This window comes from Antechinus flavipes, chromosome 4 (genome assembly GCF_016432865.1).
Source record: "Antechinus flavipes isolate AdamAnt ecotype Samford, QLD, Australia chromosome 4, AdamAnt_v2, whole genome shotgun sequence".
In the NCBI taxonomy this organism is placed as follows: domain Eukaryota; kingdom Metazoa; phylum Chordata; class Mammalia; order Dasyuromorphia; family Dasyuridae; genus Antechinus; species Antechinus flavipes.
In genome coordinates this window covers 356,263,678-356,407,856 of record NC_067401.1, presented here as the reverse complement: position 1 = coordinate 356,407,856, position 144,179 = coordinate 356,263,678, and the positions used below count along the sequence as shown (strand labels likewise).

Here is a 144,179-nt window from a genome sequence, read left to right as displayed (position 1 = left end):
TAAATGTTTGATCAAAAAGAAAATGGAGCATTTTTTAGTAACAATTACTAAACTGCTTTATTCATTAAAAAAAAAAAAAAGGCAATTGATTGCTATTCCTGTATTGGGCAGAATTTGACTTAACCATTGAAAATCTTAAACCCAATTCTCTTTCTCATCTCTGCTTCCTGGTTCAGTTCCACCACTAAGTGCCACTCTAAATGGGAAAAAATAAAGTTTCTATGAATTATTTCTATAACCAATGCCAGAGCTGGGGAAAAAAAAGTTGAAGCTAGATTTTTGTTGAAATACTACTCACCTTTTGTATATTTTTAATTTGAAATAATCAAGTCCTAATGTAATTTTTTTGGAGTTTTTTTGGCCATTTTAAAGCACATTTAGTACGTTAATGCATAATAATACTGATGTTTGGTGAACATACTTTACAAATCCTACTTAAGCAAAGGTTTTTCAGCACCATATAGATTGAGTTTTTATATTTTCTGAAGTTGTATTGAAATTAAGAGTCTAATAGTCATTGTTTATTCAAACTGCCCTGAATCTCCTTCATGTCTCCCCCAAGCCCCCAAAATGAAACAAGACTCAAAACTCTTTATTCATTGTGAATGAATAAAAAGGTATTTATTAAGTGCTTACTATATGTCAAGCACTGTGTTTAACTAGCTGAGAAATGCAAATAGGGGAAAAACAATCTGTTCTCTCTGGAACTTATATTTCAGTTGGAAAATAAAACAGCACAGAAAAAAAAATTAGTGAAATGGAGGGAGGGGAAGAGATAGAAAAGCCTGGAAATACTATGGTTATAGCAGTGGGAGCAATGTCAATGTCCTGAGTTCCTTAAAACCACATATATAGGTTTAATGATCATTCCCAGAATCATGAGGGTATAAATAGCAAGTGATGCAGGACTTTAGGAGGCAGTAGTGGAGTAATAAATGGCATAAGACCTGTGGTCTTCCATTTCACTGGAGGAAGTGTAGAATATTGAACCCTCATCTCAACACATGAACTTTCACAGCCCAGCCAAAGAGGGAAGGGAATGCCTGAGCTTTGTTAAAGGGATAAAAATGATTATTGCATGAATAGGGTGTTTTTCTTAACTTCAAACATTCCTATGTATCACCTATGATTGTAAAGTGTTCTCTGGAAGCTATTCAGACTGAGTACACAGGAATTTCCAAGAACTGTGATTTTTAATTAAGATGTGATCTTGTTGGGTTTCAGGTACGCACCTAAGCTTTAAGTTTTGAAAATCTTGTGTTTCAAATGTAAACATTTTCACTTCTTTCTGTTTGCTGACTACTTTAATGCCTTTCCTTTATTCCCAGGCTATATATGTGATATGTGTTGCAAATTAATAGTCTGATCCTAACATCATTGTAAGATGCTGATTAGCTGGAATGGGCTGTCATTTGTGATTTCCAGAAGTTTGGCCATAGCAAAAGGTTATGTTATGTTTACATTCTCATAAATACTGCTGGTATTTACAAAGTGCTTTTCCAATGACATCTTTTAACACATTAGTTTTAGAGTAGTAGTGTTGCTAAAGAATACAGGATAGCCTTCACGTTTGTACTTGCTATCTCAGTTGTGTGAAACACTAAATGCACTCTTGAGGTGATGAAAGTTTTTGCATTATCATAAAAAAAAAGTTTTGAAATGATTTTTTAAATGAATTTTTATGATTCAAATTTATTTCAAGGAACTAAACCTTTAGGTGGAACAAAAAGACACTGGCTTTCCCACAAAACTTGTTTGAAAATTCCCACATGGCATTATGTTTGTTCTAATCTTTTCTTTACTAAATCCAAAATGGCAAAGGAAACATGGGGATGTGTATTTAATTTGAGTTCTTTTTTTCCCACAAATGGTAGAAAACTGGCATCTAAGAGCACATACACTGAAGCATGATTTTAGCTGGTACACTATAAAGTCTTTGCTGAAACTTAGCTGAAAGGGAAACACGAAAGTCAAGTTTGAAGAGGTGACTAAAGAGAAGATAATATTAAATGTCACTTTTCAGCTGATATAATTAATTTATATATTTACAGAAGCCTAATTGAAGGGTTTTTGTTCCTGTTGTAAGCTAAGATGTTAAAATCTGTTATTTGCATACTCTAGTAAGCTAATTCTAAAACATCATGTTAATTATATCATGGCATATGGTACTGTAACATTTATTTCTTCCTGTGGCACCATGAAACTAAGTGCTATGAAATGTCTAAATATCTTAAACACACAAGTCATCAGACATTTGAAGCTTCTTTTCCCCTATGTATGTGGACTTTTATATATGTGAACTCCTTACTAAGAGTAAATGAAAATATTCTAAAATTTGTTCTATAGAAGCCATTTCTATACCTCACTAACCAGACCCATCCACTGGAAATAATGTCTTTGCCTAAAACACTGTGATGTAATTACCATGATGTGTAGAGATAGAGTGCATTGTTCTATCTGGATAAAGAAAATTTCCATCCCTGTCCAAATGAATACTCATAGCCAGAATTAAGAGTCTGTATCCCAACCTAGCAAAAGTAGATCACAACTTGCTGGTGGTGGTCTGCATGCTGACCAAAAACTGTGCATGGATGTCAGAATGGGTATATGAGCCATCAAAATAGAGAAATGAATAGAAGACTGGTGTGGTAGATCACTCCGATGGGCTAATATTGTCAAGGAGAAAGAACTTTAAGATAATGTCCAGTTTTATTACAGTTAATAACTTAATGAGCTAAAAATGATTTTCTATGTATGACACTAAGAAATCTTTGTACAAAATATGCACAGTGCAATAATTTAAAAAGGTCTTAACTTTGCATTTATAAATTATAAATATTGTACATGGTGTGTAATTTTTCATGTATTCATTTGCAGTCTTTGTATTTAAAAGAATCCTTTACTGTTATGTTTGTATAATAGAACAGTATTCATTTATTATGAATTAGGAAAGTTGTAAATAAATTCATAAACCAAACTGCCACTATATATGCATATATTGGAGTACTATTGGGAAACCTATCTTTGTTTTACCTATTGGATTAAAGCAGCAAGAAATCTTTGTGGATATGTAATTATACATATAAAGTATATATATATATGTATGATACATAAAATATATTTAGAAATATTCATAATTTTAATGAATATATCCTTTGGTGTGAATATTAATGAATACAGAGTTTTTTAAATATCACTTTCATGTCCATCTTTTGCTCTCAATGGTGGGGAAGATTATATAGACTTTGTATGAATTTGTATTGATTGGGAGGGAAAGGTTTCCTTAGAGAATGTTAACGTTATAAGTTTGTTGCTTAATGACAGGTTAACATTTAGTCTACATTTTGTATTCTCCCCAATCATTTATTATTTTTTCTATGAGAAACTTTATTGTTGTAACTTACATTTATATATCATTTTCTAAAGTGTTTTCATCCCCATTATCTCATTCAATCTCCTTAATTGCCCTCTGTAATCTAATAGTTAACTGTCCTAATTTCATCCTGGAGAAATCTGATTAACAGAAGCAAAAGGACACAAGGCTGTTAAATATTACAGTTTGGACTTTAGGCCCTGGACTAATAATGCTTTTTGCCCTTTGTGATATTTCTCTGAAATTGTGGGTCCTGGGAAATGAACTACTCCCCAGATGACTTGGAAAGTACAGAACCTGCCTTAGCCAAGTAGGAATATTATTCCCTGCATTATCATTCCAGCATGACAGCATTCTTAAGTGCCTGATTCCATTTAGGATGTCACTAGTTGACTTATTTGGCAAACCTTAGCTCATTCAATAATCCATTGAAATAGATCATTTTGTAACTGGTAAGCATTAACTTTATTTCACTGGGTAAGGAAACAGTTGTAGAAGGAATTAAAGTGTAGCATTTCTTTAACCATATTAAAGGGAGGCTTTAGACCAAAAATTCTTTAGTGATCAAAGGAGTACAATATAGGGTCTTTTCCTTTTAAAGACTGCTCAGGTGAGCAGCCTACTGCACCAACTAACAATATTCGCATTAAAGTCTGTCTTCTGACTTACAAAGCATAAGGAACAGTCTATATCACGTGAGTATTCTTTTTAGCAAGTGTTAGAAATCAAATTATTTGTTGTCATGAAAACATATTTTATAAGCATTACCAGGGTTGTAAAATACAGAACTATTCCTATGTGATTTTAAAAAACAGCACCCAAATTTTGGAGACTATCAAGAGTCTGTCAATCAAATATTCAGGAGGAAAAAGACCTTTATTATTAAGCATCAACTGACACAATTTTATTAATTAGGAGGAAATGTACACAATTTAACCAACTACTTTTTTAGCCAGTTAATCTTGTATCCTTAGTACATTACACAGTACCAGGCACTTAAAAATCTCAAAATCTCTCCCTCTTAAGAACATGTAAGTAATGGAGGCCTTCTTCTTAAGCACACATTTCATCTATAAAGCTGAATAAAATGTTTCTTAAAGTGATCAGATGACTTGGATTCAGTTCCATTGCTCATGTGACTATTTCAAAAAATGCATATTCTCTGGGCCTCACTTTACCTCCTCTTTAAAATGAGTTAGATTAGTTTGCTTCTTAAAGTTCCTCCTAGCTCTAATTCCTGTGATTTAAAATTATTAAAAGAACAAAGTCAAAGATTATTACACTGTGTGAAAGGTACTGTCTCAATTTTAATTTACATTTCAGTCACTCATGCTTCTACTCTTGTCTTCATCCTAACTGCTTTGGATGAAGGGGGCAGAATAAGGCTTTGCATCAACTACAGGAGCCAACCAGTCAAGAAGAGTAGAAGAGTAGCAGTTTCTGAGAAGGGAAAACAATCCAGTGGAAAATAGGAACTGATACACTAGGCTTGAATTTAGAACTTCCCCAGTCAACAGTTAGTTCACCTTTTATTCTTTGATTTACTTTTGAAATACCTGCTTCTTAATTCAGAAGAAAGATGAAGAGGAATTACACAAAAACTTTGCAGACCTAGGAGAAACAAAGCATGATATCCAAATGAAGAAGAGTCAAATAAGATACTGCAGCCATAATAAAAGTAAACTTCAATGTTAATGAACTGGATTCAAAGTAATAGAAAAAACCCTCTGAATTAGAGGAGAATTTTTTAAATGGATTTTAAGGATATATTTTTAAAACCAAATCAAATTAGAAGATATGGATGCCAGTGTACATTCATTTCCTTCATTCTATTCTAAGACCATAAGTCTTCAAATGATTTCAATTTTGTTCAGAAATAATATATATGACTTAACAGATATAGTACTACATTTTGTTTTTCCCCAAGAGCTCGATTTTATTAACAATGCTTTCTGGTTAGTCTTGGATTACATAATACAATGAAACAATGCCCTTAGTTAATTTATAATATAACAATATGGAAACAATATGAAAGGACCCTAAAGATCATCTGGCTCAATCTCAAATATATTGTTATTTAAATGAGATATTTGTATTGAGAGTATAAAGCACATAGTACAGTACCTCATACATAAAAGACACTATATGAACAGATGTTTATTCCCTTCTACTTCCTACCCTTTGCCAGAATCCTTTTTACTGCACTCGTGATTGACTTATCCACCCTAACACTGAGCCAAAAGCTATCATTACTATCCTCAGTCCTAATTCTTTTTATTATAGCAAAATACTGGCTACTTTTCTCCACCTAAGTCCTATTCTTTTTAGCTTTTATGTGCTCCATTTCATGTCTATTTCTGACTAAATATTTTCTATTTCCAATTTCTCCAATTTTTTTTTCCCCTGGAGTGCTGTCCAGAATTCTTTCTTTCCCTGATAAACAGTCTTAGATGCACTCTACATCTTGTGTGTCTGCAGAATTTTGTTCCATTCTCCAAAAGTACTGGTCTGAGTAATTGTGAGAAGCAACATAGGAACTTTTCTATGTATTAGGTTAACATCCACAAATGGGAGTTCATTTTGTCAGTGAAAAGTGTGGGCAGTTTTTGTGTTCTTGTAGAATATTTCCTAATCCAAGCATGAAAAAAAGGATAAACTGAAATCTTTAAAAATATTCCAAAAGAAAGAGAATCAGGACAGCCTGCTTATGCTATTGAGTTAGCTTGGTGAGCTGCCCAAGTTCCCAATCATATTCTTTTCTTATCATAAAAATAAAGTGAAATTGACTGATTCAATTCTATTCTTCTGTTAGTACCCTAAAGGAAAATGTTTTGGTTTATTTTTAGATTTGCTCTCAAAAAAATCATCGAATGTTATAGCACTCTCATTCAGGAATAAACCTTGAAAAGTAATCTAGGGACAGTTAGGTGGTGCAGAAATAGAGCACCAGCCCTGAAGTCAGGAGGACCTGAGTTCAAATCTGACACTTATTATTCCTAGTTGTATGACCCTGGACAAGTCATTAAATCCCAATTGCCTCAGAAAAAGAAAAAAAAAAAAGGTAATCTATTTGTTGTGTCATAGGGAGCAGTAGCCACACACATAATTCCACTGAATTCATATATTGGCAATAATGCCAATTTTTATTAACAATGAATAACAGGAAATTGTTAACAAACATATACATTTGAAACCTACTCTTAAACTGTTTTAAACAATAAGGATGTACCTCAAAAATGAACTATTACAGGAGGCTCTTAGTGCTTGTATTTGTGTTTCAAGGTGCTGAGATTGTGCCAGAGGCATATTCCAATATAGTAATAAAGCCGTGTATTTCATTTGAAAATTGCTGGGATGTTATGAAGGAATTCCATTGTCTTTTTTTAAGGTCCCTTTAGTTCCACTCAGATGGAATTAAATAATGTTTTCTAAAACTATCTTTGTTGTGTATTTAAAAATAAATATAACTTTTGTGGAAAGGGTAATCTCTTGTGTTATTTTGATACCAGCTAAATAAAATGATTGAATATATCTATATATCTATTCAGCTAGAGTTAACTTTTGAAGGAAGAACATTAGGACCAAAAGTGCTACATTACAGCCCAGTGATGAGTAGTTGTCTAGTTATGGTAGTAGTCACAGTAACTACTGTTAATATAGCTTTTTTGTTTGTAAAAGCATTTGTAATACTTTATTTTATCCATGTAATGAAAGGTTTGAAAAGCATTTGACATAGATTCTCTTATAACAGCACCTGTGAGACAAATGATTTTTATCCCCCTTTAACAGGTGAAAAAATAGGCTAAAGTTATACAGTAAATGTCTGTGGTAAGCTTTGTACCCAGACCTTGCTGATTCCAATTCCAACACACAATAATGCCACCTAGCTGTCCACCCTATAAAGTACATGCTATTATTTTATGGATAAGGAAACTACCTATTCCTACCACTACGCTGTCTGTATTACTATTTTAAAAATGAATGAGGTTTTTCTTGATTTGAAATCTTACTGTTTTCCCCTAAGGAGCATTTTTTAAAAAGGAAAGAATGCTTCTGTCTCAAGTTGCCAGGAACATAGCTCCTACCTAGTAAGACAAGAAAAAAAAATTCCCTTCTGTTCTTGGGGTTTGTGTATCTTGCTCAAATAAAAATAGTTTTGTTTGTTTGTTTTTTCCATTTTTCACAAAAGCCAGGGATTTGTTGAGAGTTAATTGATTATAGCCAAACCTGCCTGCACAATGCAAGAGGTCTCTTACCAAAATAAATGATTGTATGAATGAATGACCCTTTATTTGTAACAAATATAAAACTGAAAAACAACTTTCAAGGTTCTCTCTTTTTTCCATTTCTTGAGCACACTGATTTCCAGGGATTAAAAAAAAATTCCATGGAAACTTTCAAAAATCAAATGAAAATAGGAATACAAAGACCAAATTATACATAACTGTACCACTTGGTTTTAATCTTGAGGAGGGAGTAGTTAAATCTCATTTCTGTTGCCCTGTAAAAGTTTGCACAGCACCTATCCTAAAGCACCAGGAGAGGCAAGGGAGAGGTTATACAAAGCAAATGCAGACTAATTTGGAGAAAGAAGATGCTGCTACCTGGAATGATGAGGAGAGGTTCCATTTCCTGCAGAAGGTGGCATTGTGGTTTCCTTTCCCTAGGTAACACAACTAGAAGTATTGAAGGTGAGACTTGAATAATTGGGGTCTGTCTGAAGCCATTACTCCTTCCACTATGTCCCAGTCTCCAAAGTGAATATCTGCTATGCATATATATATGTATATTATATATTTAATATATATTAGTCTAAGATTTACTATGAAAACCTATTTGAGAGGAAAAGCTATTTCCTTGTAATATAAAGAAAAGACATGAGAGCAGTGGATTCTATATACACATTCATAAAAATTTTAAGAATTATGGGGCAGCTAGGTGGTGCAGTGGATAGAGCATCAGTTCTGAAATCAGGAGGACCTGAGTTCAAATTTGGCCCTCAGACACTAAATACTTCCTAGCTGTATAACCCTGGGCAAGTCACTTAACCCCAATTGTCTCAGCAAAAAATAAAAGATAAATTAAGAATTATGATTGAAAAGCATTTACCTGCAAATGCAATGGTATGAAAAAGATGATATTTATTATTTTCCCCCAAGAGCAACCATAAGATGTATCCTTAATGATAGTTTTAAATTTTTAGTAAATGTTTAAGACTTAAGGGACTTTAGAGACCATGTTACAACCTCTTATTTTACATATGAAGAAACTAGGGCCTGGAGAGGGTCACTTGGCTAATAAATCACACCAAGAATTCAGATCCTCTGACTCTCAAAATACTTACTATTTTTCTTATCTTTTCATACCTCAAGAAAAGGAATTGATAATCCTAATTCCTTAAATTCATCACCTGAATCAGCATCAAATTTAAACTATGTGCAAAAAATGTTTGCAACCACTTTTTTGGGGGAGGGGGGATGGCCAAGAATTGGAAATTGAGGATGTCCATCAATTGGGGAATGGCTGAATAAGTTATGGTACATGGTGTAATGAATGTTATTATTCTATAAGAAATAGTGAACAAGCTAATTTCAGAAAAGCCTAGAAAGACTTGATGATGAATTGATACTGAGCAAAATGAGCAGAAGTAGGAGAACATTGTACACAGCAGCAAGATTATATGATGATCAACTATGATAGACTTAGCACTTTGATGAAAAATGCATCCAGATAGAGAATTCTAGAGACTGAGTACAGATTTTTTTTCCTTTTTTCTTTCTTTCTTTCTCATGTTTTCTTCTTCATTTTGTTCTGATTTTTCTTCCCTAACATGACTCGTGGAAATATGCTAAAAATGAATGAACACATATAATCCTAAAAAAAAAAAAATCCAAAAAATAAACTAAACTAGTCCTAAGTGAATGGCAATGGTAGAATACAGATATAAAATCTCAGATTTAGAAGGAACCTCAGAGAGCCAATCTAAAACAATCTAACCTAATATATCCCCTCTTTTACATTGCCATCTAAGGATCACACAACTGTACTTTTCAATGGAAGAAAATGCTCAAATCTGTTTTGTCTACCAATAATCTGAAAACTAGGAAATTATTCCTTATACTAAAATTTGTGTCTCATTTAACATATAATCTCAATCTTTGGTTCTTCTGGGCACAAGAAGTTCAGTTCGAATGAAGGTATATCGATTTATATCTTTGCCAGTGTCAGTACCATCAGAGCAGTGTATCCTGCCATTCAATTGGCCTTTGACATTGCTCTTATCAAGACGAATCACTATCACTTCATATCACTATCTGTGACTCAGACATAACTTTCACAGGGATCTATCAGGGCTTTTAGGAAGTAAGAATATGCAAAAAGGGGCTGGTCTTTGTTTTTTACTGTCCTGCTAGTTAGATAAGGACTAAGAAATGAGTATATATTAGATTGATCTTTTTTATTATATAAGTTTTGGGGTTTGCAAAAGTCATTAAACAGCCATATGTTTGTGGAAACAAAATCACTAACCTCCAAATGAGAAACAAAAACAAAGCAAATTGTCAAGGATCTATTTGATGCTTTTTTTCTGACTGGAAGTTAATTCCTAAATCATCTTTCTAAGTAAGACATCATGATGATCAAAAAAGCTATCACTGAAAGTTCTATTATTCAGTCTCATAGCATCATTCTCTGTAGAAACCAATATCTTAAAGTCTTACATGATGCAAAAGGACCATCAACCCTAAGACTTCACCCCAAATACCAGAATTCCAAATTCCATGGTGAACTTTTGGTTAGATTAATGGTACTAGTCTGCTATGCTTTCCCAGTATCGTCTGTACCTAGCTAATAGTTTTCCTGTTTAGCTCATATACTTCCATTATCCTTGTGATCTTCAATATCAAATCAAAAATCTCTTCTTTCCCCAATCCTTTTTATATATTTTCTTAAATGACTACTTTCATGCAGTTATACTTTACTACACTTTACAACTATATTAAGGCTTTTGATACATGCTATATATTTTATGTATAAAGTATAGGACTGAGATATTGAGCTTTCCTATACCTTTCCCTCTAATTTCAATATTTACAAAAATATTTAACTCAAAGCAATTGTAATTGTAATCATAGGAAGTATTCTCAAAACTCAAAATGCTGTCAGAAAAATTGCATATCAGAACAAATGGACTCTTTAAAAACCTCATTTTCTCCCAAATCAATGAACAATACTTTTTTTAGTTTATTATTTCATTGGATCTACAATCCTACCAATTGGGGCAATCCCTCTAATGGTTCAGGTCACAATCCATGTAAGTACCAATACACATAAAAATTAGCCTATATATTACTCTTTTTCCTAGCACACATCTTCTAAAAATTGTCTTTTATGACATGTTTATTTGTACATTTCATCATTGAAAATGTGCTATAAGCTATGTTCATCTTGCATCTTTGTTTTCGATAGGTCGATTCATAATTTTGATTCATCAAAGATTACATACTGTGAAGCCATACAGCATCACTAGAAAAATACTTATAATAAAAAGGTAGGTTTGCATTTCCAAACAAGACTTGGGTGTCACTGAAAACTTTGTACCATTTTCCAAATGCAATGTAACCCATTCTCTCATTTCTTATTTCAAAAAGAAAAAAATATATATTCTAGGTACAATTAATCTAATTTATATATTAATATGGAAAATTGGTATTTTTCATCTCATTTTTTTCCATGTGGATTGTGAAATTGAATTCCTTTAAATAGTTGTGAATCTCATTTAAGTATGTATATATGACTCTAAGATTTAATTAAATCAGCATAACATTTTAAATTTATTGGCAAAGAACATCTGGAAAACATCACAATCTGAATTATTAACTTTTTGGTTAAATTTTCCCACACTTTTTTTCTTCTTAGTCTGGGGACATGTCTGTTCATCTACATAGGAAAATCCAGGTGTGAAAACGACAGCAATGCTGATGTGTAATTTATGCATAATTTATTATCTGAGACTAGAGAACTGCTTGAGGAACTGAGAAGGTAAATGATTTATTTATTTATGGTCACACAATATGTATAATAGGCAGAAACTGAATTCAGCCTTTCTCACCACAAAACTGTTCATTAAATGATACTTTATCACATGTATTAATAAAAAGGTACATCTTATTTTTATCCCTTATTTAGAGTCTCCCTCATTACAAAAGGTTAATATTCACTGCCTCATGACTTCTCCCACAAAAAATTAGTAGTGCAGAAATTTGATTTTACTGGATCTGAGCTTGAAACTTGGCTCTGCTACTTGCTTCTTGTGTAATCTTGGGAAAATCACTCTAGACCTTATTTTCTTCATTTTTAAATAAAGTGGGTTGGACTAGATAACTTTTCCAGTTCTAGCTTAATGATCCTTTGCAAACACTTGGTTCACAAAATTAGCATAGGAATTTTTATTGATAGAAAACAAAGCAAAATTCACCAAAGAACATTTTGTAATGAAATCTGTAATAGGAACACTGTTTCACAGATTTATAGAGTCTTCATCACTTTCCATCAAGGATCCTGGAGACAGAATTGGCTTGCAAAAGCAAATGTTTTGTCTTCATTGTGAGTTAAGGCTGATATTCTATTTTAAATCCAATGTTCTATACGTGTATAAACATGTACACATTGACATATACACATATACACACATTGATGCACACATTTAAAATAGCAAAATTCTTGTAACATAGAGAGAATACTGATTTGCTGGCCTGGAGCTTCTTGGAAATGCCTTAAATTTTTTTTTTTTTAATTGGGTGATGGATATGAATAACATGAACCTCAAAGAAATAAAAGTTGCTGAATTATGGTGGAAGGGGAAGAACCTGGAAGTAGCAATGATGATCAAGGAATAATACAACTCCCTTACCTTGATTAGTGAGTTGAGGAGAATGAAAGTACAGCCAGTACTAGAAAGGCTGACTAGGAAGTCTGTGTTAACAGGAGAGAGGTTTCAGAAAGAGGTAATAGAGAGAAATAGGATAAAAAGGAAGTTGTGTATGAAACAAGAACAATGGAAGGGCAAGTTAGGATGAAACTTTGGGGTAGGAAGGTTGAGGGGAAGGGAATGAAGAATTGTATAGACGGTGAGGAGTGAGGTTTGGGTGAAGGATCTTCAGGAGCTCAGAATCACGGGAACGGGATGACAGGTGTGAGAATGTTCATCGAGTTGAGGCTATCTCTCCTGTCCTATTAAAGGACAGACAAACAAGAAGTGCGAGGTCTGTAGTCTTTGTATTTCAGGTTCTCCACATGCCAATTAGGAGACTGGTTTGGTGACAGGATGTGGAAGATGCTCTGTGCCGATACATATGGAACTGATTGTGTTGGATGGATCAAAGATGTTCTTTCTGAACCCAAGCAGCCTTTCCATGCCCACTGCACAAAGCAGGAGACCAAAGGCTCCAATGCTAGTGCATCTGCATTCTGAAATCTTCTCACCTGAAGAGACTAATTATGAAGTAGCAGCAGAAAATAGTAGACTCCATTAAAGCACTTAGCACACAATGCCTGGCATATAATAAGTACCATGTAAAGTTGTTTCTGTCATGGTTATTATTGATTGTATTGAGAGTAAGTCTCTTATAACACCATGGGTGTGTGGTTTCCTAGATGCTACACTGGCTCTATCTCTTCCTCTGGCTCTCATTTGTCTTGGATGTAGCACTGGTCAAATCAAGTCTCCTACCATGGGTCTGCACTACCTCTACGTTTTTCTTTCTGCCCACCCTACAGACTTCTGGTCCTCTCTTTGGGTAGTCCTAAATTGAATGCAAGAGTTTATGCCTTTTTATTTTTGGTTTTATCATTCCTATTTTCACTACAGTTTTAGAGATTTACTAGGATGTTTAGAAGATATCTGAACTTTGTTTCTCACATCTGTATGCTACTATCTTTCACAATTCCTTGGTAAATTACTCTCAAAGGCTAAGTAAGCATTTTAGTGGAAGAATATTAGAGAACATCTAGTTAAAACTTTCATTTTTTCTTCTCTTTGACAAGCTAAATTAACGAACTTGTCAGAAGTCACTTAATTTGCGATAGAGCCAGAATTTCCCTCCAAGTCTGCTGTGGATGATTGCAAGCTTCTTCCAACTATACCAATTGATAGAGAATCATAGGATCTAAAATCTTTGACCTGTAAGAGATCTCAAATCCTCATTTTTATAGATGAGAAAACAGACCCAGAGAGGTAAAATGATTGTTCAAGATAATTTTTTCTAATTTGAATTGTTCAGAAATAAGTCTAATGGGACAGCTACCTGAAGTCAGGAGGACCTGAGTTCAAATCCAGTCTTAGAAACTTAATACTTCCTAGCTTTGAGACCCTGGGTAACTCACTTAAATTGCCTCAAGAAAAAAAAAGGCTAATTTAAGAAATTATTGGGTTCCTCTAGGTTTTCAAATCAAGACTGGATGATCATTTGCTTATTATATATTCTTTTTCAGGTAAAAGTAGAATTAGATGGTCTCTGTGGTCCCTTTGATCTCTTGGATGCTGTAACTGATATGTTGATCCTCTGTCTAAAATTTTTCTTCTTAACAAAGCAACTTATGTTATTTAAGCTGGACCTGTGATTGGGAAACTGTGTGAAAACACTATCTACCAATGCGGATAGCCATCTTTACTATAATGTGGAATTAAGAAAGTTTCTGGAAACACTATTAAATGACCATGGTCATATAGCATGCATGATTAGTGTCTTCTGACTCTAAGACCTGCCCTTAGTTCATTTCACCATACTATTTCTTCATTGCTTGTTAATCTTTACAAAATATCCAGACAAGCTTTGGTCTCATGCCAGATCATCATGTTTCATGTGCCAATATAAATTCATTACATTGGCAAAATTATAATTGAAACGAATTCTGCTCTTGTAAATTATTTAAAAGTAGAATAGTGAGTAATGAGAGAACTACAAAAGGTTTTAGGAACACATATGGGTTGTATGATATTTTGAGATTTTTTAAGCACTGTTTGATTTAGTTAGAAATGTAATATGTAAGCAATGCCATCTGTAAACATGTAGACCTGGGCACAGATGAATCATTTCATTTTCATTCCCACCTAAATTGTGAGGGCCAAGGCAAAGCCTTTTCAAGGACAAATGAGCCAAAAGCATTTTATGCCAATGAGCAGATTATGAGGGAAGCCAAATGCTAAAACTTTGAGCTAGGAATTGACATCAGACATCTTTAGTTCTAATTTTTGAATCTGTCATCATACTAGCCCGTGCCTTATTTTCTCCATCCATGAAATGAAAATGGAAAACCACTACATGCCATCTATCTACATGACTAATATCATATTAAATATTCATTTAAAAGCAGAAAAAACTTTAGGGACCATCTAGTTCAATTTCCTCATTTAAAAAGAAACCTGCTGTAGAATAATGCCTTCAAAAAGTACTAGTTTTTTTTTTCTTTTTTGTCTTTTTTAATCAGGGGAAAGTCACTAGCTTCTGTGAATCTGTTTCCTTATCTGTAAAATGAGAATAATAATTCAAGTCAACAAGCACCTATTTTTTTGTGAAGTAGTGTGCTAGCTGCTGGATATACAGAAAAAAAAAAGTATTACAAGTTTTTATTGCAAGAATGTTATATTCTGCTAAATAAATAGAAAATAGAAACAAAATATGCAAAGTAATTTCCTAGGTCAGGGCAGCACTAAAACTCAGAGGGATCAGCAGGGAGTTCAGAGTGGAAGTGCTGGAGCTAGAGACAGAGATGAGGAGGAAGAGTATTCCTTGTAAGTAATCAGGGAAAGTTTGTACAGAGTCAAATAGGTGAGCTAGAAGACCTGTAATGTAAGACCTAGTTGAAATGGTGGAAAAGACACACACATCTCTCTAAGCTTTCCTTCTACCCTCACTATTAATTTCCAAATTTAGCCTCAGAAATAGTGCTTAACTGGTAAAATCCACAAATAATGAGAGTACAACAAATTACCAGCCAAAGATAATCTGGAAGATCACCAGAAAAGGTTTGTCCTGATTGGTGGGAGCAGGCCAGTGCAGAGAGATAGAACGCAGAGGCTAGCATATTGAGCAGATGGGAGTGGGGGCGGTCTCCCCACAAGTGGAGATTTCGCAGGGAGGACTCTCCACATGTTGACTTCTCTGCTTTGGTTACAAAGCAGTAGATCAGCAGAGAAGTTACAAAAAAGCTAAAGATAGTGAGCTCTCCAAAAAATGCCAGAATCTAACAGGATCAGGCTACACTCACCCAGCACTGGAAGTGAGTGACTCAGCACAGACCACAGTACAGCTGTGCAACCCCATTCAGCAGTGTGGGGCTTTTGCCCACAAATCTGCACAGCCATGGGGCTCTGGCTGGGGCATAGAACTTCCTGTAGCTCGGCCTGTGCTTCCCAGCACAGAGACACATCTGTGTGGGGCTATTCCCAGGGCATTTCTGCAGCTCTGCCACTCTGCGTTTGCAGAACAGCTACTGTCTATCTATCTATCTATCTATCTATCCCTGCTCTGCAGAGCAAGCTGGTAACCCCTTTACCTCAAAGGCAGACCCTAAGGGCTTTTAAAAAAATGAGTAAGAAGGCCAAGCGAACACTATCAATAGCTTCTTTACAGAAAGAGAGCAGGTTTTTAACCCTGAAGAGACTAATAGCAAACAGTCTCTAGACAAAACCCCAAAGGGGAAAGTAACCTGGCCCCATCACACAAAGCTCTCCTAGAAGAAGTTATAAAAAAAATCTTAAAAGAGAGCTAGAAGAAAATGGGGGAAAGAAAGAGCTCTGCAAGAGAGTATGGAAGAGGCATATAACTCACTTAAAGAAAAATTTGATAAAGTGGAAAAAGAAAACAAGTTCCTAAAATGGGAATTGGAAAAAGTAAAGAACTCCCAGGAAAGTAGGATTTGTGAATTGGAAAAAGAAAACAACTCAATTTTAAAAAATTAGTGAAATGGAAAAAAGTTACATAGAGCAAAACAACTCAATTGGACATATACAAAAAGAAGTAAAAAAAGCTAATGAAGAAAATCAGAACTGAGCAAATAGAAATGAATGATTCATTGAGACATCAAGAATCAGTCAAGCAAAACAAAAAAAAATGAAAAACTAGAAAAGAATGTTAAATATTTACTTGTAAAAACAACAGATCTGGAAAACAGATCTAGAAGAGCTAACATAAGGATCATTGGACTTCCCGAAAAATTATGATGAAAAAAAGAACCTAGACACTATTTTACAGGAAATCATCAAAGAGAACTGCCCAGATGTAATGGAATCAAAAGTAAAATAGGCATTGAAAGAATTCATCGAACATCTTCTGAAAGAGACCCTAAAATAAAAACTCCAAGGAATATTGTGACTAAATCTCAGAACTATCAGACTAAGGAAAAAACATTACAAGCAGCCAGGAAAAAAAAAAAAATTAAACACTGAGGAGCCACAATAAGGATCACTCAAGATTTAGCTGCTTCCACATTAAAGGATTGAAGGGCCTGGAATCGGATATTCCAAAAGACAAAAGAACTTGGAATGCAGCCAAGAATAAACTACCCAGCTAAGCTGAGCATTTTCTTCTAGGGAAGAAGATGGACATTTAATGAAACAGGTGAATAACATTTGTTTCTAATGAAAAAAAAAACAGAGCCAAACAAAAAATTTGACCTCCAACTACAAGACTCAAGAAAAGCAGAAAAAGGTAAAAATAACTCCAGAGAACTGTATTTCTGTTATGGATATACATAAAGAGTGCATGTATAATTTGATTTTACTGATATAATATTAAAAAAGGGGGAAGTACAAATGGAAAGGGGATAGTATCAGAAAAAGGGAAAAGGAGAGATAAAAAGAGGGAAACTACATCCCATGAAGAGGCAAAGGAAACCTATCATATCTGGGGAAATTTAGAGAGGGGGAGGAACATTATATGAATCTTATTCTCATCAGATTTGGCTCAAAGAGAAAATAATTGACACAATTGGTTTACAGAGAAACTTCTCTCACCTTATTAAAAAGTGGTAGAGGAAAAAGGAAAAGGAAAAGAGTAATAAAGGAAAAGAATAAGAAAGGGAAAGGGATTCAAAAAGGGTGGAAGGGATCCTAAAGAGAGAGCTGCATGAGGCAAGTAGTGCCCATAAGTTTAATACTGGGGAAGGGGATAAGGGGGAAAAGAAAAAGAAAAGCATAATTTGGGGATAATAAGATGGCAGGAAATACAGAATTAGTAATTTTAACTATAAATATGAATGGGATGAATTCTCCCATAAAGCAGAGGCAAATAGCAGATAAAAAGCCAGAACCCTATAATATGTTGTTTACAGGAAACACATTTAAAGCAGCGAGATACATAGAGAGTAGAGGTAAAAGGCTAGAGCAGAATCTATTATGCTTCAGGTGAAGTAAAAAAAAGCAGGGGTAACCATCCTGATCTCAGATCACGCAAAAGCAAAACCTAATCTAATTAAAAGAGATAAGGAAGGAAACTATATCTTGCTAAAGGGTAGCATAGCAATAGCAATACTAAAGATATATGCACCAGATGGTATAGCATCTAATTTCCTAAAGGAAAAGTTAAGAGAGTTGCAAGAAGAAATAGACAACAAAACTATAATAGTGGAGATCTCAACTTTCCAATCTCAGAATTAGACAAATCAAACCACAAAACAAATAAGAAAGAAGTTTAAAAAGTAAATAGAATATTAGAAAAGTTAGGTATGATATATCTTTGTAGAAAACTGAATCGAGACAGAAAGGAGTATACTTTCTTCTCAGCAGTTCATGGAACCTATATAAAAATTGACCATATATTAGGACATAAAGACCTCAAACTCAAATGCAGTAAGGCAGAAATAGTAAATGCATTCTTCTCAGATCACAATGCAATAAAAACTACATTCAACAAAAAGCTAGGAGTAAATAGACCAAAAAGTAATAGGAAATTAAATAATCCCATCCTAAAGAATGATTGGGTGAAACAGCAAATCATAAACACAATAATTTCACCCAAGAAAATGGTAACAATGTGACATCATACCAAAATTTGTGGGATGTAGCCAAAGAGGTAATAAGGGGAAATTTTATATCTTTAGAAGTTACTTGAATAAAATAGAGAAAGAGGAGATCAATGAATTGGGCTTGCAACTTAAAAAGCTAGGAAAAACCAAATTAAAAACCCTCAATCAAATATTAAACTTGAAATTCTAATATTAAAAGGAGAAATTAATAAAACTGAAAGTAAAAAAAAAACTATTGAATTAATAAATAAAACTAAGAATTGGTTTTACAAAAAAAAAAAAAAACAATAAAATAGATAAACCTTTGGTAAATCTGATTAGAAAAAGGAAAGAGGAAAATCAAATTGTTAGTCTTAAAAATGAAAAGCGAGAACTTTTCACCAATGAAGAGGAAATTGGAGCAATAATAAGGAGTTACTTTGCCCAACTTTATGCCAATAAATTTGATAACCTAAGTAAAATGGATTACTACCTTCAAAAATATAGGCTTCCCAGATTAACAGAGGAGGAAGTAAATTGCTTAAATAGTCCCATTTTAGAAAAAGCAATAGAACAAGCTATTTATTAACCCCCTAAGAAAAAATCCCCAGGCCCAGATGAATTTACATGTGAACTCTACCAAACATTTAAAGAACAATTAATTAACTCCAATGCTATGTAAACTATTTGAAAAAATAGGGATTGAAGGAGTCCTACCAAATTCCTTTTATGACACAGACATGGTACTGATACCTAAACCAGGTAGAGTGAAAACAGAGAAAAGAAATTATAGACTAATCTCCCTAATGAATATTGATGCTAAAATCTTAACTTAAATTAAATCTTATTAGCAAAAAGACTACAGAAAATCATTTCCAGGATAATACACTGTGACCAAGTAGGATTTATACCAGGAATGCAGGACTGGTTCAATATTAGGAATACTATCAGCATAATTGACTATATCAATAACCAAATTAACAAAAACCATATGATCATCTCAATAGATGCAGTAAAAGCATTGGTTAAAATCTAACATCCTTTCCTATTAAAAACACTCAAGAGTATAGGAATAAATGGACTTTTCCTTAAAATAATCAGTAGCATCTATTTAAAACCATCAGTAAGCATCATATGTAATGGGGATAAACTGGAACCATTCCCAATAAGATCAGGAGTGAAACAAGGTTGACCACTATCACCAGTGCTATTCAATATTGTATTGGAAATGCTAGCTTTGCACTAAGAGTTGAGAAAGAGATTAAAAGAATTAGAGTAGGTAATGAGGAAACCAAATTATCACTCTTTGCTGATGATATGATAGTATACTTGGAGAATCCCAGAGATTCTACTAAAAAGCTATTTGAAATAACCCACACCTTTAACAAAGTTGCAGAATACAAAATAAACCAACATAAGTCATCAGCATTCTTATATACTACTAACAAAATCCAACAGTTAGAGTTACAAAGAGAAATTCCATTTAAAGTAACTACTGAGAGTATAAAATATTTGGGAATCTGCCAAGGGAAAGTCAGGAACTATATGAGCAAAATTACCAAACACTTTCCACACAAACAAAGTTAGATCTAACCAATTGGAAAAATATTAAGTGCTCTTGGATAGGGCAAGCAAATATAATTAAGATGACAATACTACCTAAACTAATCTATTTATTTAGTGCTATACAAATCAGACTCCCAAAAAAACTATTTAAATGACCTAGAAAAAATAACAACAAAATTCATCTGGAAAAACAAAAGGTCAAGAATTTCAAGGGAATTAATTTTAAAAAATCAAATGAAGGTGGCCTAGCTGTGCCAGATCTAAAATTATATTATAAAGCAGCAGTTACCAAAACCGTTTGGTATTGGCTAAGAAACAGATTAGTTGATCAGTGGAATAGATTAGGTTCAAAAGACAAAATAGTCAATAACTTCAATAATCTAGTGTTTCACAAACCCAAAGACCCTAGCTTTTGGGATAAGAATTCATTGTTTGATAAAAACTGCTGGGAAAATTGGAAATTAGTATGGCAGAAACTAGGCATTGACCCATACTTAACACCATACACCAAGATAAGGTCAAAATGAGTTCATGACCTCATAAAGAATGAGATTATAAATAAATTAGAAGAACATAGGATAGTTTGCCTCTCAGACCTATGGAGGAGGAAGGGATTTGTGACCAAAGAAAAACGAGAGATCATTATTGATCACAAAATAGAAAATTTTGATTGTATCAAATTAAAAAGCTTTTGTACCAACAAAACTTACGCAGACAAGATTAGAAGGATAGCAATAAACTGAAAAAACATTTTCATATTCAAAGGTTCTGATAAAGGTCTCTTTTCCAAAATATATAGAGAATTAACTCTAACAAAAGAAATCAAGCCATTCTCCAATTGATAAATGGTCAAAGGATATGGACAGACAATTTTCAGATGAAGAAATTAAAACTATTTCTAGCCATATGAAAAAATGTTCCAAGTCATTATTAATCAGAGAAATGCAAATTAAGACAACTCTGAGATACCACTACATACCTCTCAGATTGGCTAGAATGACAGGAAAAGATAATGCTGAATGTTGGAAGGTATATGGGAAAACTGGGACACTGATACATTGTTGGTGGAATTGTGAATACATCCAGCCATTCTGGAGAGCAATTTGGAACTATGCTCAAAAAATTATCAAATTGTGCATACCCTTTGATCCAGTAATGATATTACTGGGCTTACATCCCAAAGAGATCTTAAAGAAGGGAAAAGGACCTATATGTGCAAGAATGTTTGTGACAGCCCTCTTTGTAGTGGCCAGAAACTGGAAACTGAGTGGATGCCAATCAATTAGAGAATGGCTGAATAAATTGTGGTATATGAATGTTATGGAATATTATTATTCTGTAAGAATGACCAGAAGGATGATTTCAGAAAGGCCTGGAGAGACTAACATGAACTGATGCTGAGTGAAATGAGCAGGATCAAGAGATCATTATATACTTCAACAACAATACTATATGATGATCAATTCTGATGGATGTGGCTCTCTTCAACAACGAGATGAACCAAATCAGTTCCATTTGTTCAATAATGAACAGAACCAGCTATAGCCAGCGAAAGAACTCTGGAAATGAGTGTGAATCACTACATAGCATTCCCAATCCCTCTATTTTTGTTCACTTGCATTTTTGATTTCCTTCATAGGCTAATAGTACACTATTATAAAGTCCAATTCTTTTTTTAGCATATACTTTAACATATTTAACATATATTGGTTTTCCTCCCATCTGAGAGAGGGATGGGGAGGAGGGGAAAAATTGGAACAAAAGGATTTGCAATTGTTAATGCTGAAAAATTACCTATGCATATATCTTGTAAATAAAAAGCTATAATAAAAAAAGAGCACTTTGCAAACATTAAATAATTGTGTAAATGGAAAGTATTGTTATTTTGTAGGTGAAGACACTAAGACCCAGATAAAGGAAGTAATTAGTCACAAGTTATATCAGTGGCAGAATCAAGTGTTCAATTTAACACCTTCCAGATTTAAAATCAGGACTCTTTCTCCTATGGTATTTTGTCCTACTGAGGATTCTGAAAGGTATAAAACATCTTACATATCTAATGCCTCATTAAATCCCTAAGTGGAAAGATCACTTCCCTTTTTTGAATTCTGAGCCTAAAGGCTCAACATTCAATGTCAAATCTGGGACTGTAGATTTAAGCTTTAGTGTCTAGACTAGTTCTCTTATTTTACACAGAGGTTAAGTGATTTGTCCATGGTCATATATGCCATTATCAAGAATAGAGCTCTTGGCAAAACAAGCAGAACCAGAAATACATTGTACAAAATAACAGCAAGAATGTGTGATGATCAACTATGAAAGGCTTGGTTCTTCTTAGTAGTTCAGTGATCCAAAGAAAACCTAATAAACTTCGAATGCCATTTGCAACCAGAGAAAAAACTAAGGAGACAATGTAAATCAATACATGCTATGTTCACTTCTTTTTTTCTGTTTTTTCCTCTCTCATAGTTTTTCATGTTTGCTCTGATTTTTCTCTTCCAACATAATTCATAAAATAATGTGTATTAAAAATAAACTAAAAACAAAAACAAAAACAAGAAATGCTGATCCTTTGATTACACATCCAGAATAATTTTCTTAAGTGAGAATTTTGACTTAACCTCTTTGTTCCTAATTCATTATCAACTGATAATTATAATGATAGAAAATAGATAATAATAATGATAAAATTCATTATTTTTTTCATTATAAGTATTTGTTATTCATTATCAGTAATGAATTATCAGTAATTCATGATCAGTATGATGCCCAAGGACAATTTTTCTTGGATATTAATAGAACTGAATATGATGCTTCAAATTTTTGGTGGAAATTTTTCGAAGTTTAGGCTTTTTTTTTTCATTAGTCTAGACCTAGAGAACATTCAAAATTAAGGGGAAGAAGAAATGATCTGTTTCTGATGGAATCTTTTCTCAAATAAAATGTTCAGAAACCTCCAAGAAAAGAATTGCATTAACAAACCTTTTTGTAGTTTAGCATTTCATTTTATTTCCTATCTCTCTATTTCCATCTTTCAACCAACACTACAAAAGGCAACACAAATTACTCACCAAATAGAACTGCACAATGAGCATGGTTTTATGGGGCTATAAGGTGCTCCCCCAGTCCCTGAGTGAGATGGGGTAAGATTACCAGGATCAGAAATGGAGAATTCTCATTGGTTGGTGCAGGCAGTTCTACAGTCTTGTTGCTGAGCAGCAGAAGCAAAAGCTGGAGATGGGACTTAGAATGTTTTTCAGTTTCCCCAGTAACTCAGCTCCTTCTGCCCATGGTGGTGGTTGTAGTGGGGACAGAAGTATTTGGCCCCCATTTGGAATCTGCATGTAAGTAGACATATAGTATTTTTATATTTAGACTTTTGCCTTGGTTTTGATGGCAATAAGTGCCATTTTACCTATGTCTCTCATAAGTTAAAATTGGTACAACCTAGGCCCAGTATTTCAGATTATTTGGAGAGAATGACTAACTGAAATTAGTTAAAAATGTGAATTACATATATTTTTTTGAGAAATGCAGGTTTATTGTTCTCAAATATACATAAAATAGATAGTGTAGCATAGAAGAAAAAGGACTACTCAAAGTTATAAGAATGGGGAGTTGAATCTTCACCCAGTCTACTACAATCCTAATCCTAATCCTAACACTAATAATAAATCTAATCCTAATCCTAATATTTTGCTAGGAACACCTTTTATGTGTAATATCCACAGGAAAACACCCCGACTCACTCTACAAAATCTCAAAGGAATTGCAAAAACCTTCACTCTGATCTCTTAAATTAACCTCTTCATTTCACAAGTCCCACACTCCTTATAGAATAGCTGATTCTCCTCTGCTGTGCTTAGAATAATGTGCCTAAACACTCCTTACCAAATAAGAAACTTTCCTTTGGAACCTCCCTGTGCCTTGGCACCTATTTATGTCTTCTCTACCTTTCTGTCTTTCTTTATGGTCCATGATGCCCCAGAAGTGAGACCTAGTGAAAAGCACAAATAATTTGGAATCCCACTTATTTTGAAGTTGAAACTCTGTGCCTTACTACTCAAGTAATCTTGGGTGAGTCACCTTTTCTGAGCTTTGGTTTTTTTTCTTACCTGTGAAATGAAGAGACTGGAATACAATTAGTCCTAAGGTCTTTTCAGCTCTAACTGTGATCCCAAGTTCCCCACAAGATAAAACAGTAACTTGAAATAAATTCCCATCCAAAAGATCAAAATGCTTAATTTGTTGATTCTCAACCAATTGAGCTTTACATAGGGATTGGATATTGGAAGTTTAGATATATCTGATCTTTAAAGTTGCAAGATGAAAAGCTTGGATGAATATCATAGATCACCTAGACAAATGCTCTCATTTTATAAATTAAGAAACTGCATGCTAGAAACATAAGTAATATACTATTGGTAACAGAGCCAGGGATCAGATCCAATTCCTCTGTCTTTAAATTCAGTGCTCTTTCCCCTCTGCCATCCTGAAGAAATATTTAATCAGTAAGTGACTTTAGAAAAAGAATCTATTCTAACTCACCCTACAAACATATACACACAACTAAATTTACTTAATGACAACCACACAATGGAGCTATGATTGAAATCTGCCATTCTTTCTTCTTGACCCATGCTCTTGCTATTGTGCCTGGCTATTATATATATACAGTAATTTTTTAAGCCTTAAACTTCCCATCTTTCATTTTCTTTATACATGAAAAATAATGAGTCCTGGTTATATCTCACTAGTCATTCAAAAAATTTTGCTCCCACATACTCACTTGTGCACAAAATCATGCTCATTATTAGTAGGAAGATGTTAACCTCATTATTAATGCAACTTAGCAGATATTTATTATCTTGTTACTCTTCACTCTCCCTCCCAGTGAAAACACATTTGGAAGGAATTTAATTCCCTTTGCTTAAAAAAAACAAGTAACCACTTGTTTTTGTGCTGGTCATGCTGTGATATGCTGTCAGAATGTAATGATTTGACATTGTTATTTCTGTATACATTTGTAAACTAAAAACCAGTGGAGGAGAAGCTTATTGTCGGTCATATTTCCAACTAGTCATCTAGGCCCAAAAAATTAAACATGTCAAAGTCCATGCTCATGACATCATCACTTTTCAGGCATGTGCTTTCATGGGAATGGAGTCCAATTAGTACAATTCCAGATGCCTCCTTGTGTAAAGATATCATTGAAGATGTAGTTGGACCCGTTCACTTTTATGTTTGATTGATTAATTCAGTAAGATTTGTTTATTGAAGTAGCAGGTCTTACACTGGCTTTTATATATGTCTTTTTCCTCCATGGTTGCACATTATCTTTCTACTTTATCCTTCAAAATTACATATTTCTTACTGAGCACAAACACATTAGTCTAAAATCATTTAGTGTGCTATCTCTCTTAGGAAATTTTGTTTTTAACAAGAGACCAACAGGACAAGAAATTCAAAAGACTAATGGTGGAATTTAAGAATCTCTGAAACTTATCTGGTAACAGCATGACTTGTGCCTTTGGGGGAAGAGGGAGGGGAGAAAGTTAAATAAATTGTGTTGACTGCCTAAAACCAATTTAGATTTCACCATAATGATTTTTACATTTCTCTGCTGAGTAACTTCTGCAAATAATAATGAGCTTTAAGTATAAATCCAAATTTTATGACTCTGAAGGTCAGATTTTTTTTTTCAAATTTGTAACTTTCAAAGCTGATAGCCAAATTGATTGAAAATCAACTAATTAAGAATTTTGTTAATTTTCCTTCACAGGGAAAATCCAAAATCCTATTTTCCCTCCCATATCTTTCCTTCTTATTATTCTTTCTATATGTTCCCCATATCCTCTGGCAAAACAAAAGAAGAAAATATTTTCCTTTACCTTTCAAACCCTAACAGGACAAGGAGAAACATCTCTTAGCTATGTCTCCTCTATCTCTAGGCTCCCAGACTTGTTGAATTTCATCTTCCTAAGTCCAATAGACCTCTTAGATTTTTATTTCCTTCAAGACTTTTGCCCTTAGGAATTCTTTCTTTGACTAAAACAATGTGAAAGGTTGTTTGTTGTTGTTGTTTGTTTGTTTGTTTTAACAATATCCTGGTCTGATCTTATAAACATGAATACATTAAATTTACTACTTCATTCTTTTCTCTTCCTTAACTATTCTTATGTTTTTTGTTTTGAAGGTTTTATATCGGGAATATATTTATCTTCTTTGTTTTTCTTTTGGACTATTAACTTAAATGCCTATCTGTTGAAAGTCCATTTTTTAAAAAATGGTGACAAACAATATTTTGGAAAAATATTTAAATCTCTATGCTTTCCAGATTATTACTTTCAAGTGTATTTGTTGAATCCTCACAGATAAAGTATATCCGAGATTATTAAAATGCAATTTTTTTTGATGACCAAAAACCTTTCTCTTGACTGCTTGTAATAGCATACAGTACTCATCTTATAATTCAAGGAAAGGAGATATTCACACTCTAGAAAGATGGCAAGACCATGAGTTACTTTGTTTTTGTTTTTGTTTTTGTTTTTTTTGTTTTTTTTTTTGTTTTTTTTAATTTTTTTAATTTTTTTAATTTAAATTTTATTTTATTTAATAATAACTTTGTATTGACAGAATCCATGCCAAGATAATTTTTTTACAACATTATCCCTTGCACTCGCTTATGTTTCGTTTTTTTCCCCTCCCTCCTTCCACCCCCCCCCAAGATGGCAAGCAGTCCTATATATGTTAAATATGTTGCAATATATCCTAGATACAATACATATTTGCAGAACTGAACAGTTCCATGAGTTACTTTGAATAGAGATTTGGTGCTATGTGAACAAAATTGCTCAACAGTATGATCACATCTGAGTTCATGAAAAACCATTTCCCATATTCTAGGGTATAGTTCTTCTCACGTTTCCCATATAGATGCCATATAGATGAGTTGAGCCAAGTGCAACCCTACGCTCACTACATCTACATTGTTCCAAAGAGAAAGAGGCATTTTCTCATTGTAGAGATGTCAATCTCAAAAACACTCCTTTCCCTGGCTACTCTGAGTGGAATTAGGAATAAGTTTGTATTTATTTAGAATAAGTTTGAATATACTTCTGTATTCCTTTGCTGGTGTTTTAAATCTCTTTTAGCGGTCTTACTTTAAATAAATTTCCAGCCAGAAGTCAGAGTGAGAATCTACTTCTCAGCAAAGTAAAATTATAATCTGCTTAAAGGAATTATAGTTAATGAAATAATACCATTATTAAATACTTTTGGTCAAAATAACACAGTCCAGTTGCTTAAAATAAAAATGATACATTGAGTATCACAATAAGTGTGATAGTCTTTAACATTCATCTTTCAGAGCTGGATAAATGCAATAGATACAAAGGAAAACAGAGTTAAGTAGACTTGTTATTTTCTGAATGGGAATATTAAAGAATGTAAATATTTCTCAGCAACAAAAATATTTTTACAAAAATTTATCATGAATTAGAACACAAGGAAATTGTAAATAGGAAGAAATCTTAAAAAATAATTTTCAAGCCAATGTATAATAATAAAAAAAAAAAATCAGTAAATTCAGGGGACCTAAATTAAAGTTTTGAACCTATCTGAAAACTAAATAAAATATCATGAATAATGAGTTGGTCAAAGAAGATAGCATTCCAGGCCTGCAGTCAGGAAAATTTATCTTCCTTAGTTCAAATCTAGCCGCAGACATTCTAATTTATCTTAACAAGTACAACTGACCATGTCAATTTCCTATTCAGTCAACTCCATGGCTCATGAGCACTTCCAAAATCAGATATAAAACTTTTGGCCACAAAAGCCCTTTATAATCTAATCCATTTCTATCATTTTTCCTTTTACACCTTATTCCCCACTACAATAAGAAACTGAGAAGTAGAGTGACTCCGAAGGTACTGGAACCCTAACCAGTAATAAGTTAGCATAAGGGAAGAATTTGTGAAGAAACAAAATAAATCAAATTTGGGACATGTTGAATTTCAGATTTCTTCAGGATACCTAGTTTGAGATACATAATGTACAACTTGAGAAGAAAAACTGGAGGTTAGGAGAGAGGTTGTATGTACAGAAGATCATTGAACCCAATATTGTGTATCCTGCAACTTTGCTAATGTTGTGAATTGTTTCTAGTAGTTTTTTAGTTTATTCTCTAGGACTTTCTAAGTATACCATCATATCATCTGCAAACAGGGATAATTTGGTTTCCTAAAGGTTAAAGGTTTTAAAACAAATATCAGTAAGTGTAAAGAACAGAAACTCTGCAGAAGTATTCTTGAAACAAGGTGTTAACTCAATGGAATTGGTTTTAAAACAAATATCAGTAAGTGTAAAGAACAAAAACTCTGCAGAAGTATTCTTGAAACAAGGTGTTAACTCAATGGAACTGATGAGATGATTGTTCTCTAGTTCACATATATATTTAGTACTTAGTATGGTGATGTAATGGTTCTCTAACTTCACACATAGTCAATATGCTATAATGATATAATTATGATAAGGTATATAAGAGCTAAGAAGAACTGGAAGATAAACCTTCCATCTTTGACCAGCCTTGTGGTGGCTGTCCTGCCTCTTGCATTCCTGCACTAAAATCAAGGCTGGTCCCAGGGTCCTACAGATAGCTAGCCCAAAATTACAAATATGCACCCCTTAGTATAAAGAAGGGAATTGTGGAGGAGAGGTCTTTGAGCCAGATGAATTCATTGAGGAGAGAAGATGAAAATTTTGAATGTCTAGGTGATTGTTCAGTCATTTTAATCTGGTACAACTCTTTGTGACCCCACTTGGGGTTTTCTTGACAGAATTTTTCCATTTCCTTCTCCAGCTCACTTTAAAGATGAGGAAACTGAGGCAAACAGAATCAAATGACTTGTCTAGAATTACACAGTTACCAAGTGTCTGAAAGAAATATGAATCTTCCTAACTCCAGGCCTGGCACTCAAATACTCTGTTCTATTTAACTGCTCCAAATGTCTAGAGATGTTTGCTAATACAAAAAACAGATAATTACTGATAAAATCTTGATTGAGTAATAAATATGAATTGCAGGAACCTCAAAGAAGGCGAGTAGATACTGGAGACTATTATATAGAATGACATGCTAGCCAAACTTAAAATTTAAAGAATATTTAATCTTACCAATAAAACTATTAAAAAAAAATTCAGATAATCCTAAGAGAAAACAAAGAAAAGGAGGAAACTATTAAAATAGATTTTACAAATAAATTGTATCAAATTTTTAATTTAAAAAAATATGAATGCTTCAAAAATTAGTCTCAACAATTTAGTTCAATGAATCCTACCAAGCTCCCATGTGTATGGATGAGTGTATAGAGAGGGAGAAAGACTATTCTCTTCCCATGCTGAGAGTGAGAGGTTTTTCTGCTTCATGAATTTTTAGAGCAGTTTGCAACAGAGCAAAAGAGAAAAGGGGAGGAGATGCTAATAAAAGCTAGTGGAATGTCCCATAAGACCGGTTTATTTGAATGGAATTTAAAAATAAGTTGCCGGTACAAGTAAAACTTCTCACTTACCTGCTCTTCCTCTTAGACCTATGATGAGGCCTGGTGGAATAGATTAAGACTTATCTATGACCATCACTGCACAAGCTTTGGAAAATCAGTGGATAACTCCCCATGACTATTGTTGGCATATATTGTCTATGATTTTAAAATTCCATTAAACTTTTTATATTCTAACTTTCTTTTCTCTGAAAACAATGAGTGGTCACAATTTCTTTGTGATACATGCATTTCATTTTGACTTGGAGGCTCTGATCTGAAAGTCAGAGAATTTTACGATTTTGATTAGTAATATTTTCCTAAAGGCAGAACTAAGTAGGATTTTTTTTTTTTAAAATCCTAGTCTACATATGAATCAGAGGTCCTTTTTTTTTTTTTTTTTTGCTAACTGGGACAAGGCAGGTGCTATTAGGTCACATATTCTCACTCACTTCTTTCTCTTTCCTCCTTGTTCTAGTGTAGGGATGGAATGAGAAGTACAGGAACTGCCAAATGCTAAGTTAGATAGGTAGAACCAGACTTGACAAGTTAACTCCCAGATTTTGAAGGTTGGAGGAGCATTTTCTTGCCTCACAGTGCCATCTAGTGTAATATAGGACACTAGATTTTGAAAAACTACTTAATCACTAAGTTTAAAAAAAAATCAAGGCCACAAACATTTATTAAGTGCCTATTATATGATTAAATATATGCAGATAAGTTAGACTAGAAGAAAGTCAGTAGAGTAGTATTAAGGGGAATGGGGAAAGATTTTCTATAAAAGAAATTTTAACTGGTACTTGAAGGAAGCTATTGGGAAGTCAGGAGTAAAAGGGAAAAGCATTACAATCAAAGGGGTTTAGTCAGTGAAAATACACAGAATCAGGAGGTAGAATGATGTGCTCAAGGAGAAGTGATTACAATATAGTTAGGGACACAAGATTGGCTAACACATGAAATAATTATACTTGACAGTTTAAAAACTGCATTTAAATTGAATAAAATCAACTGTATAAGATTCCAATAAAGGATTGTTATATCCATATGATCTATTATTATTTTCAGATCATTTTCCTTTTGAAAAAACAGTAGGGTGAAATACCAGGAATGGAAGTGGAAAAGGAAAAGAGGGAATGAAAGGAGGGGAGAGAATGCCAGGAGCATGAGAGGTGACAAACTTTGCTTCACTATTTTACCTAGGGCTGCCACTGAGCAGATGACTGGTCTTGTCTCTCAAGGAAATCAGCTGTGCTGCTGAATCTTGTGAAGAAGCCCTTTTTCTGGCAGAGACAGTGTCGATGGAAGAGCAGTAAAAGCAGATGTCATTGGAGGTAGAGTATAGCTACTTTAGGAGGCTCATTAAGAAAGATGGCTATTATGTTCAACAAGGAGATATGAACCAAATCAGTTCCAATAGAGCAATAATGGATTGAACCAGCTACACCCAGCGAAAGAACTCTGGGAGATGACTATGAACCACTACATAGAATTCCCAATCCCTCTATTTTTGTCCGTCTGCCTTTTTGATTTCCTTCACAGGCTAATAGTACACTATTATAAAGTCCAATTCTTTTTGTACAGCAAAATAACTGTATGGACATGTATACATATATTGTATTTAACATATACTTAAATATATTTAACATGTATTGGTCACCCTGTTATCTGGGGGAAGGGGTGGGAGGAAAGAGGGGAAAAGTTGGAACAAAAGGTTTTGCAATTGCCAATGCTGAAAAATTACCCATGCTTATATCTTGTAAATAAAAAGCTATAATAATAATAATAATAAAAGAAAGATGGCTATTTCAGTAGAAGGAAGTAACTACCAGGTTACTACATAGGAAAGAAAGGTCAAATAGCCAGTATTATAATTTAGATTTCAAATGTGAAAGATTTATTCATTCATTCATTCAACAAGCATTCATTAAATGTTTATTATTTATAAAGTACTAAGTACTGGGAAATCAAAGTAAGAAATGAAACTCTCAAGAGCTTATTCTTCTGTAAGGAGAAATCAATAAGTATACCTATACAGAAAATCAAATACAATATATGTACATAACAATATCCCACATTTCTCACTTTCTCTCATCCCCAAACCCAAGGACACTGGATTCATTTGGATTCTAATTCTATAAGAAGGGGAAGCCTGACCCAAAGAAATCAGTCTTTCTCTTTGGCTCATTGTTCTCACCCCCAGAGCAAGATAAATAAAATAGCTGTGGCTGAGGTATATAGGTTTTCCCTAGTTTGGGTAACCCGATTCCCACCTCTCACAAAAATACTCAACATAGAATGCGGGTACTTACTAGTCTTTATTTAAAGGACTTACCTGAACCCCTGAAGGAGAAAATTCAGAAATGTAAAACCCCATCAATCTTCTTAATGTATCCCTTGCTCCTGCTCCTCCCTCAGGTAGACTTTGAGGGCTGCTAAATATGTTCCTTATTCTGCATTCACCTGTACTTCCACTGCATAAACAATTAGAAGCAATATCCTGGAAGCTGAGCAGATCAATTAAGAACTCTTTGTCTCCCATGTTGTTGCTCTCTTTTTCCAGCGGCAGCAGCAGCATCTTTCATCTCCTTTTCCTAAATTACATGTTTTTGAGGAAATCTGTGGGAGGCCAACGCCAGTCTCTTAGGAATTCTCAAACTCAGGATTACTCAGGAGGTAACCCCTAAGGTTGGAAAAGTCCATTCTCAGGATCACTGATTTTGGGTTTCTGCTCAGAAAAGAAAAAAAAAAGGCAGATAGGAAAACTGGAGGTCAGAAAGCATTGTAATTGGGAGATGGGGAGTTGTAATTGGAAAGCAGACATTCCTCAGTCTTTCTCCTTACCTCATAGTTTTGGAAGTGCAAGGAGGAAAAGGCAGGACAATTTCAGGAATACTCCAATTGTACAGAATAATAGAGGTGTGGCTCTTCTAAAGAAAGTAAATCCCCTGGATTCTCAGTTGACTTTTACCTAGGAGACATATCAGAAGAATTTCAGAGTCTTCTCTGTGAGAAGGTTATCTTTCTGGGAGGTGTTCTTCTGATAAAGTCCCATACCCTATAATCCCATTTCTGCCATTTTGTTATCTTTTGAGCTGTATCAGCTCCTTTATTTTAGAAGAACCCTACAAAAGTCCAGAGGAAGTGAATCCATTTAATTTTGACTCTCCTGCCCAGAGGCTTAATTGTTTTAAATTGAGGACTAGAATAAGGATTTACTAAAGCCAATATAATCCAACTGAATCTCCCACCACCCTTCACTGGGACCAGGGGTCATTTTCCCAACTGCCTAGCTATTGAATGGGTTGATTGCACCTTACCCTTTTCTTAATTACTGCCGGAATAATCCTATTGCTTCTGGAAAAGGTAAGGCAACTGTCCTACAAAAGAATAGGCTACTCAGGACCTTATACTCCTCAGACAACAACTCCACCACAGTAGTTATCTGCTCTTTTTAGAATATAAATACCCAAGGGTAAAAACTTTCATTTTAATTACTTGGCCAGTAGCCTGCTTTAAATGAATGATTTTTGATTGATTCATTCATACTTTCCTTTTGAAAAATGATCAAATTAATGAGACCCTAGGAGACTTTTTGGAAATGGAAAAAAATTCCCTCCCTAAAGCTATTCTTAAATTTAAAATATGCAAATTGTTACTCAGTGATTCAATTATCCCTACTTTGTAGCCCTGGAGGCAGTCCTGCAGGAAGGAGAGAGAGAAATAGTCAACTTCCACTTTTGCTTTCAGTGGTTTAAATTTTGCCTTTCCATTTCTGAGTGGTATGAACTCTCCTTGAAAACCTCTCATTTTCACTTTCACAAACATTTATAAAATACCTTCTTTGTTCAAGGCATTTTTCCCCCTTTTCTTCTTCCCCTGACATATAGAGTTGGAAGATAAGTAAGATTGGATATAATATAAGAATTTCCCACAATGAGTTTGATGGGCTACAGAAGTACTGCACCCAAGTGGATTGGGGTTTTAGGCTCTCCCTGTACAGACCCACCAAATGACAGGGTGGGTGCAAAAGCACTAACCCCCCCCCCCCAAAAAAAAATGTGGTTCCAGGACTCTTCTCTGTATGAGCCAAATTTTGGGGTATGGCGGTTGGACTCCAAAAGTATGGGGCCAGTGTCATGAGAGATCTCAAAAGAATTTACTTATAGGCTTAGACAATCTCCAAATCAAGAGGCAAAGATTTTTTTATGCTGCTGACAGCAGCTAATTTCCAAAAGGGATTTTTAGACATTAACAAGGGGAAAGATGTCATTAAGGCAAGCTGAGTTACTAATAAACTAGCCATTATGACCCTTAGTAATGTGTGGGTTGTCCTACTAATAGAGCAGACAATCCAAGGGAGGAAGCACCGTAGGGGGCAGGGTCAATGTTTTTAACCCCTAACACAAATTTCCCCTCCCACCACTGACCCTCATCCTTATTGGCTGAGGATCTTACATTCTAAATGATCGAACTACCCAAGAAATTGAACTTGACCAGTAAGTACACAGTTGCCCATATTTGGCCAAAATAGGGAGGATAACAAGGGGGCTTAAGTATGCCTTTAGGGGGATAATAGGGAGGGGAATAGCAGGGAGGAGACTTTAAGTATGCCTTTAGGAAAATAGCAGGGAGGAGACACTTTAAGTATGCCCTTGATTTAATGCTTAAAGTCCTTCAGGCCTACTCAGACTTTGAAATAGATGAAGCCTTACTCGATTTTCACAACTGTCTTGAAAGATCTCACCTTATCTCGTTCAGTCCCCCCTTTCATTTATACACTGAGATCTCTTCAAATTCTTGTAGCATAACTTCACATTCCCTATTGAATTCCTCATCCTCTTCTAATCTCCTTGGACCACTGACTCCCACTCTTGTCCTTTTAACACCATCAATCTAACAGACCCTTCAGCTTTCTCTTCCAACCTAATCATTTTAGGTAATGAGTTTTGGACTATTCTGGTTAACAATCGTATCAAACAAGGTATGCAGATAGGGAGTAATATAACACTACTGAGAGCTATAAGGCCAAACCAAATGAGCTGCTTCCTCCAGCTTCCCCCAAAACAGGATCACCAAGAAGTATTGAACGGTGAGGTCCAGGTCTGTACTTGAACAGGAGCAAGTTTCCTCATGTTTTTAATGATTTTTTACTAGATTTCCATTGCCATCTTTATACATCTTTATACAACAAAAATACAAATTTAATTTTACACAAACTTCCCCTTCTGGTGTTAATTTCTACAACTGCTTGAAGCTTAATTATCCTGTTCAAAATATAATACATTGAGGTTCTATATCCCCAATTTCCATCTTGAGCCCAAGTGGCTGGCTCATACTCTAACTATTCTTTCTGGAGGCCAGGAATCACCCCAACCATTTGCACCTCCAATCTGGAGGTATACCTCTCCAGTGGAGGTATCTAAACCCCATTTCTCTCTTCCCAAATCATATTGGTTTGCCTATTCAGGAAGAAAGAAAAATTTTGGCCTTATTAGTCCAATATAGCAAATCCCTGTCCAATTAAGAGGTAGGTGAGTATAAGCAGTTAAGCCACAGATCCAGTAATGACCCATTAGAATAGGTTGTTCCCCCAAGAATGTCTGAACTATTCCTTGTAAAAGGGTAATATTGCTGGTCTCTCGTCCCTAGGGGACCTTCCCCTACAAAGGTGACATACTGACATTTCCATAAACCCTGATCCTTCCTCCTACAATTGGCAACTGGCCATTGACCTATTAGGTTAAAGGTATTCCAAAATGTGGGAAACGGAGTCCCATGTTTCCCAGGTGTCCCTGGGGTGACATGGTACCAACCCCATTGATGTCTAGACAGGTAAAAACTTAAGTTTTCCAAATCTTTGTACCTTCCCTCGTGTTGCCTAGAGACAGAGTAGACAAAGGAAGTCCTTTGTCAATCCACAGCAATTCCTCAGGAATTGTGCCAGAGCTCCCAAGAGCTCCAACAACGACTGCAGTGTCCACTACAAGATAAGGAAAGAAAAAGTTTTTTACCTTGTCCAGAGTTAAGTCCACTCACATACACTATTTCCCAGCTTCAAACTTTACCCTGTTTAACAAATCCTATCTTCTGTCAATGGCCACTGATATTTCTCTTCTAAGTTCCAGAAATCAGTCCTATTATGAATTTGGGATCAGTTACTAAGGATCCAGGCGGGGCTTAAAGGTATGGTACCCATGGCCATTAGCTCAGTCGTTGGGATCTACCACAGATCCAACAATTTGATAAGTTAAAAGTTCTCCCTATATTCTGCATAAGCAGGAGGAGCTGGTTCTCATCTCTGGAAGATAAAGGTCTGGTTTCTATGGCTATCATGAGGAAATAGGCAGACCCAAAGCTCAGGGAAAGCCCCATGAGAGTTTCCCAAAGTAATTCCCAAAGTAACTAACGTAAGAAAAGTCATACAGTTACAATGCACTGGATTCAGAATTTGTGTCCCATTCAGTGGAGGTCCCCTCCTCAAACATAATTTGAGGTCTCCCCATCTTCAACTGTCCACTCCGATAAAGGTGACACCACAGTTCCTTTTGTTTTGGTGTGGTTTGTCCAGCCTCCCTCCCGGGTGCGAATTTCAGGGTCTGAGAGGTCAGTATTATCTGGTAGGGTCCTTCAGGGTCCCTCTCAGCACAGAGTCAGCTTCTCATCCTTCCAGGAACGGATCAATACCCAATCTCCACCTGAATTCTATGAATAGGGAAACCTAGAGGAGGAGTCTGAGGTATTAACCCTTTTGTTGAAGTCCTAGCAATGATTTAACATATCTCTTAAGAAATAAATCCTTTGTCTCTGTGTGGCTTGGTTCTGATTTTGACCAGAGCAAGAGGAAGACATTTAGTCCAAGGTAGTTGGGTCTCTAACTGCTGTTTTATTTCCTGATTCATCCTTTCTACTTTCCCAGAAGAGGGAGGATGCCAAGGGGTGTGGAGATCCCAAGTGATTTCTAAAGCCCCTATCACATTCTGCAACACCTGGGCAGAAAAATGTGTTCCCTGATCTGAGTCTATCTTTTCAACTATTCCATATCTAGGAATAATTTGTTCTAATAAGACCTTACTGTCGAGGCAGTTGCTCGGGCTGAGGGGAATGCCTCCACCCATGAGGTCAGGTGGTCCACTAGCAAGTATTTGAGGCGACCCACTGGTGGCAGCTCAGTGAAGTCCACCTGGATGCTTTGGAATGGTCTGATTCCCGGAGGTCATCCCCCTCTTGGGATCTGGCATTGAGCAGCCTTGTTAGTCCTTTGACAAACTAGACAGCCATCCATCCACCAGTTGTTGGGCCATTGTATATAGGCCAGGGGTAACATACCTTGTCAGTACAGCATCACACAGGTTTTGGACATCCCAGAGACTGCCCTGGTGCAGTTGCTGAAGGACCTACCTCATACTTGCTTTGATCAGTACCTCTCTGCCATCAGGTAAGAGCCATCATCCTTCCGAGTTCCCAACTGCTCCGAGAGTCGAGGCCTTCTCTTTTTCCTTCGGAATAAAGCTGGGAGAGGGTAGACTAGGGGGAAGTACAGGTATCAAGGCCATCATATGAGAAATCTCCTGATCTCCAGCTCCCTTGGCCTCCTCATCTGCTAATCTATTTCCCCTTGCCTCAAAAGAGCTTCCCATCTGATGTCCCTTTATATGTATTACTGCTACTGTCCTAGGGGCCAGAATGTTTTCCAGCACCTCTCTAACTAGGTATAATGGACCAGTTCTTCACCTTTACTATTTACAAATCCTCTTTCCTCCCAAATCCTTCCAAATCCATGCACCATACCCCAAGCCTATTTTGAATCAGTATATATATATTCCCATTTTAGTCCCTCAATAACTTCAAGGCTTGATTTAAGGCATACAATTCACAAGTTTGAGCTAACCAGGTAGACTGCCCCTGGAAGTCCTATCTCCATCCACAATAGCAAATCCATTTTCCTCTTTTCCCATCTACCACTCTAGAGGATCCATCTGTAAACCAATTTACTCCCCCAGGTATTGGTGATCCTTATAAATCCTCTTATTTTCATTTGAAAATCAATTAACTCTAAACAACAATATTCCTCTGCAGGGGTGATTCTGTTCCAGAGGACAGGAAGCAGGTTTAATATTATCAAAATTCTGAAATTTGTGAGCTATTTCCCAGCCCTCTGATTTAAATAGTTCTTACTTGGTGTGGGACACTTTCTATAATACTGCCTCTACAGGTGAGCTTCCTACTCTCTTCTCCCAAGAGAGTGGTAGCAGCTATTGCTGGTACACAGGTCAGCCATCCTTTGGCTACTGGATCTAATACTTTAGAAAGGAAAGCCACTAGTCAGGAGCCTTTGCTCCAGCAATGCAACATGGGCAGCTGATCCTATAAGTCTCCTTCCCTTCACCTAGAATGAATTCCCCTTCATTTCATTTTCTCCGCATATATAATGGGGAATTGTTTGGGTGTCAAAAGTTCTGTTCTCATATAGTGCCCCCATGATCATGCAAAGCATGGGTTCTAGAGATAACCCTGCCTTCCATCAACACACAGTGTAAAAGGCTCTGGGCCTAAACCTTAGCCTAATCAGGGCGTGAAGAGATTCCCAGCTTTCTCAAAAGGCAAAGTGGGAGAGGCTCCAAGTACTTGGGCGAAGTAAACCTTTAGATAAAGAAACTCTAGCCCCAGGAAGTAAAAAGGTTAAAAGATTAATAACAGCAACCAAAGTCTGGCCACAAATTAAAATATCTATTTAAGGCAGTTTTACTTCAGGTAACTGTCCTTAAGTTTTAACCATTCCACCTTATGATCTACGCAGTCACACCTGAATTCAAAACTCCCAGCAAATATTAGCTGCAGTCCCAAAGGATTTTATCTTCTACAGCAATTATCATTAATCAAGGACTTCAGATGAATCTAGTTCTCAAGAATCACAGTAAAGGGTTTACAGCTTATACAGCTATCTTTCTTATCTAAGTAGATAGTTCTAAATTTAACATTACACAGATCATTTGCCTTTAAAATACTCAAATACAAAGAAAAAACATTCTAAATCTCATGTTATGCATCCCGTTTCCACACAAAAGAAACTTTCAAATCTTTCAGATTTAACATTAATACTCTCTTCATTCTAAAAAAAATTTTTGGAAATAACCTTATCAAATTATCAGATCAAATTAAAATCCTGCTCTAGATTTTTTTTTTATCATCTTCCTTAAACAAGGAGACTACCATTATAATGCATTAATAAGCATTAAATAATTTTGCTTTAGACAGATGGAATCTTAGTAGACATAAATCACTTCAGATAACTTACAGTTCCAACAAACTTCTTAGAACAGGCTTGAAAAATAAAAATAAAACATTCAGTTATTAACACCATATAAATGTAGGCTGTTCCTTTAAACAGTAGAAGTAATTGATATCCGAACCAGCAAGGTGTTGCAACCACCATATTTAATGGGGAAGGGGGATTAGATCACCTGACAAGGTCCCTCTCCATGTGGCCACCCTTCCCCCACTCCACCATGCTTCCCAACCCTAACTTATCACAGTTAACTTTTTAGGGTGCCATTTCCCCAGGATCCAATCTGCCAGCTCAAGACAGGCCCCAACTTCATGGGACATATCTCCTTTTCCCATGACAAATGGCAGATTCACTAGGGAATTTGCCTTTTTCTTCCCCATTTCTGGAGAGCTATTTTCCTCTCTTTTTCTCTCCCACCATTTCTTCCTGTCTCATCTCTCTCCTTCCAAAGCTTATTTGCTTAAACCTTCTCCGACATATGTTAAACACTCCCAAACCAATATTAGATGTTCTATTTAAATTATTGATTGCTTTTGCAAATCAATCTTTCTTGTCCCTTGTCTTTAAGTCAAAGAAAAAAAAAAACTTTTTTTTTAAACTTCAAGATTCTCAAATAACTGAACCAAATTTCATAAAACTTATAATTGCCCAACAAATTTTAAGGCATAACTCAGTTACAAATTACCCAATACATCTAGAAAACACACCATTTAAGTAGGGAGCTACAACCCCAACCTCCCCTAAGGTAAACTACCAGCATTTTGTTTTAATAACCTATATTTTAACTTAAAATCCCAAACACGGCTTTAAATTCCTAATAATATAAAATCACTTTTGCCATCATATTTAAAATAATGAATTTCACCAGATAGCAGTTTCTTTCCCTTGGTCCCACGTGGCCCTACTGCAGGTCAGGACATGTGGAAGGGAAAGGAAAGAAGCCACCGTCTTCACTCTCTCGATCCCACATACTTCCCCGATGTATAGGGTGATTGTGATCCCAATTGGGATCTGCTAACAGTATTTCTGGTCAGCTGAAACTACTCCTGCAGCTGGAGGGTTTCTCCTGTCCCACTCCTTCATAGCTGCACCCCTAATTAGTCCCCTCTCTTCTTGTGAGAAGAGAGAATTCAAAAGTAGACCTAAGTTCTCCTCCCGGCCCCAATAGCCCTTGGAGGGGCTAAAGGAATTAAATCATTTTCTTCTCTTTCAGGTACAAATTCAGGCTTTGGCACCCCATTCTTCAATAGTGCCTTCCCCAATATCTTTGTCACCCTAGACAAAACAGCAATTCCTTATCATCTTTTTCTTTTTCCTTATATATTTTGGCAGTTCATTCCAATTACTTAATTTATCTCTCAAGGGACTATCTACCGGTATTTTCTGATCATTTTTCTCATTTCTCTCCGCGAGGGCTGGCTGGGACTGGGCCACACCCATTGAATTTGGACAGAATCTAAATTCCAAAGAACCCAAACGCGCCAATTGTTGCCAATTGATTCCAGTCACCCTAGAAGGCCTAGCCAAGCCTTTCCTGTCCAGAGATGCAGAGTTTAAGACTCCAGGCCTCACAGGCTGCTGTCCAGGGACCCCTCCAGAGTTTATGACTCAAGGGTCTCACAGGGGGCTTACCTCTTGGTTGTTGTGCAACAAATTGTTTGACTGATATCTGTCCTCCACCCCCTGGTCGGGATTTCTACCTTTTACCGCGGAGTTTCTCCTTTTGCTTTGCTCTGAGTTTCTCCACTTCAGGCCATTTTACCTTGGAGAGTAAGGAAAAGCCCTGGGATGTTGGCGGGCTGCCTAAATCAAAGCAGGGCGCCACCCCACCAGCACCCCAAGGGTTCACCTACTCACGACAAGTAGTATAATCCCGGACGAGCCCCCAAGACTATGTGGGTCAGAAACCATTAATAAAAAAACTGGATAGATCTCTAGAAGCAAAGCAAAGTTTATTATACATTCTCGAGAACTGTCATCCCACTGATCGAGCAGACAATCCAAGGGAGGAAGCACCGTAGGGGGCAGGGTCAATGCTTTTAATCCCTAATGCAAATTTCCCCTCCCACCACTGACCCTCATCCTTATTGGCTGAGGATCTTACATTCTAAATGTGCGAGCTACCCAAGAAATTGAACTTGACCAATAAGTACACAGTTGCCTATATTTGGTCGAAATAGGGAGGATAACAAGAAGGGGGCTTAAGTATGCCCTTAGAGGCATAACAGGGAGAAGACTTTAAGTATGCCCTTGAATTAATGCTTAAAGTCCTTCAGGCCTACTCAGACTTCGAAATAAATGAAGCCTTACTCGATTTTCACAACTGTCTTGAAAGATCTCACCTTATCTCATTCAGTAAGAAAATTTAAACCATAAAAAGAGTTAGCTAAAATGTGAAGGAAGCAGGCAAAATCCCTATAGAACTTGCTGCCATCAGGCAGGCAGCTCCTAATGAACTGCAAAGAACTGGGGTACAAGTAAGTTCTTTTATAGGAAAAAAATTAGGAAAAAAACTCAGAAGTTTATTTCACAACTTGGCCTTCTGACTGGATACAGTAACTGTGGGATAATTTTGTCTATGCAAGGAATTTGACAAGGAATTACAAGATAATCCTGTCAATGCTCCTCCTTGCATTAGGATTATTTAGATTTATTGCATTATATAATTGCAGTTATTATATTAGAATTATTATAGTTATTGTTATTGAATGGCTATATGCAATGGCTTTCAAGAAGGGAAAAAGGCTAAAAGGGAGTAGAGGAAAAAATAATTCATTAAAGAGAATTTTTAGGAGAGAAATAAACTAGAAATTCTATAAGGTGTCACAAATAAAATTCAGCAGATCATTTCAACATATTATTAAACAACTTCGGTATACAAAGTACCATCTGAGGGTGGGAGTAGGATCAGGATATGAAGATGAAGAAAGAAATGGCACAGTATCAAATAGTTTATATTCTCCTGGCAGATGTGGCAGAAAGGGAGAGCCCTGAGGTGAATACTTTGCAATTTGGGCATCATGGATCTATGATGAAGACATAAAAATGAGGGTCAGGAGGTGGGGGAGGTGGGGAGGAAGTAGACCCATGCAGTGCTTTTAATATTGCAAATGTTTTTAGATTTTAAAATATACAGTGGTTACATCTGAAAAGTATTTTTAAAAATCTTTCATGTGGCTATCTTCAACGGGGTGGGGGAGATGTGGTTCTAAGTCACTGTTGCTTTCCTCTAACCCAGTGTTTTCCATGGCAAGTATTTAAATTAAAAAACAATTTTTTAAATGTTATAATAGTTCTTATTAAAACTCATAAACTCCAAAAGTAACTACTCTTTATCTTTCTTTCTTGTTCCTCTCTTCCCCAGCTCCCTCTCTTCTCCAGCTTCAAGCTATCTCCTGTCTCCTGAACTGCTTAATACATTAGCTGCTAAAACTGTAAAAAGCAGAAAGGTAGGAGGCAGAAAATGGTATTTTACTTGCTTTTCATATAATGATTTGAGTTGGGAATCATTGTCCTCAACAATCATATTATCTAAAACTTTTTAAACTAGGAATTAAACAAAAAAATCATTTCTGTTAGACTAGTAACAACAAAGAAGATTTAACAATGTTTTCAAGTAGTAAATAAGGAGTTCTAATAAAATTATGCTTTAACTCATTTCCATAGGTAGGTTGGCTATCACTTGAATTTCTTACATTATCTTTGTGGAGAAGATGGAGAAATATAGGTCAGATGATAGTACAGTTCAGTGATTTCAGAACTAAGTCAGTACTGAGCACTATGCTTGGTGCTAGAGATGACAAAAAAATAAAAACAAAAACAAAAACAAAAAACAAAAAACAAAAACAGATCATCCTTACTTTCAGGGCAGGGAATAGAGAATAAGAAAATCAAACCAAACTGACAAAAAAGCAGATTAAAATGTATCTTCTGTAGGAAAGGTGCTAGCAACTAGAGAATCACGATAGATTTTCTCTAAGAGGTGATAAATGAACCAAATTTGGTGGGGGAAGGAGTGGTCATCTAGGCTGCACGTGCATCCTTAATGGCCTTCACCTCACTATTGATTTTCACAGAGTTTTGATAAGTATTTTTGTTCCTGACCAGGACTAGTGCTTCTTTCTATAAACTTCATGTTTCTAAATATTCAATATCTTGGTGGTGGAGTAAGTGTGGACACTAAATTGGCTTATTCCATTGCTACTCAGAAGCCCCAAACTCCGCTGATACAATTAGTTACCTCTGCAGCAAGGCTTAGAGCTAGAAACAACTCCTGGCCTTGGAAGCTAGGTATCCCAGAAGGCAGAGATGAGGAGCAAGTTCCAAGTTTGAGGTACAGTGTGTAAAGCAATGGAGATGAGAAGTAGGATCTCAAGAATGGAGAAACAACATTTAGGCCAATTTACTTGAGACATGGATTGTTTGAAGGACAATAATGTTCCATTAACCTGAAAGTGTAGGTTAAAGGGCTTTTTTTTTTTTTAATGAAGGGCTTTAAATATCAGACAGAACAGTTCCTATTTTATCCTAGAGTAGTGTTTCATAAGGGAGAGTACATGGATTTCTAGGAGTCTGTGAACTTGAAGGGGGAAAAAATTGCCTCCTTACTTTCACTCTAATAAAAATTTATCATTTCCTTTAATAGTGAATGTAGGTAACAGAGATTATTCTGAGAGGTCAATTAGGCTTCACCGATTTGCTAATGGGGTTTATTCCACAAAAGAAAATTAAAAGAACCCTTGTCTTTAGGAGAATAGGGAACATGGGAACTTCATAAACAACATAATAATGTGCAGATCTGTGCTTTATTTTGGCAGTTTTGTGAAGGACTGATTGGCAAGAACGTAGCTGGATGTAGGGGAATGTGTTTAGAGGCTACTGGAATAGTTCAGGAAAGAGGTGATCAAATTGTGAAACAGGGTTTGTTTGTGTGAGTGAAGACAAAGAAACAAACATAATATACATTGTTCTTTCAGTGGAATCAAGAGCACAAATGGAGGACTAGCACTTTTTCATCAGGAACTAGAATAAATTATAGAGTTTAAAAGGAATTTTGAGAAAGAAGATTATAATCATAAAATATAGCCTTTATTTTCTCAGTAAGAAAGAAGATGAAATTTTCTTTTGAGAGGGAGAAGAAAGGTAGAATAAAAGACTTGAGAGAGCAAAAGGATTGGGTCTAATATACTATAGTATAGAATCTCATTGTGGAGAGTTTGAGAAATATAGTCCTATAAGAAAGAATTGCCTTGCAGAAGTGAGGACCCAATTGAGATTAGACATATACTTGCTTGGAACTCATTGAATGTGGTTGTATGATTTCTTCTATCAGCACTTAGCAGTATGTTGAAATTGAGGGGGGAGATTCTCAAATCTTACTTCTTACATTTAGTAGTAGTGTGACACTGGATAATTCATAAAAACTCCCAGAGCCCCACTAAAAAAAAAAAGTGGAGGGGCTGGAGGAAAGGATTAGATAGCCATTAAATTCATTTCTATCTCTACAATTAGTGTTAGCCTTGTATTCATGAGAACTAACTCTTTTTTTTTTAAATTTAATTAAATTTAATTTTTTAAAATTTTATTTTATTTAATAATAACTTTGTATTGACAGAATCCATGCCAGGGTAATTTTTTACAACATTATCCCTTGCACTTGCTTATGTTTCATTTTTTCCTCTCCCTCCCTTCACCCCCCCCCCCAAAGATGGCAAGCAGTCCTATATATGTTAAATATGTTGCAGTATATCCTAGATATAATACATATTTGCAGAACCAAACAGGAGAACTAACTCTTGGTTCATATCATAAACTTCAATTTTTATTACATTTAAAATGAGAACACTTAACCTGCCTCTTAGAGTTGTAGGCAAAATGCTTCATGGATTTTAAATCTGGCAATATCATTATTGTTAAATGTGTCTTATTATGTAACTTTAGAAAATTATTTTTAATATTTCTTTGTCTTTTTTGAACACTGCTTAAGGATGAAACATTCTACAAGACTGAAAACCAATCAGGCATACAATCTCTCTGAACTTCTAAATGAACTAGAACGAGTCCATCGAGATGAAGTTAAACTTTATACCTCAGGACACCTGAACCCCAATAAACTCTTTAATCCCAATAAGCCCACTCATTTCTGGTCTGGTTCTCTTGGCCCAATCAGAAAAATAACTTTACCAAGATATCAATATGATGACAGAACAGCACAGATGGAAGATGCTTTGTCTGAATTTACCATTAGAACTGCTTTGGTCTCAGAGTCTTCTGGTCGTCCTGGTGGCTTAAAGACTTTGGACTTTCAGCCACAGAGGGAGTTGCTTCCTAACCTTCCAATCTCTGATGTAGCACTTGAAGAAAAACTGAAAGAAGAAAGAAAGAAACTACATGATGAAATATTTAAGAAAGATCTCAAATTGCCAGATCTCCGGCTGCTAAAATATAAAAAAGCCAAAAATAGTCGTCAATGCTTTTCCTCTTCTTCCAGAGAGGAATACCAATTTATTAATTCCTATTTGTCTGGTGTGACTAAAAAGGATACATTTCTTAAGTTTTTGCAAATTGAAAAGCATGTGATTGCAAAGCAAGATCTTAGAGAAAGTGATTTCACAGGGAGTAAGGTCTCCACATGCCATGAAAAGAAGTTGGAAGAGGTAAGCAAAAATATCTTGTGCCACTGTGACATCATTCCAAAAATTTAGTGATTCAAGAAATAGGAACGAGTCTGACATTTACTAGCCGTGTGATGATGACTTGTGTCAGGTTTCTCATCTGGAAATAATGGAAATAATAATAATATTTGTATGACCTATCTTGCAGAGTAGTTAGGCTCAGATAATGTATGTAAGAAAACTTGCAGACTTTAAAGGTATTATATAACTACCTTCTCTTCTTAGTCTCTCCCTCTTTCTTGTTGTTTCCTGGTTGTTGTTTTGTTCTTTTTTCTCCTTCCTTTTTCTCTTCTTCCTTTAATTTATTTTTCTCCTCCTCCCCACCTTCCCCTTTTGCTTCATTCTCCTGTACTTCCTTCTCCTTCACTACTGCCACCAAGGAAAATTGACATAGAGTGCATATCTATAAGGATGATAGCTAAGTAAGCTTTCAAATCTTAATAGTTGTTTCTTAGAAATATCCTCAATTATTGCTTGCATTAAATGATCAAGGACTCAGAAGACATCAGTAGTATTTGGATTGTTTCCATAAATATTTTTCGCTTTGATTTCTTTCATTTAGCAATAAACATTTATTAAGTGCCTATCACATACCAGTTACTTTGCTATGTCCTGGAGATTTAATGACAAATAATGAATGCTATTTGCTCTTAAGTAGCTTATATTTTATCATAACACTAAACAATATCAGTTCCTTTTAATTAAAGTCATTTAATGATATTAGGTACATGCATTAAAAAAAAAGAAGAAAGAAAGAAAAAAGAAAAGAAAAAGAAAGTTTGCAGCAGTGACTCTGTCATGATTCATAAGTTTTAGATTTGGTAGTGAGAAGACTGAATTGATCCTGTATCATTATTTATTTATATATCCTACTTATGGGTAATTATTTTTGTCTTATAATTACTTAATTTAAGATTCTTTGTCTCTGTATGTGGTTCAGAATTCAACTTAACTCTTATGAGTTAACTTAAAAAATTCAACTTCCTTGCTAGTCACTGATCCATCCTTGCCTCAAGGAATTCATTTGACCTTGGGGAATGAATGTGAACACAAGGAAGTCAGATCTAATATTTATTCAACACCAAGCTATCCTACAGTGATGTTTGATTTTCTGTCAAAAAGTCTGAACTACTATTTTGCATCTGGACTCTTATGGAAGAAATTGTTAGCCCCCAATATCAAAATTCTAGTCAATCATATTGTTCTTTGCACCTCAGCTCTATAACCACTGAGGTTTTCCTCAATCTCATGATGTCGTCTACCCTGTTCTATCTTTTGTTCAGTACCCCCCAAAATTTATAAAAAGGGGAACTGTCCTTTTGCTCAGAGAAATATGCCTCAATTTACTTTTTTGTTATATTTCACTTGCCACAGTTGCAATCTAGGTTTAACTAGCACAACCTGCACTAAAGGATAGACTAAAGGAAATATGAAAACTTAGAGCTACAAAGCCTCTTAGAGATCATCTGTCTAATCTGTTTCTGAGGACCAACGAAGTTAATTGACTACCTTGTGTAGGTGAAATTTCTATACAAGTATTCTCTGTGCCAACCAAATCATGAGTTAGGTATAAAAACAAAACAATACCAAAGCTAATCTTATATAGAATCAGAATCTTAACAAATTTTAGTCCATGGTGTTTCATATGCTTAAAATCTAAAATGGAAGATAAAAAGAGAAAGGAACAGAAATGGCAAGTAAGCATGTAGGAAAGAGAGTTAAGAAGGTATAATTCAATTATTTTCAACAAATCTTTGCTAATTACCTACTTTGATTAAAGCAGAGGACACTTCTGTTGTTTGATGGATCTGTTATTTCTTTGATATAAGTAGTCTTTTCCATAGTGCAGTTTATAACTTATCTCTGTTGCCCTAGCTGTGTGACTCTTGACTTTTTTGTCTATATTAATCTCATAATTCCGCATAAGGGAGGGTTACTCAACATGATGAATGAGAGCTTTTCCCTAGGTCTCTTGACAATGCATAAATACCATTAGAACATGAGCATTGTTTATTTTTCTCTCTCACAAAAATGATCTACTTCCTCTTATATTTGCATAGTTCTCCAGGTATCATTTAGGATGCTGGTTCTAAATAATTCTCCATCAGTAATATGTTATAGCTTATTTCTTATCCTAGTGAAGATATTGCTATATTTCTTGTGTGTGATTATATAATCGTCTTGCAACACTTCAAGAATACTGTTGTTAAATAGATGAATTGTTTCAAGGGAAAACTTGAACATAAGGAGAATCACTTCATAATTTTCCAAAGATGATTTTTTCTTCTTCTTATTCCTTTCTGGGCCCAGTTCATTACTCGTTGTGATGGTCCACGATGCATTTTTGCACGGACCAGATCTATCAGTCTAATTTGGCATATGCTTAATTGCATTGACATTCTTTTTCCACTTGTTTGGTTGTTTACTTTGTGTGTGTGTGTGTGTGTATGTGTGTGTGTATGTTTATATATTGTTAATCTAAAGTCTTTTGAATAATTATAGATTTGATTTAGTAGCTTCTATGTATAGGAGTTTAATAGAACAACCACAAATTTATCCACAAAATGGTGTCTCTGGAGCACTTCACTATTTTATAGAGAATTCTTCTTCCTTTTGGACTTTGCCCTGGTAGCAGCAATAACTTTTAGTGAGCATATTCACTGTGCTTCTCTTGATATTAATAATTAGAAGATCAATGAACAATGTTATTCTCTTGATCCATCTTTAATGAATCCATTATGATTTTGACTTATGCATAAGAAAAAACTTCTTGGAGGAGAAACTTTAAGGTAAATCAAATTCTGTTTAATAGTCAACAAACATTAAACATTTTGGCCTCTTGTATTATCATTATCTACAATTTTCTATCCATGAGATTCATATGATTCTAATATGTATTAGCTACGTAACCAAGAGGAAGTCGATTACCCTCTCTGAAAGTCAGTTTTCCCATCTATCAGATGGACATAGAGATAAATGTAGAAATTATTTTAAAGGACTGTTGAGAAGTATATGAAGTAATCTATGTAAAATACTTTGAAATTTGAAACATTATATAGACATTTTCCTTATAATTATTTTCATCATAATTATCTGACATAGGTTCCATTTTTAAAAGTCTAAATATTGGTGACAGAAAGAAAAAAAATACTCACAAGTCCTTAAGGGCTTGCATTCTTCAAAATATACAACATAGGCATAAGGTATTTGAGGAGCAAGACAGCCCTAACAAAATAGAATTGTGGAGGCAGAAAGGAAGGATAAGGGAAGATTTCATGGGAGGCAGTGGTACTTCAGTTGTGCTTTGAAGGAAAATAAGGATTTTCAGTAGGAACATATTCCAGATACAAATAATAACTCCACTCTAGTTTGAATAGAACATCACACATATGTCAGCAGTACTATGAAACAGGCCTGAAAAAAGCTGGGGTGGAATGATATGGAGGCGTTTAAATGCTATACTGAAGGATTTGCAGTTTATTGTAGGATAGTAGTTGATAGATATTTGGAAGGAAAAGGATTAAGAAGTATTGAGATATAAGACTTTATTTGAGATAGTAACAGTTATTCAACATAATAGTTGAATCCAGAGCTGATTAAATTGCCACACCTATAGTTATTCATATTATCATGTCACCTTGATGGGTAGTGTCTAGCAGAACCCTAAAATACTCTATTGTCCAACACTTTTATTAATGAGTTAGATAAAGTATTAATGTCATACTTAACAAATTCAAATGTGACACATAGTTGACAAAACTAGCTAATATTTTGCATAAAAGAATCCATAAGAGCTCAAAAAGTTAAAATGATTAGTCGATCCCAATTATGTGCATTCCTATATGTATGTTCAATAGGTCGATTTTGCTATACAAAATATGGAAAGTTTTGGTTTGGTTGAACAGCAAATAATTTGGGGAAAAAAGATTTTCTCATTTTACAGCAAGCTCAACATGAGTTAACAGTGTGATATGGTAACCAGATAGTTTCCAATCCAGTTCAATAAAGATTTATTAAATACCTATAATGTGCCAGATACTGTGCTAAGCTCTAGAGACACAATTTATAAAAAAGACAGATAGACCATGCCCTCAATGAGCTTATAATCTAAAGAGGGTGTCAACAGACAGGAAGAAGGGAGTTACCCCAGTTCTGGGGCATTTTATTCCATGGAGAAGAAACTAGGCAAGGCAGTAGATATAAAGCAGAGTAATCTAGTTTCTGCCCTCTATAAAGGAGTAATTGTGAATAATTTTATACTCTGCCTTCTAGCTCTCTAAGAAAGAAGAAGGCTGAGGGATATAATGTCAATTAGGTCTGAGTTAGCAGCATGGTATTGAGTTTAAAAGTGATGAACTTATACTTAGAGGGGTATCTTGCTCCTTGGAGTTGAAACCAAGTAGAGCAGCAGATGGGAAAAAGAGAGGTTGCTTTAAGAGAGAAATAATGTCAAAAACTAGAGGGGTGATCTACTATATTTACTAGAGATCTTGTTTGGTGTTTCTTTCTTGATGTCACATCTTAAGAGGGCCATTTTTTTTCTTAAAGTTGGAGATCATCTAGAAGAAGGTGACCAAATTTGTAAATTAGTTCAAGATTATACCATATGGGGATCAGAGTGGTATTGTCAACAGATTGTTGGATTAGAAGTCAAGAAGCTCTATGTTCAAATCTTGCTTTATTTAACTTCTGAGCAAGTCGCGAACTTCTCTCAGACTCAATTTTGAAATCTGTAAAATTAGGATAATAAAAAACATCTACTTCAAAAGATTGTGGTAAATAACATATGTAGATAGTTTTATATGAAGGAACTAGAAATATTTGTATAAAAGTATTTGAAAGATTGTCAGATGAAAAAGATGTATTTGATTTGACTTTTTTGGCCTTAGAAACTTAGAAGCCATGAGTAAAAATTGCAAAGAGGCAAATTTCAGCTCTAAGAAAGAAACATCCTAACACTTGGTATTATCCAAAAGTGGATTAGACTGCTTTGGAAAGCAGCAAGTAGGTGGTGTGTGCTCACTATAGGACTTTAAGAAGGGTATAGTGGAGCCAGTTTATAATGGTTCATGAACTGACTAATCGATTTTTAGAGTGAGAATGTATACCTCAAAAATCAGCAAACATACAAATCAAGGTTTAATTTATTCTTTTATTGATTGTTTAGACTAAAAAAGCAATAGATAAAATATTAATAATTCAGATTAAACTTTAAAATATGCAGTACATGCAGAATGGATAGGCAAAACAAGGAATTTCATAAAAGGGATTCTTATTAAGGTATGGGTTATACTTATTAGGTCTCATTCAACTCTGAAAAATTCTGTGAACAAAAAGGAGCCACTGAGTTGCAGCTAGGTTACACAGTGGTTAGAGCACCAGCCCTAAAAGTCAGGAGGACCTGAGTTCAAATCTGGTCTCAGACACTTAACACTTCCTAGCTGTGTGACCCTGGGCAAGTCACTTCACCCCAATTGCCTCAGCAAAAATATAAATAAGTAAATAGAAATTAATAGCTATATGGAAGAAGATCTGGTAAAGAGTAATTCTGGAAGCAGGAAAAATAATTAAAAAGCCATGGCAATTATCTATGAAGAACAGATGACAAGGACATAAACTGGAATAGGCAAATTCTAGAAAAAGTTGAGGGTTTGAAACCTCAGAACTGTGATGAAGTACCCCAGGGAATCAACTGGTGGTTTTGATTAATATTGGTTCAGGTGGCTGGCAAAGGACTATTTCCCCTTTATCCTTAATTAAAGGCATGATTTGGAGGTTGGAGCCCAGGAAGGAGAAATTTATAGTTGTCTATCTATGAAATAAATATATTTCAATATGACATTTGTCTGTGGAAATGGAGAAGATAAGAAAAATGAGAAAAATAACAAAAAAAGCTGGTAGAGGATAAATGGTAATATCTGGTGAATTTTTGAATAAAGGCAGACTATTTCTTCTGTTGAGAAACTGGGATATTTTAGGTTGTGCATATTATAGTGATTGGAAGGATAAAAACTAGAAAAGAAAGTTTGTAGGGAAAGAAAGAATCCGAATATGAATTGCTAATCTGATTTTCTTCTAGGAACTCCTGAAAATGCATAGTAAATCTCCCCCCCAATATAACAGACTGCAGGTATATGGGGACATCTTCGAGGATATTTGCAGCAGCTCTCTTATATTTGGTGATCTCTTGAAGGAAGTGAAGGTACCATAACTTCAGATATTTATATATATATTTTTTTGATTTTTGAATTTCCCAAATAGTACTCTTCCCTCCAAATCTCAATCAGAAAGACATATATTTTCACATGTTATTCTCTAAATTGCAAAGCTGACTGAAATACTGATTTATGTCTGCCTTCAAAGGACTAGCTTTCTAAATTTGAAGAGGTTAATTACAAAAACAGCACAGCAACTTTCAAAGATCATCAGTGAACTTATAGATGGTTGGCAATCTTCATTAGTACAGGTATTCACAGCAACAAAATCACCTTCTTTGTTTAGAAATATGAGCTAAAGAAGCTGTTATAGGTTGTTATAGTCAACAAATGTTTCTTATACTTAACAGAGACTCTTAGGTATAGTAATTTATTAATATTTCATGACAAAAAAAAGACACCTTGTTGCTGAATTTGAGATAGAATAAGAGGGTCCCTTTAAATCCAAAGTAGCAGCATGATACTCACTGTAGAAAGTCCCAGGTTTTGAAATGTGTTTCCATTGTTGGCATGCTGTGAACCAAGTCCATTGGCTTTGCCCTTGTGGCACAAAATAATTATATGAAGCTTACATTGGGTCATATGGTCCTCACACTAAGAAATACTGAATAAGTAAACACTGAAAATTGACATTGGAAAATATTTTTCCAGGGACAATGTATTTTTTTATTTATCCAAGTAATAAAATGAAACATTTAACAATAGGTCATAGCATAGACCAAAATATAATTTATTAGGAATAGAAATCCTTGTCAGGAAATTTTTATAATGCTAGAAATTTTTCCGAAAGGATACCTTAATCTCTATGTAGCTGCATTGTTTCCTCTTGTCTCATAATACTTTTCAACTCCTTTTATCGATTTAGAATGAATATGAAATCTACATGTCAATTCTTCTGGATTCCCAATCTTCCAATCAATACAAGGTAATACCTACTCATGAAAATCTTAAAATGGTTTAAGTGTTTCAGATGAATCATGTGGTTTGTGAATCATGTTTCCTTATATGCAAGAAAGACTTTTGTGAGCTTTTATTGTTTAATGCGTAGTTCAAGCTTGAGCTTTGCTGTATGGGAGAGGATTTGCTAAGCAAGGTAATGTAATAAACAATAATACAGAAAGGACAGTTATTCTATTTAAAGGTAGAGCTTGCTTTTAAATCTTGTGGCAGTCATTTGTACACAACTCATGCATTAATTATCATTGCATTAACTTTATTGTCCTGCCCCAATGATGTCTACTTTCCAGCACTGTTTCCTATTATTTCTTGTGACTGTAAACTCAAAAATAATTAAAAAGTATCACTTGTTAAAGTATTCATTCAGAGTGGCGTTCCCCCAATTAGTTTGAATTGATAATCTAAGAAAACAGAAATATCTGACATATTAATTACTTGAGGTGACATTTCATCTTTATCCATCTCTTACCATAATCCTTCAATTAGTAGAAATACCAAAGCTGAATTAGATTTCAAATACACTTTCAATTTTAGGGTAATTTCAACATGAATTTCAATGTAAGTAACGGTAAGGAGAGCTACTTCAAAGAAATGATAAAAGATTATAGAAACATAGCATCATTCTCTGCCCTCAATGTTCTCCTGTCATGCTTGTTAATAAATATACATTTCATGGTTGTGAACAAGTAGTGCTATCTACAGCTCTCAGAATTTATCACACCTCAGCATTTAACTCCAAAGGACTTTAAGACTCAATCTTGTCTTTGACATCTCATGCCCATGAACTCAAAAGAGTTCATAGTATGCATAGGGATTAGGTACTGGATTTGTACTTCAGAAGGTCTTTGTTCAAATCCTGTCTTAGATACTAGCTTTATAAACCTAGACAATTCATTTTAGCTTTACTGTGCCTCAGGTTTCTTACCTGTAAAATGAAGGTTTTGGATTTAGTGACTTCTAAGCCTCCTTCAGCTCTAAAGGTGTGTGCCTTATTTGTCTAAAGGACTTCATTTTGGGAACTATTAAGAAAATGACAAGCTGAAATAAATAAGCATTTTTATAAATAAGCATTTTAAAGCACTTATTGTGGGCTAAGCATTGTGCATTAAAAATACAAAAAATAGCTAAAAGAGAATTCCAGTCCCTAAAAATCTTCCACTATAATGGCTAAAAAAAAATTTATAAAAGGAAGCTGAAAAGGTAGGCAGAAGATACCCTTTGTGGAAAATTGGAATAAGAAATTGGAAGAGACTTGAAGTTGGCTAGTTTGGTTTCCTCCCTCATATGGAAACCTAGGGAGGAACTTGACAAAGGGAAAAAGAAAAGAGCTTGGTGAAGAGATATTCCAGGGTGGGAAAGCCACAGCACTTGAAGTTAGATATTCTGGGGTAGAGGCCAAAGGAACTGAGAGAAGTTCTAGGTGAAATGACATTTAAGGTATTGTAGCAGAATCTGGAAAAAAAATCTTATTTGAAAAAGAAAGATAAACAAGGAAGATGCCAATATTCCCAAGGTAAGTTTGATAGCAGATAAAACTTTTAAAATACTTTTAAGAGATATTCAGTTTACTGTCAGTTCACCTCTTTCTTCAGAAAATGTTTTGTCATTAGACAGAAAAAAAGAAAAATAGTAAAAACAAAAATTCTTTTTCAGGACTGAGAGTTTCAAAACCCTATTAGATTATTGCCCAAATAAATATTTAAAAACTCATCTCAATATATTTTATTAGTCTTGGGACACAAAGAATTTTTTTTTAAAGAATCAGAAAAATCAAACTATGTATGTAAATCAATAGGGTTTTAATATGAGTTCATTTGAGCTCATTGCAAGAAGGTTACAAAGAAAGGGAAGCAAGATTCAGAATGAAGAAAACTGCTGAATTTCACCTAAGGAGTTGGGGATCCCCAAGCTTCATGTGGGGATTAGAGATTGGTGGCCTGCGATTTAATCAACAAATCTTTTATTGCTCTTTAAGTTTTATTGCTTTCATACTATGGCTGGTCAAATGATGAAGGTGAGGATGATGGCTTTGAAAGAGCTGGGAGGCAATTTTTCCTAGGAGGAAGCATGCTATAGAAGAAAGAGCCCTCTGTAGTTAGAGGAGTGAGAATACTCCATACCAGGTGCCTCCAGACCCACCATGATGCGTTCTGTCCATCCTTATGCCATGCTCTCATTCTATTCCCCATTTCCCTACTGGCAATCCAACTCTTAACTTGGGGCATTGTATTGCTATAAGTGGGGATTCGCCATATCTAGGCACACTCAATTCTGGGGGATCTTCATCCATTAATATCCATCTCTTTCCATTACCCAATTTTCTACGTCTAGCTATGGGAACAGTAATTAAATTAACACTATCATTCCCACAAAGGGCATGTTGTTCAATTGCCTTGTAACCACCTAGACCAAAACTTTCCACTCTGACTACTACCCAGTATATGAGGATTTCCCCCATTAGAATATAAACTCTTTGACGGACTATGTTGCTTTCTATGTTTACATCTTCACCCTTTGGCATAATGCTTGCATTAAGTACATGACAAGTCCATTTAGTCACTCATCCATCCATTCATTCATATCCCTTTTCTATTACTTGCCATTGGTTTAACCCACCTTAATTAAGTCATTCAGATTCTCTGGAAGTCATTAATAAGAAGAGGGAGTTTGATGAACTGACCTCTACAGAGTCCTCCAGCTCAATTCTATATTCCTATGATATTAAGTTAGGGACCAATTAACCAGAGGTACAGTTATCTCTTCCACATTTTAGGGTATGTATAGTGCCTCTGGGAATTGTAAAATCCACATAAAATTTCTTGGTGCTCTCTTTGTACCAGAAAAGAAGTTTATTTTTATTATGGCATTAAAATATGTTGATATTATATAGTGTTGCACATAGATTTTATGCAGTTCTAAGTTTTCTTAGAAATTTTTCTGTTTTTTCTGATGGCTTTTATTGTTGTTTGCAGTTTCCACAAAACTCCAAATTCCTATTTAATTTCTTATGCTGAACTGTGATATGTCAAAACCATGATGTTTAAGGGATTATTGTGTTTCATCTCTCAAATTTTGTAAGGGACAGTTTATAATAAGTTTATACAAATAACCAACAGGTCTATGTATATGAATGTGATTGGCAAAGCACATTTGTACATTATTCTGTGCAAATTTATCTGTACACCAGGTAATTTTGATCTGCCTCATCACCACAGAAATTTATAATTTTTCATAATAAAATAAATGTCCTTTAGGGAAGAGATCAGTTTACTTTATTAATCTGGGAATATAAAAAAAATCCTGTGTCTCTTTGTTCATAGAATAATAATATGTGAAACATTTGATGTAAAAGTATAGTCAATTCACATAATAATTATGAATATAAATTATTGAATTTACTTTCAAATTTTGTTGACTTTTAAAAAGACCAAGAAGCTACTGAAGCCCTCTTGTTAAGACAGGTCAGCATTTGCATTCTCTTTGTTCAGCCTCTGAGAACCCAAATGAACTGAGCTAGACTTCAATGAAAGTTCTCTTCATTATAGAAGAAAAGTAAACCTGGGTACTGAAGACAATGTTAGCAGAACAAGCACTCTGGAAGGTCTTCTAAGTTTGAGAATCTTACAAGATGAGTCCATGGTCTGTGTTTTTTTGTTGCAAATCTGTCTAGCTCAGTTCAAAGATTTCTGTCAGTGCTGTACAGGACACCGGGGGTTGGTTTACTATTTTGTGACAGCAATGCAAAGAGCTGGTTCATAAATTAAGGTGTGGCTGCATCCATGAAGAGAGCAACACCCCTCCCCCAATAAAATAATGGATCTTTAAAGTAAACACTTTATCCTATGAAGATTTGGGTCCAAGTCTGCTTCTGAAACATTCTGGCTTTGTCTCAAACAAATCTCTAAAATTATAAATTCATTACCAAGCTGGTCATTAATTCCATTAGTAGAGTGAGTTTCCTCACTAGCATATTCCATTGAAATCATAGGACCTATCAAAAAATTAAGACCATTTTAAAGGAAATTCAAAGAAATGCATAATTATCTCAATAAATTACACTTTTAAACTTAATGTACCATACACTATCATTCTATGACTAACTCAAGTTGTAAAATCTAATGTTTAAATAGCAAAGATCTGGCCTTTAGAAGCTATGTCTTTCTTAGGAAATAAAAGAAAGATACTATATATTTATTAGCCCTAAATTAATTACCTACCTAATTTACACCTGAGGCGATGAAAAAACTAAGATTGATTTCCTATCTCTATAAGATGTATTCCCATCTTCACGGTAGCCTGGGAACCAGAGAACTTGGGTTCAAATCTTGTCTTTGACATACTTCCTGTCCAGTCCTGAGCAAATTACTTCATTTCTCTGGATCTCTGTTTCCTCATTTGTAAAAATGAGTTGATTTGGTTAGAATACCTCTAAGTTCCCTTTCAACTCTAAATCTTTGATTCTAGAATCTCTTACCATCTTTTTAGAGGAATGATGAGAACTTGATGTAAAGTGATTGTGCACATTGCACAATGGTTTACATATGTAACATCTATTGATTTCCACTCTATCTTTACAGAAGGAAGCTATTTTCCTCTACTAGCTCCCCTCAACTTATTCTTGGCAATAAGCAAGCATGCTATCCATCTGCTATCCCTTTCCCTGCAGTAAGCATTGGTTTAATTGCATCCTTCACATGACTGACTTCCTCTTATTCTTCTGCAGTCCAGAAATCCTGCTATGAAGTCAAGGTCTTTGCACTAAACTTTCTTTCTTATAGAAAATTAACCCTTAGAAACATTTATCAATGAGTAATAGTTCTTGGAGCATGTATCATGGAAAATAGAGATGGAAAGGAATTGCAGTCTTCGTTTTTGCCTTTAGCTTTCTCTGAAACACTGCATATTCTATTAAACAGAAGAAAATGAAGTTGGGGGAGCAGCTATTATTGGAATACATTATTTAAAGATCTTATCATGTTATGAAAGAAATGTTCCTGGTTGAATTTCAAAATGTCTTCCTGGATCAAACTTTTGAAGGAATGCTACATTCTACAGCATTTAAAATTTGCTTTTTAATATGAAGTCTTGTTTGTTTTGTAATATAGTCTAATGAAGTAGCAAGACTAGCTTACATTGTTTCTTTTGAATCTTGGATCTATGAGACTTGTAGATTCTTAAAGATATAAATTTTTCTTCCTATTTTTTTAAACAAATAAAGCCTTTTTTCTTAGTGTGGATAAAATTAGATTCTCAAAAATAGTTTGTTTTGTATGGGCTATTTGGAAAGGAAGTCTAACATTTGCATAGCCTGATTTAAACTCAATGATTATTGAAAAAATTGGCTTTAAAATGTCCTGTGACTTCTGGAGTATAACCCAGAAAATATTCTCAACAAATATAGTGTTCCCAGAAACATACCCAGAAGTGTGAGCTTCTGAGAAGTTTAAGATACTCAACTATTTTTGTTTCTAAAGAGTTTATTTTTTTTACTCAACTTAGTTGCTATTGTTTTGTTATTTGAATTTTTTTACATTTGTTTTTTTTTTTTCTTGGAGAAGGCATCTATCAAAGGAGAAACATCACATGAAGAGCAGATGAGCTGATGATAATTATTGATGGTGAGAAGAACTACTTAACACTTTGCTCCTGATTTCTCAGACAAGGGTATTGATCTTTGAACTGGAAGGAACAGAACAAACACCACCAATAGGTATTTGAAACCCTGGCTAAGCAAATAAGGAAATAACATAAAAATACTTTGATGAATTCAAAGTATTAGATCAAGATGGATCACATACTAGAAAACTAGAAGAACTGTGGAATATGATTGCTGAGCAGTTTGAAAGATTGTAGAAGCAAGGAGAGATAAAACAGGAAAGAAATGAACATTTTCCCCTATCTTTAAAAAAGAAGACAATGAAATCTTTCAACAACAGTCCTCTGGCCTTTACTTCAGACTTTGTTATTTAAGGGATGGTTTCGCAAAAAAAAGGAAATTGTGATTAGGAAAAGGTATCATGATTTCATCAAGAATATGTCATTAAAAAACAAAACAAAACAAAACAAAAATAAAAACAAAACAAAAAAGAATAAGTCATTTTAGAATAAATATTTGATTTTCTTTATGTTACTGTGATATTAGATTAGGAAAATACTTTATTTAGAACTCATCAAGGTTTTAAAACAGATTTTAAACAGTTTGTGGATAAAATAGATATCAGTCAATTAGATAGTCAATAAGCATTTGTTCAAAGCATGGAGATAAAAACAAAAGACCACAGACAGTTCCGGCTCTCAAGGACCCTACAATCTAATGGGAAAGCCAATAGACAAACACATACATACAAACAAGTTATAAATAGGATAAATAGGAAATAATTAAAAATCGAGAAGGTACTAGAATTAAGATATGTTGAGAAAGGCTTCCTGAAGAAGATGTGATTTTAGATGAAACTTGAAGAAAGCCAGGGAAGGTAGTAGATGAAGAGAAGAAAGAAGAGCATTCCAGGTATGGAGGACAGCCAGAAAAAATGCCCAGAGCTAAGGGACACTGTCTCGTTTATAGAACAGCAAGGAGGCTTGTATCATTCAAACCAAGAATACACAACCAAGAATAAGATGTAAGACTGGAAAGATAGAGGGGAGAGCCAGGTTATGAAGGACTTTGAACACCAAATAAGAACCTTTGGAGTTTCTTGAATGGGGAAGGGATGGGGTAACATGGTTAGACCTATATTTTAGGAAAATCACTTTGACAATTAAATTGAGGATGGATTGGAGGGAATGAGACTTGAAGAAAACAGACCTAGTAACAGGTTACTAAGTAATATAAGAATCCAAGCATGAGATGATGAAGGCCTGTATCAGGGTAAATTGCAAGATTAGATGAGAGAAAGGGATCATGTTTGAGAAATGATCTAAGAATGCAATTGACATGTCTTGACAACAATTTGGACATGAGGGTGGGAGGGAGTGAGAGTTAATGATCTCAGTTTGTAAACTTGATATTGTGAGGTAGGGCTGGGGTTAGGGAAAAGATAATGAATTTGCTTTTAGACATGTTGAATTTAAGATGTCTACTGAACACTCATTTAGGGATTTCTGAATGGCAATTGGAGATGAAAGATTGGAGCTTAGCCGAGAGGTTGGCAAAAGATAGATACATTTGGAAGTCATTGTCATAGAAATGAAAATTAAATCCATGGGAACTCATGAAATCACCAAGTGATGAAATCATAGGTATTTGTATTCAATACTAGAATTCCTATGGGAATGGGAAGCCCTTGAGAGTTTACTGAGTGACATGGTCACACATGCACTTTAGGTAAATCACTTTGGCAGGTGTGTGAAAGATGGATGGATTAGAGAGGGAAAGATGTTGAGAAAGACCATTAAGGAAGCTATTATTATAATGTAGAAGAAAAGTGATGAGGGCATAAATGAGTGTGTTAGTCTTGTGAGTAGAAGGAAGGCAATGGATAGAATGAAAGGAATGTAAATTGACAAGACATACAGTCAGAAGTGAATTGGTGATAAGGATGACTTAGGTTGCAAACCAGTATTACTGAAAGAAGGCACTCTTGGTAGAAATAGCGAAGTTGAGGAATTGGGCAAGTTTTAAGGGGAAAATAAAGAGTTCTAGTTTATACATATGTTGAGTTAAAACATCCTGTTTGAAATGTTCAATGAACCATTTGTGCCTAGTATTGAAATATAGGAGATAGGCAGATTTAGACATAGAGATTCAAGAGTCGTCTGCTTAGAGGTGATGAAATAACCTGGAAAGGATGTGAAGATAAAAAAGAAGTTGTTCCAAAAGAGGACATTAAGGTATATCCACAGTTGGGGTCCAGGACTATGATGCTCCAATAAAGGAAACTAAAAAGGAGTAGTAGTAGGAGTACCAAAACATCAGAGCAAAGAGAGAAGCCAGAATGAGAAGAGTGGTTATTGGTCTCATATAGAGCAGAGAAGTAAAGAGGGTAGCATAACTATAGAGAGAAGTCTTTTTCAGATATTGATTGAACAATACGGCTTTTGAAACTCTTTCCAAACCTGAGATTCTGTGATTCCTCCTTGTTTTGACATATTTTATAACTCATTTTTTTTTTTGGAGTCTTTCACTATGTCCAAATTTGTGATGCCATTAAAAAAGAATTTTAGGCTATGGCATGCACATGGATCAAATGGGAAAGCATTTGTTTTTTAAAATTTGATTTCCAGAGTTTTCTCCTTCTACCTCACAACCCTCTAATGGAGAGGGCCCATATGAAGTTGTACAAAACATTTCCATAAAAGTGATGCTGCAAAAGAAATATAGATCCATACCCCACCCCCCAAAAAACCCTCAAGAAAAAAAAAGTAAAATTTAAAAAGTATGCTTCAATCTATTTCAAAAAATCAGTTCTTTCTCTGGTTATAGATAGCATTTTTCACATAAGTCCTTCAGAGCAGTCTAGGATCATTGTATTGCTGAGAATAGCAGAATCATTCACAGTTGATCATCCTACACTTTTGCTGCTACTTTGTACACAATACATTTCAGTTTGCTTGAACTCATGGAAGACTTTCTAGGTTTTTCTGATAGTATCCTGTTCATCATTTTTTATGGAATAATAATATTTCTTCATCATCATCTCCCACAGTTTACTCAGTCATTCCCCAATTAATGGGCATCCCCTTAATTTCCAATTCTTTGCTTGAGAAAAGAGCTACTATAAATATTTTTATCCATATAGGTTCTTTTCTTTTTTTTTAAATCAATTTTGGGATTTATACTTAGTGGTATTGTTAGGTAGAGGATAAGCATGGTTTTATAAACTTTTGGACATAGATCATATCTTTTGATCTTTTATCAATTAGGAAATGGCTTTTTAAAAATAAATTTGACTCAATTTCCTATACATTTGAGAAATGAGGCTTTCATCAGAGAAATTTGCTTCAAAATTCTTTTTTAAATTACTATTTCTACTGGAAACTGAATGGATGCCCATCAATTGGAGAATGGCTGTGTAAATTATAGTCTATGAATGTTATGGAATATTATTGTTTTGTAAGAAATGACTAGCAGGATGATTTCAGAGAGGCTAGAGAGACTTAAATGAACTGATGCTAAGTGAAATGAGCAGATCATTATACACAGCAACAAGAAGACTATATGATGTTCAATTCTGATGGACCTGGCTCTCTTCAACAATGAGATGATTCAAACCAGTTTCACTTGTTCAGTGATAAAGAGAGCCATCTACACCCAGAGAGAGAACCATAGGAACAGAGTATGGAATACAACATAACATTCTCTCTCTGTTGTTGTTTGCATTTTGTTTTCTTTCACAGTATTTTTTCCCTTCCTTCTTAATCTGATTTTCCTTATGCAGCAAGATAACTGTATAAATATGTAAACATATATTGGTTTTAACATATATTTAACATATTTAATGTATTGGACTACCTGCTATCTAAGAAAGGGGTGGGAAGAAGAAGGGGAAAATTTGGAGCAGAAGGTTTTGCAAGGGTCAATGTTGAAAAATTTACTCATGCATATGTTTTATAAATAAAAAGCTTTAATAAAAAAGATTAAGGCATAAGGAAAAAAAATAACATAAAATTACCATTTCTAACTGTATATCTACAAAGTATATTCTATTTTCTCTTTCCTTTTAACCTGTCTCTCTTCAAAAATGTTTCTAATCAGTCCCTCCCCCAATATAGCCTCTCGTCTATCACTCTTCCCTCTTTTCTATTGAATGTGGATGTGATTTTCTCTTTGAACAAATTCTGGTGAGTAAGGTTTATTTACTCCCTCTCTCCTCCACTTTCCCCCTCTACTGTAAAAGTTTTTTCTTGCCACTTTTATGGCAGATAACTTGCACCATTCTATTTCTCTCTCACTCATTCTGTCTTTCCAGTGCATTTCTTTCTCACTCCTTTATTTTATTTTATTTATTAGATATTAGCTCTTCATAGTCAACTCACACCTATATCCTCTGTCTTCATATACTACTTCTAACTGCCATAATAATAAGAAAGTTCTTTTGAGTTACAAGTATCATCTTCCCATGTAGGAATATAAACAGATAAACCTTGTTATGTCCCTTATGGTTTCCCTTTTCTGATTATCTTCTTCTACTTTACCTGCATCTTGTATTTGAAAATCAGATTTCCTATTCAATTCTTGTCTTATTATCATGAATGCTTGAAAGTTCTCTATGTCATTGAATATCTATGTTTGCCTTGAACCTTGTTAGATCCCTTATGATTTCCATTTCCTGATTATCTTTTTATGCTTCTCCTGAGTCCTGTATTTGAAAATCAGATTTCCTATTCAATTCTTGTCTTTTCATCATGAATGTTTGAAAGTTCTCGATTTCATTGAATATCTACTTTTCCCCTGAAGGAGTATACTCATAAAATGAAAAGTATTGAATTAGATGAGTTCCCACTGAGCTCAGAATAATAACAGCATTTATATAGCTATTTAAGGTTTGCAAATTACTTTATAAATGTTATTTTTATTTCCTTACAACAACTTTTGGAGATAGGCAATGTGCTATTATTTTCTTTTTATGTATGAGGAAACTGAGGGAGGAAGGTAGAATTATGTGACGATTAAAATCACACAGCTCAGGGAATGTCTAAGGCCGTATTTGAAATCATTGCTTTTTAATTCCATGTTTAATTCTTCATCCAAAGTGCCACTTAGTTGTACTACAATCTATAAACCTATGATCGTATAAATTGTTTGAGGTATTATCCCTAAGATTATGATTTCTTTACTTGTGCCACAGCTAGGCAAGTGTAGCCTGGTCAAATAGAAAACTGATTTTGAAGAAAGGAAAACTTGGTTTCAAATCCTATCTCTGACACACAGTCACTGTGGAACTCTAAGCAAGCCTCTTAGGGCTTCATTGCAAGAAGGAATTTCCTTACATGGGTTTTCTCACACCAATGAAATCCTAGGTCTAGTCTCTGCTTATTTCACTCCTGATTCTCTTTGTAACCCCATTTTAACCTTGTGTTGGCAAAAATGCTGGAATGGTTCACTATCTCCTTCTCCAGTTCATTTTACAGATGATAAAATGGAGGTAAAACAGAGTTAAGTGACTTTCTCAAGGTCAAACTCCTAGAAAATATATGAGACATGTGCTCTCTCTGCTGTACCACCTGGCTCTCTGCTCCCTATCCCTATCTTCATATAATTATCTTAAAAAAAAAAATAATGCCTTCTTTTATTGAATTTTTTAATGCATTTTGTTTTAATATCATAGAAAATATGATTCAAAGACAGTGATCTCTTTAAGTATGACTTGTTATACCTGAATTAAAATTTATCTTTGTATGACATTGAAGCTCTGTAAATTGTCAAATATACTTTCTTGATTAGCCTCTGGAAAGGATTAAGATCAACAAGCAAATAAGTATGGAGATAACAATAGAAAGACTCTATATCAACTTCCTTTTGGTATAACTGACTCCATGTTTAAAACGGCCTCCATTTCAATAGAAAATGAACAACTATGTTCTTTCCCCTATCTCCTTCATTGCTTTTTGTTCTTAACTCATTTCAATACTTTCCTAGTCCATTTAATTCTTAAGTCTTCCATCCTGTAGATAACTTGTTTGTTTGTTTCTCTTCTGTTAGACTGTGAGCTCCTAGAGAGCATAGATTATCTTTCTTTGTAACTCAATTTCTTAATTAGTTGATACTTAAATGTTTATTGACTAACTGATCAATTTGTCTTTTCCTTTTCTAAGACCAGAAGAAAAGTTTCCTATCTCTTTATATATAATTATTCAAACAACACTTGATTGATGAAGGAAAGGTATCAATCAACCTACACTTTCATTTGGATTGCCATGGTTATTTTTTTTTAAACCTTAAAAAAAGGCACAGAATACTTCTTTCCTTTTCAGGACTCTCTAGGATCAGAAACATGTTATGCTGCTTAAAGTGCTTAATCTATGGATGTGATACAAAACTGTCCAAAAACAAAACATATTAAAACATCTATCAATCATTTTTAGAGATTATCTAGGTATGTTCAAGTCTGGATAGTCAATAGACATCTTTTATCTCAATTATTTCATTCATAAATATAAACAAAGCTTAATACAACATATTCAGATTTTTCTAATATTAGGGAAAAATTCACAACCTCAAAGTCACTGGAAGAAAGACATTCATAAGATCCTAGATTTAGAGATGGAAAAGAAATCAGAGTCCATCTAGTCCAATCTCATCATTTTAGGGACAAGAAAACTTACTTTTAACTGAAATTAAATAACTTGCTCAAGGTCACTTAGGTACTTGTTTCTTAACTGGAATCTTAATCTGAGTTTCCAGACTATAAATCCTTCACATTACATCTAACATTTTGATGAAAAACTTCCTACCACTAAATGACTCACTAAGTTCCTGGTCCTAAAAGTCTAGAAAGGCCATGGGACATCTTGAATAAAGAATGAAATTTCCTAATTATGCAATTTTTCATGTACTCTTGTGTCTTATTTTATTCCTTTGTGTGACCACACTGCAAGATTTTGCTGGATCAAGTGAAGGGAATGGAGAAGAGAACCGTGATGACCTCAGACATAGAAGCAGCCAGAAAAGAAGTAAAGAGGCTTGTGAGGGTGGCCAAAGAAGCTTTGGAAAGGAATGAAAAGTGAGTGTCATAAAGCTTAGTGTTTTATTCTTTACATAACTTGTTATTTTAAACATATATTTGGTATGATTAAATTCAACCTGCAGATATTTCATGTTATGTGTGCTTTTGTCAATCCTGTTACTAAACTCCCATGGCCCCTTGCCTAGCCATAACTCATCTAGCTTGGACTTGATATTGGGAACTCATTCTGGGCAGTCACTCGGTCCAGATTTAGGGGGAGACTCAGTCTCTCGCTGGAGGCATAGGTGGTGGTACCTGGGTTCATTTGTTGAAAGCTTACTTTGGAAAGGTAAGCTGATACCAAAGGATATCATGGTCTTTTCTTATTTTGAATCCATTATAAATGGAGATGCCCCAACAAACAAACAAAATGTGTTGTAATGTCATGTAAAAGCAGCCCATATTTTGGACCTAAGACAAAGCTAGAATGTTGCCAGTTTTGTCAAAGGGCAATAGTGTTTGTTAAAATTCAGCTAGATTTAAGAATCACCATGGACCAGTTGTCTATGATTTTTTTTAAAGGAGTTATAGTCTAATTTCTAACTCCATATCATCTACATTTGTATCATGTATCATGTACATATCATCTTTTTTTTCTCCGTTCACATTGCTATGATTTTAGTTCAAAACATGGTATATTGCAGTAGTCCATTAGTTTTTCTTATTGCTTTTCAGTTCTTACCTTTCCAATCCATCTTCCAAGAGATATGAAAATAATCTAAAATGAAGGTATATCACTATCTTGTTTAAAGACCATCAGTAATCCCTCTTGCCTATAGTATAAAATGCAAACTCATATTCTTATTTATACGCTTTACATTTTAGGTATTCCAGCTTAATAGCTATTCTCAAATTTGCCATCTCATGCCCTGCTTTCAAAGCCTTTCTACAGACTGTCCTTATTCAAACAATTAATAAGCATTTATTAAGCACTTAATATATGTCAGGCCCTGTCCTAAGCACTGAGGAATCCAAGAAATGCTTGAAATATACTTCCTGAACAGTCTTACTCTTAAAATTTAGGTTGTCCTTCAAACTTTGGCTCATAAACTAACTCTTATATGAAACCTTTTCTGTTAAAAGGTTAACTCAAACTGTTAGTATTCTCTCTTCTAAAACGATGTTTTCTTTACTTATTGATGTTATATTCTCCAAGAGAGTATGTTTCTTGAAGACTAGGGATATTTTATTTTTGGTATTACTGGTTCTACACTAGTAGAGTATCTTACCCTTAGTAAGTAGTGAATAAATATTTGCTGTTTTGAATTGAATTTTTCCTTCAAGAAAAGCTTCCTTCATGTTCAAGACAATGTAGTACATGCTGAACATTTTTTTTTTTTTAAAGAAAGTGCTAAGGGAGAAAGAATTCCTGCTTTCTATAAGTTTACATTCTATTATCATATTTCTAAATTCAAACTACAAGGTACTATCAACTAATCCTATATTACTCTCCTGATCAAAAAAGCTTTGAAAATGATTGTTTTCCTATAAAATGAAGTCTAAACTCACTTTGTTAAATGTCTCTGAGACTAGGCTCAATCTTCCAATTTAGTTTTCTTCCCACTTTGGTATTCTATATTTCAGACAACCTAGGTAACTCACTGTTCTCCATATTATTTCAGTTTTTTTCTGTATCTGATCCTTTTCTCATTCTGCCTCTTCTGCTTGAGATGCCCTCTTCTACATATTTTCCCATTATAGGCCAACCTAATCTTCATGATGTCTACCTTGATCCCTAATTGCAATTTCACTGTTTTTTGCATCATCCTGAAATTTTTTCTAAATATCTGTTAAGGTATTTATTATAGACTGCCATATCCAAATTATATCTTTTTATTTTTGTTGATTTATTTTTGCTGAGGCAATTGGAGTTAAAGGACTTGTCTAGGGTCACACAGCTAGGACAGGTTAAATGTCTGAGATACCCACTATGTATAATTCATTCTGTTAGTTGTTGAGCATACAAAGTTATCTTCACCTCTTTCCACTAAATTTTTCTAAGCTGGTAGGGATGATTTCTTATCTAACCATTGCTGGACCATAACCATAAGCCCTTTGGGTTTTGTGCAAAAGAGAGCTTCAATAAATATTTCACAGAATGTCATATTTTTAAAGGACATTAGAGGCTAATACACTTAACATATTCCTGATCAAGAATCCTCATTATAATATATTGGACCTTTACTGAGGGGGAACCCATTACCTGCCTACCTAAAGGTTACTTTAGTAACCTTAGTACCTAAAGTAACCTTGATTTTTGGGTAGCTCTTAATATTAAAAAGTTTTATTCATGACAGACTTAAATTTTTATCATTGTTCCTAGTTATGACTTCTAAGATCAAGTAGAAAATGTCTAATAACTATTGTATATTACAGTGTTTTAAATACCTGAATATATATCATGTGACATTTTTCTTTTGTTCATGTTTAATATTCCCAGTTTCTTAAATGGATCTTAATATGGCATGAACTCAAGGCCTCTCATCTCAAATTGTACAACATTACATATTTCCTATTTTAACTATGCCATTCCTGATGTGTGGAGGACAGAATTGAGTTTAATAGTACTGATGTTGTCTGGTCAAGATAATACTATTATGATACTCTCTTGTCTTGCATAGAATGCTTCAATAAATACAGGTTAGCATTTCATCACGTTTCTTAGACATCATATTACATTGTTGACTCATATTGAGCTTAAAGCCTATTAAAAATTCTTAGACCTTTAAAAAAATGCTATCTAGTCAAGACTCCCTCATCATCACTTCAATTTTTTAAAAGCTTTTTATTTTCAAAACACATGCAAAGATAGTTTTCAACATTTACCCTTATAAAGTCTTGTGTTCCAAATTTTTTTTCTCCCTCTCTTCTTCCCACTCCCTCCCCTAGAAGGTAGGAAATCTAACATATGTTAAACATGTGCAATTCTTCTATACATATTTCAACAATTATGCTGCACAATAAAAATCAGATCAAAATTGAAAAATTGAGAAAGAAAAAAAAACAAGCAAACAACAACAAAAAGTTAAAATACTATGTTGTAATTCACACTCAGTTCCCACAATCATCTCTCTGGGTATAGATAGGTCTCTTCATCATAAGATCATTGAACTGGCTCTAATCACTTTGTTGTTGAAAAGAGCCACGTCCATCAGAATTGATCATCATATAATCTTGTTGCCATGGATAATGATTTCCTGGTTCTATTCACTTCACTCAGCATCAGTTCATGGAAGTCTCTCCAGGCCTCTCTGAAATTATTCTACTGATCATTTCTTACAGAACAATAATATTCCATAATATTCAAATACCATAACTTATTCAATTATTGTCCAATTGATAGGCTTCCACTCAGTTTCCAGTTTCTTGCCACTACAAAAAGAACTGCCATAGACATTTTTGCACATGTGGATTCCTTTCCTTCCTTTAAGATCTTTTTAGGATACAAGCCCAGTAGAAACACTGCTGGATCAAAGGGTATGCACATGTTGATAACCCTTTGAGCATAGTTCCAAACTGCTCTCCAGAATGGCTGGATTCATCACAATTCCAACAATGTATTAGTATTCTAGTTTTTCCACATTCGCTCCAACATTTGTCCTTGTCCTTTCCTGTCATCTTAGCCAATCTGAGAGATATGTAGTGGTATTTCAGAGTTGTCTTACTTTGCATTTCTCTGATCAATAGCATCACTTCAGTTTTTGAAACAAAATTTAAGAATATATATACACATATGCATGTTAAATTTAATCTGATTAGATATGTTCTAGTGTTTAAAGCTGTCAGAATAATTATTAATCAGTGCTCTCCATGCTTGCTTTATGTTATCTGAAAATCTGAAAAATCATAGCCATCTACATATTTATCCAAGGCATTAATAGAAAGATTAAACAACACTGGGATGAATGCAGATTACCTGAGTACATCACTCAGGACCTTCTTGTATATCCACATCAAACTATTTGTCATAATTCTTTGAGTCAGGCTGCTCAACTAGTTCTAATTCCATCTAACAATACTATTGTCTAGTCCACGTCTCTTTCTAATTTTTTTTCAAAAGAATAGAGTTATCATCAGTAGCATTTTCCTGGTCTGTTAGTTTAATTATAACCTATGAAAAAAGGAAATGAGATTAGTGTAGCATAACCTGTCCTTGATGAAACTATCTCATTTCTTTGGGAGCCATGTCTTTATTAAACATTCACCAACCTAATAACACCTTTAATAACAGATGCTAGAATTTTGCCAGGAAATGAAGTCAAGTTTTCTTTCTTAAAGATTGTGACTCTTCCTTTACAAAACAGGGAAACATATGCTATTCTTCAATCCTGCAATACTCTTTGGAATTGTTTCAGGCATCATTTTCGTTTTTGTTGTTGTTTTGTTTTGTTTTTTAATCACAGAATTGTAGGATAGAGTTTATCTTAGAAGATGCAAATTCCTGTTTCATTTCTTACATTTTTATTTCTGATACCTAGCATAGTGCTTGACACATAGTAGTTGCTTAATATCAATGCTTATTGATTGATGGATTAATTAATATACAGCTGATTTGATGGCAAATCATGATTTTCTTGATGATCCTTTCTTACCCTCACAATCCATTTCTTATTAGCCAATCTAATATCTGCCTTCTAGTCAAATTTCTTATTGGCAGAGAAAAAGAGAAGCAAAAACGATATTTAGGAGCTTTGATTTCTCCGTTGTCATACATCATTGTTTAATCTACTGCAGGGACAAACCATTCTTTTTTTATTTTATTCTTTTTTTTCTTTATTAAAGAGTTTTATTTTTCAAAACATATGCATGGATAATTTTCAACATTAACCCTTGCAAAACCTTGTGTTCCAATTTTACCCTCCTTCTTCCCACCCCCTTCCCTAGATGGCAAGCAATCCAAAATATGTTAAACATGGTAGAAATATATGTTAAATTCAATATATGTATATATACACACAATTATTGTGTCACACAAAAAAAATCAAATCAAACCAGTAAAAAAAAAAAAAAAAAAAAAGAGTGAGAGAAGCAAAATAAAATGCAAGCAAACAACAAATTATGTTGTGCACCACACTCAGTTCTCACAGTCCTCTCTCTGGATGTAGATGGCTCTCTTCATCAGTGAGCAAGTGGAACTGGTTTGAATCATCTCAACGTTGAAGAGAGCCATGTCTGTCAGAACTGATTGTCTTATAGTCTTGTTGTTACCATGTATAATGATCTTCTGGTTCTGCTCATTTCACTTAGCATCAGTTCATGTAAGTCTCTCCAGGCCTCTCTGAAATCATCCTGCTGGTCTACAAACTATTATTTAATCCTCTTCTTTTCTCTTTCCTTATAGGCCATTGCTCATTCTGAGCTTAAGAATTCCTGAAACTATGATTTTTTTGTTTTGTTTTTGTTTTTGTTTTTTACTTAATAGATTTTTTCAATTACATATAAAGATAGCTTTCAACATTCATTTTTGTACTATTTTGAGTTCTAATTCTTTTTTATTTGTCTTTCCCTTCACTCCCTTCCCTCAAGAAAGCAAACAATCTGATAAAGGTTATATATGTGCAATCATTTAAAAATATTTTCACATTAGTCATGTTGTGAAAGAATAGCCAAAACAAAAGGCAAAAACCATGAAAAAAACAAACAAACGAGGTGAAAATATATGTTTTGATGTATATTTGGTCTCCATATTTCTCTATCTGGATGTAAATGGCTTTTTCTATCCAATTCTATTGGAATTGTGTTGAATCTATGTATTGCTGAGAAGAGCTAAGTCTATCAGAGTCATCACTGATCATCACACATTTCTTGCTGTTACTGTGTGTAAAGTTTTCCTGGTTCTCCTCACTGCACTCAGTATCAATTCATGTAAGTCTTTCCAGGTTTTTCTGAAATCTGTCTGCTTATCATTCCTTATGGAACAATAATATTACATTACAGTCATATGCCATAATTTAATCAGCCATTTTCCAATTTATGGGCATCCAATTTCTAATTCCTTGCTACCATAAAAAGAGCTGCTACAAACATATATACATATGTGGATTCTTTCCCCTCTTTTATGATCTTTTTGGGATACACATTCAATAATGATACTGTGTTTGTGAAATTATTTTTATAGGACTAGCCACATCTTTCTTTTTACCCTCTTTTCCTTTCCCTTGCTTTCATTTGCTATTATTACAAAATCAAAGTTGGATGATGCATTCCTCATGTAATCACTTTGATCTCTTTAGGCAATTACCATTTCCTCCTTTTCATTAGAAGTATTTTTCTTTGTGATTTCAAAATTTCATTTTTGAGAATTTTCTATTCCTCCTAGGGTTATTTCCTTTGCAAGAATTTAGTCCATGGAATTCTAATAATTCTCTGAACCATTTAAAATCTATTCTTTTCAGATGCAACATGTGTCAGACTACTGCAAAATTTCTTCTTATTTGTTAACTCCTTCCTTCTTTCAAAAAGCATTTATTCTAAGAAGTAATAGTCACTTTTTTCCCTGAGAATGTTATTAATTATTTCAAATCTAGCAACAAGTTCTTTCTTATTTGAGAGAATCTGAAACAGAAAACAAGTATCTTCCTTATTAATTTCATTGCTGTTTGAAAGATAAATTCATATTTATAACAAGGCAAATTTTGGGAAGAATAGATTAATAAGAGATGAGAGTCTCCCTTCACTACTATATTGTACTTTTTTTTTTTTTTGTCAGACTTGTGGTTTCTTTCCTAAACTCTTCATCTATTTCTGTTCTCTGTCAGGGTGGTCTGTTAGTTTACTCTAATGATAATAATTCTTCTGCTTCTTTCTTCATTGATCATTCTGTCCATCATGCTTTCTTTTTCTGTTTCATGGATTTTGTCACATGACAAGAGCATCTATTTCCACTTATAGCTATACTATTGTTTTATATTAAAAAAAAGAAAAAAAAAGAAAAAATCAGTTATTCTCCATTAGAGTCATATTCAAGTCATCAATCTTATCTAACCAAGTCCCAGTGACAAGGCCAAATTGATGTCCTTGCATTATGATCTATAGTTCTTCTTCCTTACCACCTGTCTATTGTGCATTTTTGTGAGGATCTGAGACCATGGAGTCTCTCAGCATTTTCTTCTTAAAAATCATATTTTATTTCTTCAGTTACACATAAAACAATTTTGAACATTTATTTAAAACATTTTTTATTTCAAATTATTTCTCTTCTTCCTTTCCCTTATCCTTCTCTAAGATGGCAATCAATTTGACGTAGGTTGCAATCATGCAAAACATATTTCATATTACTCATATTGTGAAAGAAAACACAGACCAAAAACAATGCATAAAAAAATTAAGTAAAAAGTTGCATGGTTCAATCTATATTCAGACTTGTCAGTTCTTTCTCTGGAAGTGGATAGTATTTTTCATGATGAGTCCTTTTGAATTATCTTGGATTATTTTATTATTGAGAATAGCTACGTCATTCACAGTTAATTATTGTACAATACTGCTCTTACTGTGCACAATGTTTTACTGGTTCTGCTCACTTCACTTTGCAACATTTCATGCCTTTCCAAATTTTTCTGAAATCATTTTGCTTGTCATTTCTTATGGCACAATGATTTTCCATTATTATTATATACCATGACTTGTTTAGCCATTCCCCAATTGATGGACATCACCTCAATTTCCAATTCTTTATCATTACAAAAAGAGCTGGGTATGAGCACTTTCAAAGAATTTGGTTTTTGCTACTTCTGAGTTTTTGCCACAACTCTTCCTATATTTTAATTACTCTCTTGATGTATATCTAATTGCAATTTTCTCCTTCCACCTTCCTTTTAAATCTAAAGCCATTTTTTGAATATTTCCAAGACTCCAAACATACTATGAACCAGGAACCAGGAAAAAAGAAAATAAGATTCTGGCTCCAGTTTTCATACACCCCCTTGTTAGGTGTATGAAAACTGGAGCCAGAATCTTATTTTCTTTTTTCCTGTGAAATATTATTTAGCTTTAAATATTGTTTAACTTTATTTCCTTAAGCAGCTATTTGCTTACTACATATTTTAAAAGCTTTTTCTTTTCTTTTCTTTTTTTTTTTTGCTGAGGCAATTGGGGTTAAGTGACTTGCCCAGGGTCACACAGCTAGACAGTGTCTGAACCAGATTTGAACTCAGGTCCTCCTGACTTCAGGGTTGGTGCTCTATCCACTGCGCCACCTAGCTGCCCCAAAAGCTTTTTATTTTCAAAACATGTACAGATGGTTTTTCAACATTGACCCTTGCATAGTCTTATGTTTCAGATTTTCCCCTCCTTTCCCCATCCCCTCTCCTAGATAGCAAAAAATCCAATTGGTGTTACATTTCTTAAACTATATGTTAAATGCAATATGTGTGAACATATTTATATAATTCTTTTGCTGCACAAGAAAAATCAGGTCAAAAAGAAAAGTAAATGAGTAAAAAAACAAAATGCAAGCAAACAACAATAAAGAGTGAGAATGTTATGTTGTGATTCTCATTCAGTTCCCACAGTCCTCTCTCTGGGTGTAGATGGCTCTCTTCATCACTGATGAAGGCTTCTCTGAAATCATCCTTCTGGTCATTTCTTACCAATCAATAATATTCCAATACATTCATATACCACAATTTATTCAGTCATTCTCCAATTGATGGGCATCCACTTAGTTTCCAGTTTCTGGCCACTACAAAGAGGGCTGCCACAAACACTTTGGCACATACAGGTCCTTTTCCCTCCTTTAAGATTTCTTTGGGATATAAGCCCAGTAGTAGCACTGCTGGATCAAAGGGTAGACACAGTTTGATAACTTTTTGAGCATAGTTCCAAATTGTTCTCCAGAATGGTTGGATCCACCCACAGTTCCACCAACAATGTATTAGTGACCTAGTTTCCCCACATCCCCTCCAACTTTCATCATTATATTTTCCTATCATCTTTTGCTTACTATATTGATGAGCTGAAAATGAAAGGAAATTAATTGTTCTTACTTTAGAAGATTATCTCTTTAAATAGTGAAATTATACTTGGTTATGTTTTTCAATGATTTATTCTCTTCATTATTAATGTCAAACTTATTTTTAATTTTAAAATTTTATTATTTTAGCATAGGAGCCAAATTGCCAGTTTACTTTTGAAAAGTTAAAAGCAGTAGCTATTAAAAATATTTCTTGTTATATTTTGGCTATTAGGATGCAAAATATAGAGTGGGATAATAATGATGCAAATTGTTATTCACTCTTTTCTTTTCTGTACTTACAGACTCCGAACTGAATTGAAATTAGAAGAGTTTCTTGGTCACACTCCTTGTGCTACACCAGGCAAGTAATTGAATGATTGATCTATTGCCATTTTCCTGGGACTAAGAGTAAACACACACATAGATATGTGTATGTATATGTGTATGTATGTACATATGTATGTATGTATATGTGTATACACACATGCCCTCCCCCCAAAAAAAACAAAAAAACAAACAACTTTAGACATACTACTAAATCTTAAAGCCCTATGAAAGTTTTTAATTATTTGAATAGGAAGAAAAAAAAGATGCTTTAATTAATCACTTCCTATGTATAAGGCACTCTTCTAATTATTATTTTTATCCTTTCAACAACCCTGGAAAACAGATGCTATTGCTTTTACAATATTTTATAGTTGAATAAACCGAGGCAGGGAGAGCTTACATGACATTCCCAGGGGCACATAACTAATATCTTATATTGTATCTGAATTCAGGTCTTCCTGACTCTAGGCCCAGTACTCTATCCACTGTACCATCTAATCAAATCAGAATGAATCACTGATACAAGTTACAGAATGGATTCCCCAATTGCTCACAGAAAACGTCATGTCTCCTTCATTTTTAAAGTTTTTCATTTTAAAATTTTCATTGCAACTAGCAATCATTTTATATATCTCTTTTCCCGTTTGGTGCTAATTTCTTACAATCCATATTTCATCTTTTTTTCTTACATTTCTATTTACTCTACATTCTTGTTTTCAGCTTCATTGTTCATCTGAAACTACCTGCTTTAAAGTTACTAGTAATCTCTTAATCATCAAATCCAAGAGCCTTTTTCATCCTTCTTGTGCTTTTTTTTTGCTCACCTTTACCTCATGATTATGTTCTCCTCTGTCGTGTTGTATAACAAATCTCTTTCAACTTTTATCTATTTAATTGCTTCTTTTCAGTTTCCTCTGCATGTTCCTTATGTATGTTATGCCCTTTAACCATAGTTGTTCCCTGAGCTTTATTCTGCATCCCTTCCTTTTTTTTTTACCTTTATACTATCTCATGGGGGTAATCTCATCAACTTAATTGTGGTCATTTAATCAACTCTATGTGGATGAATCCTAGATTAATCAGTCTATCTTTCTATCTATCCATCTATCTATCCATACAGCATAGTCTCTGAAACTTCAGTCATTTATTGCCAACTAGATGACTTATTAGCATCTTAAATTCATCACTTCCCAAACAAAAACTCATTATTTTGATCCTGAAACCTTCTCTTCTCTCAGACTTAACTTTTGTCAGAAGCATTACTGTCTTTCCAGTCACCCAAAATTCTTAAGTTTTTCAAGGTTATTTTTCTTTTAAATATCACAATCCTTTAATCATTTGTTTTCCTAGTCCTTTTCCTATGTAATTATAACTTTATTCTTTTCATGTCTCTAGGTGCAAAGTACTATCGTTTTTATGTTCCATAACATATTTAGCCATTTCCTCAATTTATGTGCCCCTTTATGTGCCCTCCTAGATCATTGCCTTCTCATAGTGAAGAATCTTGTATAACTCGGTGAAATTATGATCTATGCTTTGAAGGGTTACCCAAGATGGACAGGTCACAGTAGAGAATTCTGATAAAAGGTTGTCTAGTAGGGAAGGAAGTGAAACATACTTCAGTATGTTTGCCAACAAAATCCCATGGAGGGGCAGCTAGTGGATAGAGCACCAGCTCTGAAGTCAATAGGACCTGGGTTCAAATTTGACCTCAGACATTTAACACGTCTTAGCTGTGTAACCCTGGGCAAGTCACTTAACCCCAATTGCCTCAGTAAAATAAGCAAATAAATAAATAAAACTGCATGGACAGTATTAAAATGATAAAATATATGACCATGGAACAAAGAACAACTACAAGTAGTTCCAGAAAGAATGAAGCAGCTTGGACAAAGCTAAAAGGAAGCTCAGTTACAGATGTGACGGTAACCAAAGGAAAGTACAAAGCTGTAAAAATCAATAGTATATAGGAACCTAGAATGTCAGATCTATGGACCAAAATAAGCTGGATCTAATCCAATAAGATGTAGAAAGAATGAACACTGACATATTGGCTATCAGTGAATGTAAACGTGTGGGAATAGGTGAATTTAATTCAGGTGAACATTACATGTACTATTATGAGCAAGGATCCTTTAGAAGAAATGGAGTAGCCCTCATAGTCAATAAAAAATTGAGGAAAGCAGTACTGAATATAATCTCAAAAAATAAAAGAATGATATCTGTTTGAATGCAAGGTAAAAACCACTAAGCATCATAGTACAGGTCTATGCTTCAAGCACCGATGCTCAAGAGGCCAAAATTGATTAGTTCCATGAATGTGATGACCACGCATTTTAAAATCAGCTGGAGGCAGGAATTCAGGTTAAGGGAGAATCCTTGATCTTTATTCTTTGTGGAGGTTAAGGGGAAAATGGCAATATGAAGTGAGAGCAGTCATGATCCGAATACTGGTCACAGTCCTCTGCCTCTCTCACCCCACCCACCAAATCTTCTTCACTATCTCCTATACAATACATCCAATTTGCACTGGGAGTAGGTGGGGCCATTCTTTCTCCAAGCATATGTTAATAGAGTATTGTCCAATTGCTAATTAGCCTCAAGTGCCCGACCTCAGTGCATTTGCTCAGCTTCAGCCCATTACGCATGAAGACCTAAAACAGCTTCTAGAAATAACACCAAAAAAAAGATGTCAGTCATTGTAGGGGACTGGAATAGTAAAGTATAGAATATAACAGGTTACTTTGACCTTGGAGTACAAAATGAAGTAGAGAAGAGACGAATTCAGTTTTGTCAAGATAACTCAAATGTTCTTTTTCCATAATCCAAAAGGCAACTCTATACATGGACATTTAATATTGAAATCAGATTAATTATATACTTTGCAGCCAAATGTAGGAAAGCTCTGTAGTATGTTAATGTAGTAAGTTAAATCACATTTGGAGCTGACTGTACCTTAGATAATGAGCAAAATTCAGACTTAATTTGAAGAAAGTAGTACTTGTTTTTCCTTATTCCTCATATTCTTCATAATCCAATGAATGTCGGCAATGTGGACCCTTCCTCTATACCTTTAACAACCATCCTGCTCTTCTTGTATTTTTTGGTTTGCATATTGTTGAAGCCTAGTTTATAGAAATTTAAGCATAATCTTACTTATATGTGAAATGAAGACAATTGCTCAGTAATTTAAACATTCCTTAGCATTGCATTTCTTTAAGACTGAGAAGTAAAGTGATCTTTTCTAATCCCATGACCACTGTTGAGTTTCCCAGATTTATTGACATATTGAATGTGGCACTTTAATAGATCATCTTTTAGAATTTTAAATAACTCATCTGGAGTTCCATCATTTCTACTAGCTTTATTGTAAGCCATATTTCTTAAGGCCCACTTAACTTCATTCTCCAGGATGTTTGCCTCTAGATCATTAACGATGCTGTAATAATTATTAGGGATGTTTATGTTTCCCTTATATAGTTCTTCTGTATATTCTTGCCAATTCTTCTTAATTTCTTCTACTTCTGTTAGGTTCCTACCATTTTTGCCTTTTATTAAAAATATGCCCATTTTTACATGAAGGGTTGCCTTGATATCTTTAATTTTCTTGAATAGATTTCCTGTGGTTTTTTTTTTCCATTCTATCATTTTTTTTTCCATTTCATTTATGAAAATATCTATCCTTGCTATTCTCTGGAATTCTGTATTCAGTTGGTATATCTTTTTTTTTTTTCTTTCCTCCTTTACTTTTTTTCCTCAGCTATTTGTCCTCACCAAACAGCCACTTTGCTTTTTTGCTCTTTCTTTTCTTTGAAATGATTTTGTTTTTGTCTCCTATACAATATTGGACACTTCTGTCCATAGTTCTTCAGTCACTTTTTCTAACAGATCTAATCCTTAAATCTTTTCATCATTTCTACTTTATATTCATAAGGGATGTTATTTAGTTAATATTTACACATAAACTTGGACAAATTACACATGATAGTGAAAGATGGAAGTTAGTATGTTATGGTCCATGGGATGACACAGAGTCAGACACTACTGAGTGACTGAACAACAAGCTATTTCTGTGCATCCTCTGTTTCTGGTTCTTAGTTAAAACAAAAAATATAACCTATTAATAGCTTTTTAACATATAGATTGTTTTCCTATGTCATATGTTCCATATGTCCTATCTCTTGAAGAGTTATACCTAATACTAGTATTTTTGGGTCAATGGGTGTACTCAGTTTAGTAAATTTTTATATATAGTTAAAAGTTGCTTTCTAAAACAGCTGGACCAGTTCTTGAAATCACCATGGCACTCTCCCATTAAGGGAGATGTAGCTTATAAAACATATTTCTGGAAATATATAGCAATCATCTTTTTGAGGGTTAGTGCCTCCCCAAAGTAATATTTTGTCTACCATCATCATGTTTTTTTCTCTGATATGCCAACTCCCCAAATAATATTTTGTTTACCACCAACTTATTTTTCTCCCTGATACTAAACTTTAAAAATAAAGTTTTGCCCGGGCCCTTGACATTCAAATAGACAGGGAGAGAGAGACAGAGAGAGAGAGAGAGAGAGAGAGAGAGAGAGAGAGAGAGAGAGAGAGAGAGATAAAGAGAGAGAGAAAAAGAGAGAGGGTGAATGTGGGTATATGCTCTTTGATGCAATGCTGCCCTTATGTGAATTATACTTTATGCCAGGCTATACATTCTCAATTGTATATCCTGTTCATTTTTCCTCTCTCTCTTTCTTTCCTTTTGCCTTTTTGCGATTTCTGGCAATAAATTTCTTTGTCCTCTTAGGAGAGACTCCCTTATGCCAGAGAACTATCACAAAATAGTCATAGACCCCTTTGCTAAAAGATTATGGATTCCTCACAGTGTTTTTAAAAGGAACTATATAATAATTTTTTTTAAAATAACTTTTTATTGATAGAACTCATGCCAGGGTAATTTTTTACAACATTATCCCTTGCATTCACTTCTGGAACTATATAATAAATTACAAAGAAAATCAGCCATATTGAAATACAGTTCATCCCTCCCCCTCAAAAAAATTTTTTTTAACAAGATTCATGGACTTCAGATAAAGAACCCCTGATTTAGGAGGAAATTAGATGAAGAGTAGAGAGTACACAAAGAAGATTAGTATGAGATAAGATGGGACCAACTGGTTGAGAGGTATCATCTTGTGGAAGGCCTTGAATACTGTCTTTAGATACAGATAACATCCTGAAACCACCTTCATATCTTAGAGTTTGTTCTATGCTTGTTTTCTCCTCTGAGCTTCACCGAATTGCTGAAGTAATTTCTCAGAAGATTTTAGCTTCCTTCTCTTCAAATTCTTCTTTTTCTTTTGAAATAATTTGACAAAAGATTAAAGATCAAAGCTGCGCTGTCTACAAGTCAGTTATTTCAATCTCCAATGATTGTTTCTCATCTGAAAAGGGAGTAATTTTTCCCTTCTCAAAGGACCATACCTCCCCCATTCCAATTAGGTATTCTGGTACTTTACCGTTAGGGAACACTTTGAGTTAAATAGCTCCTTAGCAATTATTACTCTCAGAATCAAATACCATGGCACATCCTATCACACACATTATAAAGAATTCACCTACAGAGCTCAACAAGAAAACACACACACATATACAGAGCATTTTAAATAATCTGGACAGGCATTCCACTCAGGGAACATATTCCTTGAAATTAGAATGAAAAAATGAAATTTCTGTTCCCTCAATCTAACTTTCTTGAGCATATCTGTCATTCTAGAATCTACCCTTCTTTCTATCCACAGTTTATGCTTACGTAATTTTCCAGAGAAAGTATCGAGACAGATGACTTTAATTAGTCTTCTAGCATCTAGGTAATCTAGAAGATCCCTGCTATATTTCTTTTGATTTTCTGTTATTTGGATAGAAATCCTGGTTCTTGACTCTTGGGCATTGTGTAAAATAAAATTTATGTACATTTCCCCCACTTTGATAATCATCTCAGATCTATTTGTCTTCCTTTAAATTGTTTTCCTTTAAAAGTGACTCAAACCTTTTTCAGATACATTTAAAGATATCTTACCGTATATACATTATAGTCAATTTGTTGGATTTTAAAGGATGACTTTTGACTATACACAATTGTTGACTTGCATGATGCCTTTAGAAACTAACCTCTTCCAAATATGGAATTCTGTTTGCTTTCTGATTTATTACTAGCTCTCAAAAATCTTGGGGTCATCCCTGAACATTACTTTAAAGCTCAAAGTAAATACAGTTTTAAGACAGACCACTATAAGGTAAATTCTTCATATTTTCAGAGTCATCTGAAAGTGAAAAGACTGAAGAAGAGTTACCTGATTTGGCTGAAAGGATTGAAGAAAAGAGACGCAAAATTCTTAGTAAATGGGATGAAATCTATGCTCTTGAGAAATACATCAAGAATAATATGACTCATATGGGAATTGCAAACATTATTGAAAGCAGCATTAAAAGCATAGAGGTATGCCATTTCCTTGTTAGATTTTTTTTTAAAAATGATCTCTTATTGAGCAAGGGCAATTATATGAAGCCCATTCCAATAGGATCTTGCTGCATTTAAGAATTGTTTTTTTCTTTTCTTTTCTTTTCTTTTTAAACCAGTATAGATAATAATTTTGTTATAGAAATTTTTCTTTTCATCTATTTCTTACTTGACAGAGTTGATTTATATTTGAATAAAATCAGCCATAACATCATGCACAGTGAGACTTAAAAAAGTATATTATTTGGTAATTATGATAAGGATGAGATCAAAGTTTCCATATGTTTAACACTTTTCCTTTCCAAACCACTTTACTCCTAACTGCCCTTTTCAGCCAGTGGGTAGAAAAGTGGATAAGGTGCTAGGTCTGAGTTAGGAAGAATTGCATTTGACTTCAGCCCATGAAAATTACTTATTGTATGATAGTGGGCAAATTACTTGTTTTTTGTTTGCTTCAGTTTCCATAACTGCAAAATAAGGATGATAATAACACCTATTTCAAATTGTTGTCACAGAGATTAAATGAGATAATATCTGTAAAACACCTGGCATACAGTAACTGGCTAATAAATGATTATTCCCCTCCTCCCTCTTGTTCCCCATTTAATTGTAATTCCTACCTTCATTCCTTCATCCCTCCCTTTTTTCACCCTCCGTCCCTTCCTGTCTCTCTCTCTTTCCCTCACTTCCTCCCTCCTTCCTTCCCTTCCTTCCTTCTTTCCTTCTTTCCTTCCTTAGGTAAACAGGTTTACATCACTTGCCCAAGATCACACAGTTAGTGTATGAGGACACATTTAAACTCAAAAAGATGAGTCTTCCTGAATTCAGGATGGTACTCTATTAACTAGCCAACCTAGCTGCATAACATTTTTGTTGTTCAATCTTCTTTGCCCCTCCAAAAGGAAAAATGGGGTCATGAAGAGTTGGATATGACTGAATAACAACAAAGAAATAAGGAAAAAGAAAAATTGGTTGGATATGTTTGATCAGATACTCACATTAGTTATGAAAATTTCTTTCTTTTCACGAAGGGCTTTTATTCAATGGGACTGAATTCCCAAAGTAATAGTGGAGTTTTCTGTTTTAGAATACTTAAAAATAAAAGAGACCCATATCTCTAGAATAGGTTTTTGAGTCAAAGGTTCCATGGTGGTATTAGGCATCCTTATTCACCTCTTTTAAACTTCAAGATATAATCAGTCATATGTAGTTTTCCAGTTATGTGGTAGGATATTTGCATAGGAAAACAATACCACTGGTTAGCTTCTGCCTTATATGAGCTGAAATGTATTTATTTATTTATTTTGCTTGCATTTAGGACATTAAGACAGCAGCACTTTTCTCATGTTTTTCTAAAGTAACAGTCTTTGTTAAATAGATATCTAATCTTTCCTCCCTCATTTCTTATTCAGGGTGAAGCTACTAAATTGGAGACAGTTAATGGTATTTTAAAGAAAAAAATAATGGTGAGTTCTTTTGGATTTAGCATTATATTGAGATAAGTTTCCTCTAGAGTTTTCTTTTTGTACATTATCAACTAGTTGTTTTCTTCTGTCTTCTGTCTAAAATCCATAGCCATTAACCATTCTAATTTTTAATTTGGAGAAATATAAGGTAATTTACTTTAGGGGAAAATAGTTAAAAACTATTCTTATAGGGCTGAAGAGCCCTAGATTTTCAGGAAGAAAATCTTGTAATCATTATACACTGCTCTTTGTAGAAATGATCTCTGTGGGTGAGTTATAATCTCAGCAGGGAAATTTTGGTACAGGGTTAGGGTCTAGTTTGATGTAGGATAATTTCCAAGGAGAACATTGTTGGGACCATTGGATAGACAAGGCACTATTGGCAATAAGAAATCAAAACCAGTTATTTGGTCTGAGAATACAAAGTGGAGAAGAGGGTCAGAGGTTGTGGTGAAGCATACAGTGGTTTTGAGAAGGCTAGTGTTGATTAATTTTCCAAATGCTTAGCATCAACTTTTCCATTCCTAATCTCTGCCTGTCTCTCTTTGGCTTTGGATTCATCCTTGTAAGAAAGAATTATTATTAAGCAAAAATACCCATTATAGCGACTCATGTTAAAATGTATACAGTATTCTGCCATAGTAGTCCTCTACCTCCTAGTTATGAAGTAGTTATTTTTACTGTACCCTATCAAAGACCATTTCCCCTCAATTATTTAGTGTTTGACTTCTTTTTGTTTGCATTATTGTGGTAGTGTGTATTTTTTTTTGTTTGTGTACATTCCATTCTGAATAAATTAATACAAATCTTCCCTTGTTTTCTGGAATTCTTTTTCTTTTCTTTTCTTTTGTCATTTTTAAAAACTTTGGTCAATACTTCTTAAGGTTTTTCTGTAGTATTGGTAATAGCTGAGTTCATACAGAATAAAGTAGGTCATAGCCAAGTTTTATTTATTTATTTTTTAATAACTTTTTATTGATAGAACACATGCCAGGGTAATTTTTTACAGCATTATCCCTTGCATTCACTTCTGTTCCGATTTTTCCCCTCCCTCCCTCCACCCCTTCCCCCAGATGGCAAGCAGTCCTTTACATGTTGAATGGGTTACAGTATATCCTAGATACAATACATGTGTACAGAACCGAACAGTTTTCATGTTGCACAGGGAGAATTGAATTCAGAAGGTATAAATAACCCGGGAAGAAAAACAAAAATGCAAACAGTTTATATTCATTTCCCAGTGTTCTTTCTCTGGATGTAGCTGCTTCTGTCCATCTTTGATCTGAATTAACTCTCTTTATCGAAGAGATCCACTTCCATCAGAATACATCCTCAAATAGTATCGTTGTTGAGGTATATAATGATCTCCTGGTTCTGCTCATTTCACTCAGCATCAGTTCATGTAAGTCTCGCCAGTCCTCTCTGTATTCATCCTGCTGGTCATTCCTTACAGAACAATAATATTCCATAACATTCATATACCACAATTTATTCAACTATTCTCCAATTGATGGACATCCTTTCATTTTCCAGCTTCTAGCCACTACAAACAGGGCTGCCACAAACATTTTGGCACATACAGGTCCCTTTCCTTTCTTTAGTATCTCTTTGGGGTATAAGCCCAATAGAAACACTGCTGGATCAAAGGGTATGCACAGTTTGATAACTTTTTGAGCATAGTTCCAAATTGCTCTCCAGAATGGCTGGATATGTTCACAATTCCACCATCAGTGTCCCTGTTTTCCCACATCCCCTCCAACATTCCCCATTATCTTTCCCTGTCATTCTAGCTAATCTGACAGGTGTGTAGTGGTATCGCAGTGTTGTCTTAATTTGCATTTCTCTGATTAATAATGATTTGGAGCATATTTTCATATGTCTATAAATAGTTTCAATTTCTTCCTCTAAGAATTGTCTGTTCATATCCTTTGACCATTTATCAATTGGAGAATGGCTTGATTTCTTACAGATTAGAGTCAATTCTCTATATATTTTGGAAATGAGGCCTTTATCAGAACCTTTGACTGTAAAAATGTTTTCCCAGTTTATTGTTTCCCTTCTAATCTTGTCTGCATTTGTTTTGTTTGTACAAAAACTTTTCAATTTGATATAATCAAAATTTTCTATGTTGTGGTCAATAGTGATCTCTAGTTCTTCTTTGGTCATAAATTCCTCCCTCTTCCACAGGTCTGCGAGGTAAACTATCCTATGCTCTTCCAATTTATTTATCATCTCATTCTTTATGCCTAGGTCATGAACCCATTTTGACCTTATCTTGGTGTACGGTGTTAAGTGTGGGTCAATGCCTAGTTTCTGCCATACTGATTTCCAATTTTCCCAGCAATTTTTGTCAAATAATGCATTCTTATCCCAGAAACTGGTGTCTTTGGGTTTGTCAAACACTAGATTATTAAAGTTATTGGCTGTTTTGTCCTTTGAATCTAACCTATTCCATTGATCAACTAGTCTATTTCTTAGCCAATACCAGATGGTTTTAGTAACTGCTGCTTTATAATATAATTTTAGATCTGGTACAGCTAGGCCACCTTCATTTGATTTTTTTTCATTAATTCCCTTGAAATTCTTGACTTTTTGTTTTTCCATATGAACTTTGTTGTTATTTTTTCTAATTTATCAAAGTAGTTTTTTGGGAGTTTGATTGGTATAGCGCATAGCCAGGTTTTAGTAGGACTTAAACTTGAAGACATGAAATTTACATTTTATCCTTGACATTAGGAAAGGTTTTTGATAAATGAATGATGTAGTATATGAAGGATGAACTACACAGGGGAAAGGTTGTGCAAGAACAGGTAGGTACCTATAGAAATAGTCTATAAGGTATTATAGGTGGTTATTGAAGGTTGCTAAGTTATATTCCTAATCTTTTCTAATTGATGTCATGGAAAGTAACCAAATGCTCCAGCAGCATCCATTGGTGCTTTTGCCAGAGACAATGAGATCATTTTTAATGGATCACTGCTTTTGTCAGACCAGTGTGTGGGCGATATAGGAGGCGGGAAGCCAAGGTTACACACTGAAGGAACAGAAGCATCACAGGCAAACTAAATAAACAAGTTGAGTCAGGACACATGTAAGTAATGAGAATTAGGACAAGCAGCAGGTCAGAAACTAGGCAAGCAGCCAAGACCATGGAGAGCATAAAAACTAGGAGGTAAAACAAAGTAGGTGGCAAGCAAGCAGGAATCAAGAGAGAAAGGGAAGGACTCATCAGTAGAAGAAATGAATCTCTGGTAATGAGACTGTGATGCCAGAGGTAACCCTGAACCATATAACTCCGTAGAATTTCCTTTTAAGACAGGGAAAGGGTTTCTAAGAATGGCTAACATGTAGCTTTCAGGTAAATGGAATCTGATTGGATTGTGGGTTAAGGGGATTGAGAGAGGTACAGCTCCTAACAATAGTGACCCAGCATGGCATATGTACTATCACTGAATATTCCATTTAGATTTTTCTATTCTTCTATAACTATTAAATGACAACATGTACAATTGTAATCAAATTTTGCCTAGTTTTTATAACTATGTAAATAATGGAAATCAACTACAAGAAAGGCATAATAAAATAAAAAAGGAAGTCGAATTGTATTGTTGAAACCAACCCTGACTATTTCAGTCCAAAACAGTTGTAGTGTAGCCTCAAATTAATGGATGTGTTCTTTTTTAATAAATTTGATTTAAAACTTTTCAGTGACAAGCATTTATTTTCTTCCCCTGCACTTGCTTTATTAAAAAGCAAACAAAAAACTAAAATCCTTATTACAAATTTAAACAGTCAAGTAAAACAGATTCCCATATCCAAAATGTCCATTCCCAAAATTGTGGGAATCATTCTCCAATTTGAAGTCATTAGCTCTGTCAGATTGTGGATTATCATAGTTCATCCTCAGTTCTTTCATGGTTGATTATTGTATTGATCAGAAATCTTAGGTCTTTCAAAGTTATTTATCTTTATATTGTTGTTGTAGAATTGTTTTGGTTTTCTTATTTTCTTCTGCATCTGTCTATAAATCTCAGGTTTCTCTGAAACCATCCTTTTCCTCATTTATTGTGGCCAAATCATATTCCATTTTATTCATAAAACAAATTTTCTTCACCCATTCCCTTATTTATGTGCCCATAATTTTCAGTTTGCTGAGAACAGGCATATTCTTTTTTTTTTTTTAATAACTTTTTATTGACAGAACCCATGCCAGGGTATTTTTTTACAGCATTATCCCTTACACTCACTTCTATTCCAATTTTTCCCCTCCCTCCCTCTACTCCCTCCCCCCAGATGGCAAGCAGTCCTTTACATGTTAAATAGGTTACAGTATATCCTATATACAATATATGTGTGCAGAACCGAACAGTTCTCTTGTTGCACAGGGAGAATTGGATTCAGAAGGTATAAATAACCCGGGAAGAAAAACAAAAATGCAAACAGTTTATATTCATTTCCCAGTGTTCTTTCTTTGGGTTTAGCTGCTTCTGTCCATCCTTGATCAACTGAAACTGAGTTAGATCTCTTTATCGAAGAGATCCACTTCCATCAGAATACATCCTCAAACAGTATCATTATTGAGGTATATAATGATCTCCTGGTTCTGCTCATTTCATTCAGCATCAGTTCATGTAAGTCTCGCCAATCCCCTCTGTACATCCTGCTGGTCATTCCTTACAGAACAATAATATTCCATAACGTTCATATACCACAATTCACCCAACCATTCTCCAATTGATGGGTATCCATTCATTTTCCAGCTTCTAGCCACTACAAACAGGGCTGCCACAAACATTTTGGCACATACAGGTCCCTTTCCCTTCTTTAATATCTCTTTGGGGTATAAGCCCAGTAGAAACACTGCTGGATCAAAGGGTATGCACAGTTTGATAACTTTTTGAGCATAGTTCCAAATTGCTCTCCAGAATGGCTGGATGTGTTCACAATTCCACCACCAATGTATCAGTGTCCCTGTTTTCCCACATCCCCTCCAACATTCCACATTATCTTTCCCTGTCATTCTAGCCAATCTGACAGGTGTGTAGTGGTATCTCAGAGTTGTCTTAATTTGCATTTCTCTGATTAGTAATGGTTTGGAGCATATTTTCATATGTCTATAAATAGTTTTAATTTCTTCATCTGAGAATTATCTATTCATATCCTTTAACAATTTATCAATTGGAGAATGGCTTGATTTCTTATAAATTAGAGTCAATTCTCTATATATTTTGGAAATGAGGCCTTTATCAGAACCTTTGACTGTAAAAATGTTTTCCCAGTTTATTGTTTCCCTTCTAATCTTGTCTGCATTTGTTTTGTTTGTACAAAAACTTTTCAATTTGATATAATCAAAATTTTCTATGTTGTGGTCAATAGTGATCTCTAGTTCTTCTTTGGTCATAAATTCCTCCCTCTTCCACAGGTCTGCCAGGTAAACTATCCTATGCTCTTCCAATTTATTTGTAATCTCATTCTTTAAGCCTAGGTCATGAACCCATTTTGACCTTATCTTGATGTATGGTGTTAAGTGTAGGTCAATGCCTAGTTTCTGCCATACTAATTTCCAATTTTCCCAGCAATTTTTGTCAAATAATGTGGAGAACAGGCATATTCTTAACCTTGTCTCTAATCAGCGTAATATATGTGCTTCCCTTTATAATATATATGTGCTTTTTCATATATAAATATGTAATAGCAGAAGATAGCATAAGTATTCTAAAAAGAAAGATAGGATTGAATTATTGATCTTATACAAGATTGACTGAATCAATTATTAATTTTTGGTTCCTTTTGGGTAGGATTTGGAAATGAAAATCAAGGAAAACCTTGACATGTATAAAGTTAGCCGGGAAGAGCAGCAGTAAGTATGAATAACTTAATGAAAACAATGATAGTAAAATATTTTTATAACAGTTCAATTAGACATAATATTGAATTAGACCATGCTAAAAGCAATGTACTTGAAGTTAACAGAGGTTCACAACCTGCCTATGATTCTGGATTTTTATGTGGAAAAGTAGAAACCCTTTTTGGGTCTCAGTTTCTTATCTGTAAAATGGAAGTGATAATAATACATGCATCTCATTCATAAAATTGTTAGGAAAAGATCAAATAAGATAAAGTATTGTAAGCTTAAAAAAAAAAAAACAAATAAATTAAACCACACTACAATTTATTGTAGGAAGCTAGGTGGCAGTGGATAGAGGGCCAGATCTGGAATCAAGAAAACTCAATTTCCTAAATTCAAATCTGGCTTGAGACACTTATTAACTGTCAAATTAACTCTGTTTGCCTCGATTTTCTCTTCTATAAAAGGAGTGGGAGAAGGAAACAGCAAACTACTCCAGTATGTTTGCCAAGAATACCCCAAATGGGTCTTGAAGAGTCAGTTCCTGTCCTGTAATAACATATACCAGGATGGATATATGCATATATTTATCATTTCTTAGATACTTTTGCTTCACTGTTGATAAATGTGTTGTAGGTAACATATTGAAATAAACCTGCATTTATTAAATCCTTGCTTTGGGATATGCGGTTAGAGGTTCTAAGGATAGATAGAGAGAGAGAGACAGAAAGAGAAAAAAAGAGAGAGATCACTCCCAAAAAACATTCCCTGATCTCAGGGACTCTGATTCAATTAAGAGACAATATTTAAATAATCAAATATATTTGTTTCATACAGAGGAAATGAAAAGTAATCTAAGGGTAGAAGACCTCCTTAGGAATTGGGGAGAAGTAGACTGTAGTGTTGAATAAGATGAGATTTGAGCTGATAATTAATAAAAGTCTGGGAAGCTAAGAGGTGGAGGGGAAAGAAGGAGAAAGAGCTTCCCATGCATAAGGATAACCAGTACAAGAATATAGAAATGGTTGATGGAGTGTTGCATAAGTAAGAAATTGTACATAGGTTATTGTAGCTATAGAGTACAAGGAAGAGTAGAATACATTCATTGTTTAGTTGTGTTCAACTCTATGTAACTCCAACAGATTTTCTTGGTTGAGATACTGGAACAGTTTGCCATTTCCTTTTCCAATGTGTCCCTGTTTTATATTTGAAGAACTGAGGCAAACAGAGTTAAGTGACTTACCCAGGGTCACCCAGCTAGGTAATGTCTAAGAATGGATTTGAGTTCAGGTCTTCCTGACTCCACACCTGGTGCTCACTCTTCCCACAGCACTGCATATGTGTATCTAGCTGTAGGAGAGTATATAGAGGAGTGTGAAATGCAAGAAGGCTAGAAAGGAAGGAAAGACTCAGGTTAGAAAGGGCTTTAAATGCCAAGTAAAGGACTTAATATCTGATACTGGAAGGAATCATGAGAGTTAGTAAATTGAGGGTGACATGGCCCTTTCCTTCTTTCCTTCCTTCCTTCCTTCCTTCCTTCCTTCCTTCCTTCCTTCCTTCCTTCTTTTCTTCCTTCCTTCCTTCCTTCTTTCCTTCTTTCCTTCCTTCCTTTCTTCCTTCTTGTTGCATTTAAAACAAAAGAATTTTGCATTTGAGTTGTAGATTCTCTCCCTTATCCCCCCACACAATTAAGAAACCACACATGAAGTTACATAAAACATTTCCATAAAAGTTGTGTTGTGAAAGAAAACATAGATCTCTTACCCTAATGAAAATGAAAATTCTCAAGATAAAGTTTTTAAAAAGAAAGAGGATAGAGGAAAAAGGAAAGAAAACTTCAATTTCTATTCAGATATAACCAGTTCCTTCTTTGGGTATGGTTAGGATTTTTCATCATAAGTCCTTCAGAGTTATCATGGATGATTGTATTACTGAGAATAGTAAAGCTGTTTACACCGGTCACTCCAGAACTTTGCTATTACTTTGTATACAATATATTTGACTGTGCTTGAGTTCATGGAGTTCTTTGAAGGTTTTTTTTTCCCCAGAGAGCATCCTGCTCATCATTTCCCATGGAACAATAATATTGCATCACAAACACATATCACAGTTTATTGAGCCATTCCCTAATCAATGAACATCCCCTCAATTTCTATTCTTTTTTTTTTTTTTTTTTTTTTTTTTTTTGCCCTGAGAAGGGAGCTGCTATCAATATTTTTTGTACATATAGGTCATTTTCCTTTTTTTTTTTTTTAAATCTCTGTTAGTATTAATGCCTAGTAGTGGTGTTTTTAGGTCAAAGGATATGCATGAATTTTAGCCCTTTGGGCACAGATCATATTTTCCATTTATCAATTGGTGCTTGGCTCAATTTTTTAAAAAATAAATTTGACTCAGTTCCCTCCATGTTTGAAAAATGAGGCCTTATCAAAGAAACATATTTGAAAATTCCTTTTTATAATTACTATTGTTAACTGTATTTCCCCTCATTTATTCTATTTCTTTTCATCCTGTCCCTCCTCAAAAGTGTTTTGGTACTGACTATTCCCTTTCCCAATATGCTCTCTTTTTTTCACCTTCCCCCTTCCCACATCCTACTATGCTCCTATTTTCCTGCAGGATAAGATAGATTTTTATACCCCTATAGAATATGTATACTACTTCTCCTTCAAGCTAGTTCTGATGAAAGTAAGGTCCTCTCACTCAACCTCTCCTTCCCATCTACCCCTCCATTGTAAAAGCTTTTTCTTGCCTCTTTGTTATGGCAGAAAATTTGTACCAGACCACTTCTCCCTTTCCCTTTCTCCCAGTATCTTCCTCTCTTACTCCTTAATTTCATCATTAAAAAAAAAAAAAGATATTCCTTCATATTCAACACATATCTGTGCCCTCTATCTGTCTATATTCCTTCTAACTCCGTTAATAATGAGAACATTTTAATGAATTACAAGTATCATCTTCCCATGTAGAAATGTAAAGATAATTTTCTAGTTATCTCCTCATGCTTCTCCAAAGGTCCTATATTTGAAAATCACATTTTCCAGTAACCTCTGATTTTTCCATCACAAATGTTTGAAAATCTTCTATTTCATTGAATGTCCACCTTTTCCTCTGATGGATTATATTCAGTTTTTCTGGGTAGGTGAATCTTGGTTGTAATTCTAGCTCATTGCTCTCTGGAATATCATATTCCAAGTGCTCTGGCCCTTTAATGTAGAAGCTGCTAAATCTTCTGTTATTCTTACTGTGGATCCATTATATTTGAATTGTTTCTTTCTAGGTACTTGTAATATTTTCTCCTTGACCTGGAAGTTTTGGAATTTGATTATACTATTCCTGAATGCTTTCTTTTTGGGATCTCTTTCAGGAGGTGATCAGTGAATTCTTGTAATTTCCATTTTGCCCTCTAGTTCTAGAATATCAGAATAGTTTTCCTTGATAATTTCTTGAAATATGATGTCCAGACTCTTAAAAAAATTATTATTATTGTTGTCAAGAGGACCTAAGTTCAAATATGGACTCAGACACTTAACACTTCCTAGGTGTGTGACCCTGGGCAAGTCACTTAACCCCAATTGCCTCAGCAAAAATACACACACACACACACACACACACACACACACACACACACACTTATTATTATTAAAGATTTTTGCTCAAAACATATGCATAGATAATTTTCAATATGTACCCTTGCAAAACTTTGTTCCAAATGTTTTCCCTCCTTTCCTCCCACCCCTCCCCTAGATAGAAAGTAATCCAATATATGTTAAATGTGCAATTCTTCTTTACACATTTCCATAATTATCATGCTGAACAAGAAAAATCAGATCAAAAAGAAAAAAAAATGAGAAAGAAAACAAAATGCAAGCAAATAAACAAGCAAGCAACAACAACAAAAAAAGGTAAAAATACTATAATACTGTAATCTACACTTAGTCCCCACAGTTCTTTCCCTGGGTGCAGATAGGAATCTCTATCACAAGACAATTGGAACTGAATTACTTCATTGTTGAAAAGAGCCATGTTCATCAAAATTTATCATTGTATACTCTTGTTGTTACTGTGTACAATGTTCCCTTGGTTCTTTCATTTAGCATCAGTTTTCTCAATTGGTCAATTTTGCATTTTAGGGCATCCTTATTAGCTTTTTGCATTTTCTTTTGCAGCACTCTTAATTCTTTTCCTAATTTTTACTCTATTTCTCTTACTTGATTTTCAAAGTCCCTTTGGAGCTCTTCCAGGGACCCAGCTGATCTTCCAAGTTCTTCTTGGTTTTTCTGGGCTGAGAAGTGCAGAAGCCTCCACCTCAGCTGCTGGTTCAGAAGTTCCACCTTGCTGACATGGGGCCAGGGCAGAAGTTGGAGCTATGCTGGTGCAGCCTGCATTGGAACTGCAAACTGGTATTCCATCCTGGTATCACAGACCTTTGCTGCTGGAAAATGTTCTCCTCAGTCTTTTTGGGTGTTCTGAGGTGCTAAAATTTGTTTAGAACCATTATTTAAAGGAATTTGGAGCTGAATTTGGAGCTGGGATTAATCATTAAGGAATAGGGGATTAAAGCCTTTTCTGCAGGCTAGCAGTACATAACCAAAGTCAAAACATGGGGTCATTTCAAACTGATTGCATAAGAGACTGATTTTGCACATAGTTCTATGTTCAGAATACAGGTGGGTAGTTAGATGGTGTAATGAATCATAGCATTGAACCTGGAGTCTGAAAGACTCATCTTCCTGAGTTCAAATCTGGCCTTAGACACTTACAAACTGTATGACATTGGCCAGTCACTTAACCTGAGAACACTTCAAATGAGCTAGAAAAGAAAATGACAAACCACTCCATTATCTCTGTTAATAAACCCCGAGATGGAGTCATCCAGAGTTGGACTTGACTGAAACATCTGAAAAATAAATGCAGAACTAAAGCTCAGAAGAGAAACCAGGATTGGAGATGTAGTTTGAGAAACCCATCTGCATAAAGATGATAATTGAATCTCTGTGAGCTGATGAGATTAAGGGATATAATACAAAATGAAAAGAGGGAAGTACTCAAGATAAAACCTTAGAAGATAAAAAGTTAGCAAATGGAATGCTAATGATAGTCCAGCAAAGAAATCTGAAAAGGAGCACTCAGACAAGTAGAGGAGAACCAGGAGAGATCAATTGTCATGAAAACCTAGAAAAGAGAAAATATCTAAAAGGATTTGGTGATCAACAATGTCAAATGTGTCAAAGTAGTCCAGAAAGAACAGGGGCAAGAAAAGTACTTTGGATTTGGGAATTATAAAATGCTTTCCAATAAAAAGAAAAATGCCTTCATTTTCAGTGTATCAACATTATCTGTCTTCCCATAGTCCTTTCATCATTGACTCTGTCTTTTGTCATCTTTCCCAATTTGCTTTGGGTGACGTGAAAATGGAGTTTTTAAATTTAATTTTTCATTATTATTTGGATTAGTCTTTCACATGGTTTGCTAATAATCTGTCTAAAACACCAAATTAATTCAGTTCAATTAATCACTGAGTCTCAGAGCTGGACAAGATTTCAGAAATCATCTATCTAACTCACACATGAAGAAAAATTCTTTCTACAGTATTACCTACTCACATCCCTCAGTCTCTCCTCAAAGGCATTCAGTGAAAATAAAGTCATTACCTCCTGAGTCAGTTTTTTTTTTTTTTTTTTTTGACAACTCTAACAAATAGCTTTTATTTAGAACTAGCCCTAGACAAACTTGTATAGAGCAGCTGGACTTTGCCATGAAAAGCTACTCCTCATCCTTCCACATTATTTCCCTCACGATCAATTCCTTTTACTTCTCAGGTAGCCAAAGCTTTCTTGGTGTGCCTATCCCTTCTGCCTGAGTCAGTTCTAATTGTTAGGAAGCTGTCCTACTTCCTTCCTCTCTCTCTCCCTTCCTTCCTTCCTTCTTCCCCACCTCATCTCCTTCCTTCCCTTCCCTTCTTCTCCTTGCCTTCCCTCTTTCCCTCCACTCCCTTCTCTCTTTTCACCTCTCTGTCTGTCTCTGCCTCTCTGTCTTTGTCTCTCTGTCTCTGTGTCTCTCTCCTTTCTTTCTATAGGCCCCAAACATGTATCCTGCAACTTTTATCTATTGTTTTTACTTCTTCCTTGTGTAAGAGATTAGGACAAATCTAATTACTCAAGGTCCTTCAAACATTAAGACAACTATCACATGCTTTCTGGTTCTTTTCTTCTTATAACCATAATTCATTTAATGAATACTAGTATAGCACACCCTTTGGATTATCCATCTGAATAATCTACCTGAGGTTCAAGGTTTCCCCTATAGGTCACCAGGCTTAAAACTATGGGTTCATGACCCCTCCCATTTAATTAATTAGCTTTTAGTAGTCAACCAGAAAGTACAGTTAAAGTAGAGGCAATTATTAATGGTACATAATAAGAAAATTAGTCCAGGATAAAATCCAACCACGTGTGGAAAAATATCGGTAGCGGTTCAAAGGATTGGAAAATGAGTGGATGCCCATCAATTGGGGAAGGGCTGAACAAGCTGTGGTACATGAAGGTAATGGAATATTATTCTATTAAAAATGATGAACAAGCTGATTAGAAAGGCCTGGAAAGGTTTACATGAACTGACGCTGAGCGAAACAAGCAGAACCAGGAATATACTGTACATAGTAACAGCAGGAACGTGTGATGATCTGTGGTGAGCTTTTTCTTCTCAAAACGCAGCCAGGTTTAGCTTAGAGCCCTCCGAATGTCGCCAAATCCAAAGGTCTTGTCCTTCAGCCTCTGCCTATGCTTTCTTCAGCCTCCAGAGCCAGCACAGAGATGGAATGAATCTCTTGTTTCCTTCTCTTGGGGCTCGGCTAGCTTTCTGGTGAGTCTTTCAGACCAGCTTGGTCTCAGTGGGGGAAGTGCAGGAGCCCAGCCACCTACCACAGTAGTGTGAGATGAAGATGAATCTGGTTGTCCACTGAACTCTCACTCGTAGCTTTATCCTTTGAAAACTCTTCGTCTGCTATCAATGGGAAGAAGAGCACAGATAGAAAGATACACCAGTAGAAGTCTATACATAGTGAAGACATGTGACCAGCAAGACTTGTCTCTGAAACTTTGAGATTTAGATGACTCATTTTACTTCGTTGTGCCTGCTTGCCCAATGTGAAGCATCTCTGTTGGTTAAAAGCCTCATCTGGACCTACTGGTTCTATTTCTTGTTTACTCAATTTCCAATAGCCTTTTGCTCTCATATCACAATGCTTCTGCCCTCTTGTACTTTGATTAATTAGGCCTGATTTTGCTGTGGACTAAAAGGCATCCCGGAAGTAAGGGAGAGTAAGGAAAGAGAAATCTCCCCTCCCAAGAGTAGTTCTTTCTTGAGATCTGAGAAGTTTTTCTGCATCTGTTTTTCTTTACTATTTCAGCTTGCAATTCTTATAACTGTCAATTAGGGCATGTTTCTTTTTACAGAGAAACTAGGATGTGACTGAACCTCTGACCAAGCACCTCCTGCAAATTCCATCAGTTTGTGTGGGAAAAATAATTTAATAGTCTTCTGATCAAAGAAGATCATTATTACATTTGTATGGCACTTTCCCCCTTGTCATCTTCTAACACTCAAAAAATTTTCTCTCTCCAAATTGTCCAAAAAGAGGGAGAGAATGTTAATTGGATTGCTGAAATCCATCAAAGCAAAAGATTATCAAATGACTGCTAAGACTCAGACATATATTTTGCTATTTTACTATACAGACTAATTTTAATTTTTTGTGACTATTTAAATCTATGAATCTGGTTTAAAACATGTCTTTGCCTATTCTACTTCTTTACTCTTAACTATAACACATGTGCATTTCATTATAAAAGTAACTCAAAGTTTTAATCACACAAAGTTCTTCAAAGTAGATAACCAAGTTTTCCTTCTACTGTGAAAACAGTCTTTTTTTAAAACAAATTTTATTCCATGTAAGGTAAAATATGTGGCATTATAGATTGAATTTACAAGAAATTTCTAAGAATTTGCTCCCTGGGATGGCTGTAATAGACAACTCAACCTTTGCTACTGATTCTGGGACAAGCATCCTACTACTCTACTCATTTCTCTAATAAGTTGCCTTTTGCTCTTAAGATATTCTGTTTATTTGGACTGGATTCTGTCCTGGGACAGACTCTCTAATGAAGGAGATTATCTCACTTTTCTCTCATTTTACAGTTACTTTCCCCTCCAGTTCCCTAAGAAAGATTTACCCATAGCTTAGGATTCAGCTCCTAAAAAAGAGAGAACTAAAAAAAGTCCTTAATGTACAATATGAACCAGATATTCATAGATATTTATTTTCTATACATCAAAGTAATGCTAAATGTTGAAGACTCATATAATTATATTTCTTGGCAACTTATCTTAAAATTACTGTTGCAATTTGTAGGAGATATACTTAATTTTTTTTTCTTTTATTAAAGCTTTTTATTTTTCAAAACATATGTGTGGACAATTCTTCAACATTAGCCCTTGCAAAACCTTGTGTTCCAATTATCCCCACTTACCCCTTGCCCTCCCCTAGATGGCAAGTGATCCAATATATGTTAAACATGGTAGAAATATACCTTAAATTAAATAATGCATGCACATTTATACAATGATCATGCTGTACAAGATAAATCAAACCAGTTTAAAAAAATGAAAAAAAAAGTGAAGCAAAATAAAATGCAAGCAAACAACAATAGAAATAGTGAGAATGCTATGTTGTGGTCCACACAATTCTCACAGTCCTCTCTTCTTCACTGGATAACTGGAACTGACTTAAATCATCTCATTATTGAAGAGTGTCACATTCATCAGGATAGATCATCATATAATCTTCTTGTTGCCATGTATAATGATCTCCTGGTTCTGCTCATTTCCCTTAACATCAGTTCATGTAAGTCTCTAGGAGATATACTTAAACTATTTCAGTATATAAAGCAGTTCATGGGATTGATTATTACTTATTTTATATTTAACTTTAGCCCTGCCCTTCCTTTCCAGAAAATGAGCCAGTCTGATTTTCTCCTTTTCAACTCTGGACCTAGCTCCTTGTTCTCTTTTTATTATCTGTCTTAAACATACATACTATTACATGAACCCCATAGGTTGTGCTTTCAGCTACCAGCTGAAATCTTGGCAATAGATATTCTTTATATATGTTTGACGGCAGAATAGTTTAGACTTGGGCCAATCTTCTTGCTGATGGATATTCTTCTTTCTCCTGATGGAAATTATTTCCACTTATTGGATCTCTTGAACTCATTAGATAACCTCCAGTCTTGGAAACACAAAGCCGAAAAGACCTCCAGGGACCAAGATTTAAGCTCATCTAGTTGATTTCATGCTGTAGAAGGGTGGGGGGAAGAGCATAGTCCATCCATTTGCTCCATGGCTTATAATTTGCATCCGAGAGAGTGAGAGCATGAGTGTCTAAGTTAGAAGCTGTCTTTCACTTTAAAGCCTCCTTGAATCATTTTCTCTGTCTCAGCAGCCAATTAAAAGGTGCCTTCATCATTTTAAAGCTGCAATATTGTTGTAAAAAGCTAGGAACTTCATAATCTCTAATATACTCCCATATTGAATTACCATTTCCCTGCAATACCCAGAATTTCCCAGTAGACATGTTACTCTGAATGGCATCTATAGACTTATGCAACTTCCACTATAATTGTCATCTACCTGGGACTTCTGGGGCTGTAGGCCACAATAGGAAAGAATCGAGGAAATGTGAGGATCTTGTGGTTCTAGGAGTTATAGCAAGGCTAACTAGAGAGGTCTTTGCTCCAGACCATTGCTACTATGGCAGTCAGTCGTTCCTGAACATTGTGATCTTCCACTCAGATTACTACCAGATAGCAGTTGTACTTGAATGATCATCCATTCCTGGCTAGAGTGATTGCCATACTCTTGGGGAATCTTACCCTTCAAGATTATATATTCATGATCAGACTTTATTCTATAGCTCCTCTTCATCTCCATCTCCACTCAACTTAATTTGTTCCAGATTTAAAAATTCTAGTAGGGCAGCTAGGTGACACAGTGGGTAGAGTACCAGCCCTGAAGTCAGGAAGATCTGAGTTCAAATCTGGTCTCAGACAATTAAAAAGTCCTAGCTGTGTGACCCTGGGCAAGTCACTTAACACCAATTGCCTCAGCAAAAAAAAGGCAAAAAAAAAAAAAAAAAGAAAAGAAAAAAAAATTCTAATGATAGTTCTTACCTTGCCACACAACCTGCCCATTTATTTTTTCCCCCCTATAATTCCTTGAAGATATCCTTGACTACTGATCTTCAGAGTCCTCATTGGTTATATGATGCAGCTGGTTGTATTTAACATACGTCTTTTCTTTGACTTCTGTGTGATGTTCATCTTTAATTTTTTAGAAGTAATGGGGTTTCTGATTTTGCTGTTACAATAAAATATCACTACGAAATATTGAAAAGAAAGATTTTGGATGATATTGGAAGCTTGAAGTCTTTAAAAATGTTTACAGTTTCCAGAAAGTTAGTCAATCTGATTTTCTCCTTTTCAACTCTGGACTTAGTTTACTGTTCTCTCTTTATTATCTGTCTTAAACATATATACTATTACATGAATTCTATAGGGTGTGCTTTCAGATACCTGATGAAATCTTAGTGATAGATATTCTTTATCCATTTTGTCTTTGCTATGGATGGACAGGCCAAACCCTTTATTAGTGAATCTTCTAGGAAGCTTTATAGTAACTTGATGAAATCAATACAATGGCATCCACAAACACAGATATCTGGAAAACCTCACCCATTTACATCTTCTCCAAGTTGAACCCTACACTATAGTTCCTCTGTCACAATAGTAAATACTTTTGGCGAGTATTGTTTTATGTTTTTCCAGATGTTTATTTGTAGGGCTTTACTGAACCAAAAATTATTTCTGTTGTTGTATCTTCCAAGAAATCTTGATTGATCTTTATATAAGGATGAGGAGACATTTTCTTCTTCTTCTCCTCCTCCCCCTCTTCCTCCCCCTCCCTCTCTTCCTCCCCCTCCTCCTTCCCTTCTTTTTCCCCCCCTCCTCCCCCTCCTCCTCTTCCTCCTCTTCCCCCACTCTTCCTCCTCCTCCCCCCCTCCTTCCCCTCCTCCTCTTCCTCCTCTTCCTCCCCCTCCTCTCCCTCCTTCTTCTCCTCTTCTTCCCCCTCCTCCTCTTCCTCCTCCTCCTCCTCCTCCTTCTTCTTTTTTTGGTAAAAAGTCCTATAAGGCAGCATTTTATTTTACCAAGTCAGATGGTTTTTCATATTCCATAAACAATAATATATTTGCTCCATCTTCCAGTCAGTTGTGAGGTGGTAAAGAAGTGATCCTCTTTTGAATATCAGAAGCTTTCTTATTTCCTATTAATACCCTCAGCAGCCATGCCCTCAATTTAGATACAGATGATCCTCAAAGTGATTTTACATAGGTAGTAGTTTAGTCAGGTAGTTTAGGTCAGTAGTTATTGATGTTTCCTTGATTGCCTTTTGGTATTAACAGAGTCTGATTTTTTTCTATAGATCTTATCTTTTAGTTAAGTTACATTTTGGTCCTTTCATACTCTCAAACAGATTCTTTTCCTATCTGTTATAATGTAACTTCATCTTTCTTGGTATTATTTTGGTGCTTAGGAATTTAGCAATTCCTTTTTTGAAGAAAGTGTCCATAATATAGAGGTATGAGACTTTTGCAATATCTTTGGCTTCTTCCATCTTTCCTGAGCCATAATTTTACATATATGTATATATGTGCATATATGTGTGTGTGTGTGTGTGTGTACATATATATATTTCCCTGTCCTTTTAAGTTTTTTTTTCATTAAAGTCACCAAGTATCAGAATATATATTGATTTGATTTGGAAAATCTTATAAAGTTTTTCATAGAATTTTTCTACCACTTTGCCCTCAGCAGCTAACATCAGTGAATAAATTGCAGCAGTTTCCTAATGGTCTTTTTGCAAATATGTCACATTAGTATTGCAATAAATAATGAGAAAATATTGCTGTGAAATAATATGTCCTGTAGCTTTTGTTTATATAATAAAACTCATTTTCCCAAATCCTTTCTTTGTCTCTCCAAAGACTATTATATTTCTACTTAAATCCTTTAAAAAAAAATAAGACAAACACAAGTCATTTTTATTAAAATCAAAAGCTGATCTGATGAGAATATTGAATCAGAGAAGTTACCTTTAGAAAGCTATGGTTATATATCCCTAATTTTTGAGATAGTTCTGTTTTCATATATTCTGTTCCATTATTCCATAAATGTCGTAGAGTTTCTAGCAATTCATCAAATTGTTATTGAATGAGTCAAGTTCATCAGCATATGAAACTCACAAAAGATGGAAAATCAAAAATATAAGAAATATCACAGCTATTTCAGAAAGCACATGCATACTAAACCACATTACATACATTTATAGCTATGTATTATGGACAAAGATGGTTTCGTAGGCAGTATAGCAATGATAGCAATTGGCCATGTATCATTAAAGAGATTCATTAAATGTATAAATAAGTGAAATTTAATTTGTTTAGTATTGTAAGACTTTTATTATCAAGTCAGAAAAAAAATCTTTTATACGACAAATTTTTGGTTCAGAATTCACTGTGAAGAATTCCTTCCTAATATATATATAAAATACACACACACACACACACACACACACACACACACACACACACATATTCTAGCCTCCAAGCCCAATAAGGTGTTTCTACATAGAAATAAGCATCTTCAAATATATTTATTATTCTTGTAGGCCAATCTAGATAGCCTATATTCTGTCTAGTGGTTCTCAAACTTTTGTTTTCAGTATTTTTATGTTGTTAAAAAACCATTGAGGATCCGTTCAAAGAGTTTTTGTTCACATGGGTTATATTTATAGCTATTTACTATATTAGAAATAAAAAAATAATTTTGAATTTGTAGACCCTCTGAAAGGGTTTCAGAGACCCCAACAATTCTTTGGACTACACTTTGAGGACCACTGAGTAGACTATGCTGCAAACATGCAGACACAAGTTTTCCCCTCTCCTCCTTTCAAGCTTACATACTGCATTACATTATTTTACATTAAAAAGTTGATGTTTGATTCAGGGGATGAGCCATTTAAGTAGACAATAATCTTTTCAAAGGGAATCTATTCAAGAATGGTATGGTTTCCAAACCACAGAAGGCATAATTACAGGATTATATTGTTTGAACCCCAAACTGGACATGCATTCTAATGATAATCCTCAAATATAGAAGTATATTTTTCTAATGAAATGAGGGTTGTCCCATGTAATCAGGGATATACAATAACTAAAGCAATCTCCCTTTTTCTTCAGGTTTCCTAACACAATTCAAGTCCTCTAGCAACATTTCCAGGCACTGATCATTGAGCAAGGGTCTCACATTTAGAGCAACAAGAGTTACATGGAAGTTTTTTCTAGTCTGAAAATAATTTTTAGCCCCTCCTCCCCTTCTCCTACTCTTTCACCATCATTGCAGAAGCATAAATGGACTGCATAGAACTGATGGCCATTTTCAATTTTTATTTGTTTTTTGGATTCCCGTTACCAACAACAATAAAGAACTTACTATTAGGAAACCAGTCTACTAGTTTTACACACACACATACACACACAAACACACACAAACATATATATATATAACTAAGTTGGTTTTCAGAAAATGGACTCAGTCTTTTCTTTTGCTGGAGCCATATTTATAGCATTTTTCAGGGGCATAGCTTTTAAGAGTTTAATGCCAGGAAGGGGCATCAAAACAGGATTTTGTGGAGATTTCAAATCAGCATTCATCTCAAAACAATCATGAAAATATTAAAAGGTGTTCAAAGTAAGTCCTAGAATAAAATGAGTGTTTTCCATATTTTTGTTTTATGATAGCAACTTGTCCATGGACAGATAGAACACTAACATATACAATTATTCAGCTTGTTTATCCCATCGTTACCTGGGAAGTGAAGTTTGGGCAGATGAATGAAAACAGAATGGCCTCATTGTTGGCAGATATTTGTGATTGGAGAAACAAATGTGGCAGATGGATATATAGAGAATAGGCTCTGATTGTAGTGTGACCTGATTGACCTTTTTCAGATAATATCTTGTGAAAATAAGGATGAGATCTGAAAGAGAAAGGCCATTTGAAATGAAAACCATAATAAAAGCTGTGGTATGAAAGGTGCAAATTATTCCATTCCCTTTAATACATTTTCATTTATAGTGTGCTAACCTCTAATAATAATAGCTTAGATCTGGAAGGGATCCTTTGAGGTCATATAGTTTAGCCCCTTTATTTTATAAATGGAGAAACTGAAATCAGATAGGTGAAGTGATTAACCTAAATTCACCCAGATTACTAATGGCAAAGTAAAGATCTTTTGGTCCTTTGATGCAGAGTGCAAAATGATTTTAATAGTAATAATAATGAAAACTGACATTTATATAATACTTCATAATGTTTAGAAAAGAATTTAACATATATTAACTTCTTTTGCTCCTCACAACAATTCCATATAGTGATAACAAAAGATATTATTAATCCATTTTACAGAATGAGTAACTAAGTGAGAAGAGGTTAAGAAGCTAACTGGTCACACAGTTAGAATCAAAGGTGGATTTCAAACAGGTTTCTACTGATTTCAAGTGCAATTTAACTGTGATGAATCTTGGGGGGGGGTAAATAATAACTAATAGAAATACTTGAATTTGTGTCTTTAAGGTTTTAAAAAATGCTTTAGAATTATCAGCTCATTTAATCCTCACAACAACTTTAGGTTGTAGGTGCCATTATTACCTCCATTTTACAGATGAGGGAAGTGAAGCAGACAGAAAAGTGACTTGGTCAGGTGACACAGGCTAGTATCTGAGGTGAGATATGAACTCAGGTCTTCCTGCAACTAAGTTCAGCTCTCCATCTCCTATGACATACTTCATCTTCAAAGAGCAAGAGTAGGTGGAAGATAGCAGAAGTCCCCTTAGGCTGTCCCTCAATTGGTGGTGCCTCCTGGGTAATTTGTTCTTGGAATAAGCACTTGGCTATATAATTTATATGCATTACCTTTAATGGGGGCTGGATGGGGACCATATAAGATAAAAATATGAGATAGGACCTTATTGCTCTGTCAGCTTATAGGGCTTACTTTCCATTAAGGGATTTCAGCCTTTAATAAAGAATTTTGCAAGTTCCAAAGTTTGTTTTTTTTTTTTTTTTTTACAGATTCAAAGGATTTTTAGAAAATGTTATATCAAACTCTATGATTGAAAAAAAATGAAATAATTGAAGCCCTGATAAAAGAAAGAACTTGTCCATGATTACACAGGTCTTAATGGACAACACCAGATTCTGGTTCCACTAATCTATATAAATGACACATGGTTGTCAATCTAGAAAGTAATGGAGCCAAGGCTTGAATCTTAGCTTCCAGACTTTAATCCTAGTATCTTCTTATTATATCACACTATTTTCTCAGGAGAGTATTTTTAGTGGTAAAAAAATCTTTGTTTTCTGGGTTATTGTATAAATGAACTAAGATGCCTATAGAGATAAAGATGAATGGGTATTGCCAGAATACTCAATTCAAAATAAGATGTTCAAAAATAAATGTTAAGATTGAAATATATTTTTATTTTCAAGACATTTCCTCCTATCTAATGAGTTTTTTTTTTAATTGTCCATTTAAAGGAAATTTTGGGATTTCCTTGATGACTTTATAAGTTCTGAAGATACGGAAGAATTCTACTGAGTACTTGGGAAAATGATACGTGGACATGAAGAATGATCTCATGAACAAACCCTTGACTTTTTGAAACATACAAATTAAATCACTTTGGCCCCCTTTTCTTGTTTATCTTAGAATCAAATTCGGTATTTTCTAACTAAAACAGGAATTTATACGTATATAAGTTGTAAAATATTTTTGTGAATTTTTTCTGTTTATATATTTCTAATGTTGTATTTATAGAATCTTTTAATAACTTTTCCTTGGAAAAATACTTTGCATAATTTTTACAAGAAAATGAACACAAATGTAAAATGTGCTTAGTTCAAGTTCAGATTTTTGCATTTAATAAAACCTGACAATAATATAATTTCTACAATTGATATCTTGATCCTCATGTGGTTCCCTGGTTGCAGTATCAGAGTGAACAACTTCTGCTAGAAGAATGTATCAATATTTTTCCTTGGTCCTCCCTGATTACAGTATCAGAGTAAACAGCTTCTGCTAGAAGAATATATAAATATTTTTCCATGGTCCTCTCCTAGACTATTCAATAAACACAGGGGAAAACACCTATTTCAAAATTGAACTGCATTTTTATCTTAAAGTCTTGAAGTTCAGATATCTGGGCAATCACTTCTTTTGTGGAGTTTCACATATAATAATACTAGTAATAAGTTAAATTAAGAACTTTGGGATTAAAAGATTCAAACTGAAAACCTTCAGGAAGTGGAGAACTTTAGGAGTATGGATTGTATCACAAAATTCCAGAATCTAAGAATTAGAAGGGACTTCAGAAACTCTTAGAGGCTAACCTATACTTGAGTAAGAAACTTCTCTATGCTGTCTACCTTTATATGAATGTCCACAGCCTCTCAAAGGCAAACCAATCCATTCTACTTTAGTGTAGCTTTAATTTTAAGCACATTTTTCTTTACATCAAATTTAAATGTCCCACTTTAACATCTAAAACTTCCCCCTAATTCTGTACTTCAGGGCCAAGCAAAACCAAGTGTAATCCCTCTTCCTTTCAAATACTTTGTCCTTAATTATTCCCCGAATACCCACTTTTTCTTTTATCCAAGTTAAACATTCCCATTTCTTTAAGCCAGTCTTCAAACAGCAAGAATCTGAGGTCGTTATCAATTTGGTCCTCCACCTCTCAATATTACCCAGTTATCACCTACTCAATATTACCCTTTCTCAAAGTTGATAATCTCTAACTATATATATATATATATATATATATATATATATATATATATATATATAATATCTAATTATACATATATATATGACTCCTCCTAGAATTCTACTTCTTCCCTTTTATGATTAGTAAGTTAAGACATATATTAAAAAGAAAAAAATTGTTTATTTTATTCTTGATAATTTATGTGAACCAATAACTAATCCTATCTAGAACTCAGTCCCATGGGATTCTTTTTTATTAGTCCAACACTGGTGATTCAAACTTGCTACTATAATGCTATGTTTTTCTAATTGGAGTTTAGGAGCCATTGTGCTAATCCAGTTTCAGTGAATGAGAAATGATCCACCCCAAGAGCTGGAGGTTTTCAAGTGTGATGGTTTTTAGGTAATTATATATCTTCCTCCTGTTCCTTTCTTCTTCTCCATGCTGAGAAATATTGCACCCTCAAGAAAAAAAAAATTATATGTGTGTATGTATGTATGTATACATACTTTGGAATGCTCGGCCACAGGTAGAACACAAATAGTTCCTATGAACATTTGGGGTGGCTTCTCTAGCTTTGTATATCTCATGCTTCTGAGCTAATTCAGTTCTGCTTTGGTCATAGAACAATGTGTGTGTGTATGTATGTGTGTGTGTGTGTGTGTGTGTGTGTGTGTGTGTGTCTGTTAATTATAAAATAATTCCTATCATCCTGCAATGTTAGAGCAAGTAAAGGCTCTAATAAGAGTGTTAACAAGAGTTGTCTCTCTTGTTTTTATTCTGATTTACTCTGAGTCCAGACTCTGTTAACTACTAGCACCAAGACAAAAAAAAAAAATTACTAATTGTTATATTGGATATTGTATTTTCATTTTGATCTTCAAATAAACAAATGGTAAACTTGAAGAAGAGCTTTAGGAAGTTCAACATTGTTCCAATATATAATTTCTGATCACCAATAAAATTTATGGCTCTTTTATATTTGCAGATTGAGGCCATCCCAGGGACTTAAACATAAGCGTCTACAGAAGTAAGACTTGGGAGAAGAAGAGGAAGTTGTAATAAATCAAAAAATGTTTTTAAGTGCCTACTGTGCCCTAGGTACTGTGTTGGAAGGTGGGAATACAAAGATAAAAGGGAAGCCAGTCACTGTTCTTAAGGACATTACATTCTTTTGGGGGAGACAATATATATAAATATATTTATCTATATATCTATATCTATAGATAGATGGTGGAGTATCTTTAGATACTTCAAAGTTCACAAATAGAGCCCCTGTACTGGATATACTGTATATTGTAATAATTTCATAATTGTAAATTTATTTAATATACAAAGGCCATATAGAGGGATCATTTATTTGTGATAGCTAGGTAAAGTATGTGACATCATTTATGGATGAAGGTCTAGAATGTATGCACAAGAAAATCCATGAAAAGTAAAAAAAAAATGTTAATTGATAGGGAACAAAACAGTCACTTATTTCTTCAAATAGACAGGGCTACTGACATTTAGAATGAGCTTTATAGTACAATAAGTAGAATCACACAATTGAAAAGGACCTCAGAGATCATCTAGTACTTCAACCAAAACCTCAAAAATCCTAAATGATTTGGACATCTAATTTTGCTTGAAGACCTCAATTGAGGGGGAAGTAACTACTGTGTGAAGCATTCAATTTAAACGTAGATAACTTTATTAAGTTTTTCTTTACATCTAACTTAAGACTTCCTCTCTGTAGCTCATTTTTCTGTTCCTAGTTTTGTCCTTTGGAGACAAGTAGAACAAATTAAATACTTTTCTACAGGGTACTTGAAAGGCAAGTTTCATATCCATGTAATATTTCCTACATGCACACATACCCCTGCATTTTCTAGACTTCATGCTATTGATCCCACTAGACCCATTCTTTACTGATTGATGGAAACCACTTTATCTGATTTCCCCCCCCCCCCCCCCCCCCCCAGATCTTTAACTGGACTACATCATCATCTCAAGTTGCTGTACCCATCTCACCAGTCAATTTTATCCAGTTTTTAATGATGCTAAATAAATGTATCTTAGAAGTTCCTATATCCTTGATACAAGTAACCCAAGGAGATTAAAGTCAGAAAGGCACCATTTACACAAAATCATTCTTAGTGGCACTTTTTGTTGTAGTAAAGAATTAGAAACAAGCTATATGTCCAACTATTCAGGAATGACTAAACAAATTGTGATACCTAAGTGTAATGGAATGTTACTGTGTTTAAAAAAAAAGATAACTATGAGGAAGCCAGAGAAATGAGATTTATGTGCAGATTGAAGTAAGTAGGACTAGTAAAAACAATATGCACAAGAACTTTATTGTTCTTCAGTTGTTTTCTGACTCTATGTGACTTCATGGACTTTAATTCATGAGGTTTTCTTAGCAAAAGTGATTTCCATTTCCTTCTCCAATGTATCCCTACTTTACACATGAGGAATTGAATCAGTTAAGTGACTTGCCTAGGCCACACAGCTAGTAAAATGCCTGAGGTCATATTTGAACTCAGCATTTAACTGATTCCAAGCCCAGTTCTCTATATACGTGGGACTGCGTAGTTACCCCTGTATGCTGAAGCACTGCAATAATGTAAATGGGAAGAATAATTCAAAAAAATGAAACTGATGTCACAGAATTATAATGACTATTTTAAGAAGAGTTGATATACTTTTCCTTTTCTTTCCAGTTTTCCTTGAATATTTTTCCTTTCCTTTCTATTTTCTCATAAAAGGAGTGAAAAATGTATTTGGTAAATAAAATTTAAAATGACATTAAAGATAGCTTGGTATGGTCAAGTGCACATCAGGAACACATAATTATAATGTTTTGAGAAGAGTTGAGAAAAGTAACTATGAGTTTGGAATATTGCTTATATATAAAAAAACACATTTTATCTGTTAGTTGGTTTTGGTGTGATACTTTTTCTTTTCTTTCTGTTTTTTCATAAAAGGAGTAAAAAATGTATTTAGTAAATAATATGTAAGATTAAAATATATTAATAAAGAGAGTTAAAGGGAAAAAAATCATTTTAAGTTTGGCCGTCTGTTCTAGCTCATCAAGATCTTTTTGAATCATGCTCCATGTCATCAAATTTGGTAAGCCTGACACCTTTGCTCTTGTCAAACATTAAAGATAGCTTGGTATGGTCAAGTGCACATCAAGAACACATAATTATAATGACTGTGGCGAGAAGAGTTGAGAAAAGGTACTTCCCTACCATCTTTACAAAGGTAGGTAACTGAGTTTGGAATATTGCTTATAGTATCAAACACATTTTATGCTAGTTGGTTTTAGTATAATACTTTTTTTTTCTTTCTGTTTTCTCATAAAAGGAGCAGAAAATGTATTTGGTAAATAATATATAAAATTAAATTATATTAATAAATGGAGTTAAAGAAAAAAAATTATATTGTTTGACTCTCTATTCTAGCTCATCAAGATCTTTTTGAATCATGCTCCATGTCATCAAATTTGATAAGCCCGCCACCTTTGCTCTTATCAAATGTTAAAAATAGCTTGGCACAAGGTCAAGTGCACATCCCTGGGGTACATTTTTGAAGATCTTAAAAGTCAACATTGAACCTGAATGATTACTCTGCTCAGGTACTCAACAACTTCTAAATCTTCCTTAATGAGATAATGCTTTCCACTAAAACAGAGATAACCATTAAACTCAGACAAAGGCCTGTCAAATGTTTTGCTATAAAACTTTAAGAAACCATCTACAATATCCTCTTTATATATTAGTCTAGCAAAAGAAATTTTTTAAAAAGAAAATCAAGTTCTTAATGGAATCATGTTTATTACATTTTATAATCCCTGCTTATTATAATTACATTATCCTCACTATTAATGAACTTGATACTAGAATATTGAAAAATAATTCCATCATTTTTTAAAGTCCTGAAACAAAATTTTCTTTGGGTGGTGCTTATCTATTAGTTTTCAGATAGATATCTTTATATATGTATGTGTAGGTATCAAAGTACTGATAAAAGAAAATCTCACACGGTAGAGAGCTTTAATTGAATACTTTTGATCATTATTTATTATTTGCCTGATATCGAGAGTACAAATACATGAATTCCAATTTTTTTCCTTGACTGTCTTCTATTTTAACACTGAACAATACTCACTATTTCAAATTTTTGCCATTTGAAACTTTATTTAATCCCTGCTCCCCCTTTAAAAAAATCAGGGAACATGATTTTTTTCCCCATGAAACATATTCCTGAAAACTTTAACAGAAAAATTATAATTCTAATTTAGGTTTCCAAGTGATATTATTAGTGGGTACAATCGATTTATTGTCTTTTCTTTTCCTTGACAAAGAACTGTTTCTCCAGAGGCAAGGCCCTTCCACTAGTTTTCTTCTTGCTTCTAAAGTTTCAAGACCATCACAAGCTAGATACAAATAAAGGGCAAAATATCTCTGTGGCTCCAGGGAAAAAGAGGAGATAATTAACTGCTGCATTGAGCCACCTTCCCAATCTAGTTCTTATATTGCTATTACCTAATTTACAACACCTGCCTAAACACCTTCTGTTACTAGGCAACAAGCTCCTTCGTTGATCATAGATTCCAGCCTGGTTTATAAGGGACTCAAGGTATATTAATAAGGTCTCAGTATGATGTCAGTTTTGTTCAGTACAACCTATAAAACTGTTGGATGCCTTTGAAGAGTAGGTCGTTCCTGGGTGTGCTGATGAATTGCCAAAACCTTTGTGAGTTGTCTTGATGGAGTTTTTATAGCTGTGGATCCATTTGTGAATCATGATTTTTTTCCCTTTTTTTTTTAGTGATAGCATATCAGTCAACCAGGTCTTCCACTTGAGGTCCAAAGGATTCATAACTCTATTGTAAAATAGTCAGCAAAGCTCCTAAGCAAAAATTGGGATGTGACTTTGATGTCCTCTCTCAATTCAATGTGGTGGTTTCTTTTTTTTTTTTTTTATTTTTGTTCAGTGACTAAGAAAGTAGTCCAGAATCACAAACACTTAAATTTACCTTTAACAAGGGCCAAAGCCTCAAGACAAATAAATATATAAGTAAACAAATGAAGAATTTTTATTATTCTGAGCACTGGAAGAAGTTATGAGCCATAGGGATAGAAGCAATATTTAGGACAGGGAGATCTTTCTGATTTCTTTTAGATTATGTGGTTTCAATTATCTCCATGCAGATGACTCTCAGGTCTACTTGTTCAACCTTCACCTCTGTCTGGATCTTCATCTTATATCTCCAACTGTCCATTGTCTATCTCAAAATGAAGGTCCTACAGATATCTTTAACTTAACATGTCCAAAACCTAACTCAACATCATTTCCCCAAGTTCTCTCCTCTTCTAACTTCCCTATTACCATCAAGGACTCTCTCATTCTTCCAGTTATACAGATTGGCAGTCCCAATTTCTTTCTCTCCTATCTTCCCGAATTTCCATGTCCAATCAGTTCCCACACCTTTGCAACAGCTCCTAAACATTCTCCTTTCTTTTCTCTGCACTACCTCTGCTCCAGTGCAGACCCTCATCACTTTATGCTTAGACGATTCCAAAAGCCTTCTAGTGAGCTCTTTAACACAAGTCTTTTTCCACTCTAATGCACCTTCCATTTAGGTGACCATAAATCTCAAATCTGACCATGTTATCCCACTATTCAATAAACTCCAATGGCTCCCTATGGCTTGTACCATAAAACACACCACCTTTTATTTGGCACTGAAAGTTCTCCTTAGCCTGGGCCTCTCTTGCCTTTTTAGTTTTCTTTTACATTCTTCCTCTCTGAATTCTCTGGCTCTATGCTGTTTCTTATATACTAACTATGCTTTTTCACTGACTCTTCTCTATATCTGGAATTTTCTTCGATCCCCAGGCTTCCTTCAAATTCCAATTAAAATCTTTCTATTAGGAAACTTTCCTGATCCACTTTAGAAGGCAAATGTTGATTATTCTCATTTTAACTCTCCATATATTTTTGTACATAGTTGTTTGTATCTTGTCTGCTCCATCTTCACTACTTAGCACAGTGATTGCCAGAGGGTATGTGCTTAATAAATTCTTGTGGTCTTGATATTTACTCTTCTCATGTCTAATTAGGACAAATACCAGGTTTTTTATATAAGAACTTAGCTTTAACACGTTTTGTGATAATTCATAGAAAAATGAATTATGTATTCAAACTGATAGCAAATGGAAATCATTGAAGTTATACAAATGAAAATGTCTCTGGTCAATTCACTCAATCTCTACTTTCCTCATTTTCCTCATCTGTAAAATGTAAAATCTACCTACCTCCAGTTAAGTAGAATTGTAAAGTTGTAAGGATTAATTGACATAATTATAAAGTACTTGGCACATGGTATCTATAAACATTGCATATAGACCATCTAAATTTTATCTTTTTTATTGTGATAATTGTGATGATGACATACTAGACAATAGTTAATGAAAGAATTTTTATACTGGGAGTGACATACTTCAGTTCATCCTATTTAAAGCTCTCCCTATCTCAATTACAGGGAAATTCCCTGAAGTTTTTTATGTTATAAACTGGGATTAGAGATATTCTACATGTCAATCTTGCCCTCCTGGGACATTTACAAAGAGACCTTGAACCTGATTTTCTTCTCTCAAATCCAGAAGACCAAGGAGCTCTCTTATTTTAAACTTTTGCCAACTTTGCCTCTCATGCAGACATGGAGCTTAAATCAGTCATTCTCTCCTCCAATAAGGAGAAAGTCTTATACAAATATCATATTTGAATCCAGTTATACTAGCCACTACTATTAACAGTGGAGAAAAACTTTTATTAATAAAAATCTAACCTATGACTTGAAATTATTTCCCCCCCATTAGAGTGGATATATTCTTTGTAGTATGTATGTAGTATGAATCAAAAGACCCTTGGACTGACCCTTCATCCCATATATCTCTCATGTAAGGGAACTCGCAATTGAATTTATTCATTTCTATCCCCAATGAACAGATCTAAATAGATTTAGAGAGGCAAAAAATATGTGAGAGAGACCAGAAGCCACAGATAGCAAAAAGATGGAGTATTAAGAATGATGCTAGAATGACTAAGGACAGGAGGAATAAAAATAGGATAGGGCAGTATGGGGGGAGGGGAATGGGCTTATTGAATTCTCCATCGACTTGGTTATGAATCTGTACTATATTCTTTATTATATAAATAAAAGCTGCTCTATGCTTGATAATCCATCACCTTGAGTTCCTATAGAGGAGATAATGTTTTCCGGAAAGTCAGGGATGTGCTAGAGTCAGATCATACTGACTAAAGAGAGCCAATTATTAAATTTTCAATATGAATATACCTTTGAAATGGGTAAATGCTACAAAACAGGACTCAATTTACTTTGGTAATTATCTAGACTCAAGATAAAGTGATGGAGAAATGTTTAGAACAGGATAAGTTTAAAAGTGTGTCATGAGTACATTTTTTCTTTGGAGAGCCAGTTAAGGATTTGATGGCCCATTGTACTTTGGAAGAATGCTACAGTCAGGGGTTAACAGGTAAAAACTGGGTGGGAGGGAAAATAATCCAGATTCTCAAATTCTTTGTGTATACCTGGGCAGAGGCAGAAATAAAGAGAAATTCTCAGTGACTGGAACTTAAAAGTCAAGGGAAAAACTTCTGACATAAGGGTTACCACTGAAGATAAATCTCAGACTGATTTGAAATCCAAAAACTATATAAATAACTGCATATTTAGATCTATTTCAAAGTAATTACTTACTTCATGTACTACTGCAAAGCCTTTCAGCTCATAGAAAATAATCCCTTTATTCCTGTGTACCATCTAATTTTGTTATTATTGCATGTTTTCTTATAGGATCAATTTAAATTTGGAATTATTGGCTTGAAAACTCTTCAGATTGTGTAGTAGAAATCCATATCTATGTTTTTTACTTGTATGGGATTTTGCACATATTTGAAAAATAATCTATATGCTTTTTTGGGGGAGGTGGGGTGAGGCAATTGAGGTTAAGGGACTTGCCCAAGATCACTAATAAGTATCTGAGGCTAGATTTGAACTCAGATCCTTTTGATTCCAGAGCCAGTATTGCATATCCTAGATGCCCCTCTACATGCTTTTAATTAAGCTTGCTGATTTTTTAAAAATCGAATTGTTTAATAAATTCTACCCTAGCATGCCCTCTTCAGGAACAAAACTCTTGATTTTTTTTCCATAAGTAATTTAATTTTTTTCCCCAAATTTCAGAAAATCAAACTATTTCCATTGGAACAAATTGAAAGGCATTATACCTTTTCATTTATTTTTCCAGAATCACAGATTTGCAGACTTGGGGAGTGGGTGGGAGGAACCTTGATAGTCATCTAGGCAAACTAATTCGTAACAGAAATCTTTACTCTCACATACCTGACAAATTATCTAGTCTCTGAAAGAAAACTTCCAAGGAGGGGGCACCACCACCATTGGAAGAAGCCCAATCAATTTTTTTTGCACAGATCTAATCTTAATACCAGCCAATCCTAAATTGGTCCTCCTAGCAATTTGCCTTAAATTTGAATCACTATGACTCCCATTAATTGACCAACAATAGGTCCCAGACAAAGTCCCAAAAGATCATTGTTTGGACCCTTATTGACTCAGAGAGAATGAAAAGTGAGGTTCCTGATTGTATACCCCTCTTTTACTGAAATCCAATTCACTTGCATGTTACGGTATCATCTTATGTCAAAAAATTGAGATTCATTGAGATTGAAGGACAAACCACAATTCCTGTGAGTTGGACTGATGAGGGCCTGAGTAATTAGGTGGGGTTGTCAGAGAAAGCTTGAAGAATTGATAAGATTATAATACTCCTTGAGGCAATCAGAGAAGGGGACTAATGAGGATTAGCGCAGCCTTATGCTCCCACTGCTGTCAAAGTCTTGGGTAACCCTCACCCCTTACTGTATCTTAATCAGAAAGACAAGTTATGATGTCAAACTTTCAAGGTTAAATTTTCTCTATAAGTCTGTCCTTGGCCAGTGCCATCTTTGCCTATTCCTTTTTGGGTTAGCCTGCCACAACATTCTGTCTCATGGTGTCTTTCTCTCTACAGGGAGCTAACTAACTCTTTTAGAGTGCTAAACTCCTCTCTATATTTAGTCTGTTTAGTATATTTTAGTTAATGGAATATTCCCTTTTTCTGGTTAATTGTGCGTTCCATTGGTGAACTTGTCTTTTCCATTGTTTATTATTAAAGCCCTTTCCCCTGCTTACTATATGCTCTCCCAAATCTATTTCATATTAACCAATCCTGGTGTTTATTTTATCTCTTCATTTTGTCTGTAACTTCTCATAGCACACCTTTTGGCAAAGAGAAAGGCTATTCTAAGAGGTCTATAAATCGGGTAATCTCTATATGTTGATTGAGGAAGCCTTAGGTAAACTAAGTCTCCTTGATTATTCTAGCTTAATGGACTACTTACCTCTAAAAAAATCTCCTCTTTGTGGGAGATTATATGGTTTCTTATAAAATCATTAAGGTAGATTGAATTTATTATTTAGATCCAATTTATCTGGGAATCTGGGAAAATGAAATAGAGTGCTCATATTGGCTAAAGTAAACAGTTGCAAAATTAACCACCATAAAACACACCTGCAAACAGTTGTAAACCTTGTGAAACTGACCACTGTAAAATTCAGGTCAAACTTTAACAAGTTTATGTTATTTCCAAGCATTAATGGAGATAGTGAGAATCCACCGGATTAGGGTGTCATGGATTCTTGTGGTTCCGACTATATAACTCACTTAAATCTCTGCGGAAATTAACCTCTCTCCACTGGGTGGAACTCCAGTGGAAAGATGTTCACTTCTTGCAAGATTCTAAAATAAACACTTCTATTCTTCACTGGAGATATCTCTGAGTATTTGTAAATTGGATTTGCCGTACCCCACATCTTTATCTATAAACTTAGAAATCCTATCAGAATAGGAAAGATGATTAGTCTGGCACAAGTTTTTCTTGATAAACGTATGCTACCATTTTGTAAACTTAACTTCCTTACCTGGATATTTGACTGTTTCTTTAATGATCCATTCTAGAATTTTCCCAGGAATCATTTTCCAGATAATGAAGTCATAACAGGTACAAGTTTCTTACTGTGTTTTAAAAAAATTATATTACTCCTGCTTCTCCACTCCTGATATTTCTTTAAGGTTCTCCATGGTTATTCAGACAGTAGATCATCAAGTACATTTGCTGGTGCTTTCAAAATATGTGAATATAGGTACTTGGGTCAGGTATCTTGAACTGATCAAGGGATACTAGGTAGTGTCTTTCTGGTGCTACAAATCTTAGATGTCAGGTTCCAGTTAGTCATTTTTGTTCTATTATTTCTAGTAAGAAAATTATTTGCTTTAATAGAAAAAGGAGAAGCAAAATGGAAATTGAGCATTTATAACTTCTTTCTGTTTCAGTTAACATGTCATCCATTCCAAACAAAGGTTCTGTCCTTCATTTTATCCTCTTAATTTCCCCTTTCCCCATATAGCTAAAAAGAAATCCAACTCTTTTTTTGTTTTCCTTAACTTCCCTCCACAGCTTCAACTTGTCCTGAACATAGCATTCCTACTGCTTTTTTTTTTTTTAATGGAACCATATCTCACTCATATCTACACTGGTTTACCTGCCCTTGCTTCCATCATTTCTTTTAAAAATCACATCGGTTGGTGAATTCCCTCTGTATCAACACCAATTTCTTCAGACAAATGAAATTTTTTCTCTTTATTGTAATTATTAACTCCAGGTTGCCTATTTCACTGGGCTTATATTCCATAGAGTTCACTCTACTCAGAAAGCCACAACAAGTTTTGTCCAGGTTCTAAACATGTCTTTACTATATATTTCCAGTCATTGGGGTTAAAACTTCAAAAGCCAAATTCTCTAATATCATCTTAACATAAGATGATGTAGACTCATAAAGAGTACAAACCTTTTTCAGATCTTTGATAATTTCTAGATTAAACAAGGTATTTTCTTTTTTCTTGATCTGAAGAGTCAAACTCTTTAATCACAGAATATACTTCTATTGTTAAATCAGATATATCATGTCCTTCATTTTTAGCTTTAATTAATGCCCTTTATAATTGTGTCATAGAAGTCAGACAAAACTGCTGCATGGGTGGTGCTGATATTACTACCCTTCTCCTTCCTTCTTCTCCCTCTATTCACAAAGGGGAAATTGAGGGGAGAGGGTCCCGAGATGAGGACCTAATGGCTTCTGCTGTGAAGCACCAAACTCCTTAATTTCATCAGCACTATGCTTAACTTCATTCTTGTCTAATTCTTCATGCTTTTTAGATGCTTTGTCAGTACCATCCCTCTCCTCCTCTTTCTTCTTTTTCCTTATTCTAAAACTTATATAATTCCTTAAAGCCAGTTGAATTATGTTGTATATATAGAATGTTTCTTCAGGAATTGAATCAGGACCATTATCATTGTAATATTCAATTAGTTGTTCTCCCACTAGTTTCCATGGCTCTAATTTTTCTTCCTTAGAGAACCAAGTTGATGGGTACTCTAATGTTTCTGAGTCCCATTTCAGCTGAAACAATAGTTTAGCCCTTACTAAAGTTTCCTACTTGTCTATTTGGCACATGTTGGGCACCAAAATGTAATGTTCAGGCTAGCTTTCTAGAGGTCCTCTGGAAGAGTCTTTGTCTCAGCAGGATAGACATCATGAGAATGGACAGGAATAGAGTCCAAAGTCTTTATTGTCTCTTACACAGTCTGTGTCTGTCATAGTCTGACCTGTCTCTTCCAGCAGTCTGCCAGTCTGCCAGTCTGACTTCTGTCTGACTTTCTGTCCCCAGTTCTTATATATCCTATTACAATTACATCATTACAGCATACTTAAAATGTGTGAACTAGAAAACTGTTACATCACCATGTTAAGTACTAAGTATATGTAAACTAGATAACCATTGTCTCATCAGTTCCTCTGTGTTCTCTGAGTTTCAAGTATACTTCTCCAGAGTTCTGGCTCTCTAGCAGGGGTCCTCAAACTTTTTAAATAGGGGGCCAATTCACTATCCCTCAGACTGTTGGAGGGCTGGACTATAGTAAAAACAAAAACTTTGTTTTGTGGGCCTTTAAATAAAGAAACTTCATAGCCCTGGGTGAGGGGGATAAACATCCTCATCTGCCACATCTGGTTCGGCTGTAGTTTGAGGACCTCTACGTGCAGTAATCATTGTCCTTTGAAGTTTCAGCATTTCATTCTTAAGGATTTTCTTCCTATCCTTGCTGGGCTGACTTTTTTTTTTTTTTTTTTTTAAGATTTTTTAGTTCATGGAATCCAACCATGGGATCTTTTCCCTGAATTCTTTGAAATAACCGAGGAGCTATGCCTGACTATACCCTGATTTCATCTGCTTTTTTTAATCTAGTAGGGAATGGCCATACCATTCCCAGGGTTCCTATCATTTCCACTCCACAACTATTTCCTCCTTATTTTTTGAGAATCAGATCCAGAATTTTCTCATTATTTCATCTACTTTGGGAAAGATACAATTATCATTAAGGCATGTGAAAAAGTTATAAATTGTTCTGTATTTCACTAAAAGACTTCCAAAATTTGTCTTAGATAATTGAAGTCCCTCATCACTACTATATCATGCCTTTTCACTTGATTTGTAATGTTTCTCAAGCACCTTATTTGCTCACCTTTTATTGTCTACATTACAGAGGATTCTATGGAAAATACCACTTCTGTGTATCTTTCAATTGACTTTCATTCTTTCTGTCAAATATCTTCCCTTTGTTGTCCTTACAAATTTACTTTTTAATATATAATGCTAACCTAGCCCTTGATGCCCTTTACCAGTTTTATTTATTTTGAATGGTTATAGTCATTTAAATCTATAGTGCAGTCATGAATTTTATCCAGCAGTGTGCAGAAGCCTGTTTGAATTGTCTTGCAAGAACTGATTATTTTCATTGTGATCATTTCCACCATGGAAATCTACACATAAAGGCTTAATTTATAATTTTGTTGATTGTTTAAATTTAAGTAACAGAGAAAATATTAATAATGCATTTTATTTAAAATTATGTAGTGAAAACATATTTGCATACATATATTCATATACACATATATATTACACATCAGGGAGATCCATCTTCCTCAGTTCAAATCTGACTTCAGGCACTTACTAGCTGGGTACCCCTGGGTAAGTCACTTAACCCTGTTTGCCTCAGTTTCCTCATCTATACAATGAGCTGGAGAAGGTAATGGCAAAACCCCTCCAGTATCTATGCCAAGAAAACCCCAAATTGGATCATGAAGAGTGAGATACAACTGAAATGACTGAACAAAAATATTTTAGAGAATCAGTTGTTCAGCATTTACCACCATACCATAATTCATATCACTAAGAATCCATGATTCCTAGTGGGTCAAATGCATCTCCTTCAATGGGAACTTTTGGCTTCTCTTATTTGTAACTAGGACTTACAGACCTACAAGAAATCTATGAACTGGGAATGTATTCAGGAAACATTTCCAGGGATAATGTAGAATAAATGATATTCATGCTTTGGGTAGGAGTTGGACTGTTTTACCTCTATAAGTACTATCAATACTGCAATTCTATGATACTGCAAGTATCTTTAAGTAGCTAAGGCTGCATCATGGCACTGATTGTCATTATATAGATTATACAGTTCAGGAAAGCTTGAAAAGGCACTTGGTTTATTGGAATATAGGCAAAATTAGAAACTTTTATTCCTCGCATTGAATTATCCAGCAGAAGCATTGAACCACCACTGTAATGCACGTATATCACACACACACAAAACTACTCCATAGAACATAGGATTTTTTTGTCATTGACATGTGTGCATTTATGAAAAATAATCTTAAAACTGATCCCTTCTCCCTTGTCTGGGCCTAAACAGTGGACTTCTTTGTATTACCTTAGTCCTGGGTCCAGGTATACCTCACAAAATATAGAGATTTTTCCTTGGAAAATAGTCTAAAGATATTTAATTAAAAAAGGAATTGTACAGTGAATACAATTGTGACAAATATTCTCTGAAGTATTTGTGTGATAAATAAGCTCCTTTGTTATATGAATGAATATTTGTTATATATTAGCTTTCTTTAATGAAGAGAACAGCTGGGGGAGAACTGATTAGTTGTATACATAGACTTGGGCACAGGGTATAGAGTAGCATATCCTCATTTCTTTAAAAAATGATGCTGAATTAGTGAGAATGCATACCATGAGTGAATATAGTCTTTCTTTATATTTCTGTATTTATGTTATATGATTTGGTACACATTGCAAATGTATTATGCAAACTTATAAGTTTCCAATGACTATATTCAGCAAATTCTAAATTAACAGACTGTTATATAGATTACAAAATAGTCACTCTTTCAAATTTTGTAGAGGTTTACAAATTTATAATGTTCCCATCTGTTAAAATTCTTTCACTAGGCAGTCTGAATAAGGGGAAAATCAAATTGGAAACATTGAAATTTACTCTACAATGGAGATTCCAGAATAGATAGAATGTAAAGTGATGCTATAATTTAAAGAAAAATCTGCCATGATATTAAGTATAATCTATTTTTAAAAGGAAACACTTGTTTTATAATATGTAAATAATATGATTTTTTATTAGAAATCAGAGACTGAAAGAGTTGGAAAGGAAATTAAAAATATTTCTCACTCAACCCTTTCATTTTTGAGAATTAGAAATTGAGGTGATTTTTCCAAGCCCAAATAGTTACTTAGTGGGTTAAATGACTATTGAGTGATAAAGACATAAAAATGTAGGCAAAGCTAATATTCATTCTTAGAGTGCACGTTCATTGCTGTTGTTCCATATTACCAGTTGATCTATTCCTTCTAGAGAACCAAATTTCAAGTTCATGCTCATTGTTAGTTCCAACTCTTAATTCCCTGTGTCATAATGGCAGATGTAGGGAGAAGAAAGGAGAGACAGAGAGAAAAATTCCCAAATTCTCAAAAAGAGAAAAATGCCTCCAAAATTTAATTGCCTTTGATGAAAAATAACCTTTCCTATATTTTGTTTAAATGACATTTTCTTTAATTTTAACTAATAGTGTCATTTTGTATTCCACATGAGAGATTATATGATATAGTAGATTGAAAGCAAGTCTAGAAGTCAAGAAAATCTGTGTTAAAATCTCACATCTGTCACATGCTAGTTGTGTGATCTTAGACAACTTAACCTCTCAGTATTTTAGACGACTCCCTGAGTCTATAACATGCAGAGAAGGTGCTAATTTATACTAGAACATTCTCTACTAGGACACCTTTATTGTGATGTAGATATTTTTTCAGTCATTCCTGACTCTTTATGATCTCATTTGGGGTTTTCTTGGCAGAGATACTAGAATGGTTTGCTATTTGCTTCTCCAGCTCCTTTTTACAGATGAAGAAACTGAGGCAAATAGGGTTAAGTGACTCTCCCACGGTCACCCAATTAATGTGTTGGAGATCAGATTTGAACTCAAGACAATAAGTCTTCCTGCATTTCAAGGCTGGTACTCTCTCCAATGTATTATATAGGGATTCCTTATCTCCATAAAATCACAGGTTAGATCATAAATATATAAAATAATTCAATAGGTATTTATTTAAATATATAAATATCTAGGTTATCTGTATATGTGCATATATAAGGAGAACCTAATAATTTTATTATTATATATTACATAATAATAACATTAATATTCATAATGTATACACAGATACACATGTGAGAATATGCATAATAGCTATTTTCCAAGTCTTTAAAAACCATTATCACGCCTCATCTTTGGATAGTCTTACTTTTGTTCCTTCCATTTAATGAAGGGAAACCCAGATTTGGGACAGAATGACACAAGGAAGGTAATTGCTGTAATAAAACAAACTATGAGATGAGAATACAAAAAGCTGGCTTCTAGGCTTGGTTCTGTCATTATCTTGCTGTGTCATTTTTGAAAAACAAACTAAACTACTTTCTGAGCTTCAGTTTTTACATCTTGGAAATGAGGATAATGAGTTATAAAAAAAAAAAATACCAAATTCACTTACAGCTCTTCTATGTTTCTATTAAAAGCCATAATATCTATGTAATATAATACCAAAACTTTCTGATTTCTGGGTGTTATACATTTTTAACACTTTAGCATTACAGACAGGAATATCCACTATAGACTAAGATGAAATGCCTTAATTCACTTTCTCTTTGTTTCAATCTGCTAATGGAAACATTTTAATATAGGAGTTCATTGCATATTTGTAACTTCTTTGGAGTTAGAAAGAATGATTACTTTGTCATTAGTATAGCCAACTTTTTTAAAATAAATTTTTTGGAATATAATAAGCCTGAACTTTTGAATAACAGGAATAGAAAGTTTCCTTAAAAGGAGCCAGTGAGTAGTCTATAATATAGGTGAAACTCAACCTCCTCCCTCTAAAAACCAAAAAAAAAAAAAAAAAAAAAAAAAAATGAACAATTAAATCAAGCAAGTATTCTTTTATTTATATAACCAACTTTCCAACACTTAGCACATTGTTTTATACTGGATGGTTAGAACTCTATAATGAAACAATTGGAGCACTTAAAAAATTTATTAAGAAATAATGAACTTATATCTTGCTATGAAAATATATAGGTAGGATTATAAGATGATTTTGCTGAAACTAATATAAGGTAATGTTTCTTTTAGGTAATACTAAAAACAAACACAAATAAGAAACAAATGACCATTTAAAAGTGACAGACTTTAGGTGGCAAACAAGGATGATGTGGATATATTTGTATGATTTACTTGTCCTTCACAGGATCTTAACCTGTTTTAGGTTTGAAATTTTTTTCTCATTTTTCATTTCATTTATGTCTCTGATTCTTTGGGTTCATGTGGAGGCCAGAAACATAAACAGTAGAGTGCCAGAAAACAGAGCTTTTCATGTATTATGCCCACTGTCCCACTGATATGTGACTCTCTACCTTTTCTTTTAAACATTTTCTGTCTCTCCTTCTATAAAATCCTTCAAAGTTGTTTTATGTAAAAGGGGAGGAAGGGAGGTTCTTCTCTAGGACACAACCTGCCTGATTCATAGCTATTCAATACATCTTCATGATTTTCCTTTTAAACTGATGAGACCTTAGTAAAGACAGTGGAAGGGACCCTTCAGGATGCTTGTCAGTTCATAAGTTTGAGGTCTGAGAACAAAAGGGTGGTTATTTCTTTAATGGATTGTGTTTTGTTTCAGGTCATTGCAAACAGTTAAGGAGTTGTTGCTTATACTGAAAGTATAGGCCTAAATGATACGGTGCTCTCAGAATAAATAACTAAGGCTAAAGATATTCCAAATGATTTGTGGGCATTTATAAATTAAATGTAGAAAAGTTTATTAATTCATTTCACTAAATGTTTATGTATAGCTAATATATTTAAGTATGTAAAGAAAATGAAAATAAATTCATCTTTTTAATAGTGAGTGATATTGATGGTTATCAATGAACTTTGGAACAATACACTTTCTGAAGAATCATAATTATGTGTAAATCAAAGGGCAAGTCTAGATGCAAGAAATCACTAGCACATTTTCAATGATGACCTGTGCAAAGAAAAGTAATATAAGCCTTAAGGTAATACCTGATCAAAAAAGTTAATGGAGCGACCCCATAGGGGAAATGAATTGTGATAATCAGACAGCCTGACTCCCATACTCACAAAACATAAAATAGTATTCTATTTAGAGAAGGGCCCCCAAAAGTTTGGGTAGAATTACTATAGGGGATCTTTGAGAGAACATGGACAAGATTCACTCAGGATGAAAAAGTATGGAAATACCTCCATCAGTAAAATTAAAGAGGTAGGTTCATGAATACACAATTGATGGATCTGTGAAATAGTTGAACTATTTTTGAAAGCAATTTGGAACTTTGCCAAAAACAAGAAAAAAAGATTAAAACGTCCATTTTGTAGCTGTTCTTCCAACACTATTTCTATTTTTAAAATCATCTTTATTAATCTCTTGACAGTAAAGTAAAAGTCTCAGAGTAATGTTCATATTTCTTTCCCTTATTATTAGTGTTTTGGAATTTCTTATATAATTTGAAATTCTAGGAAGACTCTTTATTCTTATCTTTTGACCATTTATATACATTGATAAATGGACAGATACATATGTGTGTGTACACATGTCTTTCTATATGAAGGAAAAGGATAGAAAGGAAAGTTGAGAGGCAGAGACAAAGAAAGACAGTGAGAGTGTGTTAGAGAGAGAGAGAGAGAGAGAGAGAGAGAGAGAGAGAGAGAGAGAGAGAGAGAGAGAAGAGAGAGAGAGAAAAGAGAGAGAGAAGAGAGGGGGAGAGAGAAACAGAAGAGAGGGGGAGAGAGAGAGAGAGAGAAGAGAGACAAAGAAGAGAGAGAGAGAAGAGAGGGGGAGAGAGAAACAGAGACAGAGACAGAGTCAGAGAGACAGAAGAGAGATGGAGACAAAAACAGAGAGACTGACAAAGATAGAGACTATATATATTTGAAAAAATGGAATACTTCTTTACATATATTGCTTAAATGTATTTTTCAGGAGTTTAAAGTAATTTCTTTTTATATTTCACATAATAGGCAGTGTGGTGGAATAATTGCAGTTCTTACCATGTAATCACCTGATGCATGGTCAACTATTCTAGCCTCTTGTTTTTATGCTGTTTTTCTTTTTAAATATGTTTTCTAATGTACGACAGATTACTTACTTTTCTTTATTTTCCAATTCTCTCTCTCTTTTTTTTTTTTTAGTTTAATCCATTAGACTTTCTTATTGGTGATCATTATACTTATGTTTTACTCCATTTATTTCTTTTTGTATGACTTTTATTCCCTTCCTCCTTTAAATCACCACATGTCCCAAGATTTTAGTTTTGTTCCTACTTCTTCAATAGTAGTATTTTCCTACAGACTTGCATCCCCTATCCCAAGTTCCTGGAATTTAATTAAATTGTTAATGTATCTTTTATCTAGCTATTTCTCCTCTCTTCTGATCCTTCCCTCTGTGGGTTAAAACCATGCTTCAAAATCTTCCCTCCCTTTGCCCCCATTTTTAAAATTAACAAACCTTTTAAAAAAGTAACTTTCTTTTAAGATACCTTTTTCTAAATAGTTTCCCCATTGGCACCATCATTCTTTTTTTCTCTTTTTAATCTCTTTTGAACCTTGTTCTCTAGCTCATTGGCTATTTAACATTACTTGTCAAATCTCTATTTGTTGTAAGATCTTCATAACAGTAGAATTTCTGGATACCAATTTGAAGTTCCTTGTCTAGTCCATCTTTACATATCTATGTTATTAATTTGAAACTTTTATTCTCTCTTATTATTACTACTATTATTTGCTTTATTCTTAGTAATGCCAATTCATGAAGAAAACAGTTGAAAGGTGAATGTGTCACTTCTGTTCCATTCTTTGGTTTGTTTTTAAATTGCATGTAGAGAGCTATGATTTTTAATTTAACTTAATTCTTCCCATGTATTTTTTAAAAGATTTATTCTTTTTACATAACATGGGACTCTTCTGGTACTATTCTAATATTTTTAATAAATATGAAGAATTCATGTTTTCATTGGACAGTTTTTGTCCATTTTCTCTAATTTCATTTCATTTGTTTCTTGTATGGAATTCTTCATATTTTGTGTATTCAGGTTAAAAACAAACAACAAACAACAAAATTCTGCCATTTTACTCATAATGACCAACACAAATCTACTTGTATTACTTTCTATTTATTGAATTGTATATATTTTATATCTTGACAATAGAGTTTAAGTTTTATAAATGCAAAGATTATTTTCTCTCTCTTTTTTTTTCTGAATCCCTAGTACCTACCATAGATCTGGGTATTTGGCAGATATTTAATAAACGTTTGTTAAATTGAACCAAATTTAGATAATGCCAAAAATTCATGCTTAGTAGTAAGAATGCCATCATTTTCTGGAGCATAAATGCTCTCAATTTGTTTCTGAATGCTAGAATACTCTCTTAAAGTATCCTTTGAGAGGTACCTTTGAGGGTACCACTGAACCCTCTTGACAATGCTATCTTCCCCCACATAGCATTATGTAGCTTATTCATGTGTCAAATCAATAGCAATGCATCTGGTTTGGTATCTTATATTAGATATTACAATATACAGTTATTTTAGAAATTTTACATGAGAAAGAAATACTATTTCTACAGAGGGAGAAAACCTAAATGCCCCATTAACTTGTCAGTGTCCACTTATACCTTTGTATTCTTTCATGCTCTGTTTTTCATATGTTAAGTTTCTTACTTCAGGGATCTTACAACATAACTACTTTCCAGTTTAGTATCTTTCCTTGCCCTTGGAAGTTCTCAATACTGACCCAGGAGCAAAAAGACATTTAAAAACCAGCTTTGATTCTTCTTTAGACTCATCTTTCATTTTGATGAGGGTTTTAACACAGAAAATGAGAAGCAGAGAAGTTAATGTTCTAAAGCCTGGGGAGGGTTATTATTGGTGCTGAAAATGGAGCCCAAATGCACAGAAAAGACTAATTTAAGTTGAAGTAATGATTCCAAATGGAATATATTTTGCATTTAAGACAGTGGAGTCTGTTAAAAAGGAAGTTTTATTTTGGTACTCCCCCAAATCAGGTTTTCTATTTAGTTCTTATCAATCATGTCTATAAAGAAGATAGTGAATACAGAAAGAAATATATTGAAGTCAATAAAATAGAAAAATATTTTTAGAGTCAGAAGATAAAGTTTTTGGAAAGAAATAATTTGGGTATATCCAATAGGTCTGAAGAGATGTATGGGAATGGTAAGCATCCCATTTTCATGGATGAATACATAATACATTTTAATGCATATTTCAAAAAATTCTTATGATCCATAAAGTGGTTTTTTAAAAATAGTATTCTAACATAAAGCAAAATACTAGATAAAAGCATATGACAATCAAAATTTAGAGATTGAAATAAATCACAATGCCTATTTTGGTCAGTCAAAACACAAGTGCTTTCTGTGAGTAGAAAATTGTCACTGGACCCTGGAATCAGATGTATGTGTGTAGTGTGTGTGTGTGTGTGTGTGTGTGTGTGTGTGTATGTGTGTATGTGTGTATATGTGTGTGTGTAAATTCGAATATTATACAAAATTCCTAGATTTTTGTGATAAGCAATATGGAAAATAAAATGGAAATGGAAAATAATATGGAAAAAAATAAGGGAAATATGCTTACCAAGCACATTTCAAACTCTTTACCCTGATATCCATAGTGTTCATCTTTCCAAATATCCCTTCCCTATCTCTAATACACATTTCTGTCTCTGCCTTTTGAATTTTTAACTGGCTTATTAAAAATCCAACATAAATAGGAGTGGACCACCAACCAAGATAGCAAAGCTGTAGGAAGAAGTACAACTGGGCTCTCTCACAAGTAATATACAAAGATCTAGAAAACTGACCAGATGAAGTTCTGACTTAAAAAGCCAAGATAAAAAAGTATAATTAATCCAGCAGTGGATACTCTAAAATTTGCAACAGAATAACCAGAGAAGAAATCTCAGAACAGAAAACCTGGAGTTCTGTCATTCTTAGCCTTTCCAGTTAGCTAATAGTGGCTGATTCCAATGGTAGTCTATGAGAATTTCAACTAGAGACAAACCCAAGTTTGTGTTGTTTAGGGGCCTGTTTTCCATCTCAGATCTCAAATAGTTTATTGCCATTTCAAAGATTTTGGACAGTCTAATAGAATGGAGTTTTTTTGGGGGGAGGAGGAGTTTTCTCCCCAAAATGTGACCTAAATTACTGTATGTTTAAATTTAAATGGTATATGATAGAATTACTTTCAATTGATGCTTTTGGAATAAGATTTTAAAAATATTTGTGCATTAATATTGTAGTATTGCTACTAGAAGTTTAAATCTGCATTTGATTTGAAGTTAAAAAATAGGTTATTAAAACAAAGTTCTCTGGTAACTTACCTTAAGAAGTCATGTTTATATTTCCTAATTAGATGAAATGTGTTGCTTTCTAAAATGTATATTGGGTAATTTGTAAAAATTATGAGCTATGCTACAAAATGTCAGCTCTGCTAGATGTAGGTATAAGTTTTATGAAATTTGGTCCAAAGTTATTTAGATATTAGCTATATTGTGAATCTTAAAGTTTAAAAAGGTGGTTTTAAAAACAAGGGAGAAGAGAGATTGATTTGCAAAAGCAATAGATAGTTTGACTAGAACATCCAGTTAAAATTTCATAAGCTAAAGTACTGATTTTTAAAATAACTTTTTTTTTGAATTGGTATATATATTAAAATTGGAAAGTTCATTGTAACTTACATGAGATTTCTATTCATTTTTGTGGTAGGCTATGTTTGTCTATTTGGCTATCACTTATGAAAATTGTGAGATTGCTACTTAAGTTATTTGAGGTTGTTATCATAATACTGAAACCTAAAACTGATAAGGGTTCAGTCATGTGAAGAATTCACAATAGCCATTCTCTTTGGAAAAAGGTATTTTTATTTAGAGAAGAAGTTGCAGACAAAATGAAGGATACAATAGATATCGGGAATGGTAAATATGAAATAGAGGAGACATAGAAAGGGGTTTTAATAATTAATGATAGAAAGGGCAAGTCCCTTAATGGAACTTGCCATCTGATAGGAGAAAGGAAATACTCTATGAGGTTGGTACATGCCCTTAGCTGGCAGGCTAAATTCTGAAAAGAACTTAGCACCCTGAAAGAGTTAGTCATAAGGAGAAGTAGGGTCGGAAAGCATAGTGGAATTAGGAGAGACACCACATGGCATGGAGGAAGGGAAAAGGTAAAGACATTACAAGGTGGAGTGCCTTGGTAGGCTGATTCATTGGAAAGTGACAGCCATGAAATGTCCCATGGGTAGATTTTATTGGGAGGATTTAACTTCAGGGATCTGACTGGGATTTCTGACAGGGTGAGATTGCTCCTCTGCAGACAGTGGATCTCAGGAGATTGACATAATTTGGATTTTAAACTGAATCACTTCTCCAAAAGATGGAACAATAGAGCTAGACTGATCTCTATCAGTGCCTTCTCCCTGCCTGCCTCTGGGACTCAAAGTGGGGTTGGACAGGCAAAGGAAGTAGACTTCAGACCCTGCTCTGGCTTCCATTCCCCTAGTTTGTGAACTTGCCCAGTTTGGAAAAACCTTGGTTCTGGGTAGAGAGTTCTAGTCTCTTCACTTTTAGGTTTCTGAAGGTTTTTGATTGGGATTTTGTTAGTTATCTGAAATTTAGAATTGAAAAATGTATACTAGTTATTTGCATGATCTGTTGGCTTGGGAAGGTGAAAGTTTAATATACCCTTCCCTCATTGGGTGTGACTGCTCCTTAGGGTGAGAAAACAAACCCACTTACTGGAGCTCACTTTTCCAACTTTTGCCACCTCCCTCTCAGTACTCCCTCTGGTTAAATGACATTAACACTAGTTTAAAGGAATAGCTTATATTTACGTGGCGTTAATAATTGAATGTTTGTTTTCATTTTCCAAGTCTGTGGTTGTTTTAAGGCAAAGTCATTTGGGATGCTATACCAAAAGTTCTACTGTTTAGCAATTCAAGAAACTTCTAAGAGAAGTTTGTTAGATTTCTGGTTAACTGTAAATTCTCTGAAAGTGATTATTTCAAAACTCATTCAGCAAATTATTTAATTTATTAAGTACAACATGTTCTCATTGTTTAATGAATATGATCTAGAGCTTTCTTGCTCTACAGGCACATGAGATAAATAATTTAAGATTTAAAACCTGATTAATGAAGCTAGCTATTGAGATAAAATCTCCTGGAATTATAACTGTTGTTTTGAGTCTTGAATTTAGAAATGATTATTTGATTAATTATTAAATTAGTAACCCACCATTTGAGAGCTGAACTGTCTATAAGGTGGGATTGTTACTACATGACTGTCAGCTGTGACTTATGTGCCCTCAGACTAAGGCCCTGAAGGATTAGTTTTGATGCTATTATAATCACATCCCTGCTTTTTCCTCTTATAGCAAATTTCTATAATTAGAGTAAGTGGTCAAGAGAAGCCATAAGCACAGTTCAAGTACTGTAATATCTTGCTGTTTTTGATCTGAAAATATGCAATCATTATATCTTATAATTAGGTAAATGAGTAATTTGACTTAGTCATCTATCTGTTGCTAGATATATATTTCTATATGAAATAAGGTCCTCAAAGAACCTTATGTAAATGTAAAAAAAATGATACAACCCACTATAGGACCTGTTATTTTATTGATTGAAACTGATGCTGAAATATCTTTCACATGAATTATAGAAGAGAATTTTAGAGAGATGTAACTTATAGACTATTTTGTTTCATCAATAGGAAAGTCACCTTTATTTAAGTTTGTTACTAATGTGGGAATAACATTTGTTTATATAATGTATAGTGTTTTCTTTTGAATAATTTATACTGAAAAGCTGCTGGATTTCTATATTGGCCTTTCCCAGACTATTTTACAACAGACCTTGGTGAAAGAGGGGGAATATCTTTTTAAAAAATACTCGTAGAGACACTTTACACACATACTTCATGCAGAGAAGTCTGGTTTAATTTCTACCACTATCCTGCTTTTGACAGGTAAATGAGATCTGTTAATGAAGGATTTTGTGAATATTTTTGTTATTCTGATGGGATTCCTCCTTTCTGAAAATTGCTTTTGGGGTATAATGCAGTCTCTATTAAAAGAGATGATGTCTATCTAACTAGTTACAGAATCTTCAGGGAAGGTATAATAAACACATCTTCCAAGAATGAGAATTTTGCTTTTAGTGCTGTCTCACCCTCTCTCTAGTTCTCTTAGGTTTGTTGTTCTCTAAATTTTAAGCAATTTACCTTGCTCACTAGACTCTAGACAGTTGTATTGACCAGCTTCAGGGGTCTGACTGCACCCATTGAATCTTTAATCAGCTCATGCTTTTTCAAATGGGACCCTGTAGAATGACCTAACTCAATGTCCATTCTCAGCAGGAAATGGTTTCAAAAGATTAGATCATCGCCTCACCTCCCAAAAGACGTTGGACACCATTTATTTGGGAAGGAACTGAAACTGATTGGTGAATGGATCCCAAACTACCTAGTATCTGAGTGGATTCCCTGTAAGGAGTCCTTTAATTCATGAAGGGAGGAGGTTATGTGGAATTAAAGCTATTCCCCTGCTGCAATAGTACTTGGGGTTTAGGATGGGGATATTAGGTTAAGAGTTGGGTTAATATTAATAGGAAAGATACCCCATAAACAATTCAGTTTGATGCTTGTCAAATTATAGAATTGTAGAGGCTTGACTAATCTTGAAATTAGGTACAATTGTGTCCTAATAGAGAAAGAGGATCTGTTGGAACTGCCTATTTAATTTGAAATAATGCTTGTTTTGCTACAAGACATTTAGAAAATGCAGATCAAAGAGTAAGTTAGTTATACAATAGATCTCTTAGGAAGATTTGGAATCAAGTTAAGGACTTAAGGCAAGTTAGACACCAATGACTATTTTTTATGTCTATGGTACAGGTTGCCCTGTGCCCAGATAGTTCCATTCCCTTTATATACGGAAGAACATGAGAATGAATTCCTCTGTTCCCAAATAATATTCCTGGGGAGAATTGCAGTGCTTTATACTAGTTCCTTACCTTTAGAGATTAATCAGCTTCTCATGGCAGGGTGAAAGCTTCCAAAATCTAGGGACTACAGTGACATATACCTGAGTCTGGAATGTAACTGAGGGTAGCGCTGGCAATTTCTAGGATGAGCATATCCCAAGCAAACTTTGGGTAATATTGTAGAGCTAGCACTCTCAAACCTGCTTTGTCTGGGAACTGAGTGGGCACCTGGGCACTGATCCAATTGGCCATTCTTTTTACCTTGGCATTCAATGAAGTAAGAAAGACTGACTGGAGAAGAATTCAGTCAAGGATAGTAATTGATGAATTCAAGGCTAGAAATCTAGTTCTGAATTTGACTCATTTCTGCTCTGGTGAGTAAAAATTATTGAATGGGTTACACCAGAGAAACAGTGAAGGGAATAGCAGAATAGTTAGCTGACACTAGCAGAATGGCATGAGAAAATAGAATGACCCTAGAAAGGTTATTCGCAGGAAGAGGAGGGTCTACATTTATCTATCTATCTATCTATCTATCTATCTATCTATCTATCTATCTATCTATGTAAGTATCTATTTATAGATACATATCTATATAGAGAGAGACCTACTGCCTTCCTAACCAAAATATTGAATTGGTAGCTTAGAGCTGGCTGATTTGTTTTCAGGACATCACAGCCACAGCCTTCCTAATAGAGGAAAAAAAAACTGACATTTAGAGGAAGTTTGGTTGTTAGTGACCCCATGAAGTTCAGACTATTCTAAATCAGAGGGCAGGGAGGGAGCTGCCTTTCAAATTTCAAAGGTATGTCTGTCTACTTACCTAGGCACCCATTCTTGCAAGAATGTAAAATAAATCTTTCCTACATTCATCAGTGAGTCTGTGGAGTTCTTGGTAAGGTATTTTGTTTTTTGCAAGAGCAATGGAAGAAAGCATTAGAAAGCTTGACATAAAAGATGCAACAGAATTTCTGATAATTAGAATAACCAAATGGTAATGACTCCATTAAAATTTTTTAAAAGTCAATAAAACAAGTCAGCTGATAATAGAAAAAATATAGTGTCTCATATAAAAATCATTGATCCAGAAAATTAAATGAGAAAAAAGTTAAAAAATTATCAAACTATGCAAATGTAACAAAAAATTTAAAAAGAACCTAGTCATATTTCAAGAAATCATAGTTGTCCAGATCTCTTAGAACTATTGGACAAAGTGAGAGTAGAAAGATTCTATAAGTCACCTTCCTAAAGAAATACTCAAATTATATCTCATAATATTATAGCTAAAATTCAGATCTTTAAGGTTAAAGAAAAAAAAATGCTACAAACAATAAGGAAAAATCTAAGTCTGTAGAACCACATCTAACATTACACATGATTTATTAATTATCACTGTATGCTTGGTGGCTTATCCAATATGATATTTACATTCAAGTATAACTTAACCTGAAAATTAGAGTATAATCTTAAAGAAAAACTCACTTTTGATGAAATAGAGTTGAAAAGGTTAAAGCTACACAGAAATTTAATATACAAACTTGGGATAAAGAAAAACATGAAAAGGTAAATGTTAGTGACTAAATTTATAGGTCTCCAAATATAAGGGATTAAATAGTATAAATTATTTATATTTTAATATGTTGAAATGACATATGTCTCCTCAGAAGCTTATTATCATCAGAATCATAGTTCAGTCATTTCATTTATGACTGACTGTTACCCATTTGGGATTTTCTTGGCAAAGATACTAGGCAGATTTGCCTTTTCCCTCTCCAGCTCATTTTTTATATGAGAACATTGAGTCAAATAGGGGTTAGAGAGACACTTTGATTAGAAGCCTGAGACTGTTTTGTATATTTTTTGATGATCTTAAAAGAAGAATGGTAAGGAAAGAGAAAAGAAATATATTGGAGGAAATAAGGGGAGAGAAAGGATAGAAAAATTACCTCACATAAGATGTGCAAGGTAGGAGATAATAAAAACAATCAGGAAAAAAGTCAGTATTTGAACCTTTCATTTAAATTGTCCAAAGAAGGGAAGACTATCCATACCAACAAAGATAAGTATAAAAATACATTCCACTCAGAAAACAACAGGGAAAAGAGAGAAAGGAGAGAAGGGTACGATCAATTAAGGGAGGGATTAGTATTAAGAAAAATCAGCTTTAAATTGGATGTATAATAAAGAGGGATTGAAAAGAAAAAATAAGAATATTGATTGGATTCAATAAAGAAAGAGGGTGGGGGAGGGCCAGAACATATTAAACATAAAGAACTGATGCTGAGCAAACTCCTCTCTTTTTGTTATACCAATAAAGAGAAGTCAGAAAACAAAGATAAGGAGAAGTATAATATAATATGATGAGGGGAAGTATACAATGATTATAATTGTGAATGGGATGAATTCACTGATAAAATGAAAGAGATTACAGAACAGGTTATTAAAAAGAATTCAACAAAGTATTGTTTACAAGAAGCATATTTGAAACATAAAGATTCAAATAAGACTATGCAGCAAAACCTACTTCAGCTAAAGTGAAATGAAAGTCGAGCATAACTTATGATCTTAGATAAAACAACTCAATTGAGAAGGTATTTGGACATATACATTCAACATTCTTGAATGGATCTGTGATATTATCAATTTAAAAGTATCCTCCAATGACAAAGTTAGCAACTCATATATCTCTGCCATTCCATGTAACTTCTTTTCACAACCAGGTTAGGTGATTCCAACCAATATCCTGAATGTTTTCCTCTGACATCATAAACTATGAGTTGCATTCTCATATTGTTCACCTATTTATTATTCCTTATATATGACTGACTGCAGACCAAGTATGCTTTTTGAAAATTGAAATAGTATACTTCTTACCTAGTGATGAATATTTAGTCCATGGTAACCCATAAAGCAAAGAAAAATAGAAGTTGATTCTCACTCCTGTTTATTCCCATCCCAATTCTTCAGTGATTCTGGCAGAATAGCTTCAAAGGGGACAAGGGTGCTATGAATTGCTTTTTTTTTTTTTTATGTTCAACATGTTAAAATATATGTTAAAAACTATATATATATATATACATAATTATACAATTCTCTTGCTGCACAAGAAAAATAAGATCAAAAAAAGAAAGTAAATGAATATGAAAAAATGCAAGCGAACAACAACAAAAAGAGTGAGTATGTTATGTTGTGATCCACATTCATTTCCCACAGTCCTCTCTTTGGCTGTAGATGGCTTTCTTCATCACAAGATCATTGGAATTGGTATCAATCATCTCATTGTTGGAAAGAGTCATGTCTATCACAATTGATCATTGTATAATCTTGTTGCTATGTACAATAATTTCTTGGTTCTATTCATTTCATTTAGCATCAGATCATGTAAATCTCTTCAGATCTTTCTGAAATCATCCTTCTGATCATTTCTTATAGAACACCAATATTCCACACCATTCATATACCATCACTTATACAGCCATTCTTCAACTGATGGGCATCCACTCAGTTTCCAGTTCCTTGCCACTAAGAAAAGGGCTGCCACAAACACTTTTGCACATGTGGGTCCCTTTCCTTCCTTTAAGATCTTTTTTAGGATATAAGACCAATATAAATACTGCTGGATCAAAGGGTATACAGTTTGATAACTTTTTAAACATAGTTCCCAATTGCTCTTCAGAATGACTTGATCTGTTCACAGTTCCATCAACAATGTATGAGTTGTCCCAGTTTTCCCACATCCCTTCCAACATTGTCATTGTCTTTTCCAGTCATCTTAGCCAATCTGAGAGATATGTACTGACATCTCAGAGTTGTCTTAATTTGCATTTCTCTGATCAGTAGAATCACACTGTTTTTTACACTGTCCAAAACCTTGAATTTGACTATTGGTGATTGCCTAAAGAATGGACAAAAAAAATTCAAGACTTCACTTACATGATAGATTAAAAAAGAGATAAAGTGACAGAAATATTAACAGTATAATAATTATATTTTAATTATCATTAATTATTCTTATAAATAATCTTTAGAATATTATAATCTATAGTTTTAGAATAATTAATCTATAGTATAATAGTATTAATAAAATATTAGAACCCAGTTAATGAGTACAAGATGAAAATCAATATGATTACTTTTAAAACTAGTTTAAAGGATAATTAAAGTTAAAGGAATAAACACAATGTATGAACTGGTAGGCTCATTGGATAGCACGTATTTTCATCCATTTTGCTTTCTAGAGTGGATGGCTATCACAAGGATATAGACAAGAGCAAATCTTTAGAATTGGTGTGTATAAATCTTATTTTAGAAATTGAAAGAGATGAAAATAAGAAGCATTTTGGTAGTGATATGTTCAGATATATCTTTGATTCCACAGGAACCAAAGTGTTATATAAAAATGTATACTTTAGTATATTCTTTCTTAGTCTAATTTACTAGACTCTCATTTACATTGGTATTTTGAAACGAAGTTGCTCAGATAAGTATTTGATTTGATTTATATCTAAATTTGTGCCTTACCACACCCAAGGAGACCCTCGCCAGGATCTTTCCAATGGACAGTGTTAAATCCTCTGTGAGTAATCTTTATAAGACAAAAGGCTCAATGGAATCAATATTTGGCATTATAAATGCATACCTATAAAGCTACAGGAAACCAGGCATCCCATACTTTTTGATATTTGAAAGCTTTTACCTACTGATCTATTATTTGTAATGTTAGAAGGCAGAAGAAGTCTACAATCTCAAAACCCAAGACTTGAAAAAAAGCTACTTCCTAACTATGATTTTAGTATGGAAGACTTCAGTCACAAAAATATTTATAGTATAGAATTGTGAGGGGGGAAAAAAGACTGCCCACCAAGTGGGGAAAGGCTAAGCAAATTGTGGTATTTTAGTGAACTATATATTTAAGTGCCTTAAGAATGAATTCACAAGGATATTTTCCCCCCAAAGAATGTATGGTCCTTGGGGACAGGGACTGATTTTTGTAATCAGGGGTGATAGTCTGAGATTTAAAAAGTATCTTTTGTTCTTTGTTCTTTGCCCTAGCCCTCCTCCAAGAAAACTTGGAAGACTTATATGAACTGAAACAGTCATGAATAGAAATAGAAAACCATTTATACAATGACCACAGTAATGGTGAGAAAAACAACTCCATTTACATAGAAGGTTATGGCTTAATGGAGCATTTTGACTTCCGAAAACTCCAGGATTATAGTTTTAGAGCTAAAAGGGACTTTAGAGACCACTTAGTCCAAGCCTCTTATCTCATAAATAAGGAAACTGAAGTTTATAGTGTTAAGCCACACAGCTAGAAAGTTTCAAGACATAAAATATTAATTGAATCTTGATTGTAGTCCATATTACCTCTGTCATCCTCTAAAAGTGCATTTGGAGTTATTATACAGGGGATAATCATGATGAGATTTTCTCCAGATTTACTGGAAATAGTGGGATGTTAAAGGAATGGGATGGAGGAAAGACTAGAAAAGGAATATCCAGAGAGGATACAAAATAAAAGAAGAAACTTCTTTAAAGTTACTTGAGTCCTTATTACTAGAAGAGTCTTTTTAAATTATGTTTATAGTTTTGGATTTGATTTATAACTTCATTCATGTCACCTAATAAGCCTTCCTTCTTTGAATGTTGGACAGAAAAAGAGAAATAACATCTAGGGAAGTACAGGTGATTACTGATATAAGGAGATCAATTTTTGCATACAATCTATGTATTTCCAATGTCATTATAAGTATGCACAATTATAGCTGTTTATTCTGGCTCCTGAATTAGGGATCTAGAGTTGAGACCTTGCTCTGTCCTTCTCTTGTTTCTTGACCCTATGACCTTCCTTCATGACTATGAAGGCAAATAATCTGTGTTTGCCCTCAACAGGAAGGCAAAGTTCTTGGAGATATTGCGACTGTAATTCATTGATCCTGTTTAGCTGTTTTTTGATTTCTATGCTTCAGAAATGCTGTGAAACCATTTTTCTAGGACTTATTTTTTTGTTTATCTAAAATGAACAAGTTGGACCACAGGACTGAGAAATTTTTCACCTCTAACACCATGATTTTGGATCATCATATACATTTGTATTTCTCTTTTTTAAAAAATGGGAGATTTCCTCCACAACAGCCACAAGATGGCAGGGCATCCTGTCTAAAACAATCTTAACACAATATATAGTACAAGGCTAAAATGCTGTTACTATTGTTAACAATGATTGCTTGACATTTCGCCTGATCAAAAACCCCTGTCTAAAAGCAGGTCTGAATGAGAGGGTAATCCACTCCCACCAATACCTTGAGGCCATGGCTTGTTTGTTCTTAAGTCTGTGCAAAAATGTATTATTGTCAGATTGACTTATGTGTTCGCATCAAATGCCAAATCATTTTAATGAAAGGCACTCAGTGGCACAAACTTGTAAGCAGCAGAGTAGCATTTACCATATTATTCTGCTTGCTGATAACAGCAGAAAGGCTGATTTCCCCATTTTCATTTTTAATTATTTATTTTTTAGTGGGAGGTGGGCTGGACCTGTGATATCACCACTATAACAGCCTGGTATGGAAACTCTCTCCATTAGTAAAGATAGGAAATTGAGTTCTAATTTTAGAGGATATTTTGAGGGACACTAAAGTTTAAGTGGCTTGCTGTGGTCACATAGTCATTTATGCTGCAGATGAGACCTGAATCCATGTTTTTTTGACTTGAAAGTTGACACTCTTAATCTTTGTGCTTTCTTAAAAGAAGAAGATAGTCGTTTCATCAGTCCAACATGGTCATCAGACTATAATTAATTTTATATTATACAGCATTTTAAGGATTAGAAAGTACTGCAGGTATATTATTTCATTTGAGCCTCACAACCAAGCTGAGACATAGCTTCTGTTTTTTTTTTTTCATTTTACAGATGAGTAAAATGAGATTCAGAGAGAAGAAGGGACTTACACATGGTCACGCAGTAAAATGTCAGAGGTGAGATCTGAAGCTAAATCTTCTAGGTCATGCTATCTCAGTTCTATGGTTCATGTCAAGGAGATGATATAGAATAAGGGATTCCCAATTTTCTGGTCTACTACCCCGAGGGCTTCAGCCTTCCTTCTTATAAAGTCCACCATCACCTGTCTGATATCCTTCAACAGAACCTTTATCTTTCACTTAGGCATTGGTGACAGCTGGACAGAAAACACTGATAGAGCATCTTCTCCATCTGGGTTCGCTGCCACTGAGCCAAGAAAGGATTTCACTGCCTTCGTGGTGGGTTCCTCTCTCATTTTGACGATGCTAGTATAGGAATTCATCAATGTGCTTTATTTGGAGAGCACTGGGAATACCTCCTTGTCCCTAAAATTCTCCTACAAACTGAAGCAAAATGTGTAACAGTTCACATTCAGAGTGTTCTTTACAAATTACTAATGATAATCCTGTAAGGCAGGTAATGTGAGTATTGCAAGTATCATCAACTCTGTTTTAAAGGTGAGGAAATTAAAGGTTAAGCATAAGGTCACCAACTTCATAAACAGCAGTATCAGGATTAAATCCAAGTTTTTTCACTTTTAGGTTATGTTTGTGTTCTTTCCATTATTCTGCCAGAGATAATTTGCAATGGAGATTTAGGTTTAAGTTTTGTGTCTGAAGGATTCCTATTAAAAATTGTCATTATCAATTATTAGAAGAATTGGGACTTAGTTTCTATTCCATCATTAATTTTGGGATAGATGATGCTACTTCATATCTTTGGATAGATTTCTTCATATGGAAAATCAGGAGCCTGGATCTAAGGACTTTTGACATTTAAAGTAATTTCAATTTCTCTTAGCAATTTCTTTTCTTGTTTTGAACTGATTTGTCATAAATTATGAAATTATAAACTGAGTGGTTTGAAGGATAGGACAAAAGGTGGTGAAACTTTGATATAGAAGTTTAAGTATGAAGCACAGAGTACTCATTGTCCAGGGACAATAAACCTAGATGGAGTAGGACATTAAGAGGAAAAGGAAAGCCTGAAGGGCTCAGGAACCTAGAAGTTGGATATAGAAAAGAGAGATAGGGGAACATCTATGTCAAACTTCATTTTCTTTACCCTTTCCCTCCCTGCTGGCCATAGCCAGGGTTAAAGATGAGGAATAGGGCATGAGCCAAATGAGTACAGAAGAATCTAATTTTATGGAATTTTGTGCTCCATGGTGGTCAAATATATAGTCTTTCCTGTGAATCCCTTTAAAACACTAAATCTTAAGTCATCCTAACGAATTTGATTCTCATATATTAGACTAATAATCATTATTCCCTGAAACTCTAGTGTTAGTATTTTATGTTTTCATGTAGAATTTAGGAGAAAAAACATTTTCTAAGTTAAAATGCCAAAGACAGTTAGTTCTTTCACTATTTCAAAATGAGTAATTTGAGGATCAAATAAGTAATGTATTTTATTTATTTATTTTTTTTTTGCTGATCTTCATAAAATGTTAAGCCATTTGAAAGGACTTTTGTGTTTGTTCCATCTAAATGTTAGTCACACCATTTAATTATTTAAGCTGATGGCTAAGAAAAAATATGTTAATTATGTATTTCCTAGATTCAAAAAGAAAGGGGACTGATTAAAATAGGCTATAAAACAATTTTGTATGCATGAGACTTAGCATTTAATAATACCACCAAGAGCATTTATTTTAAACATTTCCATGTTCCATTTATGTCTGATTAATATTTAATTGTTAATGGATTCATTATGCATTTTTATCCTTTCAATTTTGGATCTGAAGTTACTTACATCACTGGGACTCTTACCAATGCTCACAGTTTCCAGCAAAAAAAACAGACCAGAAGTTGATGTCCGCTCTCTAACTGCAAGCCTTTAGCTACCATGATGCCAAAACCAATTTAAACTAGTGATTGAGTTCACTCTGTGGTTCTGTCATTTATTAGTTGAGTGATCTTGTCTAAGTCACTTCATTTCTCTAAATCTCAGTTTTTTAATTTACAGAATTAAACTCCTTAGGCTTATATAGAAAGTGCTTTGTACACGTTAAAGCACTAAAGAAATATGTCAGAATGAGGAAGGCTGGTAAGTGGGAAGAATAGTGAATTTGGAATCAGTGAATATAGATTCAAATTCTGGCTTTGTCGATAATTGCCTGTGTGATCTTTGGCAAAACATTCTGATTTGTAGATTTTACTTCTCTCATCCACAAAATGTGAATTTGGGATAGATTACTAATTATTACTAGGAATTCTGACATCTGAACTAAGTTTAGGGTTGAAATATGTCTATTCTTGTTTAGGATTGAAGCAGAAGCCATGGGAGTTGGGGAATTGGGAAGCCAGTGTTGGAAGGGTCAGGGATTGGGATGGAGGAGACTGTGAGTTAGATCCTGAACTTCCTGGAGAGAAGGGACAATGAGTTGGGGTTCCATAGGTGACAGCAACAAGGATCTAAATAGGATAGAATTAACTTTAAAGGAAGACAGGCAGATATTGGGGAGAGGAGTAGATGAAAGGTGGTATTGAAGAGCAAGGATTAGGGGGTGTGAGAAAAAAGGGCAGATGTATTTGGAGACTGCCAAATAATACAGAAAAAGGATGGGTTTCAATGAGCACTAGAAGAGGGTAGGGATATGATCGACAGGAAGAAATCTCTGATAAAAGGATCAAAGATTTAGTAATGAGAAGGTACTTTAGAGGTTATGTAGACTAACCCCTGCATTTTTCAGAAGAAAAGAAGGTCAAGAAAAGTAAAGTTGTTTGTCAGAGGTTAAACAAATATGAAGTGGCAGGGTCAGAATTCGAATTCAGATTCTGGGACTCCAAATATGGGGACTACAATTGAATAGAATCACATTTTGAACTATAACTGAAAAGTTTGGGAACTTTACCTTTAAGGGAAAGTAACAGGGCCCCCTTCTTATCTCCAGTGCCATCCTTATGTACCATCTGGGACAGAACCTACTCCCCTGACATGCCCAGCTATTCTGGTACAATTAGACTAGATGACCACTAAGGTCTCTGTCCTCTTGAAATCTATGATTCTATAAATATGATAGTATGATTTCTGCATGTTCATATTGATATGTGACATATCAAGATGAGAGAGAACATATCTGAGAAGTAATAATAATTGAAGTCAGCCTATTTCAAAAATGAAATATCGTTGGTATCATTTATATGGGATGTGGTATAAACAGGTAGTTAGTCATTAATGTAGCTGGCATAAAAGTGTGTTTTAAATTCATACTGCTATTTATACACAGTGAATTTGGATTTGTGCAGTCTTATTTACTGGAGAATATTTATGACAATCTTTGTGAAATAAGTGCTTCTTTCTCATTCCCTCTCCACTTTCTTTTCCTTCCCTTTTTTCTGTCTCTACCAGTGTCTCTTTCTGTCTCTGTCTCTCTCTGTCTCCATCTCTCTCTCTCTCTCTTTCTCTCTGTCTCTGTATATTTTTCTTTCTGTGTGTCTCTGTCCTTTCTTTCTCTGTCTCTGTCCTTTTCTGTCTCTCTTTCTCTCTATTTGTCTTTCTCTGTCTTTGACTCTCTCTCCCCCCCCTTTTCAATTCTCATTGTTATTCTTCACTTATTTATTCTTTTAATATTAAAGCGGAATGTGCCCAAAATTTAAATGCTAGAAAAGTGATAACAATGTCTAGGGTAAGATTTAAATATTAATGGGAAAATTATTGTTTTAGTTCTGTGTATGAAAAAGTTAGACACCATTCCAGGGTTAAGTTGATAGATATAATTACTTATAGGAGTTTTAGGAAGATTTATTGGAATAGGAGGAACATTTTGAGATAAGGATAAATGTTCTTTTCTCATAATAGTTTATGTAAATTTAATAGTAATTTATATAAAATGATTTTGTAAGGAAGAGAGGAGTTAGTCTATATACAAGCTTATTTCTTCTATAGATTTGCATATAAAAGTGTAATAATTTATCTTGGTTCATTTTTATTTCAAAGAACTTTCTTGCTATTGATTTATCATTAATAATGTACTATATGTTCATAAGTAAATAATAATGATCAGAAGATTACTTCTGGAAAATTTATGCAAAGTAAATGATTGAACCTTGGCAGTAAAGCTAATATAAAGAACTCTTAGAAAACCTTCATACGAATGTGAACTATCTGCATTTTTGTTTTTCTTCCCGGGTTATTTCTACCTTCTGAATCCAATTCTCCCTATGCAACAAGAGAACTGTTCAGTTCTGCAAACATATATTGTATCTAGGATATACTGCAACATATCCAACATATAAAGGACTGCTTGCCATCTATGGGAGGGGGTAGAGGAAGGGAAGGGGAAAAAATCGGAACAGAAACGAGTGCAAGGGATAATGTTGTTAAAAAAAAAAAATTACCCTGGCATGGATTCTGTCAATATAAAGTAATTATTAAATAAAAATTAAAAAAAAAAAAAGAATTTGGATGCCAAACAAGTTGGTGCAAAAAAAAAAAAAAAAAAAAAAAAAAAAAAGAAAACCTTCATTTCTCTACCACCATGTCAAAGATTATTTTCTCTTTGGGATGGGTGGGTATTTAATGACCTAGACTTTATCACAGGGCAGTTTGGGCATATCAATAGTCTTGGGCAATCTTCTAACCTCTAGACCTACACCCTAGAAGGAATTAGGTCCCTGAAACTAATTCAGGTTTTTCTTGGTCTCTATAAAATAACCCGATTTGAATAATTCTTATAAATGTGAAGCTTCATTTATTGACTCATTCTATAATGAAACCAAACTATGTGTTTATTTCAAAGTCACAAAATTTTGAAATTAACTAGAACTATCTTCTTCACACTGTTACTTTATAAAAATAAAGAAAAATATCTCAAGAGTTTAGGAATCATGATAATGAATATAAAATGAATATAAAACTGATCTAGGGTGGTATCAGTATTATAAAATATATTATAGGAGTTTCAATTGAAAATAGTGCTTCTTTATATCTGGTCACTCCTACTCTTCCTTCCTACCTACTCCAAATACATAAATATTACCTAATTTGACAGCAGGATGTTTTTATTCTGAATGACTTTAGCAGTCTTGTTTATCCTAATATCTAAGGCTATTTCTTATTTCAAAGGTTTTATCTTGCTTATGCTGAATCTCATGATGATGGGTGATGAGAGCTTTGATTTCTGATAAGCCCTAAACTATACACATTATATATTCTCTCCCTTTCCTCATTGCAATACATTACCTGCTTCAGTTTTCTCTTTTCCTCAGTTCCTTAAGTTTGCTAGCTCTCAAATAGTTAACTATGGAAAATAGATCCCAGTAATTAGAATGGTACCAGTGCATATTACTCTTCATTTTTAAAGTTAAAGAAGTAAATATTAAAGTAAAAAGAAAATATGACTTAATAAGCATTTATTAAGTACCTACTATATGCCAGGCACTTTACTAAGTACCAGGAATACAAAAAAAGGCAAAAGCAGTCCTTGTTCTCTTGCACCTCACAATCTAATCAGGGAGAAAATAAGCAAATGACTGTACAAATTAGACACAATGACTTAGAGATAATCAAAAGATAATGAATGCATTTGGTATTTTCTGTTTCTAACACATGTCAGAAATGATCATGACATGAAAGACCCAGGACTCTTTGAGGATACTTGTCTAGATACTTGAAAAAGCAGGATATAGTTTTGCATTGGACAGCTTAGCAGATGGAAATCAATTCCACCTTGAAATTTGGTTGGCCTTAATTGAAAGAAAATTTCAATAGAAGGGAAGAAAAATTACTAGCTGCTTTAAATATTTGCTCCTATGGTCTTTTGCTTTGAATTTTTTTAGATGAATTCCAAGATTGTATCTTCTAACTGGCCAGATATGGTAGAAATTCTTTTAGATCTTAGTTCAGACAGCCGCTCAAATGACACTTCACAGTTAAATAGCATTTTCTAGTTTATCAATGTAAGGATAGTCTTTTATGTGAATTGTATTTCCTTGGCTTACTCCTCAACTGCTTCTGCAGAGACACAGAATTATGGCAAGAGCAAAGTCTTATTGTTACTGCCTTTCCAGGGAACTTAAGGGAGTGTTGGAGGGGGATCATATAAGAGTCCCATTTACCCCTTGGAAATTTGCAAATGTTGCCAAGCAGGGCTTAGATTTATTGTTTTGTTGATTGGCTAGACTTAAGGGAAA

General features: G+C 34.3%; 2 protein-coding genes across 4 annotated transcripts in view; both read left to right on the top strand.

The window, feature by feature from the left end:
• The window catches only part of PDE10A (phosphodiesterase 10A), an 815,835-nt gene extending 808,983 nt beyond the window's left edge, over positions 1 to 6,852 (top strand). For all 3 annotated transcript variants that reach the window (XM_051998086.1, XM_051998085.1, XM_051998087.1), the window contains one exon: positions 1 to 6,852. This exon is cut by the window's left edge and continues 3,061 nt beyond it. The gene's annotated coding sequence lies outside the window, so the exon portion shown is untranslated.
• A 23,832-nt stretch (positions 6,853 to 30,684) lies between these two features.
• Positions 30,685 to 104,298, top strand: C4H6orf118 (chromosome 4 C6orf118 homolog). Its single transcript, XM_051998084.1, has 11 exons — positions 30,685 to 30,809; positions 42,129 to 42,213; positions 44,751 to 45,420; positions 51,518 to 51,640; positions 52,519 to 52,578; positions 65,148 to 65,272; positions 74,531 to 74,589; positions 80,863 to 81,044; positions 82,478 to 82,531; positions 88,330 to 88,391; positions 104,093 to 104,298. Exons 3-11 carry the CDS (start codon positions 44,752 to 44,754, stop codon positions 104,151 to 104,153), a joined length of 1,395 nt encoding a protein of 464 aa, XP_051854044.1. The 5' UTR covers positions 30,685 to 30,809; positions 42,129 to 42,213; position 44,751; the 3' UTR covers positions 104,154 to 104,298.
• Positions 104,299 to 144,179: the final 39,881 nt, after the last annotated feature.

Bases quoted from the DNA above. Each gene is read 5' to 3' on its own strand.
- C4H6orf118 (XM_051998084.1), top strand. From the start codon at position 44,752: ATGAAACATTCTACAAGACTGAAAACCAATCAGGCATACAATCTCTCT. The intron at 65,273-74,530 runs GTGAGTGTCATA...CTGTACTTACAG, and splicing joins GCTTTGGAAAGGAATGAAAA to ACTCCGAACTGAATTGAAAT. The intron at 82,532-88,329 runs GTGAGTTCTTTT...CCTTTTGGGTAG, and splicing joins TTTTAAAGAAAAAAATAATG to GATTTGGAAATGAAAATCAA.